Genomic DNA, 140,176 nt, shown 5'->3' on the forward strand with positions numbered 1-140,176 from the left:
TGCAAAATAGTGGCAAGTTCGGCTAACGATGATGGCTCAGTAATACTGAGGTCTTCCGGCTGTGGCGGCCAGGGGAGATGCGACAGTTCATTCTAGCGCTCAGAAAACCAGTCCTTTACGAAGCCAGATGTATGGGAACAAGGACCCATTAGTCTTGGAACACAGAATCAAACCGGGGAACAAGCATTATACAGTACCATGAGGTAGACCTGTTTATTTAGCCAGAATAGTCACATAAGCCATCTCAGTAATGTGGCCTTGCAGGATAACCATGGGGCACACGGAATACCATGATGTGGGTGCCTAAATCATCGCTCATAAGGATTTCTGATTACTTCTTTTCTACACAGTATGTTAGTATGCTTCACAGGGGAATTGCACAGCTTACTATTGCAGCCACTCCTAGAAATGCTAAAGGAAAGTTGAAAAAAGGCACAAATACGCAGAAAATCCCAACTGTTTATTGGTTAAGTTATAATAGAAAGGCTCGTTTGTTATTATTATTTTGGTTAGCTACCAATGAAAATGATTTACTTGATGATCAAAATAACTTTGTTGAATGTATGGTTGCCTTCTTACGTATTATACAATATGAATCTATTACGCAATTTACTAGGTAATGTTTGTGGATTTAATTAACTGTTAATTTGCTCTGATAGTTATGTTATCATTACAAGATTTACGGCAACAGGTCATGCCAGAAGTTCATGTAAGGCTCAAATAAGCTGGTTCCAATTCGAAGAGGAGCTGCTATCACCAAATAGTTGGGCGACGATTCGTCGTACTCTTCCCACGTCAGTGTCACAAGTGAACTCTGTTGCGGAGTTGGATTGCTGAAACAAAAATAAATGTAATACAGTCTACAGTCTAATCAGTATTCACAGTTGAGTCACAGGTGGCTCGATAGAAATCATCAGATGGACTCGGATCCAGGGTTCATCAGTTCGGAGGGAAGGAAGGAGGTACAGTTTGTTTACAATTTCCGTCTTCCCTTCCACTCCCCCCTCCCCTCCCCCTTCAAATATTACTTGCCGTCATTCCAGCCTTTGAAGTTCCACAGACGTGTTTGATTTTAGTAACAACAACATTAAAATACATAAAACGTTGCGATATGATGTTAATGAATTCTGTAACTATTACAAAATATATGAAATATTTTATTGTAATAATTTAGCATAGCGTCAAAAATTGCAGTTTAAGAAAAGATAATCCCGAAAATTTGCGAATATCTCAAAATTATTTTAAGAACCATAACAGCAAAAAAACCTTCCGGGGAGGTCGTATTTACGTAATATAAAATCGAAATATGCACTCAAAATTATTAGCATTACATTAATCTCTACCACTGGGAATGCTGGTCTTCGAACTATGAGTACGCCAAAGTGTAAAGAAGAGGAATGTTGTTTCTTTCAGCAGTTTCTGCTTTTCTTCGGGAAGTCAGGTTTTCTGTTACTTATCTTTCTTAATGAAAGGTCTTGACTTGTGTTTCTTCAGTACTGGCAGTTATGTGAATAGCAATAGCTATTGGACTTTGCTGTTTGAAAAGCTCAGTAATATAGTTCAAAATTTCTTGAACATTCACACTGAAAATTGTACGGCACTGTAAACTACGCCTTTTCATATGCTATATTAATTTTTGCACAATTCTGAACAAACTGTATCTTTTCGAAGTTAGTGTAATGTTCCTTTGCAGAGGACGACTTACCAATTCTTTGATAAATTTTGTTAGCATTTCTTCTGTTGCTGATTACATCCACATCTACAACCATACTCCACATAACACCGACAGGTGTATGGCGGTGGGTACCACTACTACACATTTCCTTTCCTGTTCCGTTTACTGAAAGAGCGAGGGGAAACCACCTCTTTATACTTCTATTTTCACAAGCCCGTCTTGATCATACAGATTTCTTTACACTTTATTACGGCTTTCCGCCATCTTCAGATCTGTTGTAAATATAAATACTGTTTAAGCGACCAGGTTCAATTAGTTAAGACTGAATCTATACAGTATAAATGATCCATGAAATACAAAAATGTAAAATACTTATAGCCATGTATAGCACGCATACATAACGTTAAAATATTTTGATAAAAAATCATCGTCAAGTTAAACATGTGAGTACATGGTACATGTTGATAATACTCAGATTGCGTCAGGTGTTTATACAAGAACCTACTGCCAGCAGAGGGCACTTTTGCTAGAGTACATAGTAAACCAGTGTCGCTAATATAAAGATTAAAATGCAGTATGCACTCTTTTGGGTTACAATTTTTCTTCGGCTAAATGAGCTTCTGACATTAAAAACATATGCTGATATACTATATGTGAAATTGGACTCGTACTTGAAATCCATAAAAAGCACAAATACTATAGAATACAGCGCTTAGCCTGGTTAGGTAACATACAACCTTTTATGAATTCGAGTATAAAAAGTCTAAAAAGTATAACGACTAATATGCAATATGCACTCTTTAGTTTTGAAACTAAAGACAATGCATACTACATTTTAATCTTTATGTTGACGACAATGGTTTACTATGTACTCTAGCTAAAGTGCCCTCTGCTTGCAGTGATTCCTGAATAAATCCGTGACACTATCTGAGAATTATGAGCACGTACCATGTACTCACATGTTTCACTTGACGATGATCTTTTATCAGGATATTTTAACGGTATGTAAGGCTGCTTACATGGCTATAAATATTTTATATTTTTATAGTTCATGCATCATTAATACTGTATATACTTAGTCGTAATTAATTGAACCTGGTCGCTTACACAATATTTATATTTACAACAGATCTGAAGATGGCGGTAAGCCGAAAACGGCAATAAATTGTAAAGAAATCTGTGTGATCAAGACGGAGTTGTGAAAATAAAAGTGCCAAAATAAAATGATTTCGGACTAATTTACAGTCTTCATGTCTTCAATTGATAGACTCTTTATACTTCTTCGTCAGAGCCTAAGCCGGCCGTGGTGGCCGAGCGGTTCTAGGTGCTTCAGTCCAGAACCGCGTGACTGCTACGGTCGCAGGTTCGAATCCTGCCTCGGACATGGGTGTGGATAGTGTCCTTAGGTTGGTTAGGTTTAAGTAGTTCTAAGTTCTAGGGGACTGATGACCTCAGATGTTAAGTCCCATAGTGCTCAGAGACATTTGAACCATTTTGAACCATCATAGCCTAAATTTCTCTTATCTTACGCGAACTGTAAGTTGGCGACGGTACAACCGTTCTGTAGGTAGCTTCAAATGCCGGTTCTCTGAATTTTCTCAGTAGCGTTCCTTGAAAGAACGTCGCCTTCCCTCCATGGATTTTGATTTAAAATCCTGAAGCATCTCCATAATACTTGCACGTTGATCGAACCCATCTTTAACAAATCTAACAGCATGCCTTTGAACTGCTTCGATCCCTTCCTTTAATCGGACCTGGTGCGGATCCAAAACACTGGATCAGTACTCAATAGGGGCAGGTATGATAGTGTTCTACGTGCGACCTCCTTCACAGATGAACCACACTTTCCTCAAATTCTCCCAATAAACTGAAGTCGACCACTCGTATTCCGTACTACCGCTCCTAGGCGTACGGTCCACGATTAATCGACGTGGCTGTGTGTAGCAGGACACTACTAATGCTATGTTCGAACATTGCAGGATTGTTTTTCCACTCATTTGCATTACTTTACATTTTTATATATTTAGAAAAAGGTGTCATCCATCACAGCAACTACATATTTTGTTTAAGTCACCTTGCATCTTCCTACAGTCACTGGACGACAACATCATACTGTACACCACAGCAACAGCGTGTAGCCGCAGATTGCTGGTCATTCTGTCTGAAAAGTCATTTATGTATACAAAGAATAACAGTGGTCCTATCACTCCCACCTGGGACGTTATTGACGATAACCATTGTCTTTGATGATCACTCGCCGTCGTCGGGACAACGCAGTGGTTTCTATTACTCAAGAAGTCTTCGAAACAGTCGCATACCTCGAAAACTATGCCGTGTGCTCGGGCCTTCTCCAATAGTCTGCAGTGGGTCACGAGGTCAAGCGTTTTCCGGATATTTAGCTGAATTTTGCACAAGCGTTTTTACCAGCAACCTGATTCCGCTGAGACAGTTTTAGAATCATTCAAACAAGTTCTATACTGAGTATCTCAAAATCCCCAGTGCTGATTTTTGGATATGAAGTTTTCCATTACAAGGAAATTTATCATAAACGAACTGAAAATATGTTCAAGAATTCTGCAGCAAATCGATGTTGCCGATATTGGTCTGCAATTTTACATATCCATTCCATTAGCTTTCTTATACATAGGAATCAGCTGCACTTTTTTCCAGTCGCTTGGGACATTGCTCTGAGTGAGAGAATCGCGATAAATGCAAGCTAAGTAAGTGGTCAGTGCCTTAGAGCACTCTCTGCGAAACCCGTTTGGGATTGCATCCATACTTGGGCCCTTACTTTTTTGCAATTACTTCAATTGCTTCTCTATGCCAAGGATGTCGATTGCTATGTTCTCCATGCGGGACTGTGTGAAACGGTCAAACGGCGGTATGTTGGGACGGTCCACCTGCGCGAATGTTTTATTAAACGCAAAATTTAAAACTCCTAATTTACTTTTGCTGTCTCCTACTGTCGCACCGAACTGGTCAACGAGTGAAGCTTTTAAACCATTTAGCGATTTCACGTAGGGCCAGAATTTTCCCGGGTTCTCGGTAAGGTCTTTCTCTAAGGTATGACGTTGCTAGTTGTATGCTTCGTGAATCGAGAGTTTTACTGAAGTACAAATTTCTACTAATTTGTGCCTGTTAACGTTTGTGCGTTCTTTATTGAAGCGAGAGTCCAACAGTCTCTGCTTCCTCATTTCCGAATTTTATTAGTTAACTACACTCGATCCCTTCCGTCCTTAATCCACCTACATGGCACGTACTGATCCAGAGCGTGATTCATAATCAATTTAAACTTCCACTACGTCTATCATATTGGAACTAAATGATGTCGATTTATTGTCTGAGTGGAATGTTAAGAACTGCTTATCTGCTCTCTAGCAAAAATACTGGTCTATCCTTTTTGACGGATTTATTAACTTCAGTAACCGTCGTCGCTATGATATCATGGTCACTGATCCCTGTCTCTGTTCTGACACTGTCGATAGAATCAGATCTGTTCGTAGCTACAGTGTCTAAAATATTTCCGTTGTTTATGAGTTGCCGATCTAGATACTCAAGTCATATTTCGGAAAACGTGTTCAAAACTACTCCACAAGACTGCGTGCTGTACCACCGACAATGAAAACGAGCGTTTGACATCATTGGCCGGGAGGCCACTTGTGGGGCACGTTAGGCCGCCTTGGTGCTGGTCTTATTACAGTTGACTCCACATTGGACGACCTGCTTGCCGGATGGGGATGAAATGATGATGAAGACGGCACAACACACTATCCCTGAGCGGAGAAAATCTCCGACTCAGCCGAGAATCGAACCCGGGCTCGTAGGATGGCAACCCGTCACGCTGGCCACTCAGCTATCGGGGCGGCCACCACCTGCAATGAAGCCATAGAAGTCCCTGCCTACACCTATTGCATCCAACTAATAGGGCACGACCTGGGGATTTTGAGATACTCAGTATAGAACTTGTTTGAATGATTCTAAAACTGTCTCAGCGGAATCAGGTTGCTGGTAAAAACGACCAATAATTGAGTTCACATAGGCGTGTTAGTCACATCCACATAACTTCACAGTTAGACCCAGTTTTAACCTCGATAGACAGTCTAACTGCAGTGAACACTCGCCCACCTACGGTATCTACTAAGTCTTGTCAGTATATATTGCATGCATCGCTAAATATTTCGGGTATTTCAGTTTTTTGATATGGGCCAGTTCTCGGTTCCGAGAATGATTTAAGTGTGACGAGCTTCCCACTGGGCAATCAGTTCTGTAACTTTGTTACGAATACGTCGACAATGTATTGTTAAACTTTTGCACTCGAAGTGGCTTTAGTTTGTATGCACTGCGATTTCACTTCCTTTAAATCGACTAGCGGGCGTTCATCGCAGGACTTCAGACTACTGCCTAACCTAAAAATCCCCTACGTGCACTTAGCAAGTATTCTGCTACCAGAACATCTTCTTCCTTTTTGTATTGCCCCATGACTTATCAAGGGAAGTCTTACAGTTCTCTATCCCCATAACGTAAGTCCCTAAATCTTAGACAAGACCATCACAAAATCGAAAGAGTCTTTATTTGAGACCCTCCATCAGCTCTAGACCAAAGGACCCCATAAACTCTGGTTATAGTGCTGCAAATTACGAGCTCTGCTTGCAGCCCATGAGCGAGGCCAGCTGTCTTCACCGCTTCTGCCAGTCAGCCATGCGAAATGAGGATGGTGTCAGAAGAAAAGCGACAAACATCTTTGTTGCCAATGTGGTTCACAATTTGGTGCCGACATGAGCCACAACTTTCAGACTACTGCTCCCTGCTCTCTACATAGCCTCAGGCAGGGATAAAGTCTCCCGGCAGGATTACCGAGTGCACACTGGACTTATTTCCAGCCATGGACGCTTTTTCTTCCAGGCGCTCCCTAACGCACGTAACAGTGGGTAACAGTGGAGATCCTTACAAGTAGCAAACCCCTTCCCTACGTGTCTCCTCTGGCCCCCTGAGCAAACTGATAACTGTCAGCTCATAAGATGCCTGGGCCAGGCCAAATGGCCAACCTCCCATGGACCCTCCGCCTCATGTCCTCGAATGCTTTACGACCCAACACTCTGTGCTGATGGCGGATCACCCGTCTCGAGTACGCTGCAAGTTTCCCCAACAGCAGGGCCCTGGGGAGAAACAAACGATACTTAAGGTATTCTATGCGACACATCTCGTTCTCCATCTCCACTAAAGCCCAAGATCGCAGCCTGCACACGGCTTATCACGACCAAAACTGTATTCAGCTATTTGCGAACTGCAGCCAGCTCCTCCTGTGTCTGCACAGGACATGCACACACTCTATTCATCTTACTACTATGTATAAGAATAAAACTATAAAAGCAACCAGAGAAACCTAATAAGTATTTTGCTACTCTCCTGGTAGGTCACCAACGGAGGCTGAAGCGGACTGAGATGTGAACATCATTCACTGGGCGTTTATAACGAACGAATGACAGCTACGCTGCAGACTGTGCGAATCTACACTTTACAGTTACGAAACTGCGAGACTACACTTCTTAAACATGAAAACGCGCCAAGAATTGAACAATTTAAGACTAAAACTATAAAAGCATACAGAAAAAGCCATACATGTAGCTTCCTATTCTCCTGGTGTGTTACCTAACAGAGGTTGTACCTACTTATCTAAATGTATGAATTGCAAGATTAATCGTCTACAGAGAGAATTAAGTCTGCTCTATGTACCTTAAGTGTGAGGTTATTCATATATCCCGTATAAATTCCATTATATTTTGGTTTATTTAGAACCCATACATTGCGTCCAGTGACAAATATAAGTCTAATCAGTTGCATATAACACTGATCATTTTATGAAACGGGAGATTTTCTGACAGAAGCGCCAAAGAAACTGGTATAGGCATGCAGATTCAAATACAGATTTGTAAACAGGCAGAATAAGGCGCAGCGGTCTGCAACGCCTATATGCGACCACAAGTGCCTGGCGCAGTTGTTACGTCGGTTATTGCTGCTACAGTGGCAGGTTATCGAGAGTTAAGTGAGTTTGGACGTGGTATTGTAGTAGGCCCACGAGCAATGGGACACAGCATCTCAGAGACAGCGCTGAAGTGGGGATTTTTCTGTACTACCATTTCACGAGTGTACGTGAATATCAGGAATCCGGTAAAGCATTAAATCACCGACATCGATACATCCAGGAAAAAAATACTGCAGAAACGAGATCAACGACAGAAGACAGTCGTTCAAAATGACAGAAGTGCAACCTTTCTGCAAATTGCTGCAGATTTCAATGCTTGGCCATCAACAAGTATCAGCGTGCGAACTATTCAACGAAACGTCATCGAATGAGCTCTCGGACCCGATGGCCCATTCGTGTATCCTTGACGACCGCACGACACAAAGCTTTACGCCTCGCTTGAGCCCTTCATCACAGACATTGGACTGTTGATGACTGCAAACACGTTGTCCGGTCGGATGAGTATCGTTTCAAATTGTATATAGTTGATGGACGTGTACGGGGATGGAGATCATGAATCCATGGGTCCTGCATGTCAGCAGGGGACTGTTGAAGCTGGTACAGTCTCTGTATTGGTGTAGGGTGTCTGCAGTTCGAGTGCTACGGGACTCCTGATATGTCTAGATACGACTCTGATAGACGACACTTATGTAAGCATCCTGCCTGATCACCTGCATCCATTCATATCCATTGTGCATTCCGACGAACTTGGGCAATTCCAGCAGGACAATGCGACAGCCCACACGTCCATAATTGCTACAGAGTGGGTCCAGGAACACTCTTCTAAGTTTAAACACTTCCACCAGCCACCAGACTCCCCAAAGATGTACTTTACTGAGCATATCTGGGTTGCCTTGCAACGTGCTGTGCAGAACAGATTTCCACCCGCCCGTATTCTTGCGGATTTATGGACAGCCCTTGCAGCATTCATGGTGTAAATTCCCCCCTGCACTACTTTAGACATTAGTCGAGTCCGTGCCACTGCGTGTTGCTGCACTCCTGTGCGGTCGCGCAGGTGTACCAGTTTTTTTGGCTCTTCAGTGTATTTTCTGATGGAATCGATAAGTCACATTCTTTTCTGCGGAAATGTCTCAGAAATAGGTTTACCATTCTGATTGTTTCTTTAGCTACCTGATAATGCAAGAGTAATGGGATAATTTTTTTTTCCGAAACTGATCACTGTCTACGAAAATGTATCAAACAATATTCTGTTCCGTTACTGTGCCCGACTTGAAAAAATTGGTACTGAAATTAGATTGTAACAGCCAAATAATTTTGCCTGTAGATTCTTTTTGTGAGACAGAAAGTTGAAGAGACAATGTAGATTTGTCAGGAACAGCTTCAAGTTTATCAAGTTTACTGTTAAACCTATGCTACAGGAACGACTCACAATCACATGATTCCAGGTTCTTGTTTACGTATATGCTTCTTGTTTCAACTTACACGTGTGTGACATCTTCTTTCATATTGACTCTGCATGAAAACGATTCTAGCTTACAACTACTCACATTTAAGTTTTCCACGCCTACAATTTACGTATGTTCAGAAAACGTGCATTTGTCTTTTAATTGAGAATTCTGCTAATCTTCGAAACAGATAAGAAGCTCATTTAATTTGTTTTTCAACATCTTAGTGCTCTGGTAAAACCTTTCTTTTTCTGAAAATTGTCCTGTCCTGTGTGTGTCTGTATTACAGCTATTTATTTTCATTGTAATATGATGACAAAGCCTACATCATTGTGTGACGATTCCTCGATATATATAAATAAATATATTGTGATCCTGTTTTGTTTTGATTTCGCGATTACCTGTCTGTAAACTGGCTCTAATCAAAAACTGTGCCCCGCTGTCTCCATTAATCACAGGGAATTGTCCTTGTGCCTGTGACCCTCTGACACATTCAGCTAGGCACTTAGCTAGTCTGTTCTTTCTCCTTCTATTCAAGTGCAGAACATGGTCAGTGTGTCCATATACCAAGGGCAGCAAGACGTGCAGCACAGATATGTAACTTCGCTGTACTCAACAATAACCCCACTAGATCCATCTTTTTTTTTTCTCAAGCGGCTAAGCCATCGTCCGTCATGGTGATGTAAAAGCTACACAAACTCCAGTTTGGTATGTTATCTTGATCCTTTTGATCGATCCAGTACATCTGTTGTAACATGGTGTTCTAAGTGGATAGGCTGTTTTCTTCTCAATCTACTATGAGGAACACATCTTTTCTTCAAAATATTTCCAACAGCACCAAAGTTTTCTGTAACCTAGCTATATCTAGTATAGGTTTCAGGATATTTGTAACCTGATACTCTACATGAAGCTTTTCCTGTACCATGCGGCACTCCCACCACTGCTACGTAGAAGATCGTCTTATTTCTTTGTAGTTGCTTTTATTTTCCAACTAACCTTAATGCCGTTTCTGCGAGTGTGCTGCACCCTACTTTGTTGTAAAGTTGTCTGAGGCTTATTCACTTTTGTCTTAGGTAACACGTTGAAGGTGATCTATGTAATTTTTTCCTCTTTCACATCATGCTTGTTGCCTTTCCTCAAGAACATCATCATAATTCTGTTTCTTCAGGTAGCGTTCTCTGCATAATCATAAGTTATTGTTAATGGTCTTCGTAGGAAGTAAGATAATGTAAGATCTGTTTTGTACACAAGGACGCTAATATTTTTTTCTGCACCTGACTCCATGCAGAACTCATCAACCGATAATGCACATGGAACGCTATAAATTTCAGAACTGTGTTCTTGTTCACGTTAATTTAACAAAATAATGCGATTTCTACGATCAGAGATTTGTAGAAATCTAAATTTGTAATCTATCTTATAGTTGTTGTACGAAGTTAAAAGGTTTTGACGCTAATGAGTGACGTAAACTGTACACTCATCTGTATACTGTATAGTACAGTGTATGTTAGGTCATGAACGTAGCTGGAATTCCAGTTATCCCTTGTTTACATTATATAACAGCACGGCCTGTCTCTAACTTTAGAACAGACTTACGTATAATAATATTCTTGTGGAGCGCATTGAACAGATACAGTTGGGACACAAAATATTTATCTAAACCTTTAGGCGTAATAGTACGAATTCATTAGGTTTCTATGTACTTCATATTCGCGTTTTTCTCAGATTAAATTTGCGAGAAAATGCGATGTGGGATATGTCCGTGATGTTGTTAAAAAACTTTCAGGGATGAGGAGGGAGGGTACTTGAATCAGTGTGACGTAAGGGACCCTTGTCCGGAAATGACCAAGTCGAAAATTATATGCGAAAATCGTTCTGATATCACTGATAGTGGACTTCTTCTAATACTGGCTCTTTGCATTCTATATTTTGGAATAAGGTAGTATGGACCGAAGCAAAAAAAATCCAGTAAACATGGTCTCTAAAGTGTATTGTTTAAGAGCTATAAACAATTGTTCACTAGAAGAGATGTGTTTCACAGTAAGAAAGATGAACAAGTGATTATAGCTCTTAAAGTATGGACTTTAGAGTCCATGCTTACTGGTTATTTCTTTCTTGTTATGGTCCACACCACTACCTTCTAAAATTTGGAATGCAAAGAGCTTACAGTAGAAGGGGTCCACTGTCAGAGGTATTAGAAAGATTTGCGCTTATAACTTTAGTCTCGATCGTTTCCGGACCACGCCAAATGACCTCATGTTAATACATTTACCCTTCTCCGTCATCCCCTAAGGTCTGTAACATCACCTTGTAGAAACCACATTCAGTGGATCTCTTGCAATGGAGCTAGGAATAGACATTGCGAATAGCTAATAAAATACTGTGTATTTAATAACATTCACAAAATACTGAATACATGTTACGAAATTTGTTTAACAAATATACTGTGCTGTATCACACGCTTTGCACGTACTGACCTTAAAGTAGTCGCATGTTACAATGCTTTGTTTTAGTCCTGTTCGTTGTTGTTATTATGTACACTGAATGCCCTTAAGAATCGCATATTTTAAGTAACTGTGACATATTACTTACCCATATTTGGCGAAATTGGTCCACAATTCTAGCATCTGAGCTCTAATGACACCTTCCTCCGTATTGGGATCGAGTGAAGACGATGCAAACAAGTAACGCGTGTCGTCAGCGTGAGCAGCTCCTGGGCATAAAAAACACTCGAGGAAGTACCAGCGTCTAGTCACGTACTATAAAGCACCATTTTTTAATTACGAAACATGTAAACCATTTAAAAATCGTATTTTACTGAAGGAAGCGCTCATTTGCCAAAAAAAAAGAATTTAGTAAGGAATAATCTTTTTCTAAATCTGAAGTGTTATTTATGTAGATTCCTTTCAAGGAAGATTTTGATTCCCTATTTTCTAAGACTACCACGTACAATATTTTACCGCATACAGCACTTACTGTAAGCACAGGTTACTTATTTTATTACTTATGTAGGTGTGACGTTGCAAAATGTAAGGAAAGATAAATACGGTGATTAACTGCTCGCTCCCCCTACCTGGTCCTCCAGGGTAGGCGCTGAGAGAGCCGACGTAAGTAAACTCGTAGTAATACACGGGCTCCGAGGAATAGCGAGCCATGCTCCTGATGACAGCGTCAACTCCTTCCGAAAAGAAGAGGTGGGAATCAAACTGCAATACGGAATAAATGCTTCATGAAACTCTCAACACTTTAAGAGCAACAAAAATTACACAAACCAAAAATTTACTTGTCTAGTTGCACTACCAACTCTTCAACGAACGGAAACGCATGTAGCCAAATGGAAATTTTTTGTCGAAGTTACAGACATTTCAAGGCAATAAAAGCAGTGAAAATGTAGCTTCCACAAAGAGCAGCAAAACCAGAAGTACTAGGGAACCACTACTCCATAAATGGATAAAAGCAGTCAGATAGACTTTGATTGCTGGTCGGCGATGAAGATTGTGTTACAATAATTTACACTAACAGTTGAAACTTTGTGCCAGCTCAGGACTCTTAACTTGGATTTCCTATTAGCAAACAGTCAACTTAATCCTCTTTTTTTACTCAACTAACGGATTTATTGCAAGACATAAATGTTACATGCCATAGTAATGTCAATTTTCTGATGTTTGGTTCAAATGGTTCAAATGGCTCTAAGCACTATGGGACTTAACATCCGAGGTCATCAGTCCCCTTGACTTAGAACTAATTAAATCTAACTAACCTAAGGACATCACACACAACCATGCCCGAGGCAGGATTCGAACCTGCGACCGTAGCAGCAGCGCGGTTCCCGACAGAGAACCGCTCGGCCACAGCGTCCGGCTGGTCTGATGTTTCCTATCATTGAATTTTAATGAAAAGTGGGAGTAAAATATATATTTTTTTGATCCGTGCTGCCGCTCGCGTTGGCACCGTTGCTAGGTTGGCAACGTTTAGTTGGTATAGTTACGGTTGTCGTCTTCTTCTTGTGTTCATTGACGCCACTCCGTTTGTAAGCGTTATCTGTCCGCTAGTGGCAGCACAGGTGGTATCGATATCTAGTAACGATGGTACTATCTTTGGGGCGACGTTTTGGTGTTTCCGTGTTGTGTGAGTCGGCAGCTCGGTCTGCACAGCGCAAGAACACTCCGGGACTACGGGCGGCATGCATGCACTGCCGGATGGAAGGGCTGCAGTCGCGAGGGGTACAACCTCGTTGTCAACCGGACCCAGGAAATTTAAGTTGAGTGGACCTTAATTCAAGTAGTGAAACCTCCACCGTTGTGAGATCTCGCCATTTTCTTGCGTGTTGCTGCTCGCAGTCTCGCCGAGACGAAGAGCAGCAAGTAGAGCGTTTCGAGGTGAACCTAATTTGCCTTCTTCCACTTCTGATTATTAATGGTTGGAGTCTATATGTTATTATTTGTGAAGTTCAACCAGTGGTCTTTTTCCTGCCTAGTGGCCGCTAACGCCCCAGTTACCTGCCCTGGAACTTAGTTTATGTTACGGCAGTGTACTCTTCCTCGCCTTGCCACTGCTGTCCGGTAAGGCGTGTAGTTCGACAGCTTCCTTGATTTGTGAGCCAGGTGGTGTTTTGTTTTCCTACTCTGGTAGTAGTGGCTCCTTTCTGCTTCCGGATACTCTAAACACCGGAGTCTGAAGATGTAATGCTGGCAGCCGGTTCCAGCTTGGGTGTGTTATTCCATCGTTGCATTGGTCATCGGACGTTAGGTAGATTCGGTAAATGATTATTGGTCATGCGTTTAAACTGCCACTAGTCTGAGTTACCATCTCGCGAATGCAACTCTTGGCTGCCTGTTTCATCGCTTGCGAAGTTTTGAGCGACTTTCCCACGCCGATCCGTGGAACAATGTATGCCCCCCCCCCCTCCCTCTTGGTTTGGTTAGATTTGATGATTCTTTGTTTTAAATTTAATACCTGTAATTTCAAGTTTGACTATGTAACTGGCTCTTAAAGCATTGCTAGTCAGTCCTTCAGCCGTGAAACAGTTTTTAAATTATGATTATTGGGGCCTTCAACCGAAAAATAGTTGAATTTATTGTCATTAAGGTCTTCAGCCGTGGGTGTTACTTGTCTTAAAATTTTAATTAGACAACTGTATTCTAGCAGTGAGATTTTGATGATTGTTCTCTAAAAAATATTTTAATAACTGTAATTGCAGGCTGAAGTAGTTTAACTGGTTCTTAAGATTGCTATTCAGGCCTTCAGCCGTGAAACAGTTTTTAAATTATCACTATTGGGGCCTTCAGATGAGAAATAGTTTTGAATTTGTTGTCATTAAGGCATTTACCAGTGGAACACTTTTTAATTTATTGTCACCTTTTATTTGTTATTGTTTCCAAATAAAGTGTACGTGATTCAAAAATAAACTAACCAACAGTAACTGATTATGGCCCGTCCACAATCGCAACCCATTCCTGCCTTCCTAGGTACCGGGTCTCAATTTTAAACAGTCTAAATCTCTCTGTATATATGTTAATAAAAGGTATACTGTAAAAATTTTGATACTGCAGTTTCTAAATCGTGTGATTTGCTCCACAAAAGGCACTGGTGGGGTAAGAGGTTGTCACAGATGTTATCGTGTAATAATTAAAAACAAACCAGACAGTCTGCACAAATGAATGTTAAGAGAAGTAAATTTTTCTCATATACAAGAATAAATGTAATTGTAAACGGAAAGTCGCCCATTAAATACAGTCAGCGTCACACTTTTATTAAACAGATAACACATTTTCGAGATCATCGACTGTGCCAATGTGCCTACGGCCTCATCAAGAGGGATTTCCTGGAGAACATAAGACTTGAAACTAAGGAAGCCAATGTCTGCTACTGGTTGATAAAAAGTAATATAGTTGTGCCAAAATCTGCGACTGCTGACTATGATTTGACGTCTAATCCCAAATCCAGTGATTCCGAAGTTAATCTATTTATAGGAAGATCACTTGAATCGCAGTATTAAATCTTCTACTGTTCAAAAGCTGTCAACGTTAAGCTGTCCAGGCTTGGCACGCCCCACCGTTTGTCAACCACCTGAAAATATTATCACGTTGGTCACCCTGGAGCTGAAGTAATTCGCCGTGCTCTGTATGTTCCAGTACTGCTCCATTACAGGAAAGCTCCTTTTCATGCGGTCATACCTACATGAAAGTCTTCGGGCAGTAATTAATGTATTATGTCCATTCCTTTGCAAAATATGCACAAGACCTTCTTGGATATCATCTTCTGAACCCTTAATTGCGTCAGCAGAATGGTAATTATTATTATGAAGCTTCACAAACTGTAAGGGCGGACTGAAAAGTAATGCCTCCAGAATTTTTAATGTGAAAACTCTTAAAAATCGCATTTTTGCATATTTGGCGTTTCGTGAGTTCATTCAGTGCCTCTCACTTACCAGAGCTGTGGTGTAGTTATCCTGCAACGTGATGTCACTGCCGTTGTAGTAGAACTGCTTAACAGCATTAGCGCCATTCAGTCTCTCTTCTCTCGTCGGAAGCCGTAGATCACATCCGACTTTTTCGTCAAAATTCTCGTTCAGGTTGCTTACTCGCTCTTCTGTGGATAACACTCCGTTAGCTGAAACAAAAAGTGATCATTATGTGAGCATTATAGGAAACACTCCTGCAAATATTCTCTGAAGTTTTGTTAAGCACAAGCTCTATAGGCTGGCTCCGGCTACAAGTATCGCTAAGTTTGAAGAAAAATGTCCACCTGAATTCCCCGATATTTCGATTTGCCTTCCGATAGTAATGTGCAAGATTGTGCATCAGACTCAGCACAAGTTTCTGTAAGGAAAGAATTGAGTTTACTTAATTTATATTTCGTGGTGAAAACACATGGGAGGACAAAGGTGCCAGCCTGTGTGGCCGAGCGGTTCTAGGCCATTTAGTCTGGAACCCCGCCACCGCTACGGTCGCAGGTTCGAATCCTACCTCGGGCATGGATGTGTGTGATGTCCTTAGATTAGTTAGGTTTAAGCAATTCTAAGTTCTAGGCGACTGATGACTCAGATGTTAAGTCCCATAGTGCTCAGAGCCATTTGAACCATTTTGAGGACAAAGGTACACGAGTCGGTCGTGAGCTGTTGAAGTCCGCACATTGCCTTTGTGGCCATACAGTGCTGACAGAAATACGTACCTAACAGGCCAAATTCAAATCGTCAGTGATTTAGACCTTTGAACACTCGGCATGGCTCTGTGGAGGAGACGTTACGTCCGTTCCGTTAATACCGTTGGTAGTTCTGTGTGGCATTTTACTCGTGTGAAATAATAATTGCCTGTGCGACGTTGAAGATTCACATTTGACTCTGCTGACGTTGGAAATATACTGTGTGATTTTCGACTTGCTCTGACCCATGCGTGTTCCGTCCTTAACCATTCCACGTCCTAGGTCAGTTACCTGCTTCTAATTTCAGTACAGATTTACCTGAAAGAGATTATTAAGATATCGAATCTGCACTAGCAACATATTTTATTTTTGTAGACTGTACTCGGCGGACATGGCTCAGAATCAGACCAAAGGTCACCTGACCGAAAATCACTACAGGCCACTAAATTCGCCGTTGACAAAATGTTACACAAAGTGTAAGCGCACCTTGCTTTACGTCTGTTCAGCTCAGCTTTCACTCTGAGAAGAAAAATTTGCATTAACCTGCATTTGTCATTTATTTTAAAACAACTTAAACTGAGATGGCAGCAGAGATAATACTGCTGTAGGGGACGCCTAACCGATAGTAAATGGTATTTGACGTGAAAAATAAAGAGGAAACATAGAACATCGAAACTAAACGGGAAAAGTTACGGTGCAACTAAGGGAGGAGCAGTATATAATAAGATGGTTCAAATGGCTCTGAGCACTATGGGACTTAACATCTGAGGTCATTAGTCCCCTAGAACTTAGAACTACTTAAACCTAACTAACCTAAGGACATCAAACACATCCATGCCGGAGGAGGATTCGAACTTGCGACCGTAGCGGTCACGCGATATAATAAGACACTGGAGTAATTAGTCAGAAACGGGGAAATGCTACGCTATCCAGGCTGATTTCCCGGACATCGGCAGACAGACACAGATGTGGCAGCGGCTGTAGCACCTCTTGTGCACCTACCGTCGTCTGGGATCTTTACTTCATAGGCTGCCGTGGACAAAGAACGACCAAAAACTTCATAGCACAGCTCGCTTGAAGTCAGTAGGAGACAGTCGTGCACAGTCGCTCTTAGGTCCAAATCCTAAGCGAATAATGTACTCATCTTGACACAGTATTTCAATGGACCAACTGGTCGTCGTCTTCAGGTGATTGTGATGATGCAGAATCTCGCCGGAATTGAGTCTCCAACAGAATTGGCAGGTGCTTTGTACACCGCAGCCGGCGCACAGCTCGTGCAAGAGCAGCAGCGCTGCTGCCCTGAACCACAAGTGAAGTAGCACTGCAACGGTGGAAGAAATGGACTAAACCATATGTCGTTAGCAGAACACTAATTAAAAGAATCCACTGCTGGAAATGACGACCGTTGTTTAATACAAGACGAAATAGGTCTCAACATCTTACTTAAAGGGAAAACCGTTTCCCTAATAATAATACACTACTGGCCATTAAAATTGCTACACCACGAAGATGACGTGCTACAGACGCGACATTTAATCGACAGGAAGAAGATGCTGTGAGATGCAAAAGATTAGCTTTTCAGACCATTCACACAAGGTTGGCGCAGATGGGTGGCCACACCTAAAACATGCTGACATGAGGAAAGTTTCCAACCGATCTCTCATACACAAACAGCAGTTGACCGGCGTTGCCTGATGATGCCTCGTGTAAGGAGAAGAAATGCATACCATCACGTTTCCAACATTGATAAAGGTCGGATTTTAGCCTATCGCGATTGCGGTTTATCGTATCTCGACATTGCTGCTCGTGTTGGTAGAGATCAAAATGGTTCAAATGGCTCTGAGCACTATGGGACTTAACATTTGTGGTCATCAGTCCCCTAGAACTTAGAACTACTGAAACCTAAGTAACCTAAGGACATCACACATATCGATCCCCGAGGCACGATTCGAACCTGCGACCGTAGCGGTCACGCGGTTCCAGACTGAAGTGCCTAGAACCGCATGGCCACACTGGCCGGCTAGTAGAGATCCAATGACTGTTAGCAGGATATGGAATCGGTGGGTTCAGGAGGATCATACGGAACGCCGTGCTGGATCCCAATGGTCTCGTATTACTAGCAGTCGAGATAACAGGCATCTTATCCGCATGGCTGTAACGGATCGTGCAGTCATGTCTCGATCCCTGAGTCAACAGACGGGGAGGTTTGCAGGACAACAACCATCTGCACGAACAGTTGGACGACGTTTGCAGCAGCTTGGACTACCAGCCCGGAGACCATGGCTGCGGTTACCCTTGACGCTGCATCACAGACAGGAGCACCTGCGATGGTGTACTCAACGACGAACCTGGGTGCACGAATGGCAAAACGTCATTTTTTCGTATGAATCCAGGTTCTGTTTACAGCATCATGATGGTCACATCTGTGTTTGGTGACATCGCGGTGAACGCACATTGGAAGCGTGTATTCGTCATCGCCATACTGGCGTATCACCCGGCGTGTTGGTATGGGGTGCCATTGGTTACACGTCTCTGTTACCTCTTGTTCGCATTGACGGAACTTTGAACAGTGGACGTTACATTTCAGATTTGTTACGACCGGTGGCTCTACCCTTCATTCGATGCCTGCGAAACCCTACATTTCAGCAGGTGAATGCACGACCGCATGTTGCAGGTCCTGTACGGGCCTTTCTGGATACAGAAAATGTTCGACTGCTGCTCTGGCGAGCACATTCTCCAGATCTCTTACCAATTGAAAACGTCTGGTCAATGGTGGCCGAGCAACTGGCTCGTCACAATACGCCAGTCACTACTCTTGATGAACTGTGGTATCGTGTTGAAGCTGCATGTGCAGCTGTACTCGTACACGCCATCCAAGCTCGCTTTCACTCAATGTCAAGGCGTATCAAGGCCGTTATTACGGCCAGAGGTGGTTGTTCTGGGTACTGATTTCGCAGGATCTATGCACCGAAATTGCGTGAAAATGTAATCACATGTCAGATCTAGTATAATATATTTGTCCAATGAATACCCGTTTATCATCTGCATTTCTCCTTGGTGTAGCAATTTTAATGGCCAGTAGTGTATTATCAAATAATCAAATTTCAGTAGATTCCCTTGGAACACATTCCCAGCAGCGAGCAGCAGGAGTGACAATTTACGTCTCATTATAAAACATCTTTTGTCGCTCATTACGACGTTGCTCTGCCACTGCGGATTTGTCTGGCTGGAGTAAATGAGTGTGACAGATGCGTTCTACACACTGGTCCTGAATCGGACGGATAGCCTGGCCAATATAAGGTATCACACAATGACAAGGAATATTGCATCATCTGGGTTTCTTCAGTTTCAAATCATTCTTTACTTATCCAAGACGGGCTGTAATCTTAGCCGGGCGCGTGAATACACTTTTGTTGTCAAACCTCTGTAAAATTTTTGGAATTGTCGTGGATATACTACCAGGAAACGACAAAAAAGCAACAGATTTGCAAGTATCCTCTGATGCTTTCCCCGGCAGTTCGAAGTGAGGAGCGCGATACACGCTGAGGTGGCGAAAGCATGAGATATCTCTTAATATGGCGTAGGACCTCCTTTTACTTGGCGTGGTGGAGCAATGCGACATGGCATCGACTTAACATGTCGTTGATAGACCTCTGCAGAAATACTGAGTCATGCTGCCTCCATAATTGCGAAAGTGATGCCGCTGCAGCATTTTTGTGCATGACCTCTAGATTACGTCCTATTAATGTTCGATGAGATTCATGTCGGGCGATCTGGTTGGGCAAATCATTTGTTCGAAATGTCCAGAACGTTCTTAAAAACAATCGCAAACAACTGTAGCCCGGGCACATTATCATCCATAAAAATTCCATCGTTTAATGGGTGCAGATGGTCTCCAAGTAGCAGAATATCATTTCTGGTAAATGGTCAGTTCAATTGGACAAGAGAACCCAGTCCATTACATGTAAACACAGCCGACACCATCTTGAAGCCACCACTAGCTTGCACATTGCCTTGTTAACAAACTGGATCCATGCCTTTGTGGGGTCTGCTCTACACTCCACATCTATCGTAAGCTCATACCAAATGAAGTCAGGAGTCATCTGAGCAGGCCACGGTTTTGCGATCGTCTGAGATCGAACCGGTACCGTCACGAGCAAAAGAGAGGCGCTGCAGGTGAAGTCGTGCTGTCAGCAAAGACATTCGCGTCAGTTATCTGCTGCTATAGCCCATTAATGTCAGATTTCGCCTCTCTGTTCGTCGTACGTCTCACATTGCCTGAAATTTGGTATTCTCGGCACACTCTTGACACTGTGGAACTCGGAATATTGAATTCCCAGACGATCTCCGAAATAGAATGACTCATGCGTCTAATTCCTACCACCATTCCACGTTCAAAGTCTGTTAAATCCCATCGCGCGGCGACTGTTATGTCAGAAACCTTTTCACATGAAACACCTGAGTACAAATGACAGTTTCGCCAATACACTGGCATTTTTTACCCTGTGTACGCGACATTTCCGCCGTCCGTGTATGTTCGTGTAACTATCCCATGACTTTTATCACCTCACTGTATTTGTTGGGCAGTATAAACATTCTGTTTGAAAACAACTTTAAGACGGTCCAACTCCCGTTTCAGTATGCGTAGGTTCACGATATACACTATGCCCCAAAGTCCCATCGCCATTTCTGTCAACCAAAACATCAAGAAAAGAAAGTTCGCCATCCTTTTCAACTTTCATTGTAAATTTGACACTAGGATGGAGACTATTAAAATGATAAAAAGTCGTAATACACATTTCTTAAGTGAGTGACGACGGCTCCTTGACGTTTGTTTCGGTGCGGATGCAGTAATATCGTCCGAACTCATGCAGGAATCAATAATTTGTATGTAGGGGTCAATGGACGAGGGACACGTGTGCGATAAATTGAGGATTTTCGTCAGGCAAAATGCGTATCCTGATGGCCGAGATGGTTCCGGCAACCGTCCTAGAGAAGTGGTGTATCCGGTTTCGAGTTCCGGCCCGCCACAAGTTATGAGCTTTCGCCATTGTTAATGCACTGTGCGGCTGGAAGTAGAAGTCACGATTTTCCACTAATCCTTTTCATTTACTTCGCCACCATCTATTTCATATAAATTGAGACGTTCTGTTCCCGTGCGTGCCTTGTGGGCGAGATTTCAATCCTTTTCATGAAAGTGATTATTAAATCTTGGGATGAGATGAGTGATGTTAATAACTGTTAAGCATCTTCCCTCTTAACACGCGGAGCTTTTGTTACAAGCTTTGCAAATGCGTATCCTGTTTGCCCCAGGTAGTTTCACAATCACAAACCGTAAGGTACGAGAAGGGGATCATATACCGTGGAACGATTCTGGTGGAAATCTGGGCTTGGGTGAAAGGTTTCTGAGTTAACTGCCCCTCTCCCTGAGAACAAACTATGTATGTGTGCATGATGTGTTCCTATACAGTCCGCTATACAATAGACTTCTATAAAACACCTGACGTGTAGCACTTTTAATTCTTGGACTGAGAGCCGGTAAAGAAAAAAGGGAAAATCTCATTTTTTAAAAAAATTTCATCTTGCAGCAAGTTTTCTGTCCAAGAAGCCCCTGAAATACAACTCATCTACTGGATGATTACTGAAGCCATATTCCAAAACTGCATTGAAAGATCAATAAAATTTTATTTTACTCACGCTGCGTTTGTGCAAGCTGCTCGAGGTCAGTGACACCAGACATGTAAGGAACCAGGTTGTAGCGCCCTTCAGCTACCAGAGTCCACGGTTCTTCCGTCAAAAACGCACCATCGTGTTCTGGTTCAGCACTGGGTACCCACACACAAGAGAACAAGGTCTTGCTATCCTGTGACAGAAAGTTTTCCGTCCTTTATTGAATGATATTACCAACATAATTAGAAAAATTCCCGTGTAACATACCATCAACTCAAAGCATTGGAGGGATCTTAAAGAGAAGTCTGTAATTTCGATGCACAGTCAAAGTGTTTGAATACATTTATCTGCCTCAGTTCACTATGCGTCAGAAATCATTTTGGTTGTTTGATCAAGAGTAGATTGCGTTTTGCCACGACTGTAGCTTGACTTGATACATTTATGTCGATGTTATGATTGTTAATCATATGAGCACACTGAAGAATAGGTGTTGACCACTTATTCGTTACTTCGCCGCGGCTCAGTGCAGAGAGAAAATGCGCAAAAGTCAAGTGAATACATGGACATAATATACAGTGCTTCCATAAATCATCAAGCATATCATAATTATACATAAAATTAAAAAATTCAACAGAAAAGATGATTCCTAATGCTGATCAGCGTATTAGAAAATTTATGTGCATGTGATCGGTAACATCGACAACTGTCACAAATTTCGTAGAGACAGAAAAACTGACTCCGTCCAAGAGAAAACAATGTACGTTCCCTAGATGTTACGCTGTAATTACCCTACGGCATGCTTCTACATCTAGAATATAGAATTTCTGATTTATTCTTTCAACGAAATGTCCTTACAACTCATTTCTTTTAATAGTTTCAGTATACTGTAAATGTGAAATTTGTTTCATGTCGGAATCTGTTCCTCGTCAGGCCTTTTTAACTTCGTACCTGGGTATGCATACACTGAAATGTCAAAAGAAACTGTAGTGTAACATCCCCAGTGTTGAGGTGGCTGTAAGGGAACGTTCTGAAAGCCAGTAAATTGAAAAAATAGTCATTGCTATTAGTTACACAATTACTTTTAGTGTCAGATAATAAAGCTAAGACAATCTTGAAGTAGATAAACGCAACCAAGCCGGATACATACCTCCTCAGATAACGCACTGATCGAGTCCATCACCAGTGTGTTTGGATCCACTGTTTTCAAAAAGTTTACAAGGTCGCTGGAACTTGTTCCTGTATATCCTAGAGTTCCCGCAAACCGTACAGCTCTATCGGTTGCATTTCTAGAGAATGCCCAAGGGTTCATCGCTGATCCACTCATTGCTATTGCTTTCTTAAATAGACCTGGAAGGTAATTAAAGATCATGAGTAGTTAAAATGATTACGCGAGGCTATCGGAAACCTGCAGTCAATTTTCAATGAAATATAATACTGCATATCACGGTAGTATCTGTTCCCTATAGAACAGTTACCGTAGATGATAATGCAGCTTTGCTAGAAATGATAATTAAATGGACAACCTAGCTGTAAACAGGCGTTGATGTACTTCATTGAGACATGTTGGAAATGTGTGCCGTGTGCTTCGACCGGGACTCGAACCCGGGATCTCCTGCTTACATGGAAAACGCTCTATCCATTTTTTTAAAATCTCATTTTGTTCGTTGTATCTGCTCGGGGCGGACGTCGCAAGACACCCATTTTAGTCCGTCGTTCTTCCATTAACTCAGTTTTTTTTTTTTTAATTACAGAGGGCAGCTAACCCTCTGCCCGAACACGCTGAGTTACCGTGCCTGCTAAATGTTCAAATGTGGGTGAAATCTTATGGTACGTAACTGCTAAGGTCATCGGTCCCTAAGCTTACACACTACTTAACCTAAATTATCCTAAGGACAAACACTCACATTCATGCCCGAGAAAGGGCTCGAACCTTCGCCGGGACCAGCCGCTCAGTCATCCATCTGAGCCACTGAGGGCGCAGAGGATAGTGCGCCTGCAGGGACTTATCCCTTGCAAGTTTCCCGTGAGACCCACATTCCCAACATGTCCACACCACTACATTCGTAGTCCGCCTAATTGGTGTTCCCCCCTCATACTTATTAGGTGTCTATTTAATTATCATTTCTTTTATAGCAAAGCTGCATGGTCATCTACGGTAACTGTTCTTTCGGGGACAGATACTACCGTCATATATAGTTAAAATATAACTTCCCGGCCATTGACCTTCTTGTGCGAACGCACACACTATGCCCGAACTCGTACGGGTCTTGGTAGATTAATCTGCCACAAATAATGAGTATGATGGGCAAACATCTATTAGGAGTCTCCGAATGTAGTGGTGTGGACATGTTGGGTATATAGGTCTCGCGGGGAGCGTGCAAGGGATAAGTCAATGCAGCGGTGGCTCAAATGGATAAAGCGTCTGCCGTGTAAGCAGGAGATCCCGGGTTCGAGTCCCGGTCGGGACACATATTTGCAACGTGTCCCCAATGAAGTACGTCAACGCCTGTTTGCAGCTAGGATGTCCATTTAATTATCATTTCAAATATACATACATACATACGAGATCTGTCGAGAAAGTAAGTTACGATTGATCGCGAAATGAAAATCACAGTGAAAATCAGAAATGTTTCATTTGTAACAGTTAACTACACCTTTCGGCTCCTTCTCTACGTAGTTGCCGTTCTGACTCAGACAATCGTCGTAGCGTTGTACCAACTTTTCAATACCCTCATCATAGAAGGCAGCCGCCTGTGCTTTACGCCAATTCTCTACGCTGGCGTAAAGCTCGTTGTCTGTGCCAAAATGTTGTCTTCTTAGCCAGTGGTTAGTTTGAGCAGAGATGAAACTCAGTGGGAGACATTTACGGGCTGTATTGTGGGTAACCAAACATTTCCCGTTGAAACGATGCAGGAACATCTTCATTTCCCCTGCAGAATGAGACTGAGAATTGTCTTGAAAGAGAAATCACACGACAGTTATATAATGTTGGTTGCATAGCTTCAGGGGAAAATTCTCACCAGGCCCTCGTACTTGGCGGGAGACACAATTTTCTGTAACATCTTTACGCGCTCACTAAGAGCTCAGGAGTGAAAAGAGCGACAAAATTCTATCTAGAATCACTGCCCAACACATCTTTGCAAAGCTTTATCGGATTTTCATAGTCGTTTCCATTTCGCGACCGATCGTAACTTACTTTCTGGACAGCCCTCGTATTATAAAAATTGGAGGTACGTGTACATCTATGTATGTATCTATGTATGCTGTACATATTCTCCTAAATCAATCTATCGTTTTCAACCAGACTTGCTACTTACATTAATTACTGTTCGAAAATCACCGCTGTGGGTATAAGAACCACTTACCTATCAAATGGTGGTAGTTGGAGTGAAAAATCGGTGCAGCACACGACGCATGAATACCTATACATTAGTCATCCAGTATTTCCGAAATAGAACACCTAGAGACTTGAAATATACTTTAAACATAATTTCAGATCTTTGCGAATCTCTTTCTAGCTGGCGTCCCCCGCAAAATAATGAAAATAGGAAAGTTTATCGCTTATTAAGTTTTCGCTGTTCATGTAGTAAAATTGGAGTATGAATCACAACCTTCTAATTTATTACTTCTTTACTACTTACTGTATTCGCAACACATTTTTCAGGCAGCATTTTGGAACCGCGTGACCGCTACGGTCGCAGGTTCTAATCTTGCCTCGGGCATGGATGTGTGTGATGTCCTTAGGTTGGTTAGGTTTAAGTAGTTCTAAGTTCTAGGGGACTGATGACCACAGACATTAAGTCCCATAGTGCTCAGAGCCATTTGAACCAGGCAGAAGTTACCTGCATCTCTGGATGTACCTTAAAAATTATCCTTGTGCAGCACATAGGTCAGGTTACAGGACGTCATGTATACTGAGCTGCGTGAAAATGAAATGCACTAGGATGAGCGTAATACCATGGAGAGAGATGGAGGGAAGAGGAGATGGATAGACATCAAGGGAGTACGAGGAGATGGGCACAGATAGGTGGGAGGAGGCGATGGGTAAAGAGAGGGTAGGGGAAATCGACAAAGAGTGCGGAATGGAAGCGATGGATAGAAAACGGAAAGAGGAGGAAAGAGGCAAGGGAGGAAGAATAGTCATAGAGAGGGAGGAGGAGAAGATGAACAGAGAGGGGAGGAGGAGGAAATGGACAGAGAAAGGTAAGAGCAGGAGATAGACAGATAGATGGGAGAGGAGGAGATGAACAGAGAGGGGAGGCGGAGGAAATGGACAGAGAAAGGTAAGAGCAGGAGATAGACAGATAGATGGGAGAGGAGGAGATGAATAGAGAGTGGGTAAAGGAGGAATGGACTACTCGAAGATTATAATAAATACATACCTGGGCAATATCGAGTACTCAGCTGGTTATACTATTACGCAAAAAGAAATCAAAACACCAAGCACGATATGTGCGACATAAACGAAAGTTTGGTGAGCGTGTTATTACATGTGAAAAATGATGACTACTCACTTTTCTAATCAGTAGCGTAAGAGCGGCATCAATAGCGTCACTTGAGGACGTAAATCAGTTTTGCTTAATGATCATTAACGTCCTGAGGCTCTGGAGGGTGCATTCTGCTGACACCAAACCACCGCCATATGCGACTTAGCGGTGTCAAGCGAGAGCTCATTGGAGGAGAGGGTGGAGGTCTGTTGTGTTTTCTGGTGAGAGCTTGCTCTGCCTCGGTGCCAGTGATGGCCGTGTGTTGATTAGAAGGCGGACAGTTGAGGGCCTGCGTCCAACCTATTTGCGTGATAGACACACTGGACATATACCTGCGATTTTATATGACAGTAGGAGCACTGTCTTGGTTATCCCACGCACCCTGACTGAAAATCTGTACGTCAGTCTGGTGACTCGACCTGTTGTATTGCCATTCGTGAACACCATTACAGGGTGTGTTTTCCAACACGATAACGCTCGCCCACATACCACTATTGTAACCCAATATGCCCTACAGAATGTTGACATGTTGCCTTGGCCTGCTCGGTCACCAGAGCTGCCTACAATCGAGCAAAATATGGGACATCATTGGGCGACAACATCAGCGTCATCCACAAACAGCATTGACCGTCCCTAAATTGACGGACTACAACAATCACGGAAATTCATACTACAAACTGCCATCCGGCACCTATACAACACAAAGCCTGCAAGTTCGCATGCTTGCATTCAACACTCTTGCGTTTATATCTGTTGTTAATGTACCAACATTCCGTATTTGTAATGATTTATCCCGTGTTTACATTAACCTATGAACTTGCGATGTTTATCACTTCAGTGTATTACCCAGACAAATGTATTCCCGAAATTGCATTACTTTACACTGATTATTTTTTGGTGTTGCAATTTTTTATTTCATCAGTATTTTAAGTATGTGGTGAGTTCTACACTGCGTGAGGCTGAAGGGTTAATTTATTGCCCTTAGCTGCTGCAGTTACAAATTTTCGCAGCTAGGAGGTGTTCTACTAATAAAATCTGAAACAGAAATTTTTGGTCGTGTCATAACTCACGCTATTTTGAGCCTCGTGTTTGCTGCCAAAATTATGGTAGCGTACAAATATTCCCCCGCAGGGTGCTAGGAGGATGAAAATTAAAAATGGGTAATGAAATTTAATTAAATTTAATGTTATTGTTACCTGATCGCTAGGTCTGATCACTGTCTACTAAAAAAAAAGTTATCTCTGGAGGTGACATGTACTGAGCATCGAATTGACTGAAAGATGATCACAAAAGTTATAAAGAAAAGTGATTTATTAAATCAAAAAGTGAAAAAAAGAAAATAATTTACAAATGATTTCAGCCGTCAGGGTGGCCGAGCTGTTCTAGGCGTTACAGTCTGGAACCGCGCGTCCGCTACAGTCGCAGGTACGAATCCTGCCTAGGGCATGGATGTTTGTGATGTCCTTAGGTTAGTTAGGTTTAAGTAGTACTAAGTTCTAGGGGACTGATGACCTCAGAAGTTAAGTCCCATAGTGCTCAGAGCCATTTACAAATGTTTTCAGGGTCGCTTTTACTGGGCAGACATGGCATAGGGGGAATATCTAAGAATCGGCGACTCTAAGAATCGGCGTCTGTACTGACGTCCTGGATCAGCTTTAGGAACGGCGACGGGTGAATTTGACGGTAGACAGGCTCCAGCAGATGCACGTTGACCTTCAGCGGCGGCCGGTTCATCTACATCTACATTTATACTCCGCAAGCCACCTAACGGAAGAATATAGGTCCATTTAAGATTAATGCTTGAGCTGTTCCATTGCCTCCAAGTTTATTTTCGAGGCTTATAATATGTTTGTAGACTGGCATGCGTAGCGACGTTGACGATACACACGTCGACGAGGCATAGTGATTCAATGCTGTTGCAAATAGAGCTCAGAGCTCCCGTACGCACCAGCGGAGCGCGCTGCTAGAGTGACTACAGCGCGCGTACGGGTTAGCATATTTTGGCGAAAAATAAATGTAACAGTTTTGAAAAACTATCATCGGTGTGTACCCTTTGTTTTTAATGCTTATTAACTTTGAGAAGTTGTTTCTTACATAAACTAATATTTAATATTATTTTATAGCATTGTAAACATTGACTCTGCTATCTCTAAATGTGTAAGAACTTTAACTTTGCTTCCTTAATCTACGGCTGCTGACGTCACTAACCGCTGAGTAAACATCGCGAAGCGCGGGCTCAAGGATGCAACAAATGGATAAAAAATTAACATATACTTCTTGCATATATTGGACTACAGTATACAAGAACTGCATGATGTATGTGTAACTACACGGAGGGCGGCTTTAGGGGGTGGGTTGGCAGCTCTCTCTCCTCCCGTACCCACCAGCGCAGAGAGGAGGTGGCGATTTTCCCTTGCATGTCTCGAACGGGTTGGGCGGCGCATGGTGTCGACAGCGGCCAACGGTGAATGGCCTTCTCTCCTATGTATAAGCCAGGCACGATATGGGCGGTGTAAGTAGGCTGTTTAGGATTTTTTATTGGTAACGCCGCCGCCATGTAGCGCTCTGTATGAAAATCACTGGCTGTGCTGTGCGCAGTCTGTGTTTAGTTTGCATTGTTGTCTGCCATTGTAGTGTTGAGCTGCGGTAGCTGGATGCTAACAGCAGTTGGAGGTGAGCCGCCAGCAGTGGTGGACGTGGGGAGAGAGATGGCGGAGTTTTGAAATTTGTAAGAATTGGTGTCACGAACTGATATATATATATATATATATATATATATATATATATATATATATATATATATATATATTATGACTATTAAGGTAAATACATTGTTTGTTCTGTATTAAAATCTTTCATTTGCTAACTATGCCTATCAGTAGTTAGTGCCTTCAGTAGTTTGAATCTTTTATTTAGCTGGCAGTAGTGGCGCTGGCTGTATTGCAGTAGCTTGAGTAACGAAGATTTTTGTGAGGTAAGTGATTTGTGAAACGTATAGGTTATTGTTAGTGAGAGCCATTCTTTCGTAGGGATTTTTGAAAGTCAGATTCCGTTGCGCTAAAAATATTGTGTGTCAGTTTAAGCACAGTCGTGTACAATTTTTCCAAGGGGACGTTTCAGCGGCTATCTTCTGGCAGTCAGTATGTAGTCTGCTCGTCCACCACACGCAGGTCACTACGAGGGATTCATTCTCTGTCCAAGATTTGTGTGGACCTCTTTAGTACCTGCCTGCCTGAGCTTCTCATTGATATTAGTCTAAAAAAGAGGTACATCCATGAGCACTAATGTCCCCCCTTATGGATTTCGTTAACAACCCTGCCAGTTTACCCTTCCCTTTCCTATTGAGATGTAGGCCATGCCTTGCGAAATCCCCTCTATCAATAGCCTCGACAGAAACCAATCCAGTGTCTGACAGAGTGGCCGCCCTACGCAACTGATCCAACTCCATATTTACCCTCCTGACAGAGCGGTTCAACTGGGACTGATCATGCCACACAAAAGGAGGCACCAGCCCAACATTGGTATGGGTCGTTGCCGAGGCTAATTTCACCAGGTCACACTAAATGCTGTAGACCTGATCCCTATCAATACTGTTTCCCACTCCACCCACTATCATCACATGATCCTGCTTTGTGAATCACTTGCAGAAGGAACCTATATCCTGTACCACCTGGCTAAGACTTGCACTTGGCTTGAAAAAGTTTGTGACCTGGTACCTGTCACCTAATTTTTCCTGCAAAACCTGGCCCACACCTCTTGCATGGCTGCTACCTAGCAACAGAACTTTCCTCTTACTTTCTACTTCTTTTGAAACCGTTGGTTTCCTAGTGTGATTCTGTTGCATCTTAACCACATCTACGTCTACTGGTGCCTCTTCCTTACTTAACTGTGGTAGCAAAGCAAATCTATTGGTTGTGCCAACTGAGAAACTGTCACACTGTCCTCTTTCTGTGGCCCCTGTTCCCAGCTACCACTTCCCACCGCTGTTTACCCTCCTCCCCCCTTAACCTCTACAGTTCCTCCATCGCTCTGTCCAAATCAGCCTGAAGGGCTCTAATTTTCTCCTCCTGTTCAGCTGTAATCCTGTCTCTTGAGCAAACCCTGCAAGAGAATGTAAGAGTATCGTTTGCTTCCTCAATTCCCACGCCGCTACAATTTCCCCAATGAAACCACCTGTCATTACAGCTGCACAAAACCGCTGAACTAACTTTCCTACTGCAGCTCACACTCTTAGTATCCATGGTAGTTTAGAAATTAGTTAAGAGATTATTTCAGGGGGCTGTACCTCCTGGACACCTTAGAAACAGTTTATCTGAAGTGAAATTTTTATTTTCGTAGAATATTAAAATCTTCAGTTCACTTACCTTTGCTCATTGGCGATAGGACATGGTAATGAATGGAGGCCCCTCCAGCACTTTGGCCGAAGATAGTGACTTTGTCTGGGTCACCACCAAACGCCGCTATGTTCCTCTGCACCCAGCGAAGGGCCTCCACTTGATCCTTAAGGCCCATGTTCCCGGGGACGATTTCGTCACTGGTGCTTAAGAAACCTAAGGAACAGTTTCCTTGTAACTTCAATAATGGAGTGGAAACACATGAACTCGTGTATAGCGTTAGTACATCAAACTACATGTTACACTGATTAACTCACACTCAGAATCCAAGCTGTGTGTATTATAGTTCATTGAAGCTTATCAGACCGAATCTAAGCCATACCATTTAAATTAAATTCTGTAAAATGTGAACAGTTGCATTCACTATTGTTACAAGCTACAGATCACTGCAGCGATAAAATATATTTAAGAGCGGCTGCTGCGGGTGAGTACCCGACTGCAGGGTTACCTTGTAATCGAACTTACAGATATTACGTACACAATGAACTATCTATAAGGGATATAATTTAAAATTTAAAAAGATGAAAGGCAAACCTAATATAGAACAATCTGTGTGACTCAAACTAAACAAATCTAGCCATACGTGCAGGTGGTTGCCTTTACTGTTGCTGCAACCTGTAGATCATTGCAGAATACATGTTTAAGGGTCGTTACCTTGTGTAAACGATGTACCATTACAGAGTTTCCATAAGTAAGAGAAGTTACAGAAGTAACATACACATTGCGTCGCTCTTGGGGAAAGAAACGGAAAAAGCTGCAGCTGACTCCGACAGCGACATGAAGCAGTCACAGCTGTCGGAGGTCGACTCTCAGTTACTTACAGCCCTCAGCACCGGTGGCGCCATGATCTGCAAGCTGTGACCACAATCGGGGATCTGAAAAGAAGCCATGCCGCTGGAGCGCACGTCGCGTCACCTGGCGGGACACCGTGACCACCGTCCAGCTATGACGGACGCCCGCAACTCTCAGCCTTCATTCTGTCCTGTGCTTGCTTAGTTGGTACTTTCTTTTCGCCAGAGGCTGTCAGATGGCTACACTGGCTTGAACTTACGACTCTGGATGAACTCTATTATTGGCCAGCTACCTTCTATTTCTGCAGCTCAGAACTGTATGTGTTTTTACATTCTATCTCTGAAATTCAGGACTTAGTGTGTTTTTACACTATGGTGACAAAAGTCAGGGGATAGCGATATGCACATATACAATGGCGGTAGTATCACGTACTCAATGTATAGAAAGGGAGTGGATTGGCGGAGCTGTCGCTTGTACTCAGGTGATTCACGTAAAAAGATTTGCGACGTGATTACGCCGCGCGACGGGAATTAGCAGACTTTGAAAGCGGATTGGTAATTGGAGATAGACGCAAGGGCATTCAGTTTCGGAAATCTTTAGGGAATTCAATATTCCGAGAGCCACAGCGTCAAGAGAGTGCAAATTTGAGGCATTATCTCTAAACATGGACAACGCAGTGTCCGACGGCCTTTACAACTGGGAGGAGCAACGTTTGCTTAGAGTTGTCAGTGCTAACACACAAGCAACACTGCGTGAAATAACATCAGAAATCGATGTGGGAAGTAGGAACAACGTATCCGTTAGGACAGGGTGGCGAAATCTGGCGTTAAAGGTCTGTGGCAGCAGGCCACCGATGTGAGTGCCTTCGCTAACAGCTCGACACTGCCTGCAGCGCCTCTCCTGGGCTTGTGACCACGTCGATTGGACCACAGACGACGGGAAAACCGTGACCTGGTTAGTTAAGTCCCGATTTCAGTTGGTAAGGCTTCGAATGTGGCGCTGACCCCACAAAGCCATGGACCCATGTTGTCAGTAAGGCACTGTTCAAGCTGGTGGTGGCTCCATATGGGTGTGGGCTGTGTTTCCATGGAATGCGTTTGGTCTCTGATCCAACTGAACTATCGCTGACTGGAAATAATTACGTTCGGCTACTTGGAGTGCACTCGCTGCCATTCATAGACTTCATGCTCCCAATCGACGGATTTTTTTGGGATGACAAAGCGCCATTCGTGATTTCCTGTCAGGAAGGTCGCAGTTCGTAGTAATAGACGGCAAATCATCGAGTAAAACTGAAGTGATATCAGGTGTTCCCCAGGGAAGCGTCCTGGGACCTCTACTGTTCCTCATCTATAGAAATGACCTGGGTGACAATGTGAGCAGTTCTCTTAGGTTGTTCGCAGATGATGCTGTAATTTACCGTCTAGTAAGGTCATCCGAAGACCAGTATCAGCTGCAAAGCGATTTAGAAAAGATTGCTGTATGGTGTGTCAGGTGGCAGTTGACGCTAAATAACGGAAAGTGTGAGATGATCCACATGAGTTCCAAAAGAACTCCGTTGGAATTCGATTACTCTTAGAAAGTCCTTGGCCGCACAAGAGAAAAAAGCCGCCGAGCTAGAAGCTAAACTGTCTCTTGCCACCGATGAAATTGAGCAGTATCAGCGAAGGAACAGCTTGCGCTTGTTCGGGGTAGCTGAAAACGATCGCGAAAACACCGACGACCTGGCCATTAGCCTCGTGCGTGAGAAACTTGGCGTCCAGATCGACGTGGCCGATATTGACAGAAGCCATCGTGTTGGGCGCAGGATACCAGGCGCCACGAAACCCAGGCCTATAATAATTAAATTTGTGTCGTACCGGAAAAGAGCTGAAGTGTTTGCTCAGAAAAGAAAACTCGCCAAGAGTGGGGTTACCCTGAGGGAAGATCTGACGCGCGAAAGACTAAAAGTTTTGAACGCTGCGATCACACAGTTCGGCTTTCAAAATGTATGGACCCAGGACGGCAGGATCGTAGTCAAGACGGAAGGAGGGAGGAAAACGGTGACGAACATGTTCGAACTGAAAGACTGAGCGAAATCTCGCGAGACACAAAGTCTCATATTGTAATCTGTCTAATATAAGTTAATTTTTATTCTTTCTTTTCATGTTTTAGCTTAAATATAGCTCCGTTATTTCTATAAGTACCATAAGTACTCTATTTAAAATCAGTCAATTATTTCACATAAATATTGTTTCTTTATTTGTCTATCATAAGTGCTCATGTATACTCATATTGACAGTTAAATGGGAATTAACATTCTCCATTAACAGGAATCTGCTTACAACCGCCTTTCTATATCTGTTATTTTCATCTTCGCCACTACCACTACTACTACTATTATCTTTTTCGTAACCACTACTGCCACTTTCCATCTTTCTTTTCGCTCCCTTCTCCGATACTTCCAGCGTGTTTTTCACCTTTAGTTCACAGACGCTTGAGTCAGTCACGACCTTGGACACCTGTAAACATGTCTTCCCCCGCGAAATCCAGCTTTTGTCCCTCTTCCGGCCAGCAGGTAAACGGAGCGCGCTCGGCCCTACAGGCGGCCACAATGGGACGGACCGGTTCAGGCGGCGGGCTCTTTGTGGCCCACGCGAACGCGCAGTCGCTAACGGCTCACTTCGACGAGTTCTGTGACCTGTTCTGCCAATCGCTGTTCCACATTATCCTCGTCTCTGAAACTTGGTTGAAACCAAACATTTCTTCCGACGCTATCCGAATCGCTGGTTACTCTCTCCTAAGGGCAGATCGTGAAACACGACGCGGGGGTGGTGTGGGTGCCTATGTTCGCTCTGATCTGACACCTACTGTACTATGCACATCGGATGCAAAGGGCGAAGGAGAAGCAGAGTTCTTGTTTTTCGAAATAAATACATCAAATCAGAAACTGCTAATTGGAGTAATCTATAAACCTCCAAACGTCGGTGCCATGTCCTCCTTTCAGTCTGCCCTGTCCTCACTCGTGACACAGTATGAACACATAATCATTATGGGCGACACAAACATCGACTTACAGTTAAAATCTCCCTCTGCCGAAAAACTAAGGCGACTGTTCCACTCCAATGATATGAGTTTAACACCGCTGGACCCAACTCACCACACATCACACAGCCACACACTCATAGATATAATAGCAACAAAGCGACCAGATAAAATAATCCGCGCCAATCAGACATCCGCTCCGGGACTCTCTGCTCATGACGTGATATTCTTAAATTACTCAGTGCATACTACCAAAGAAAAATCTCACCTGGTAACCTACAGAAACTTAAAAAATGTTAACCATGACGCTCTTCAAAAGGATTGCTCAGACATCCCTTGGCATGATATAAGCAATGAACCGACTTTAGACGGAAAAATTCGGCAATTATGTAGCAAAATTATTGCACTGTATGATAAACATGCTCCTCAACGCACTGTTAAGGTAAAGAGAGCTCCCGCTCCGTGGCTCACCACTGCATTACGCCAGTTAATGAATAAACGTGATGCTGCACATAGGGCCTTCAAGCGTAACCCAACTCCCGAGGCGTACGAAGCTTATAGGAAACTCCGAAACAGAACCAAGCAAAGCGTGAGAAATGCCAAAATCAGACATGCCCGCTCTGTCGTATGCGGCATATCAAAACCTGCTGCACTGTGGAAAAAGCTGCGCAGTTTCGGTATAGGGAAGCGAAGATATGACGCTGTTTATCAAGCGTCTGCAGAAGAATTAAACGATTTCTTCTCAACAGCTGTAATCTGCCACGCAGCGACAAATTACCAGCCCCAAGATATCAATCTCTTGAGAGACAAGTTTTTCCTAAAACATGTCACTACCGGCACAGTACACAAGGCAATTATGAGAATCTCCTCCGAGGCAGTAGGAAATGATGGAGTGAGCATTGGCATGATTAAAAACGTCGTAGCCACTATTATTCCAATCATCACAGACATCTTCAACCTGTCTCTTGTCAGTAGTATATATCCTACTGAGTGGAAGCAAAGTTTAATCCAGCCTATACCCAAGACTGACCACCCTAAGACGCCAGGTGACTACAGGCCGATCAGCATACTACCTGCAATATCTAAAGCCCTAGAATACATCGTCCATGAACAGCTGACGGATTACCTCAAAACTCATAACATCCATGACGAATATCAGTCAGGCTTTCGAAAGCACCACAGTACAGCAACTGCATTAATCAAAGTAACTGATGACATTAAACATGCTATGGACAGACGTGAAGCTACTATCCTAACACTGCTTGACTTTAGCAAGGCTTTTGACACAGTTGACTTCGATATATTACTAATTAAAATGAAACAGCTGAATTTCTCAAACAGCGCAATACACTGGTTCGACAGCTACCTCAAAAACAGAAGTCAACAAGTCATTTGTGGGTCGGAAAAGTCATCATGGAAAAGCGTGCGCTCTGGAGTTCCCCAAGGCTCCGTCCTTGGTCCACTACTCTTCTCACTGTATATTAATGATATTTCTTCAGTGATTCACTCCTGCAGCTACCATCTATATGCTGACGACATCCAACTGTACATAAGTGCAAGCCCCAAAAACATTGCTGGCGCAGTAGCGAGTATGAACGCAGATCTTTGCTCTGTTTCTCGATGGGCACAGAACCTAGGTCTGAAACTAAACCCCAAGAAATCCCAGGTCACACTTATATCTCATCCAAAGTTAATCAGCCGGTACTTTCGCGAAACGGTCCCTAAAATACTCCTCAATGGTACCCAACTACCATACCAAAAAACAGTAAAAGACCTTGGAATAATCTTGGATGAACACCTAAACTGGGAAGAACAAACAGTCACAGCTTGCCGGAAATCGCTCTCCTCCCTACATGCAATTCAAAAATTTAGAAAAATATTTCCAACCCATGTTAAACAAAAATTAGTCCAAACACTAGTCTTGCCTAATCTTTACTACTGCGATGTAGTTCAACACGGCACGAATAGTGAAAATTCTAGATGCCTCGAGCTAGTGATGAATGCTTGCGTCAGATACGTGTGCAATATTCGGTTGTATGATCATATCAGTCCTTCATACTCCCAGCTAGGTTGGATACGCCCACATAAGGCACGCGATCTCCACACGATGTGCTTACTTCATCGATTTCTTAGCCACTGGTGCCCTCAATACTTATCTTCTCACATTAAACATCTATCATCATTCCACAATCGCAATACCAGATCGGATACGTCTATCATCTTGGCTGTACCTTTACATAACACAAAATCTTTCTCCGTGTCATTCTCCATCTCAGCCATACGACTATGGAACGCACTCCCCTGTGATCTGCGTCTTATCCAGAACTACTCAACATTCAAGAGGGAACTCAAAACTTACATATTAGGGACGGTATAGCCACCATTGTTGTGCCCCTAACATCTCTTTCTTTCTTCTCTCCATCACAGCTTCGAATTTTACCATTCTTTTTCTCTTCCTCAAACCTATCTACCTCTTATATATCTCTTTCACCCCATTCTATCGTCTTATGTCTCTGCTCGATGAGAATAACTCACAAGCCGCAAGAATATAACGAGAAAATTCCCAACTAACTGACATTCACAAAAGAAATGTATGTTTACATTCATATACTTAGTCACTATTATTATTATTATTATTACTATTATCATTATTATTATCATTATTATCGTTGATTGTTATAATTATTTTTATTGTTATAACTATCATTGTACTACTGTTATAATCTCAAATTTTTTTCGTTTGACATCAATACTGCATAATACGTTAAATGTTCTTAATGTTATTTAGTAACTGTAACTCGTTCAATCTGAGTATGCCTGGTTAGGTGTAAGAGAGGGCGTGAAGGCCCTAATCTTGCCAGGTAAAATAAATGCATAAATAAATAAATAAAATAAATAAATAAATAGTACAATTCTCAAGGCTGTCAATTCAACTAAGTACCTGGGTGTTAAAATTACGAACAACTTCAGTTTGAAGGACCACATAGATAATATTGTCGGGAAGGCGAGCCAAAGGTTGCGTTTCATTGGCAGGACACTTAGAAGATGCAACAAGTCCACTAAAGAGACAGCTTACACTACACTCGTTCGTCCTCTGTTAGAATATTGCTGCGCAGTGTGGGATCCTTACCAGGTGGGATTGACGGAGGACATCGAGAGGGTGCAAAGAAGGGCAGCTCGTTTTGTATTATCGCGTTATAGGGGAGAGAGTGTGGCAGATATGATACACGAGTTGGGATGGAAGTCATTACAGCATAGACGTTTTTCGTCGCGGCGAGAGCTTTTTACGAAATTTCAGTCACCAACTTTCTCTTCCGAATGCGAAAATATTTTGTTGAGCCCAACCTACATAGATAGGAATGATCATCAAAATAAAATAAGAGAAATCAGAGCTCGAACAGAAAGGTTTAGGTGTTCGTTTTTCCCGCTCGCTGTTCGGGAGTGGAATAGTAGAGAGATAGTATGATTGTGGTTCGATGAACCCTCTGCCAAGCACTTAAATGTGAATTGCAGAGTAGTCATGCATGTAGATGTAGATGTCATCAGGCTACAATTGCTCGTGATTGGTACGAAGAATATTCTGAACAAATCGAGCGAATGACTTGGCCACAAAGATCACATATTTGAAGTTACCGTTAAACCTGAAATCTAGGGATCTGTTGGTACTCAACAGCTCCTTTGACATCTGCTGGTGTAGCCAGCTGCCCTTTGGCATTTCCGATACCTAAGCAGAGTTTTAGTGGTATTTGGAACAACAGCCTCAGGACATGCCTTTGCACTGCAATTACACACATCAAAAAAAGTTTTACTTCACCTTGGTTCCAAGAGTTCCGGAACCTGTACAGAAAATTGGAACAGAGATCAGCATAAACATTATTTCCGTCCTGTTTATTGCTCATGAAAAGCAGAAATTGCTTGCTGCACCACGATACAGCGAGACCTTCACAGGTGGTGGACCAGATTGCTGTACACATCGGTACCTCTAATACCCACTAGCACGTCCTCTTACACTAATGCATGCCTGTATTCGTCGTACTATACTGTCCACAAATTCAGCAAGGCACTGATGGTCCAGATTGTCCCACTCCTCAACGGCGATTCGGCGTAGATCCTTCAGAGTGCTGGTGGGTCACGTCGTCCATAACAGCTCTTTCCAATCTATCCCAGGCATGTTCGATAGGGTTTATGTCTGGAGATCATGCTGGACACTCTAGTCGAGCGATGTCGTTATCCTGAAGGAAGTCACTTACAAGATGGGCACGATGTGGCGCGAATTGTCGTCCATGAAAACGAATGCCTCGCCATTATACTACCGATATGGTTGAACTATCGGTCGGAGGACGGCATTCCCGTATCTTACAGCCGTTACGACACTTCCTTGATCAGCAGCGGCGTACATCGGCCACACATAATGCCACGCCAAAACAGCAGCAAAACTCCACCTTGCGGCACTTGCTGGACAGTGTGTCTAAGGCGTTCAGCCTGACTGCGTTGCCTGCAAACACGTCTCTCCGACGATTGTCTGGCTGAAGGCATAGGCCACACTCACGGCGAAGAGAAAGTAATGCCAGTCTTGAGCGGTCCATTGTGTATGTTGTTGGGCCCATCTGTGTCGCGCTGCATGGTGTCGTGGTTGGAAATATGGACCTCGCCATGGACATCGGGAGTGAAGTTGAGCATCATGCTGTCTATTGCGCACGGTTTGAGTCGTAACAAGAATTCCTGTGGCTGCATGAAAAACATTATTTAACATGGCAGCGTTGCTGCCAGGGTTCCTCCGAGCCATAATCCGTAGGTAGCGGTCATCCACTGCAGTAGTAGCCCTTCTCATTGATAGTTCCTGTCTCTCTCCATGTCCGAAAAACATCGCTTTGGTTCACTGTGAGACGCTTGTACACTTCCATTGTTAAGAGCCCTTCCTGGCACAAAGTAACAATGCTGACGCGATTGAACCGCGGTATTGACCGTCTAGGCATGGTTGAACTACAGACAACACGAGTCGGTTACCTCCTTCCTGGTGGAATCACTGGAAATGGGCGGCTGTCGGACCTCCTCCGTCTAATAGGCGCTGTTGATGGATGTTTGTTTACATCTTTGGGCGGGTTTAGTGACATCTCTGAACAGTCAAAGGGACTGTGTCTGTGATAGAATATCCAGAGTCAACGTCTATCCTCAGGAGTTCTGGGGATTGGTGTGATGCAAAACTTATTTTGATTTGTGTCGTTTAGTTGTACTGCAGGGAACACTAAATACTGTTACGTTAAGATGTTCGGAGTTTTATTGTGCCTTAGGAGTGGTCGATAAAAGTAAGTCGATAATTTAACGCCGTGCGTTTGTGTTTAATATATAAATTTATACACGTAGCTCCTTAATCACTTAAATAATCAGATAAGGGCATGTGGACTTGGAGAAAACCACATCATTAAAACAATAGAGTGGGGCAGCATACAGAAAACATTCCTGGTAAAACTGCTGTTGTTTTAGTAGTCCCAGATACATAAAACCTGAGGTTCAGACCAAGGAAAGGGTGTGAAATGGCGTGATGAGTCTGCTTTTAAACAGTTTCAATTGGGATGACGTGCTCGCATTTGGATAACAGAAGGAAAACCAAGTAATAAAAACCGTGGTGAGACAGTGTAATGTTCTGGGGGTCATATCGTACACCATGCAACTGAGAAGAATGTCTGTGATGGGATGAGGCGGGAAACAACCCTGCTCTTCGCTCCGTTGCTCCCAGCAAATACCAATAATCCGCACTACTGTTTTCACAAAAATACTGACTTACCACTGGACTTCATTACCAGCCTTGTTATATTACACAGCTGTTCATTTATGGTCTGCCACTCTTTGCGAAGGAAAAATTCTAGAGAAACATTTACGCAGACATCTCATCCACAATTTAAAAAATAGCCGGCCAGGGTGGCCGAGCCGTTCTAGGCGCTACAGTCTGGAACCACGCGACCGCTAATGTCGCAGGTTGGAATCCTGCCTCGGGCTTGGATGTGTGTGATGTCCTTAGGTTAGTTAACTTTAAGTAGTTATATGTTCTAATGGACTGATGACCTTACAAGATAAGTCCCAGAACCATTTAAACAAGAAAGTAATCAGTAAACCTAGGAGTGGCGATATTTTCTATGAATAAGACAAAGAAAATAAGAAAAATAATTCGGAGACAGTATATGTGTTAATAAAGCACTCTAGTTGACAGGTAAGTGAAGTACCCAGAAGAAATGGTCGGGAGAATCTCCGTGACATTTAGGACGCCACCAGAGTGCATTAACGTTGTTTGTGTTTAGTATTATTAACAGCGAGGCCTGGCAGGGTATATAAGAGACCTAAACAACGCCGGAGGTTAAGTGATCACTGTTAAGGCCACAGAGGTGCTGCGTAATAGCATTACGTGTCGTTATCAGCCCCTGACAGAGATTGGGAAGAGGCTCATTTTGGGTCTCCATTTGTACGGGTGGTCGAATCGCGCAATGTACAGATTTGTGGGGCATTGGGATGTGACACCGGTCAATCAATGGACAATATATGAGTATTCCAAATCATCTACATTGTAATTGAGCCACAGCTGCTCCTTCCATCCGACGGCAGTTAATGAATTCCCTGTAACAGTCTGCGCCATCCCGCATCGTTGGTCGCAGACTGGCTGCAGACAGGCTAGGGAATTGCTGTCCCACGCATAGCCTGCCGTTAACATGAAGTGTGGTACCGTGAGAGGAAAGCATGAACTGTTGATGGTTGACATCGCATTGTGTTTAGTGATGAAACAAGGTTCTGCACTATCCCAGATGACTATGGTCAGCGAGTACGGTGGCTACCTAGGGACAGGTGCCACTCTTACAATGTTTTGCAGAGGCACAGTGGCGTCACGGAACGAGCAGACTTTGGATATGACTTCACAAAGGAACGTCACGGACACCCTACATCGTCATGTGTTCTCTGAGATGAAGTGTCGTGGTGCCAATTCTCAGCAGGACAATGGCGCGTGTCTCTATGAACTGTTTTCATGATGTTGAGGTAGCTCCATGAACAGCAAGATCTTAGCTCCATCCCCATGCCCAGTATCCAGCATATCGAGGGGCGGTTACAACAGTTGTGCCCAGATGGTCTCAGCAGATGATATACTGGCTTTACGACACCCTTCCCATCCGGATCACTCCATGCGTCCAGGCCAGAGGATGTGCAGCGTCACACTGTGAGGTGAGCTCATACTGCCAAGTTCTATGTTAATGTGACTCGCTTTACTCATCACCGAAGGGTGCTCCACACTTTGTGTCAGGCAGTATATTTATACAGCAGTTTTTTAGACAATGTACACGCAAACGAAGAATATGACGTAACAGTGAGGTAGTTCTATTCATGAAAATGTTTTTAGAACGGGTTGTATGGTCACACAGAAGCCGAAGTTAACTGATAAGATCTATGACACCGACTCATTTTCCTCCCCGATACTGTTGACATTCGCATGGTTCAAAGTCTCCTAAATTCTCAAGATATATCTGCTGATAACAATAAAGTCCTACATCGCTTCAAAAACGACCTGAATAGTTTTCAGCTACTTGAGTGTACATTTCAAAAATCGTCAAGAAATTTAGAAAGTCTTTGGGGGCAATGGATTAAATTATCACTGTTACCATTCGTTATTTATGTACAGTTATGTAGGAGTATTCTCGCTGTTACAGCTCCTGGACGTCGTCTCCATCTTATTATTTATTTCCCCTTCTCCTGTAAGTGACTACGAGTTCAAATCCATTAGCAAGCAGTCACTAAAACAATGTAAATATTTCCGTACAACACTACAGGTTGTGCAACATAGATAACACAAAAGGTCAAAGCAGCTACGGATTCTCGTTTCTTCTTATCCCTATGACTGTAAAATTCTTGGGAACAGAAAACAGAAAGAATGTAGTAACAACTACACTAACTTTTCGACGGCTAATTGAGGTAAAATGCTTCTCTTTAGATATAGAAATGGGACACTTGCAACCGAGTGTAAATTTCTTGAATAACATGTCCACGGTAACTTTTTTACTATTCAGTAATAGTGGAATCTGATCAGCATCCAAGCCAGAGAATTCCAAGAGGGGTGAGCGATAGCTGTAAGCAAGCTTTTTGGCAATAATAAACTTAAGCTAAGACTTCTTTACTAGCAGTTGCGATAAGATAGGTAAAGGAGGAAATAGGGTACTGACTTCACTTACTAGATCCTCAGGCATAGTAGATACTAAGAAACTTTGCAGGTACATTATAAAATTTGGCAACCCACAGCAAAAAGAAATTTCTGAATTAGTTTAATAAACACCAGTTTAATTGACAAATGCCTTCTTTTTACATTACTTGACAAAATGGGTGCTGCATCCAAAAAGAGAGGAGGAAACTTCATAGCTTGAGAGGGTGTGTGATGTTATTTCAGTAATCACAAAATCGATTCAGATTTACAAACAGCTTGGCAGTTTGAGCCCATTTATCACCGTGACGTTACACCCGTCTAACCTAGCTACATGCACTGATTCTCTTGGGAAAGGTGTCGTAAGACACTTCTGTCCGCTCCTGAGGCAAATTGAACCACAACTGATACAACTGGTCTTTGACATCCTCAAATGGAGTTGACATCCGAGTTAGTCCCATACATTTTCTATCAGGGATAGATCTGCTGACTTTTCTGGTCATGTGAGTACCTCACCATGACACAGGCAGTTTACGAGTCACGCACTTTGACCTGAAATCGTCTCCGATGACTCCACATCCTATGGCGTAGGAATAACATCGCTGTGCTTCCCCTGTCGCAAGGTCGCAGTCATTCTCGTCTACGCTGGTCATCTAAAATGGTGTGAACAGCGATTCGTTGCCGAATACAGTGCGGTGCCATTTATCACCAGTTTGTGATTCCCGGTCATGGCACCGCTCTAAGTGCAACCGTTTGTGCTGTGTAATTGGCAGCTTGGTCATGGGACAATCCATCTTCCGGCTGCTGCCATTCTTCGAACAATGGAGTGAGATGACACAGAATGTTGCATGGCGTCCATTACTCGATGCCTGCTTTCGGGGAGACGTGCAATCCAGCATTGGACCATTGGACCAGTGGCAAACCTGAGTGCCCCACAAATCTAGATATTGCACGGTGCTATCAGCTGACCAACTGGAGACCCATAATGAGGCCATTTTCAAAATCTGTCAAGTACTGATAACGTTATCTGACACGAGCATTTGCATCTTAGTGTCTTCCACACTTCTATGTGTCGCAGATAACTAGAGCTCTTAACAATTCACATATCCGCCGATGGTGTGGACATGTACGAAGCTATACTGACATCTCACCATGTCTTCTTGGTGCTTTGCCTTTTATGTAGAGCAGTCTGTTTTGTAGTTTACAACAATACATAACTTCAGTAGTATTCAAAATTATTACCAAGAAGTCCCAGCCGATAATTTATGCCAACGAATATGACGTCATTGTCCACAAAATAGTCTGCTACCGGCGAACCAGATCCTCCTGTGAAACATCCGCCGTGTATCCAAACCATAACAGCTTTCAGGGTTCCATTTTGCGACGGTGTCTGTCGAAACGTTAAATAACGATAACATCTCGTCAATTCCAATACTTATAATAATAACTTCAAAAAAATTCTGTTTAACTGAGACGTGGAGAAAATAATTTATGGTTCATATTATAAACTGAGTGACATTTTCTGCAGAATAGTACATACCCCTGGACCATGAACATTGAGGTAAAGACAGTCTTCGGCGCCAGACGCCGCACCACTCCGATACTGGGGACACTGCGACCCGACCGCCAGGGCGTCTCTAACCCCAGACCACGCTGCTTTTGTCACGGGTGGCTGTGAAGAGACATCGTTTCGTGATGTGTTAAATTTTCAAAGAGGAAATACTGAGTTGCACGAATATTTAAAGACAAACAGCGAAGTTGCAAGGCAGTCCTAATGTGAATAGTTCACGTGTGAGGTTGTCTGAAGTCTGGATCTAGTTCACTTCGAATGTCTGTTATAGAAGAATAACCATTATTAAATGGTAAAACGTATGGTCAGGAATCCTGACAGTGTTTCTCGTCTGATAATCAATCTTGAATACAAAGTATTTGTCCATGTAAATAAAAATTATTGCTTAATAAGAGGGAGAGTGCCCCGGAGATGGTGATGAAACTCCTGTGACAGACACTAAAAAAAAGAGGCCTTGTGAAACACAGGAGGTTTTAGCGTTTCAATTCCGAAAGCATTCTCCAACGAAACAACTATGGTGCGAAATTCTGAGAAATTTGGTCCCATACTAAACTTAGCGCCAGTCATTCCTGCATAAGAAGCATGCCTGCAAATATTCTCTCTTCTTTGGCACTAGTATAGAATGACAAAAAATTAAGAGGCAGCCAGGTGGAGGGTAAATAAGTATATTTACAACCCTTAATGACGGTGAGCCTATGTTTGTAGCTGGGAAAGTATTCAAATAATGTAACAATTTAGTGATGCAGATGTCTACGTTGTACGAGGCAGCAAGGACAGAACAAGATCTGGTATATTTCACCAAGTGTGATTAAGCTTGATGGCGTCGAACTTACTCTGTTTAGCTAAATGGCCTTAGTGACTTCATAAGTAATATATGAGAGAGGAGCGCCATTGTTGACTGCGACAGATTTATTGCTCTGATAATTGGCGTAATGCACAGGAAGAATCGTTAGTAAAAAGCTTTGACAAAGAGTGTAAAAGTAAATTTAGAACGTAAACGCGACCATCACTTTTCTGCTCCATGCAACTATTTTCACTGTATTATGGTAATTGGAGACGCACTTCTAGGCTATCCCAGCATTGAAAGTACGTCAGGGAGGTGACGTGGGGACTCGGTCAGCTGATATTCAGAAAGCCAGTACAACTGAAAGTAAATGCTCATCATATGTATGTGGTTGGTGACATCCTCATCACCGTTTTAGTGATCAGCATGGATCAATAAGTTCTCTTGCAGAGGGGCAGTCCATTCTTCCTTGAAATTCTCTTTTTAATACCCATTTGATACGTGGTATGACACTACTTGTGTTTCGTAACCAAGACACCTTTGAGAGATTGGCGCTATTACTGGCTGTGTCTGTAACGCCTTCAGGCTATTTGTACAATTCTCAATTATCTGATCAAGATAAGTTTCAAAAACATTTTAGAAGACTCAGCAGTGCTTTTGTATTTGATGGTGTCCTGGAACTCACAAGAATACATATTTTTATCCTCAACGGGTCTTCCAGAACAATACTGTGTTTCTAATTTGTTAAAGAATGACATTTTGGAGAAGCTTAGCTGGTACCTGATGCAAAATGTTTATAACCCACACCAGCAACCATTGTTTAAAAAAGGCAAAGGCAGTGTAACCGGTTTCTCATTTACACATTCATCGTCAGACGGCTTGGATGCACCAGTGTATAGAGCGCGCAAAATGCCATGGCCTCTAGATAAGCAAGCGCTGGGGAAGTGAGGGGAGAGCGGCAATGGCGGGAGATCGCTCAGAGAGCTATTGCGGAAATGTCGACCTTTGGAGGGGAACTGCCATTTCAAACTGAAGCCTGCCATCACATTTTTTGTAAATGTTAAGTGGGACCCCTCCACTCCCACGCTTGCATGGTAACCAGTCAGAAAGATCAACTGTCACCTCTTCTTTCTTTCGTGTCTGAAAAGAATTCCGCCAAAAATGCAGAGATTTATTTTCGCTTGGCTTGTTAACCATTAGTAACTTTCAGAGAAGCGTCATGAGTGGCGAATTTTGAGTAAAACTTACACATTTCTCTGATTACCATGTAAAAATTTGCTTCTTTAGCCAAAAGCCGCGAATAGTGGCCGTGCGGTGTGGGGCGCCATATCACGAATTGCGCAGCCCCTGCCGCCGGAGATTCGAGTCCTCCCTCGGGCATGTGTGTGTGTTGTTCTTGGGATAAGTTAGTTTAAGTAGTGTTTAAGTCTAGGGACAGATGACGTCAGCAGTTTGGTCCCTTAGGACTACACACACATTTGTACACTTTTTTTTGCCAAAACACAGAGGAATTTACACTGTCTCATCTTACTAATATGTGCAGACACACTTGCGCAAGAATTATGAGACAGTGGTTTATTAAGTCTATTAAGTGACGAACTGTGGAAAAGTAAAATAAAATCAGTAGCTTGTGAAAAGCACATCACCGGTACAAAAAAAAGTGTAGTGTCTTCACACATGTTGTTCGATAACCCATACCATTTCTCGTTTCACCAGCTGTCGATGGCCCTTAAAAATTACATTCTTTCACCGGAAAAGTCTGTAGTTATCGAGATAATATGGTAGATAATGAAGGCTTACACAATAACTGTATGGTGAAATAGTCTCCTCTTTGCGTGCTACCATTCGAAAAAATCTCGTTTTTATGTCCGATACCGTTTATGAATATGAATTTCATCTGGCTTTATCGCTGCCGCGGCGCTATCACAAATGAATGTGCTACATCAGATCAATTTTCTCGAGATCGCTGACTGATAGATACCTCTCTAAATTTCATACGAAACAACATGCGTGTTATGTAATACCCACCAAACTCAAAATCATAGCGACCTTTATTTTGCGTTGCGCACTTTTCCGAAAGTCGCGTAGTGTCTTACTTTCACGTAAATATCATAATAACTAAGACCGTTAAGGAAATGATGGGCACATCATCATGAACCTGACGTTTAACGGTACAAGTAAAGCAAAAACGAATGTTTTTGTACCTAATAGTTTCTGTAAGATCGTTTGAGAAAGGCTGCACGATGCACGTCTCGATTCTGTCATCGCTGACTGGCCGAAAGGTGAGTAACACTTGTCGGTCTCTCCTTCCGAACAAACAAAAGAACTCGTCCAGCGCTTTGGAAGAAAATTGTGGAATGCGCATCGGCCACCACAAACTGCGCGAACTGTACCAAGTGTTTTGTCACAAGCATGCAAACAGTCTGCCGATGAACGACTAAATTCCAGAGCTGTAACGGTTATGTCTTTGTTTTCTATAGCTGGCTACTGCTGTACGGTATAAACATTTTGTACGACTTTTTTGGTATGAACATAGAGAGATGAAAAATTTTACAATACAGTGATACGTGTATCAGTCAATGTAAACAAAATTTTTGTTGCACTGACTTTACTTCAACATCTGATAATGAGCACTGTTTGCGTTGGAGAATTCTTCCTTTTTTTAAATTTTAGTAATATTAGTGATGTATTTACTTTTGCCAGTAGTTACATTTGCTGTCAGTTTTTACTTACTGTGGTTTTGTATCGCATGCTTCAGTATTCTAAGACAGTGGTTTCTTCTGTTTAGAGTTTTGTGTGTTGCTATCTAAGTAGTTGTGATGGGAAACATATGTTATATTTTCATTACGCTCATTTGGATTTGTCCAGTTACTGAATTTTCTCAGAGAAATTACTTGCCTTCACGTTTAACGTTAGTAACCTTCAAATGTGGCAGACGAACTGACAACAAAACCAAATATTATGTATTGTCTAATTACATATGAGCTTGCATGTTGCCTTATTAAGAACTGGCAACACATTTACGTTCAGTGAGACGGAATGCTTCGTCAATGTTCCCGGATGTACTTGCAGTGTGCACCATCCATGGTGCTGTAACCCAATTCTGACAGCTTAACCAATGGTGTCGCACTCTGGGGAGAATACTGAGACATCATTTGTTGTATCTACCTTGTGTTCTATATGCACAAGTGGAGGTGAGATAACACAGTAACGATACTTGACGTCGAACAATTACGATCCTAGCTGGAAGGTTTTAGAACCCCAAAAGCAGATGTTATTTTCAGTTTGGAGGAGATCACAGACAAACGGTGAAAATGTTTCTTGGATTTTGCAACACAGTGCTATAGGTACCCTTGCTGCTAGTCAGTATTCATTTACTGGTCTGACTTTCTTAGAAATGATACTCAACTGTTAAGTATATCTCTGTCGTGCGTCAGCATGTGACTTCAGTATGCAAAAACTGAGAGATATAGTTTTTAGAGAGAGAGAGATAGTTGAGAACTGCCCTACACAAACCCTCGCTAGGTGTACCCTTGATGCTAATACACAGGAAAGAAAGTCTGACTACCAATGTTCTGCTTGGTCCACAGTCAAAAGTTAGTAAGTTACTGGCCGACCGAAGTGGCCGTTCGGTTCTAGGCGCTGCAGTCTGGAACCGTGAGACCGCGACGGTCGCAGGTTCGAATCCTGCCTCGGGCATGGATGTGTGTGATGTCCTTAGCTTAGTTAGGTTTAATTAGTTCTAAGTTCTATGGGACTAAAGACCTTAGAAGTTGAGTCCCATAGTGCTCAGAATCATTTGAATCATTTTTACTAATTTACTAACACTCAGGAATGAAACCCTGTGATTATTACCAACAGAGTGGACATATTATTGTTTCTAAATGATGGCTACGATGGGGAGAAGTCAGTTACTTCGTCTAAATAACTCCAGGTAATTTTTTAATATTTACTGTGAATTGTTGAATTGTAACTGTCATCGAGTTAGCTGTGGTCTAAAATAAATGATTCTTTTTGAGGAAGTAAATAATATGCAGTATTTCCACTATGTTTCAGCTGTTCGTGCACCAATATCACTGGGATCAATTTAATTAACCTTTCCTGTTATGATTTCCTACAGTGAATTGCATTAAATTAACCGATCATCACATAAATTAGCACCCCACCCTCTAAACCCAACGCCAAGTACTCATGAATACCTAACTAAAGTGGTAAAGGTGACCTAAGCATACACCAACCTGTTTTTGTACAGTTCTGTTTTGGAACGATACTTCTCAGCTGTTAGCGGAGATAATATTATTCGGCATACTTTATAAGATTCTGTCTGAGTTCTTTTAAGGAATATAACAACCATTTTGCTTTATTAATGAGTTTCTTTATTTTTTATATTTGGCCTCCAAAGGATTGTAAGTGGCGTACTATCATGCACATGGTGTAGGAGGTTTGCAATCTTATGGTGTTCATTGTACAAGACAAAGTCGCTGACATCTGTTGTCTATATTCCAGTTTATGATGTACAAGTACTACAGTAACTGCGTGTTTTGGTGGCACCCAACTAGTTTCATTGCATCGTGATTGGAATTTTTTCTCTCCTTTAGAATAATTTCAAATACTGGCACAAAGTTGCTCGTCTCTCCATACATAATGTAAACATTCAAAGGCCAAAACATGCAAATTTTGTGTGAGAACTCCACATGAAACTGTCGACATTGCCAGTGCAGCGCTGTCTGTTGAATATAATAGTTAAAATTCCGTCGACGGAATATTTCAATATTGAATCACTAGCGTTTGCCTCATAATCATGGTCTAAGAGTTCAGCTGCAAACGATGTAACACATTGTGAGGAAAGAACACCCAAGAAGTACATACATAAATCTATGCTGCCGGTATGTTGCAGCACCATTAACTTCCTCGCGCAAAGCAACAGCTCGGTTATTCTGTGCTCCGTTAGACAAAATAAGCTAATGATTCTGTTGCATCTGCAAACATCAATGCAAAGTAAACTGGTATTAGACTGTATGTCATATAAAGGTCCTTTACATCTCATACTGCATAAGGAACCACGCATAGGAGAATCATGCTGAACAGGAACACTGTGTGGTATAGGACCTTGTGTAGACTGCTACGCTTCAGAGACTACCACTGACTGGGAATCAGGTGACTATAGGGTTTAATAAATTGTTGTTGTTGTTGTTGTTGTTGTTGTTGTTGTTGTTGTTGTGGCCTTCAGTCCTGAGACTGATTTGATGCAGCTCTCCATGCTACTCTATCCTGTGCAAGCTTCTTCATCTCCCAGTACCTACTGCAACCTACATCCTTCTGAATATGCTTGGTGTATTCATCTGTTGGTCTCCCTCTACGATTTTTACCCTCCACTCTGCCCTCCAATACTAAATTAGTGATCCCTTGATGCCTCAGAACATGTCCTACCAACCGATCCCTTCTTCTGGTCAAGTTGTACCACAAACTTCTCTTCTCCCCAATCCTATTCAATACTTCCTCATTAGTTATGTGATCTACCCATCTAATCTTTTTTTTTTCAGCATTCTTCTGTAGCACCACATTTCGAAGCTTCTATTCTCTTCTTGTCCAAACTATTTACCGTCCATGTTTCACTTCCATACATGGCTACACTCCATACAAATACTTTCAGAAATGACTTCCTGACACTTAAATCTATATTCGATGTTAACAAATTTCTCTTCTTCAGAAACGCCTTCCTTGCCATTGCCAGTCTACATTTTATATCCTCTCTACTTCGACCATCATCAGTTATTTTGCTCCCCAAATAGCAAAACTCCTTTACTACTTTAAGTGTCTCATTTCCTAATCACCCGACTTAATTCCACTACATTCCATTATCCTCGTTTTGCTTTTGTTGATGTTCATCTTATATACTCCTCACAAGACACTGTCTATTCCATTCAACTGCTCTTCCAAGTCCTTTGCTGTCTCTGACAGAATTACAATGTCATCGGCGAACCTCAAAGTTTTTATTTCTTCTCCATGGATTTTAATACCTACTCCGAATTTTTCTTTTGTTTCCTTTACTGCTTGCTCAATATACAGATTGAATAACATCGGTGAGAGGCTACAACCCTGTCTCACTCCCTTCCCAACCACTGCTTCCCTTTCATGTCCCTCGACTCTTATAACTGCCATCTGGTTTCTGTACAAATTGCAAATAGCCTTTCGCTCCCTGTAATTTACCCCTGCCACCTTTAGAATTTGAAAGAGAGTATTCCAATCAACATTGTCAAAAGCTTTCCCTAAGTCTACAAATGCTAGAAACGTAGGTGTGCCTTTCCTTAATCTTTCTTCTAAGATAAATCGTAAGGTCAGTATTGCCTCACGTGTTCCAGTATTTCTACGGAATCCAAACTGATCTTCCCCGAGGTCAGCTTCTACTAGTTTTTCCATTCGTATGTAAAGAATTCGTGTTAGTATTTTGCAGTTGTGGCTTATTAAACTGACTGTTCGGTAATTTTCACCTCTGTCAACACCTGCTTTCTTTGGGATTGGAATTCTTCTTGAAGTCTGAGGGTATTTCGCCTGTTTCATACATCTTGCTCACCAGATGGTAGAGTTTTGTCGGGACTGGCTCTCCCAAGGCCGTCAGTAGTTCTAATGGAATGTTGTCTACTCCGGGGGCCTTGTTTCGACTCAGGTCTTTTAGTGCCCTGTCAAACTCTTCACGCAGCATCGTATCTCCCATTTCATCTTCATCTACATCCTCTTCCATTTCCATAATATTATCCTCAAGTACATCGCCCTTGTATAGACCCTCTATATACTCCTTCCACCTTTCTGCTTTCCCTTCTTTGCTTAGAACTGCGTTTCCATCTGAGCTCTTGATGTTCATATAAGTGGTTCTCTTATCTCCAAAGGTCTCTTTAATTTTCCTGTAGGCAGTATCTATCTTACCCCTAGTGAGATAAGCCTCTACCTCCTTACATTTGTCCTCTAGCCATCCCTGCTTAGCCATTTTGCATTTCCTGTCGATCTCATTTTTGAAACGTTTGTATTCCTTTTTGCCTGCTTCAGTTATTGCATTTTTATATTTTCTTCTTTCATCAATTAAATTCAATATTTCTTCTGAGGTTCGCCGATGACATTGTAATTCTGTCAGAGATGACAAAGGACTTGGAAGAGCAGTTGAACGGAATGGACAGTGTCTTGAAAGGAGGATATAAGATGAACATCAACAAAAGCAAAACGAGGATAATGGAATGTAATTAAATTAAATCGGGTGATGCTGAGGGAATTAGATTAGGAAATGGGACACTTAAAGTAGTAAAGGAGTTTTGCTATTTAGGAAGTAAAATAACTGATGATGGTCGAAGTAGAGAGGATATAAAATGTAGACTGGAAATGGCAAGGAAAGCGTTTCTGAAGAAGAGAAATTTGTTAACATCGAATATAGATTTATGTATCAGGAAGTCGTTTCTGAAAGTATTTGCTTGGAGTGTAGCCATGTATGGAAGTGAAACATGGACGATAACTAGTTTGGGCAAGAAGAGAATAGAAGCTTTCGAAATGTGGTGCTACAGAAGAATGCTGAAGATAAGTTGGATAGACACGTAACTAATGAGGAGGTATTGAATAGGAGATGAAGAAGCTTGCACAGAAGAGAGTAGCATGGAGAGCTGCATCAAACCAGTCTCAGGACTGAAGACAACAACAACAATACAACCCAAGGATTTCTACTAGCCCTCGTCTTTTTACCTACTTGATCCTCTGCTGTCTTCACTACTTCATCCCTCAAAGCTACCCATTCTTCTTCTACTGTATTTCTTTCCCCCATTTCTATCAATTGTTCCCTTATGCTCTCCCTGAAACTCTGTACAACCTCTGGTTCTTTCAGTTTATCCAGGACCCATCTGCTTAAATTCTCACCTTTTTGCAGTATCTTCAGTTTTAATCTACTGTTCATAACCAATAGATTGTGGTCAGAGTCCACATCTGCCCATGGAAATGTCTTACAATTTAAAACCTGGTTCCTAAATCTCTGTCTTACCATTATATAATCTATCTGATACCTTTTAGTATCTCCAGGGTTCTTCCATGTATACAACTTTCTTTCGTGATCCTTAAACCAAGTGTTAGCTATGATTAAGTTGTGTTCTGTTCAAAATTCTACCAAGCGGCTTCGTCTTTCATTTCTTAGCCCCAATCCGTATCCACCTACTACGTTTCCTTCTCTCCCTTTTCCTACACTCGAATTCCAGTCACCCATGACTATTAAATTTTCACCTCCCTTCACTATCTGAATAATTTCTTTTATCTCATCATACAGTTAATCAATCTCTTCGTCATTTGCGGAGCTGTTCGGCATATAAACTTGTACTATTGTAGTAGGCGTGGGCTTCGTGTCCATCTTGGCCACAATAATGCGTTCACTATGCTGTTTGTAGTAGCTTACCGGCTCTCCTATTTTTTATTCATTGTTAAACCTACTCCTGCATTACCCCTATTTGATTTTGTATTTATAACCATGTATTCACCTGACCAAAAGTCTTGCTCCTCCTGCCACCGAACTTCAGAAATTCCCACTATATCTAACTTCATCATACATTTCCTCAATTTCTTCGTCATCTGCAGAGTTAGTTGGCATATAAACTTGTACTACTCTAGTAGGCGTGGGCTTCGTGTCTATCGTGGCCACAATAATGCGTTCACTATGCTGTTTGTAGTATCTTACCCGCACTCCTATTTTTTTATTCATCATTAAACCTACTCCTGCATTACCCCTATTTGATTTTGTATTTAGAACCCTGTATTCCCCATGACCAGGAGTCTTGTTCCTCTTGCAACCGAACTTCACTAATTCCCATTATATCTAACTTTAACGTATCCATTACCCTTTTTAAATTTTCTAACCTACCTACCCTATTAAGGGATCTGACATTCCACGCTCCGATCGGCTGAACGCCAGTTTTCTTTCTCCTGATAACGACATCCTCTTGAGTAGTCCTCGCCCGGAGATCCGAATAGGGGACTATTTTACCTCCGGAGTATTTTACCCAAGAGGACGCCATCATCATTTAATCATACAGTAAAGCTACATGCCCTCGGGAAAAATTACGGCCGTAGTTTCCCCTTGCTTTCAGCCGTTCGCAGTACCAGCACCGCAAGGCCGTTTTGGTTTTTGTTACTAGGCCAGATCAGTCAATCATCCAGACTGTTGCCCCTGCAACTACTGAAAAGGCTGCTGCCCCTCTTCAGGAACCACACGTTTGTCTGGCCTCTCAACAGATACCCCTCCTTTGTGGTTGCACCTACGGTACGGCTATCTGTATCGCTGAGGCACGCAAGCCTCCCCACCAACGGCGATGCCTATGGTTCACGGGGTGGCCGGGGGGGGGGGGGGGGGGGGGGAATTAAGTTCTGTAAATTGCTTGAGTGGCTATAACTTTGAGAACTGCTTACTTTACTTCTCCCGGAGAACAAGCCGTGCGATTGACTGTTTTAGCGGTTTTGGTTCTTGAACACCATGACAGAGAAACAAGTATTACTACAGCGTGCAGTCAAGAAACTGCCACTTGCTGCCCCGCCCAGCGATCACACACACACACACACACAGACACACACACACACACACACACACACACACACACACACACACACACACACACACACACACAAGAAAAATCCGCAATTGCAGTCAGCACAAATCTGCTGGCTTGCTGCTGCGACACTAACAATGGTGCTCTTCAAACGTCTACTCAAGCGTGCTGTTGTTTTATGAACTGAAGTCCGTTTATGGCTGCACAAGAGAAACACACACATTGAGATATCTTCTATCTCTAGTTATGTTTGTGACAGTGGCAGAGAATGACTAAATGCTTGAACTTACCTGAAAACGTAGATCTCCAACTGGAGGCTCTGCATATGGAATACCTTGAAACCTGTATATGGGATTTCCGGTGTATGTCTGTGACAACACGCCTCTGAGTGTTCCTTCTTGTGTGTCCACAGTTACGTAGTCTTGGGCCTGTAACATAGAGAAGATGATTAAAGAAGTCATACCTGTAGAGATGAAATGGGTAGCTTGTTGCCCAGACACCCGATACTGGATATCCGGCAAATCGATATGCTGGATATCCGGTCGACCAGATATCAGGCCGAATATTTCCACGGAGTGCGTGCGTCCGAGAGAGCCTGGAGGAGGCAGACGCCGACGATGGGATGAATTCAGGTAAACTTGAGTATCGTCGACCAAAGCGAGTGAGTCATGTATTGACTGACTGTCCTGACTATTTGATTTGTTGGGAATGGCGATCACTTCCACTTCTTGTTTGAAACATTTACTGAAAAAATTGTTAATTCCAAGTTAAATTAGGAAAAATGTCATCAGTAATGAAAAGGTGGCCTGCTTGGAAATATTTTGATAAGAAGTATGACAATAATAAGTTTGCTATTTGTTTGTCGTGCCCAGTTCAAATTTCTCGTGGCGGAGAATGACAAAAGGCAAGTATGTACCAAAGCATTGGCTTTTCTTATATTCTTCTGCTGTAAACTGTTTAGTTACATTTGTGAACAATGTGTTTATCCAGAGATACCATGATTTATATAATTAAGTAGCTACCAATTTGTTGACTACTAGGTTTAATTAAACTTACCTGCACGTTCATATGTGAAATACAGTTACAAAAAACATTTAAACTAATAGTAATTACCTAATCGAATGATATATTTTTCTTTCTAACAGTCATTTCAAATAAGAAAATTCATTCGAAAACGAAGTATCCATATAAATTCGAAGCAGTTAGTAAAGATAAAGACACTGCTGCTCATAGAGTGTCTTTGATATACCTGGTTCATCTTCAGTATCAACAGAAAAGCAACTGAGAACGCCGGAATCATTTGAAGGGATGTAAATGACAGAGAAGCCAAAAATAGCATTATTTGATAGCAAAAATGGTTGCGCTAGACGACGAGCTATTATCTGTCGGAGAAAGGACCTTATTTGCAAGCCTTCTAGAACAAGATTTATCCAGATATAGAATGCCGAACCGTACATACATTCCCCAAAAAATTATTCCTAGTATCGACGACAGAATTTAAAAAAAAATCTGATGAAGTATTTCACGTTCTTCACTGTTCCTATAACTTCTGATATGTGCACCTGTTTGCATAAAACTGCCAAATTCCTGAGTTTCAAACCTCGTTGATTGCCACCTGAATTCCAGCTTGAACACGGAGTTTCTGCCGTGGAGCCTTTCTAGGTTCCGACACGGGAGAAAATGCGTTAACACTATCGGAGATTGCTGTGATACTGATCGAAGGAAAATACATTTATTCATCCATGAGAGTGGCACGAACATGCTGAAAGGTGTTCCAGTGGTTCAAAATGGTTCTACTAGATGTTACTTCCATTCGCTTCAGAGGTTTGTGGCTGAGATATTGAAGAACCCGCTACATTTATTCATCCATTGGAGTGGCAGGAACATGCTGAAAGGTGTTCCATTGGTTCAAAATGGTTCTACTAGATGTTTCGTCCATTCGCTTCAGAGGTTTGTGGCTGAGACATTGAAGAACCCGTCTGAAGTAACAGGAACGGTCACTGCTCGTAAAGCACTTCAGTCATTCGAGATCAACTCAAGACAAACTATTGGCGATTCAAAAGGAACTAAATTTATTAGGGCGTCAATTGGTGCAAGCCATCAACACAAGATTGTAGCTGATCACGATAAACGTACTAATATTACATCTCATAGCTGTTGTCTGATAGAGCAGTACGTTAAGGGGATTGGTATGTGAATGAGTGTAAAAAATCTATTTTTAAATTTTATTTTAAAAAATTCTCTGCAGTTTTCTGAACGAGGAAATACTTACTTTTAGTAAATTGAACCGGAGGAAGCCCCAAAATAGAAGTATTTAAAAGTGGATGTACATATGATTACACAACCATATCTCGCAGACAGCCATTTAAAGATCAGAATTTGGTTCTCACTTTTTTTTTTAGAATTTCTAGTCTCTAATGTTTATTAACCTGTGAGAACATCATGTTTGCTTCACTTTTGAGTAGACAGAAAGTTTATTCATTATTTTGCCACTAACTATTGTGGAATTATTTGTGTATGTTCTTTACGGAACTTCACCGACAACTTCCGAAATTTTTATGTATATTTAAGTAGAAGAGGAAAGAGTTTAAAATTTATCAAATTATATCCTTTGAGCAAGCCGTATGGGCTATCTTCTTTAATAAAGCATCCGCAGGTGATAACCCACCTCATGTACTCAGCCCACGTGGCAGCAAGCCAAGGTGTGACTACCTACATCTACATGATTACTGTGCAATTCACATTTAAGTGCTTGGCAGAGGGTTCATCGAACACAATCATACTATCTCTATACCATTCCACTCCCGAACACCGCGCGGGAAAAACGAACACCTTAACCTTTGTGTTAGAGCTCTGATTTCTCGTATTTTATTTTGATGATCATTCCTACCTATGTAGGTTGGGCTTAAAAAAATATTTTCGCATCCGGAAGAGAAAGTTGGTGACTGAAATTTCGTAAATAGATCTCGCCGCGACGAAAAAGTCTTTGCTTTAATGACTTCCATCCCAACTCGCGTATCATATCTGCCACACTCTCTCCCCTATAACGTGATAATACAAAACGAGCTGCCCATTCCTGCACCCTTTCGATGTCCTCCGTCAATCCCACCTGGCAAGGATCCAACATCGTGCAGCAATATTCTAACAGAGGACGAACGAGTGTAGTATAAGCTGTCTCTTTAGTGGACTTGTTGTATCTTCTAAGTGTCCTGCCAATGAAACGCAATCTTTGGCTCGCCTTCCCCACAATATTATCTATGTGGTCTTTCCAACTGAAGTTGTTCGTAATTTTAACACCCAGGTACTTAGTTGAACTGACAGCCTTGAGGATTGTACTATTTATCGAGTAATCGAATTCCAAAGGATTTCTTTCGGAACTCGTGTGGATCTCCTCACACTTTTCGTTATTTAGCGTCAACTGCAACCTGCCACACTATACAGCAATCTTTTCTAAATTGCTTTGCAATTGATACTGTTCTTCGGATGACCTTATTAGACGGTAAATTACAGCATCATCTGCGAACAACCTAAGAGAACTGCTCACATTGTCACCCAGGTCATTTATATAGATCAGGAACAGCAGAGGTCCCAGGACGCTTCCCTGAGGAACACCTGATATCACTTCAATTTTACTCGATGATTTCCCGTCTATTACTACGAACTGCGACCTTCCTGACAGGAAATCACGAATCCAGTCGCACAACTGAGACGATAACTCACAGGCCCGCAGCTTGATTAGAAGTCGCTTGTGAGGAACGGTGTTAAAAGCTTTCCGGAAATCTAGAAATACGGAATTGAGATCCCCTGTCGATAGCGGCCATTACTTCGTGCGAATAAAGAGCTAGCTGCGTTGCACAAGAACGATGTTTTCTGAAAGCATGCTGATTACATATCAATAGATCGTTCCATTCGAGGTGATTCATGATGTTTGAATACAGTATATGCTCCAAAACCCTACTGCAAACCGACTTCAATGATATGGGTCTGTAGTTCGATGGATTACTCCTACTACCCTTCTTAAACACTGGTGCGACCTGCGCAATTTTCCAATCTGTAGGTACAGATCTATCGGTGAGTGAGCGCTAGTATATGATTGCTAAGTAGGGAGCTATTGTATCAGCGTAATATGAAAGGAACCTAATCGGTATACAATCTGGACCTGAAGACTTGCCTGTATCAAGCGATTTGAGTTGCTTCACAACCACTAAGGTATCTACTTCTAAGAAACTCATGCTAGCAGCTGTTCGTGTTTCAAATTCTGGAATATTCCATTCGTCTTCCCTGGTGAAGGAATTTCGGAAAACTGCGTTCAATAACTTCGCTTTAGCGGCACAGTCGTCGGTAACAGTACCATCGGCACTGCGCAGCGAAGGTATTGACTGCGTCTTGCCGCTTGCTTACTTTACATACGACCAGAATTTCTTCGGATTTTCTACCAAATTTCGAGAAAATGTTTCATTGTGGAACCTATTAAAGGCATCTCGCATTGAAGTCCGCGCGAAATTTCGCGCGTCTTTAAATTTTAGCCAATATTCAGGATTTCGCGTTCTTCTGAACTTTGCATGCTTTCTCCGTTGCCTCTGCAACAGCGTTCGGACCTGCTTTGTGTACCATGGGGGATCAGTTCCATCTCTTACCAGCTTATGAGGTATGAATCTCTCAATTGCTGTTGCTACAATATCTTTGAATTTGAGTCAAATCTCGTCTACATTTGCATAGTCAGTTCGGAAGGAATGGAGAGTGTCTCATAAGAAGGCTTCTAGTGACACTTAATCCGCTTTTTTAAGTAAAATTATTTTGCGTTTGTTTCTGGTGGATTTGGAAGAAACTATATTGAGCCTAGCTACAACGACATTGTGATCACTAATCCCTGTATCAGTCATGATGCTTTCTATTAGCTCTGGATTGTTTGCGGCTAAGAGGTCAAGTGTGTTTTCGCAACCATTTACAAATCGCGTGGGTTCGTGGACTAATTGCTCGCAATAATTTTCGGAGAAAGCATTTAGGACAATCTCGGAAGATGTTTTCTGCCTACCACCGGTTTTGAACAAGTATTTTTGCCAACATATCGAGGGAATGTTGAAGTCCCCACCAACTATAACCGTATGAGTGGGGTATTTATTTGTTACGAGACTCAAATTTTCTCTGAACTGTTCAGCAACTATATCATCGGAGTCTGGAGGTCGGTAGAAGGAGCCAATTATTAACTTAGTTCGGCTGTTAAGTATAACCTCCACCCATACCAATTCGCACGAAGTATCTACTTCGAATTCACTACAAGGTAAACCACTACTGACAGACACAAACATTCCACCACCAATTCTGCCTAATCTATCTTTCCGGAACACCGTCCGAGACTTCGTAAAAATTTCTGCAGAACTTATTTCAGACTTTAGACAGCTTTCTGTACCTATAACGATTTCAGCTTCTGTGCTTTCTATTAGCTCTTGAAGCTCAGGGACTTTCGCAGCACAACTACAACAATTTACAACTACAATTCCGACTGTTCCTTGATCCAAGCACGTCCTGTATTTGCCATGCACCCTTTGAGATTGCAGCCGACCCCGTACTTTCCGAGGCCTTCTAACCTAAAAAACCGCCCAGTCCACGCCACACAGCCCCCGCTACCCGTGTAGCCGCCAGCTGAGTGTAGTGAACTCCTGACCTATTCAGCAGAACCCGAAACCTCACCATCCTATGGCGCAAGTCAAGGAATCTTCAGCCAACACGCTCGCAAAGCCGTCTGAGCCTCTGATTCAGACCCGCCACCCGGCTCTGCACCAAAGATCCGCAGTCGGTTCTGTCTACGATGCTGCAGATGGTGAGCTCTGCCTTCATCCGATAAGCAAGACCGGCAGCCTTCACCAAATCAGATAGCCGCTGGAATCCAGAGAGAATTTCCTCAGATCAAAAGCGACACACGTCATTAGTGCCGATATGTGCCACCACCTGCAGCTGGCTGCACCTTGTGGTCTTCATGGCATCCGGAAGGACCCTTTCCACATCAGGATTGACTGCACCCGGAATGCACACGGAGTGCACTCTGGATTTCTTCCCCTCCTTAGCCGCCATATCCCTAAGGGGCCCCATTACGCGGCTAACATTGGAGGTCCCAACTACCAATAAGCCCACCCTCTGCGATTGCCCGGATCTTGAAGGCTGAGAATCATCCTCTGAAACAGGGCAGGCAGCTGCATCTGGCTCAGCCAGAGACAGTACCTGAAACCTGTTTGTCAGACGCACCGGGGAGGCTTTCTGATCAGCCTCCGGGGACGTCTTTCGCTGCCTGCCATGCCTTGAAACGACCTCCCAATCAACCACAGGCGAGGGCTCAGCCCAACTGCGGGCAGCAACCGGGGCAACCACAGCGGCAGACCGATCTGGGGACAGACGGGACGAGGTTGACATCCCCGTGATACCCAAGTCCGGCTCCCCACAGTGGTGCCCATTGGCAACAGCCTCAAGCTGCGCGACCGAAGTCAGCGCCGATTGCAGCTGGGAGCGAAGGGATGCCAAGTCAGCCCTCATCCGAACACAGCAATCACAGTCCCTGTCTATTCTAATCGATTTTGAACAAAAGTTACTGAAACATGAGTGCCTAGATAACGCAAGGGCAACACGCAAAGAATGTATGAACTAAACTGTACAAATGCCTAGCGAGTGCACTACAATCTGCATGAATTTACGATTACAGTATCTAAAACTGGAAATTACACCTCCTATACGAAACTCACACGTAATTTAAGTAAGAGTCTACGAAGTAAACACAGAGAAGAAGCTACATACGTATCTTTCTGCGCTGTCGATGTGCACCAACTGGGAGCTCAGGCGGCAAGGAGCACACTGGCTGTGACCAACCGACAATGGCCGTTCAAAACAAAAATTGAAGACAGATCAGAAAGCTATTATTCAAGGCGAGACGTACAACCATAAGTATTCTCTTCTATATGCTGCAACGAAAGTTAGTTTAGTGACACAAGACTATTGAAAAGTAGGACTCAAAACGCAAACGAGAGTTCTGGGAACAGCTAACAAACACAGTTCTGCCAGGAGTAAGTACTCTGGAAATAGCTGTCTAAATGTGCTGGATGCTCTGCTGTGTATCAGTGATGGCGCAGTGTCATGGTTTAAGGTTATGGAATGAATGGGGGCGCCAGATAGTCTAAATATGCAAAGAGCTTTAACTGCCATCGGCAGCAGGAGACTCTTCGAAGTTGAGAAATCAGTGAAGCTACCAAAGAAGTAAGAACAAGAAAAAGAAGTCGGAAAAAAAGGGAAGAACAACAATACCAGAAAAAATGAGTATGGAATTGGGATGTATAAGTGTTAAGCGGGTTAGATAAAGGAACATGTTTTAACTTTAAGATGAATTTTTTGAAAGGTAACTTTTTTGATGTTCTGGTACACTCTGGTTAAAAACTATTAAAGTTAGAGGGATCAAATTTTGTATTCTATCTTGAAATATACTTAAGAAAAAAGTAGACTATTCTTATCATTTAAATTTTAAATTTAAAGACTTTTTTAAAACAAAAGTCTGAGCTAATTACTGAAATTTTTCATAATTATTAACAAAAATTCTTTTGAATTATAAATTATGATAACAACACCTTTCTAAAGTCGATTTTAAAATGTATAGTGTAAAGAACTTCCAGATAATATGTGGAATCTATTTTGCTTTTATTTCGGTATATGTGTCTCTATGCTGTACAAATGTAAGTTTACATGCTTTATTTCACTTGCAATACAAACTACAAGTCAGAAAAATATTGAGACCAAAAGCTGTGTTTCGTACATAAAGTTGTCCCCAAAATATCTATTAAACGACTGTAAGCATTACGTGGGCTCATAACTCTTATTCTTTGTGCTACACTATTTAGAAAACTAACAAATTTTTCATGACTTCCCCTTGTGTATTTGAACCTATACCCTTAAGCTTTTGACGGGTTTTGAACAAGTGCGAAAAATAACCTCTGGTCCGTCCTGCATATCCGAAGTAATACTATATGTTGCGACAGTAGGTATGTGTAAGGATGAGAGAGCAGAAAATTACCGATGACTTACGATACATGACAGCCTCGTTTGAATCTGGTTTCGAAAGTTGTTTCAGCTGCTTAAATGAGGACCCAAATTACATAATTGCAGACTTTTTATACCTAAGATGCGAGACAGATTATTTGAGGGTTTCTGTAGTTGAAAGAGGCCGACAGGAGACGGTACTGGAATATGGTGAATAATCGTCCACCTGCAGCAGTTCATCTCCAGTGCCTGTTACAAGAAGTTGTCGGAGACGAGACTTAAACAACTGTGACTCGCGAAGCTCACGGAACGTTTTGGGACTGCTTTAAAGAAGAAGCAAATGCAAATAATAATCTTCATTATGATTGTCAAGAAACAACGGCCATTGCAAGCGAGACATGCTGTTCTTTGAAGACGGTTCGAAACGATCGCAGTCGCAACCCTTATATTTGGTAACCAACTAATGCGTCACAGTATCTGAATTTGACAAAGTTTGCCAGAATTTATCTTTCAGCGCCTTGCAGCGGTATTAATAGCGAAAGACTTTTCTCTGAAACTGGTCTTGTTACGAACACAGGCTAAGTCGCTTATTACCTCTTAGTGCAGGGAAATTGGTATTCATTCACCATAATTTGCATCTAGTTCAGTACGAATAGTAATTTATCTTTTTGTTAAAGTGAAAATAAACGGTGTTTCGGTTTGTACATATTGCTGTTTTATTTGTGATTATAGTGCCTTGTCCGTGAATAAAATAAAGTCTACTTTACTAAATTTTCATTATTTTCTCGAAAATTTGGTATTTGCCGGATACTGATTATGTGATACCCAGTCAAATACCTCACCGGCCAAATACTGGGTAGTTACCAGATATCTTTTCAGTCTATAGTAATGAAACTGGCCGCATGGTGGAATGAAGTTGAAGAGTATTTCTTAAAGAGGTGGACGGTATATTTTGGGAAAAAGGGTCAATATTGTCTTTTGTCTCAAACATGTTTCGTCGCTGCTGTGGTATGTTCTGTGTGTACACTATCCGTACTATAAGATAATAGGTATGGAACGAACACTATAGTATGTTTTGAGCGATAACGCATGTGTGTATGCATCTGAATGTGGGACAGAGAGAGAAACAGCTCAGAGAGATAGAGTGTGGGTGAGAGAGAGAGAGAGAGAGAGAGAGAATGAGTTCACAAGTAATGGCGTTCTCGATTGTAATACCTTGGCATAATTTATTTCTTTACTGGCATCGGCGTTTTCGTTTGTCGTAAAATGATTATGTCCTATTAACAAACAAATTTGGGTACTGTGCTATCGATTCACAAATCTCTATGTTGTTACCAGTATCTATTTATGAGTAGCTTGACTGCTCACGCCTTGTTGTGTTCATTGTTGTTAAGCAGATGGTTCCCACGCTAACTGAATTTACCAGAGGAGCTGGCGTATAGTTTCCGCCTTCTCTGAAAAGAATTTTATTTTCTATTTGCAGTTGTAATTCCCTGTTTCTGAAGTGTGTTGCTGTTCTGAGGTGCTTTTTTCTTGTAATTCGATAATTTTCATCATGTTATTGTTGTGCTTTGATAAGTCTTAGGCTTTTTTTTTTCCTTATTGGCTGGCCCTCTCGTCACATATTGTATGTTTGCGGATTGTGATTTTTTATGATTTATTTCTTTATATTAGGGATTACATTATCTGTGGTATTTCTATTGTATAGGTTATTAACGGAAAATACAGTACTTTCATAATTTCCACTTGTTCCTGCAAAAAGGTATATGAAAGTTCTGTTTAGTATCGATAAAGTGTGATTAAAACTTGATCGATGTATGTCTAGTAATTATATTCACTGTGTTTGCGTTTGTAGCTGTGGCGTTTGATTGGTCGTATACAAATACAAGAAAAGCAGTACCTCACAATGATTGGTGACTGATTGTTACACTCAGGTGGCGCCATAATACACTCCTGGAAATGGAAAAAAGAACACATTGACACCGGTGTGTCAGACCCACCATACTTGCTCCGGACACTGCGAGAGGGCTGTACAAGCAATGATCACACGCACGGCACAGCGGACACACCAGGAACCGCGGTGTTGGCCGTCGAATGGCGCTAGCTGCGCAGCATTTGTGCACCGCCGCCGTCAGTGTCAGCCAGTTTGCCGTGGCATACGGAGCTCCATCGCAGTCTTTAACTCTGGTAGCATGCCGCGACAGCGTGGACGTGAACCGTATGTGCAGTTGACGGACTTTGAGCGAAGACATATAGTGGGCATGCGGGAGGCCGGGTGGACGTACCGCCGAATTGCTCAACACGTGGGGCGTGAGGTCTCCACAGTACTTCGATGTTGTAGCCAGTGGTCGGCGGAAGGTGCACGTGCCCGTCGACCTAGGACCAGACCGCAGCGACGCACGGATGCACGCCAAGACCGTAGGATCCTACGCAGTGCCGTAGGGGACCGCACCGCCACTTCCCAGCAAATTAGGGACACTGTTGCTCCTGGGGTATCGGCGAGGACCATTCGCAACCGTCTCCATGAAGCTGGGCTACGGTCCCGCACACCGTTAGGCCGTCTTCCGCTCACGCCCTTACATCGTGCAGCCCGCCTCCAGTGGTGTCGCGACAGGCGTGAATGGAGGGACGAATGGAGACGTGTCGTCTTCAGCGATGAGAGTCGCTTCTGCCTTGGTGCCAATGATGGTCGTATGCTTGTTTGGCGCCGTGCAGGTGAGCGCCACAATCAGGACTGCATACGACCGACGCACACAGGGCCAACACCCGGCATCATGGTGTGGGGAGCGATCTCCTACACTGGCCGTACACCTCTGGTGATCGTCGAGGGGACACTGAATAGTGCACAGTACATCCAAACCGTCATCGAACCCATCGTTCTACCATTCCTAGACCGACAAGGGAACTTGATGTTCCAACAGGACAATGCACGTCCGCATGTATCCCGTGCCACCCAACGTGCTCTAGAAGGTGTAAGTCAACTACCCTGGCCAGCAAGATCTCCGGATCTGTCCCCCATTGAGCATGTTTGGGACTGGATGAAGCGTCGTCTCACGCGGTCTGCACGTCCAGCACGAACGCTGGTCCAACTGAGCCAGGTGGAAATGGCATGGCAAGCCGTTCCACAGGACTACATCCAGCATCTCTACTATCGTCTCCATGGGAGAATAGCAGCCTGCATTGCTGCGAAAGGTGGATATACACTGTACTAGTGGCGACATTGTGCATGCTCTGTTGCCTGTGTCTATGTGCCTGTGGTTCTGTCAGTGTGATCATGTGATGTATCTGACCCCAGGAATATGTCAATAAAGTTTCCCCTTCCTGGGACAATGAATTCACGGTGTTCTTATTTCAATTTCCAGGAGTGTACATGAAGAAAACAAGAACAGTGTGACACTAGGAACAGACGGACTGAAAGGAAAATATGTGAGCAAAGTATTTTGATGACGGCTGACAGTCAAAAGAGAAAAAAAACAACCACCAGAACCGAAGTAAAACTGCTTATTCTTGAAGCACATAAGGAGTGAGATGCGACACAGAACTAAAAAAGAGGACGCAAGTTTTCAAGGCTATAAATGTGCAGATAACCTTATCATAAAGTATCAACTCGTTTATGTCAGCGATACAGCCACTTACTAAAACAATAGAGTAGGTAGTGAACAGTTCAATCGTTCTTAAGTGATCTAGTTAGAAAAATGTGATACTTACCGAACCAGAGTTTGCGTTCCTGATGCCTGAAGGGATAATATCTGTATACAGTTACCAAGCAATAGTGAAGACACTGGAATCTGATTCAGGAAGAGTGCTGTTCAAATCCTGAACTATTTAACCAGATTTAGGTGTCCGTGATTCACCTACATCACGAGTGGAAAGAACTCTACAGTCGTTCTAAAGAGTTCTAGGTGAAAAAATGTGATACTTAGTAAATCAGAGTTGTGGTCCTTCCATATGAAAGGACAATACATGTATACAGTTACCAAGCAACAGGTAAGACGCTGGCCTCAGATTCAGGGAGAGTGATACTCCAATCCTGGACTGGTGAGCCATATTTAGGTTTTCCGTGATTTGCGAATATCACTTCAGTGGAATGCTCTGGTGGTTACTTCAAACCTTCTAATGTCTCACCTTTCTGATTCTCTTTAGACTTTAACCACTTTTCACTTTTTCTTCCTACAGTTTGGAACAGCTAATAACATTGCATCACAGGTATAATTACCGAAGAAAGCGCGAAGGGAGAGGAAAGCCGTATAAGACAGCATATTTAAGATGGAGACTGCAGAAAAACGGAGACATGTAGCGGCACACATTTTTTGGAAAATCTGCACAGGTAACTCATGAACTGAAGTTAAATCATAGAGAAGTTAATGAAATCGATACTAGAAATAAAAATAATCTACACAAAGATTTAAAATCACTTGTATTGGTCCAGAATTGTGTTAATTACTGAGGAACATTCGTTCTCAGCATCTTGCTAGCAGCCATAAAAAGTACTAATAAAGTACAAGGAATCTAAAGGATATATTGTTGGTTAACCACTTCCACTATATTGACGGATTTCTCAGAATAGCCAGTTGGTGCCTATGTTTTTCATAATATCACACAACATTTCAAATTTTATTTCTGCTCTTCTGCGGTAGGTAAGTGTTGTAAACTGTTTTCTGTTTGGTTACAGGATAAGAACTGTCTTACGCACTTCAGTTCATATGCATTTAAATATTTGTGGCAAGCTCATTTATGATTTTCAAGTGAAAATATGTTTCGGATGCGGTACATTATTTTTTCAACATCTTTGAGGACCATCCCACTTAGTATTTACAGATAAAAATAACTGATCCGTTCTCTTATACATCTCGTGTCTTTGATGTTATGACGTTTGTCTGTGGAACTTCTCACTGTGAATCTACAGAAATATATTTATCCATCTGTCTATCTGATGCAAGAGGGCAGTAAAAGTTTGGATCATATATAGCAACAGATTGATGCTAATGGCAAAATTAGAGAATAATAATACAGTCGAATACATGGAAGACTTTGAAGTAGGATACTGTATGGAATACAAATATTCCATAATCAGCTTTGTAAAGAAAATGGCAGATGGGATATATAGTGAGAAGAATACATTACAGATCATGAACAACGGCATCGCAGCAGGCGATGCCACATTTTTCATAGCTGGAAATAAAATTGATGGAAAACGTATTGATAGATATAGGAAAAACTCTTGTAATTTATTATCCATTCAAAACAGCTGATACTCATAAGATGACAATATCTGACGAATCACTTTATATATAATAATACTGATGGTCTGATCACCAGTTTGCGTTCCGGAAAAGCGTTATGAGTTGAAACCTTGAGTGTGATATTCGTCTGAACTAGTCATGTCGATCCTAGAGACTGAGAATTAGAACGCTGGGTCCTACTGTGAGCAGAGGCCGACCGAGGTCTGACACCCATTACGTCCATCTCCAAATTCTTGCGTGGTACCTACACGGTAATATATCATGAATAGGATTATCTAAGTCTCTTCTGCCACGTAATATTGTATATTCAGTTTTATGAAATAATAAGTACTTTGATGAATTATGAAACTCCACCGTATCAGCTAATGAAACGATTTTAGTATTATCGGATTACCAGAGCAATCTCGGTGGGAGTTATCCCACGAGGATACCGTAAAAACAAAAAAAAGCATTTTGAGACAATCACTCAAAAACTACTCATGTAATAAGAAAATGTTGACTTTCTACCTGTAGGAGTACACTGGTCTTCACCGTTGTCTCCATTAATCGCAGTAATGTACCTTATGTCATCGGAGCCGAAAGATTAAACATTCCCTGAATGGCACTAGTCATGGAGAAACAATAATTTCGTCTGACGACATCGACGGGCGAATGGTTCAAATGGCTTTGAGTACTATGGGACTTAACTTCTGATGTCATTAGTCCCCTAGAACTTAGAACTACTTAAACCTAACTAACCTAAGGACATCACACACATCCATGCCCGAGGCAGGATTCGAACCTGCGACCGTAGCAGTCGTGCGGTTCCAAACTGTAGCGCAGCAGAAATAAATTACGATAAGCAGTAGGTAACTTACAAGTATTATGTTTGGTGCTAATGCGAAAAGTATTAGTTGTGCTAAACGGGAAGCGGAGATAGTGGAAACCATGTTGACCGCGAGCTGGTGCCCTTCGACTGTCGCCACGGACTGTGTGCTTAATCTTAGCATTTATTTCTCACAGATAAACCCTCTTATCATGAGACAATTGCTCAACAAGTCGAAGAAAAATATCGCAGCCAATGTCATAGTGGACATAAGGTACACAAATGAACAAGCAAAGGAACTTGATAATCGACTAATCATTTTCAAACCAAGACTGCCTACGAGAGAACAAAAGATACAAATAATGCACAATTGGGATCATAAACAACTATTCTATATCAGAAGAACCAAATAAAGGCAACGAAACAGAAATCGTTTAATAGTTTATACGTTTAAAAAAGGAAAGAAATGATGTTGTTTCGGGGGAAAACTTTTCGTGCCATTCTCAGAAGGAACAAAGGCAATTGTGAAAAATGTATTCAGTTACGTACTGACTGCATGGAAAAGCAAAAGTAAAACTAACGAAAAGAAAGATTCAGTAGTTCGTTGCGAAGCAGTTACTCGTCTAAAAAAAGAATATTCTTTTATGTTTAACTTATATTTTGTTCTGGTATGTCAGATTGGTCTCCACATGAAAACTATCGACAATACGTCGGAGGAACAGGTACCCATCTAGTTTAGTGAATTAATACACTTGGATTCAGCAGTCGACTTGTAGGGTGTGTTTGATCCCACACGTTGCGATCGAGGGAAAGCACTAGCTAATGTGGTTTGCCGTTACCTTCCACCTAGCTGAGGATGATGGATGAGATGTGCTGTTGACATGAATATCGAAGTAAGGCCGAGAAACCCATTGGCAAATTGCTGTGTACATCATTCCCGTAGTATCAAAGGACTGCCGAACTTTGTGTTTGAGGGCTCACTGCATAATGAACTGCAAATATTTTTAAAACTATCGAAGATTATTCGCTCGAAGTCTAGTGCGCCGTGGCAGCATCCCACCTGCTATTTACTGCCACATGAAAAAAAGAATTGTTCCCACTGCTCGCAATCTTCTTAACGCTGTTTGGGAGTTTGGATGTAAAAGCTGTCAACTGTCGATTTGCATAGAACAATTGCAAACTGTTCTCGAACGCTTTTAGAGAAATCGCCAGACTGAAATAGGAAGAGTACAATTAAAAAAAAGGCTTTTTCGTAACAAAAAACGTTTGTATGTGGTGTCCTGGAGTGCATCTTCAGATTTTAGTGTGGATAGAGCCGGTTAAAGGTAGTGTGGGTCTCTCTGCATCGATGACCTACAGGGACATTCTTCAGCAATATACTGAGGTATACATAATGTTTATTCAAATTTCCTGGCAGATTAAAACTGTGTTTGTACGTGTACTCGAACTCGGGACCTTTGACTTTCGCGGGAAAGTGCTCTACCAACTGAGCTACCCAAGTACGACTCACGCCCCGTCCTCACAGCTGCTAGTACCTCGTCTCCTACCTTCCAAACTTTACAGAAGCTCTCCTACGAACCTTGCAGAGCTAGCACGCCTGAAAGAAAGGATACTGCGGAGACATTACTTAGCCACAGCCTGGGGGATGTTTCCAGAATGAGAAAATTGGAAGGTACTGGCAGAAGTAAAGCTGTGAGGAAGGAATATCGGTCCGGCACACTGCCAGGAAGTTTAATATCAGCGCACACTCCGCTGCAGTGTGAAACTCTCATTCTGGATATTGTTTATTTTGTTTCACAAAAGGCCATCTCTCGTCAGCAGATTGGCAGATACGTAACTGTTGTGGATATACAATATCCCATAAAAGTATACAGACACCAATATATAGTGCAGAACTGAGCACTCCATGTCGCAAGAGTCAGACCCGTCAGCATAACAGGAGACGAGGAGTACTGTGTTGTCAGAATAGGTCGGCCAGGAGTCTTCAGTGACTTCGAATGTGGACTAGTCACTGAATGTCATCTAATTAAGAAATCCATCAGGGACGGTTCATCCCTTGTAAAACTGCTCAAGTGGACAGCTGGTGATGTGACTGTGGGGAAAGGAAAGGAACAACCACAGCTAAAACAAGACCGAGTAGACCTCATGTACTGTCGTACAGAGAGCGTCCAGCTGTAGGGAGGACAGCACCAGGAAAATCGTATGAAATCAACGAAAGATATCACTCTTTGGTTCCTAAGTGTTACCAGGAGTCGACCGAACACAAGTACCGCGCATAGCGAGTGAGAATGAATGAAGTACAATGGTTGAGTAGCTCCCCGTAAGCCACACATTTCTGTGGTCAGTGCTAAGTGAGGTGCTGTCAAGACACACACCACTGGACAGTGGATGATTGGAAACGTGTGATTTTGAGTGACGAATCACGATGCATCGTGTGGCAATCCGAAGGAAGGATACGGATTTGGTGAATGTTGTAGAATGATACTTGACACCAAGCTAACAATGAAGTATGTGGGAAATGGTTTTAATGAAGGACCGTGTTTTTCGTGGTCACGATGTGGTCCCCTTATAGAGCTTAAGATGATGCTAAATGCGGAAGGGTATGAATACATTTTACAGCGTTTTGTACTGCCTACAGTAGAGGAACAGTTGGGAGACTGTGAATGTATCTGCCTGACAAAGCATCCTGTCATAAACGTAATGGTTTGCGGACAATAACATTTCTGAAATGGACCGGTCCGCGCAAAGATCCGACCTTAACCCAGTGGGAACCTTTTGTCTGAGATAGAACATAGACTTCGCTCCAGACCCCACTGACCAGCGTCTTTACCTACAGTGGTTTTTGCTTTTGAGGAATAATGTGGTACAGTTTCTCCACAGAAGTTCAGACACATCACTGAAAGTCTCCCTAGCGCAGTTCAAACCGCCAAGTGGGCACGGTGGACGTATCCCATTTTCATGTCTACCTTGTGATCATTTACTGACCAGGGTTGCAATTACAGGAGACCATGATATAGTTGGCATGACCTTAACTTTGTAAATAACAGACAAAAACTTCAAGTAATGTTTACATACTGTTGGTCAGTACAGTAAGACGAGTACGATGCACTGAAATATCTCGATATCTCTGTATTACTGCCTTCCCTCTGGGCAAAAGTAATACAGCGCTCTGTAGAAATAACGATGTTGTTGGTGGAATAAAAATACACTACGAATAAAACGGGGAATAGGTGTAAAATGGTGCATTAGTAAAATGTGGAAAAGCAACGAATTGTGGATGGCAAAGCACTGCTTAATATAACAAGAAACGTATTCTTACAAAACACAGGGTCGGCCGCTGTGGTCGAGTGGTTCTAGGCGCTTCAACCCGGGACCAAGCCCCCTCTACGGTGCCATGGATGTGTGTGATGTCATTAGGTTAGTTAGGTTTTTGTTGTTCTAAGTCTAGGGGGCTGAATACCTCAGATGTTAGGTCCCATAGTGCTTAGAGCCATTTCAACCATTTTAATAAATATAGCCTTTTGAGGGAAATAAACACCACGCACAAACCAGCACCGAGCGGTCAACTTGGGTACTTGTCCAGAAGTAGAAGTTTAAATTCTTTCAGGTAATGTCTACTTGCAAGCCAAAGCTGATCATCTGAAATGTAACCATCGTTGTTCCTTAAGTGTTTGAAAATTTCAAGCTCTTCCCATAAATCTAATCTACGCCCTTTTACTTCTTTGTGCTTTTATTTCTTTGTGTAGGATTACCGTATCCTCTAAATCGTTCGAGTTGTGACAAGCAATAAATTGTTGGAATTGTATGAATAATATTTCGTGTGGGACGGCGGCAAAGTGCGTCATGTGGAATATAATAGACCTCTCTGGTGCTATTTTCCGGTCTGAGTTTTATGTAATGTAATGTTCCTTGGTTATTGCGTTCGAGATATTTTACCTGTAAGTGCAAATATAGTTACTGCCACTAAATGTCTTTTATTCACTATTATTTATTCAGCTGTGTCGACTCTAATACGCATAAATGTTGTCTGAAGGTGGAACTGTGAACACTACTACACTCCTTTCCCAGTAGAAGTTCTTTATATCTCACTTTGATTTCTCTACCAGTTTGTCCAACATAGGAACTGGGACAGTTTCTGCATACCATTTTGTAAATGTCAGAAGCTACGACATGTAGAAACGGGTTTTCATCATAAACTCTGCAAAAACAAGAGATTTCACCAACCGAACGAAGACTGTGATTGTGATTTGTGTATAAAACCTTGTGAGAGATACCATGCTCAAAACTGCCAAATGAGAAAAACCTTAATTATAAAAGTGGCCCTGGAACAACTATTCATTTTTAATTTGTAATTTCTCTTTGCACATTGTGTTCTTTTCAGTTAATAAATGCCAGAAGTTAAGAACGTATCCTCATAGTCTTAGATTGTATATTCAAAAGGTTTCTTTAGGTTATTATTAGCAGAAGAGGCCAACCTGTATCTATATTATTCACCAAAAGACATTTAATTATACATGACACGTTGCTGAAAAGGGGATGGAAATGAATTTATTGTTGTCTTTATTACTGTAAGTGGATTTATTATGTTGTAAAGTTGAAAAGTTTTTGGTAGTTTTGTTGCTGAGGATACGCTCTCTTACATCTCGCTTTTATCCATTGGTTGTAGCTATGGACTTTATTACATTAATTTCATTTTGTAGGTTACTAGGAGACAGCGACGCTGTTAAGGCACGATTAACAGCGGAATGATAAACGCTAATTTGTGTGCTCGTGGATGAGAAGAATCATCTGGGATAATATTAGCCGAATAAGTTGGCTTACGGAAAACATTAAAGCTGATGCTATCATCTACCATAGATATTTTAAGATCGAGAAAGATTAGCTTCGCTATTTTATTCTGAATTTCTTGTGCGTAGGATATTTCCTCGTGGAAGTTACTGAACGTCCTGAACAACTGTTCTAATTCTTGGTCGATGCCGTCAAACCCAATAGCTATTCGTCGTCATAATGAGCATAAAAGCTTAATTCCAAGTGAGACTGAGGAAAGTACTTGGCAGAGATTCACGAAGATGTCAGCTAGGATAACCTTTGCTGGGTCGTATCATTGTACGTAAAATTTGCCACTGAATGTGAACTAATTGTATTTAAAAAGAACCTGTAACAAATCAATAAGCTCGGTGATTTGTGGGCCAGTTAATTTTTTTATGCTGTAATAAATTCTTCTCGATAGCATTGAGCGTCAAATCAGCAGGTACAGTAGGTACGTTGACAAAAGGACGGATCGGTCGGTTTTATTTATGAAACTTAGACACCCAACAACTGGTGTCTTTGTATTCATGTTAACTACCCATTTCCTTTGAAACCTCTCAAACAAGCTATTAGTTTTAGCTTAACATTGCTGTATTTCTTTTTCAGGCTAACGGTAGGATCGCTGTTGACCTCGACGGTGTCGTTTTCCTCAAAAACCTTCAGTGTTGTCTACAAATTGTTTCATGTAGACAATAACAGTAGAGTTGTCTTTGTCAGATTTTTGTTATTAAAGCATAATTTTCTTACAATTTGCGATTAATACTACTTATCACTTTTGGTTCTTTTGTAAAAAAGTTAGTTTTTAACGTAATTTCTTTTTCTATAATATTATTACACTCGTGTGCAACCTTGCCCTGTTTGACCTTAGCAAATTCGAGGGCGTGTGTACCTATTTTGAGATCGATTACAAAATTGTTAGTAGCAGAAGAATCATTAAGTTTTCGAGCAAAATCATACTTGAAGCCTTTACATTACATCTTCCTTATTCAGTACCCTGTCGAAACGATTATTCCTAGTACCAGTATCTGCAGTATCTAGCACGTGTTCTACTTTTAAAGTTTGACAGTTTCTTCTGATGTCCAGCCGTAATTTCAGATTTACGATTATAAAGCAGATCATTTATATAATTACAGATGAAATCGATCTCATTATTAATCAGTTACTTGTTGTTGTGGTCTGATGCAGCTCTCCGTGCTACTCTATCCTGTGCAAGCTTCTTCATCTCCCAGTACGTACTGCAGCCTACATCCTTCTGAATCTGCTTAGTGTATTCACCTCTTGGTCTCCCTCTACGATTTTTAACCTCCACGCTGCCCTCCAATTCTAAATTGGTCATCCCTTGATGCCTCAGAACATGTCCAACCAACCGACACCTTCTTCTAGTCAAGTTGTGCCACAAGTTCCTCTTCTCCCCAATTCTATTCAATACCTCCTCATTAGTTATGTGACCTACCCATCTGATCTTCAGCACTCTTCAGTAGCGCCACATTTCGAAAGCTTCTATTCTCTTCTTGTACAACTATTTATCGTCCACTTTGCACTTCCATGCGTGGCTGCGCTCCATACAAATACTTTCAGAAACGACTTCCTAACCTTTAAATATGTACTCGATGTTAACAAATTTTTCTTCTTCAGAAACGCTTTCCTTGCAATTGCCAGTCTACATTTTGTATCCTCTCTACTTCTACCATCATCAGCTATTTCGCTACCGAAATAGCAAAACTCCTTTGCTACTTTAAGTGTTTCAATTCTTAATCTAATTCCCTCAGCATCTCCCCACTTAATTCGATTACATTCCATTATCCTCGTTTTGTTTTTGTTTATGTTCATCTTATACCCTCCTTTCAAGACACTGTCCATTCCGTTCAACTGCTCTTCCAAGTCCTTTGCTGTCTCTGACAGAATTACAATGTTATCGGTGAACCTCAAAGTTTTATTTCTTCTCCATGGATTTAAATATCTTCTCCGAACTTTTCTTTTGTTTCCTTTATTGCTTGCTCAATATACACATTGAATAACACTGGGGATAGGCTACAACCCTGTCTCACTCCCTTCCCAACCATTGCTTCCCTATCATACCCCTCGACTCTCATAACTACCATCAGGATTCGGTAAAAATTGTAAATAGCCTTTCGCTCCCTGTAATTTAACCCCTGCCACCTTCAGAATTTGAAAGAGAGTATTCCAATCAACATTGTCAAAAGCTTTCGCTAAGTCTACAAATGCCAAAAATGTAGGTTTGCCTTTCCTTAATCTTTCTTCTAAGTTAAGTGGTAGGGTCATTACTGCCTCACGTGTTCCAACATTTCTACGGAGTCCAAACTGATCTTCCCCGAGGTAGGCTTCTATTAGTTTTTCTATTCGTCTGTAAAGAATTCGCATTAGTATTTCGCAGCTGTGACTTATTAAACTGATAGTTCGGTAATTTTCACATCTGTCTACACCTGCTTTCTTTGGGATTGGAATTATTATATTCTTCTTGAAGTCTGAGGGTTTTTCGCCAGCCTCGTACATCTTGCTCACCAGATGGTAGAGTTCTGTAAGGAATGGCTCTCCCAAGGCCGTTAGTAGTTCTAATGGAATGTTGTCTACTCCCGGGGCCTTGTTTCGACCTCGGTCTTTCAGTGCTCTGTCAAACTCTTCACGCAGTATCATATCTCCCATTTCATCTTCATCTACAGCCTCTTCCATTTCCATAATATTCTCCTCAAGTACATCGCCCTTGTATATACCCTCTATATACTCCTTCCACATTTCTGCTTTCCCTTCTTTGCTTAGCGCTGGGTTCCCATCTGACCTCTTGGTATTCATGCAAGTGGTTCGCTTTAATTTTCCCTTAGGCAGTATCTATATTACCCCTAGTGAGGTAAGCCTCTACATCTTTACATTTGTCCTCTAGCCATGCCTGCTTGGCCATTTTGCACTTCCTGTCGATCTGATTTTTCAGACGTTAGTATTCCTTTAAGCCTGCTTCATTTACTGCATTTTTATATTTTCTGATTTCATCAATAAATTCAATATTTCTTCTGTCACCCAAGGATTTCTACTAGCCCTCGTGTTTTTACCTACTTGATCCTATGCTGCCTTCACTACTTCATCCCTCAAAGCTACCCATTCTTCTTCTACTCTATTTATTTCCCCCCTTCTTGTCAATTGTTCCCTTATGCTCTCCCCGAAACTTTATACAACCTCTGGTTTAGTCAGTTTATCCAGGACTCATCTCCATAAATTCCCACCATTTTGCAGTTTCTTCAGTTTCAATCAACAGTTCATAATCAATAGATTGTGGTTAGAGTCCACATCTGCTCCTGGAAATGTCTTACAATTTAAAACGTGGTTCCTAAATCTCTGTTTTACCATTATATAATCGACCTGAAACCTGTCAGTATCTCCAGCCTTCTTTCATGTATACAACTTTCTTTTATGATTCTTAAACCAAGTGTTAGCTATGATGAAGTTATGCTGTGTGCAAAATTCTACCAGGTGGCTTCCTCTTTCATTTCTTACCTCCAATCCATGTTCACCTACTACGTTTCCTTCTCTTCCTTTTCCTACTATCGAATTCCAGTCACCCATGACTATTAAATTTTCTTCTCCCTTCACTATCTGAATAATTTCTTTTATCTCATCATACAGTTAATCAATCTCTTCGTCATTTGCGGAGCTGTTCGGCATATAAACTTGTACTATTGTAGTAGGCGTGGGCTTCGTGTCCATCTTGGCCACAATAATGCGTTCACTATGCTGTTTGTAGTAGCTTACCGGCTCTCCTATTTTTTATTCATTGTTAAACCTACTCCTGCATTACCCCTATTTGATTTTGTATTTATAACCATGTATTCACCTGACCAAAAGTCTTGCTCCTCCTGCCACCGAACTTCAGAAATTCCCACTATATCTAACTTCAACCTATCCATTTCCCTTTTCTAATTTTCTAACCTACCTGACCGATTAAGGAATCTGACATTCCACGCTCCGATCCGTAGAACGCCAGTTTTCTGTCTCCTGATAAATACGTCCTCTTGAGTAGTCCCCGCCCAGAGATCCGAATGGGGGACTATTCTACCTCCGGAATATTTTACCCAAGAGGACGCCATCATCATTTAGCCGTACAGTAAAGCTGCATGCCCTCGGGAAAAATTACGACTGTCGTTTCCCCTTGCTTTCAGCCGTTGGCAGTACCAGCACAGCAAGGCCGTTTTGGTTAGTGTTACAAGGCCAAGGCCAGATCAGTCAATCATCCAGACTGTTGCCCCTGCAACTACTGAAAAGGCTGCTGCCCCTCTTCAGGAACCACACGTTTGTCTAGCCTCTTAACAGATACCCCTCCGTTGTGGTTGCACCTGCGGTACGGCCATCTGTATCGTTGAGGCACTCACGCCTCCTCACCAACGGCGATGCCTATGGTTCACGGGGCAGGCGGGGGGGGGGGGGGGGGGGGGGGGAAGCAGCTCCTTATATGCATCTATATTCAAATAGTCTTTCTTCTGACAGAGTTCTAAGGTCGTATCTAATATAACTTGCTGGACTAATTTCTTCCTAATGTATGTCACTTCGTTGCACTCGTTTATGTTGATGTGGGATTTCATATAATCCAGCGTTATGTCCAGCTTTAAAGACTGTTTGTTAAAATCGATGGCTGTATCTGTTGTTACGACTTTAAAATTTTGAACATGGCCGCGTTTCAGCAAATGTGCATGCAAGGGTTCCAGTGCATTATAACTAACAGCCAACCAATTGCAGAATAGAGGTTTATTAAACCATGACCATGATTTCGACCGTTTTTACAAGCATACTTACGTCATATCACATTATCTATCGCCAGTGTGGAAGTTGTTGATTCTGTCTTGCACACAAGCTGTGAACGTGACATATTGATGCTCTATTGGAACTGATGCCATGTTTTGTACTTAGATATCAGCTTTATACATATCTTTCAAGCGGCATGTTTTATGTTGTTGCATCCTGCGTCATATATGTGATATTAAAAAAAATGAGTTTTAAAACAAAGTCGCCGGCCAGGTGGCCGAGCGGTTCTAGGCGCTTTAGTCCGGAATCGCACGACCGCTACGGTCGCAGGTTCGAATCCTGCCTCGGGCGTGGATGTGTGTGATATCGTTAGGTTAGTTAGATTTATGTAATTCTAAGTTCTAGGGGACTGATGACCTCAGAATTTAAGTCCCATAGTGCTCAGAGTCATTTGAACCATTTTTGAAAACAATGTCCCGCAGTAGGCGGCTACTGTTTCTTGAATGTGATGTATTTAAATGGTGATGAAGTGGATGACAGGTATTAGACATAGTTCACGACACCCACATTAACTACAGATAAGGGGATTTTACGTGATTATGCTTCACAAAAATTTTTGTAACAGTTCTAGTAATTTTGCTTATTGTAATGTTATCTCCTTTGTGCCATACACCGTGTGTAAACTTGTTACTAGGTCCTACATTTTGTAAAGAAGACGGTTTTAAAACCGTCGAAACCATGGACAAAGTTTAATAAAGCTGTATTTTGCAACTGGTTGATTGTTATTTATAATGCACTGAAGCTTTCGGTTATACAATTGCTAAAGCGCCGCAATATTCACAAACTTCAAAAGAACCTGTCTTTTAGAATTTCGTAAGCATTTTCTCCACACCCTTGGCAGACATCAAAACAACGCCTAGTTTCATACCCTTCAGCGTCCGGAATTTCTGCAGAACTTCTAGCCCTCAGTCACCATTCGCATAAAAGAGATTTACCATTGAGACAGCCATGCTGAGCACGTCAGATATGCAAAGTAAGGACCAGCCGTGCACCGGGCATCTCATATTTTGTATATTCTCCCACTTACAGCGCTATCTGATTGTAAAATTGTCGTTAATATTCTTTCCATGATGTTTCCCCCTTCTTCGCTAATATCCTATACAAAATGACGTCATTCTGAGCGGCGCTGGCTGTTTTTATATCGCATTTTGAAATTGGTACTTTAATTATAATCACCCAGTGCATAGCTGCAGTGCTACTGAGGCAAACACGGCAGTTGCTGCCGCTGCTGCTACTACCGCTGTAGAAAACATTGACGCTGAACTCATGTGAGTTGCATTCGGTGGTGTGTTGACTCTCTCTGTACGGCACATTTTCGTACAAGTGTCTGCAGTCCGTTTGACTGGACCATTTGCACGCTGCTGCACATTGCCTGGACAATTACGATAGAAACCTCGGTGTATGGTGCTATTCAATCACTGACGCGTTTCGACCCGCAAGTGGCCAAATAAGGTGTACTTCCGAGTAGCAGCATTCCTTTGATAACTAATTAGATGACCGAACTGCTGGGTTTAATGCACATTTAAAGCCCTGACCACACCGCTGACCCAAGTGCTGTCTAAAAGTTATGACAGCCCGGTCAGTCTGCAGTAGTGTGGAGAGCTTTGATTTTGAATTTCCCACATGCAGGTCCTGTCACAGAGAAAAATAAGTCATAAGCTAAAAATATAACTGAAAGTAGACCATGACATCAGCCATTCCTAGGACGCCGACCCCCGCAACCTACTTGACAGCCCCACATCGCAAGGCACTTCATCACAGATGACATTGAAGGTATAGTGCTGGCCGAAATGTCTTAATTGTATTACACTTGCAGGGTGTCAAAAACAGGGATGGATTGTGTCTTTGACACATATTAAACGCAGTGTTTTTGTGCCCATGTAGCTTCCCTGACTTCTGCCGTCGTCTGACTCACTCTTCTGTATTTCACATATATTTTGTTGGCTTTAAATTAGCGTCATTCTCTGTCTTAAAAAAGTTATCACTATTTTTATTAGCAAGGGAACGAGTGGTATGTTTGAAAGTTGGACATCTATGGCTGTGCTGTGTGCATACACAAACTCGGAGTGTGAGATATTATTATTGCGAGCAGTAGCGAGCGAGCAGTTGTCGAAGGGAGTCGGAAGTGGTCGGACGCGGCGTGCGGTGGAGGGAAGCCGTGCGACATGACAGGTCGTAGCCCGCCTTGATCGTGCTAGCAGCGCCGGAAAAGGCTTTGGTATTAACTGACAAAATTTTTTGGTAATTTGCGTTTTAGCTGCACGTCGTTGTTGATTGCTTGCGCACTGGAGGGATTTTGTCAGATTTATGTGTGCATTCACTCAGAGTAATATTCGTATCTTTGTTGTGGCCAGAAACTTGTTTATTGAGTATGAACATTGTGGAATAATTAAAAGTCTGTGTACAATTTGACAGCATTTAAATCATGAATATAGTAAATTAAAAGTTTTTATTGGTTTGTTTTATTTTTCTTTACATGGATTAAGGTTAGTTGGCCAAATTCCTCCTGAGCCTTCACTTTCTATGTATAAAAGTATGGCAGTAATTGTTACTGTTAGTCCATGCATTGCACTCCGCATGACTCGCAGTACTGTTTTCTGAAATAATTTAGCATGTTGCTGATCACGCACTTGCAGCGGCAAGACGATGTAAATTGCCTGTTGCGTACACGAGAATTACAGAACAGTTGTTAGGACACGCTAGAGGATATTTTAAAACTCGCAGTCAGATGATGGAGAACTGATTTGTTTATAATTCGTGGGAGTAGTAAATAATTTTCATCCTTCTCTTTTTTCTTAAATAGTCAGATGATTGAGAACTGATTCAGCCTTCTCTTTTTTCTTAAACAGAATTCTATTCCAGAGATACAACATCACGCACGTATTTCCGCACATTTGAAATATAATTATTACTACGCCTCATGCTGTCAGTGCTTTGTAAATAATAAAATGGATGTAGTTTACTTTGAGTCTTGTAAGGAAATGGAATTCTGTTGCATACGTTAGTTTTAAATGTTTTGCTTAGTCGCGAAAATGAATCTGTGAACCCGAAATGCAACACGGTACGCGTTTTGTGGTAGCTGCTGCATCTGGGCGGAGTTCGCCGCTCAGACACCGATTCCTGTGTAGGGTGGAGATGTTTCCCAATACTTGTCTTACTACAGAGTGACCCGCAGAGGCCCGATGATTGATAAATGAATAGGGAGTTGTCACAGAATGTAATCTACGTATAAATAGAGCTAAAATTGAGTATTATACTACTGTTGTGATCATATCACTAGCAAGAGTAACAACTGTAAAATACCAAATATCTATTTGAATTGGCCTAAATTAGAAAGATTACGTACTACAACATGAAGGAAAATGAGATGCTTTCTTGAGTTTCATTGCATGTATCTTGTTGTTCTCGTCTTCAGTTCTGAGACTGGTTTGATGCATCTCTCCATGCTACTCTATCCTGTGCAAGCTTCATCTGCCAGTACCTACTGCAGCCTACATCCTTCTGAATCTGCTTAGTGTATTCATCTCTTGGTCTCCCTCTACGATTTTTTCCCTCCACGCTGCCCTCCAATACTAAATTGGTGATCCCCCGATATCTCAGAACAAGTCCTACCAACCGATCCCTTCTTCTAGTCAAGTTGTGCCACAAGCTCCTCTTATCCCCAATTCTATTCAATACTTCCTCATTAGTTATGTGATATACCCATATAATCTTCAACATTCTTCTTTAGCGCCACATCTAGAAAGCTTCTATTCTCTTCTTGTCTAAACTATTTATCGTCCCTGTTTCACTTCCATACAATGCTACACTCCATACAAATTCTTTCGGATACGACTTCCTGACATTTAAATCTATACGCTTTCCTTGCAATTGCCAGTCTACATTTTGTATCCTCTCTATTTCGACCATCATCAGCTATTTTGCTACCCAAATAGCAAAATTCCTTTACTACTTTAAGTGTCTCATTTCCTAATCTAATTCCTTCAGCATTACCCGAATTAATTCAACTACATTCCATTATCCTCGTTTTGCTTTTGTTTATCTTCTTCTTATACCCTCCTTTTAAGACACTGTCCATTCCGTTCAACTGCTCTTCCAAGTCCTTTGCTGTCTCTGACAGAATTACAATATCATCGGTGAACCTCAAAGTTTTTATTTCTTCTCCATGGATTTTAATACCTACTCCCAACTTTTCTCTTGTTTCCTTTATTGCTTGCTCAATATACACATTGAATGACATCGGGAATAGGCTACAACCCTGTCTCACTACCTTCCCAACCACTGCTTCCTTTTCATACCCCTCGACTCTTTATAACTGCCATCTACTTTCTGTACAAATTGTAAATAGCCTTTCGCTTCTTTTATTTTACCCCTGCCGCCTTCAGAATTTGAAAGACAGTGTTCCAGTCAACATTGTCAAAAGCTTTCTCTAAGTCTACAAATGCCAAAAATGTAGGTTTGCCTTTCCTTAATCTTTCTTCTAAGATAAGTCGTAGGGTCAGTATTGCCTCACGTGTTCCAACATTTCTACGGAATCCAAACTGATCTTGCCAGAGGTCGGCTTCTATCAGTTTTTCTATTCATCGGTAAAGAATTAGCATTAATATTTTCCAGCTGTGACTTATTAAACTGATATTTCGGTAATTTTCACATCTGTCAACACCTGCAATCTTTTGGATTGGAATTATTATATTCTTCTTGAAGTCTGAGGGTATTTCGCCTGTCTCATACATTTTGCTCACCAGATGGTAGAGTTTTGTAAGGACTGGCTCTCCCAAAGCCGTCAGTAGTTCCAATGGAATGTTGTCTACTCCGGGGGCCTTGTTTCGTCTTAGGTCTTTCAGTGCTCTGTCAAACTCTTCCCGCAGTATCATATCTCCAATTTCATCTTCATCTACATGCTCTTCCATTTCCATAATATTGCCTTCAAGTACATCGCCCTTGTATTGACCCTCTATATACTCCTTCCCCCTTTCTGCTTTCCCTTCTTTGCTTAGAGCTGGGTTTCCATCAAAGCTCTTTATATTCATGCAAGTGGTTCTCCTTTCTCCAAAGGTTTCATTAATTTACCTGTAGGCAGTATCTATATTACCCCTAGTGAGATAAGCCTCCACATCCTTACATTTGTCCTTTAGCCATCCCTGCTTAGCCATTTTTCACTTCCTGTCGATGTCAATTTTGAGACGTTTGTATTCCTTTTTGCCTACTTCATTTAATGCATTTTTATATTTTCTCCTTTCATGAATTAAATTCAGTATTCCAGTGTTGGAACACGTGAGGCAATACTGACCTTACGACTTATCTTAGAAGAAAGATTAAGAATAGGCAAACCTACGTTTCCAGCATTTGTAGATTTAGAGAAAGCTTTTGACAATGTTGACTGGAATACCCTCTTTCAAATTCTGAAGGTGGCAGGGGTAAAATACAGGGAGCGAAAGGCTATTTACAATTTGTACAGAAACCAGATGGCAATCATAAGAGTCGAGAGGCATGAAAGGGAAGCAGTGGTTGGGAAAGGAGTGAGACAGGGTTGTAGCCTCTCCCCGATGTTATTCAATCTGTATATTGAGCAAGGATGAAAGAAAAGAAAAGTAAAATTTGGAGTACGTATTAAAATTCATGGAGAAGAAGTAAAAACTTTGAGGTTCGCCGATGACATTGTAATTCTGTCAGAGACGGCAAAGGACATGGAAGAGCAGTTGAACGGAATGGACAGTGTATTGAAAGGAGGATATAAGATGAACATCAACAAAAGCAAAACGAGGATAATGGAATGTAGTCGAATTAAGTCGGGTGATGCTGAGGGAATTAGATTAGGAAATGAGACACTTAAAGTAGTAAAGAAAGTTTGCTTTTTAGGAAGTAAAATAACTGATGATGGTCGAAGTAGAGAGGATATAAAATGTAGACTGGCAATGGCAAGGAAAGCGTTTCTGAAGAAGAGAAATTTGTATACATCGAATATAGATTTATGTATCAGGAAGTCGTTTCTGAAAGTATTTGCTTGGAGTGTAGCCATGTATGGAAGTGAAACATGGACGATAACTAGTTTGGGCAAGAAGAGAATAGAAGCTTTCGAAATGTGGTGCTACAGAAGAATGCTGAAGATAAGGTGGATAGATCACATAACTAATGAGGAGGTATTGAATAGGAGATGAAGAAGCTTCACAGGATAGAGTAGCATGGAGGACTGCATCAAACCAGTCTCAGGACTGAAGACAACAACAACAACAATACAACCCAAGAATTTCTACTAGCCCTCGTCTTTTTACTTGTTTGATCCTCCGCTGCCTTCACTATTTCATCCCTTAAACCTACCCATTGTTATTCTACTGTATTTCTTTCCCCCATTCCTGTCAATTGTTCCCTTATGCTCTCCCTGAAACTCTGTACAACCTCTGGTTCTTTCAGTTTATCCAGGTCCCATCTCTTTAAATTCCCACCTTTTTGCAGTTTCTTCAGATTTAATGTACAGTTCATAACCGATATATTATAGTCAGATTCCACATCTGCCCCTGGAAATGTCTTACAATTTAAAACCTGGTTCCTAAATCTCTGTCTTATCATTATATAATGTATCTTATACCTTTTTCGGAGGTGTCTTAAGGGAATGTAATTCATTCACGAAAGTGGATTGCAAGAAATACTTGTATGATCGAATATTGAGTGTCGCTCAACTAAGTCCCTTATCCAGGGTGTATACAACCCGGGACAACCGGTAGATCAGGGAAAAAAACCTGGGAATTTTTTCATCCGGGAGAAAACCGGGAAAAACCTGGGATATTTTGGAATGCCGGGAATTTTTCATTGTTTTAGTTTTCAGTTAAATTTTTGTAATTTTGACAGGTAAATACCGTTTATCTATCAAAGGATATTACTGTACCCCACTACTGCAGAATAATACGTCAACAATAAAACATAAACGAGAGAAAAAAACGAAAATAACTCATGCAAGCGTCTGCCAACTGCAAAATGTGTCAAAGGCTTTAGGGAGACTGTGCAGTGCTTCATAATAACAAATTACCTCCGATGGGCGTGAAGTCACAACTGTTTACATTAGATTCGTTTTAGCAGTTACGGGCGGGCTCATGCGCATGTGCAGTTGAGTCGCGTTTAAGTAGTACAGTCTTCCGCTTCTGAGTACAGGAATGTTACTGTTGGCTGTGTAAGCAGTCACAGCAAGTAGCTAGATGCTACCGGTGAAAGGGGATGCCAAATTCATGTTATTGAGGAAAATAACTTGTTTCACAAAGCGCCTAGCATCCAGCGCACGTTTGTCTATCGACGGCTGCTGCGGCGCGTCCACTGCGGGCGTCCCCGGCGGGAGAACAGGCGGCGGCGGCGGTGGCGGCGGCGGCGGTGGCGGCGGCACGTCGCCATGGGGCAAAATGGAAGGCAGCGTCGGTAACACCTGGGACTGAGGTGAGCCAGTAGATGGGTCCCCGGGGCGCTGACCGGACGGCACCGTCGCTGAAATCAGACGCGAGCGGCAGATCCCGTGCGACGACAGAGGCGCAGCTGGTTGAGATGCCGGCGCACCTCACCAGAGGCCCCCAATACCAGATACATAGCGCTGCCGAGGCAGCGAAGAATGCACCTTTCGAGCCAACGCCGTGAACCTCGATAGTGGCGATAGTAGGCAACGTCGCCTGGAGCAAAAGCAGGAGTCTGCCGCTGCACAGGAACCTGATGCGGTGGATGTAGCAAAGACATCAAGGTTTGATGATGACGACCGTGGAGCAACTCAGCCGGCGAGCGACCATCTCGGGCCTGAGAGCGATACGAGGACAAAAAGAGCAATAACGCGTCCTCCCGAGAATGCGACTCTTTCAACTTCAACATCTGTAACTTGAAAGTCTTGACCAATCGTTCAGCGGCACCGTTTGACTGTGGCGAAAACGGCGCGGACGTCGGATGTTGAATACCATTGGCCTTGCAGAATGACTGAAATTCTGCGGACTTGAATTGTGGGCCATTGTCGGAAACAATAGTCTGTGGAAGACCTTCAATGCAAAAGATAGCGGATAACGCTTGGATTGTGGCAGATGACGTCGTGGTAGACATCCGGACAACAAAAGGAAAATTAGTGAATGTATCTACCACAACCAACCGTCGAACATTCCAGAATGACCAGCAAAATCTATGTGTAAGAGTTGCCAAGGGGAGTGGCGTTTGGCCATGCAAAGAATTTACGAGGTGGTGCTGATTGTTGTTCGGCACCCACCATGCAAGAAGAGCACAGATTCGTAATCGCGGCATCGATTCAGAACCAAGTGCAGTGGTGACGAGCAAGTTGTTTCGTTCTCACTACACCCCAATGTCCTTGGTGGAGAAGGTGTAAGACAGAGGACTGTAACGAACGTGGTACCACGACCCTGGACTGATCATTATCAGAACGCAACAGCAAAACACCACGTCGTACAAAAAGTCTCTCCTTGTGAGTAAAAACTCGGCGAACCAACGGGTTCCCGATCCGTGACTTTGACAAAGGCCATTACGTAGCAAGAAAACGCAGAACGGGAGCACGGACAGGGTCGGCAGCTGTGGCTGTAGCTACACGACGAAAATCAATCGGAAACGATTCGACCAAGTCATCGGTTTCCGCATCAATGAACATACAAGCAAGTTCGGAGGAATCGAATGCCCTATCCTCAGCAACAGGCAAGCGGGACAACGATTCGGCGTTTCCGTGCTTAGCAGTGGACCGATACAAGATAACGTAGCGGTACTGCGAGAGGAAAATAGACCAGCGAATGAATTTCTGCGCTGTACGTGGAGGTACAGGCTTGGTCTGATGAAAAAGCGATGTCAAAGGTTTGTGGTCTGTGATTATGGTAAAGGGACGACCATACAAGAAATCATGTTACTTTGTAACACCAAATACGAGAGCCAATGATTCTTTCTCGACCCGTGAATAATTACTTTGAGCAGACGAGAGCAATTTGGACGCAAAGGCAATAGGGCGATCGTGCGATACATCTTTGTGCGCAAGCACAGCACCGATCCCGAAATCCGATGCATCCACCGTCAACGAGAGGGGCTTCTGGAGACTGAATGTCGTAAAGCAAGTATTGGAAAGCAACGCCGATTTCAACCGGCGAAAGGAGCGTTCGCATTCCGTCGTCCAGACGAACGGAACACCCTTACGGCGTAAGCGATGAAGCGGAGCTGAAATGGAAGACGCATGCGCCACACAGCGGTGGTAGTAATTTATTTTTCCCAGCACACTCTGTAGCTGCTTGAAATTCTGCGGCGAAGGCAAGTCTTGTATGACACGAAGGTGCGTTGGACTGGGATGTATGACTTGGGCATTGAGTACATGTCCCAGGTATGGAAAATCACGAGCAAAAAACACACATTTGTCCTTCCGCAAGCGAAGACCATTTTGTCGCAAGACCTGAAATAATGTTCTGAGATTGGCCAAATGTTCTTCTTCCGTCTTTCCAGATATCACAATATCGTCCAGATAATATGCTGCAGTAGGGACCGACGCACAAATAGTTTGTAGAACATTTGAAGAGTTCACCACTTACTCTATTGTTTGTTTTGTGGTTGGCAGGAGAGCCAACTCCGTGTTACTAGAGGAGACCGAAAGGCACGCGATTTAGCTCACGCAGGCTGGCGTGAGGTCTGGAACAGGACAAGGAAATTAGAATTTAGAAACAACGGACGTAGCTGGTGGAATACTTAACTTTAATCCATTAATGATGAACGCCGCTCTTGACGGTACATAGTTCACAATATCAATAGTAACTGGTAATGGCGCCTTCCTAGGTCGTAGCAAATGACGTAGCTGAAGGCTATGCTTAACAATCTTCTCGGCAATTGAGAACGTATAAGTAGGCAGTGAACCATCGCCAGCAATGTCGGCTGTACAACTGGGGCGAGTGCTAGGAAGTCTCTCTAGACCTGCCTTGAGGGGGCGCTCGGTCTGCAATCACTGATAGGGGCGACACGCCGGTCCGACGTATACTACCGGACCGCGGCCGATTTAAAGGCTACCACCTAGCAAGTGTGGTGTCTGGCGGTGACACCACAGTTTGACTAAGTGAATGTATCTCAGATCTAGCCGCTTTCATATGCTAGTCTGCTGTGTTCATATGCTAATCTACAGCCTCAAAGATTTCCGCCCTGATTTTTAGTTTTATGTCGCCTCTCACTCCTTATGTGCCTGAAGAACATGTACTTGGCTTTTGCTGGCTGTATTCTTCTCTGTAGTCTCTCAGCGGTTCATTTGTTCATAAGTTTTCTTTCCGTTCATCTCTTCCTACTGTCGCAGTGTCCTTCCTTTTCTTGCGTATTTAGTCAGTATAAGACAGTGTAAAAGTCAATCACCCACACCTACGCACAGGTTTTCTTGTATCTTATAAAGCTTATGAAACCCCATAGCTACAAGCACACACGGAAGCACTGTGAATATAATTACCAAACATCTCTCTGTCAAATCAGATGCTATGCAGACTAAGCAGAACCTCAATTTAACAAATCTTTTCCAGTATTATCTGGAAATAAATTGTTTTCCGCAAATAATGGATGTAATAGCAGCACAACGTATAAAATAATTTCCAGAATAAAGAAACAACCATAAAAAGCCGCAACCCACAAACATACAATACAAAACGAGATGATCAGCCAATATTAACATAAAAAACCATAATGTTTATCAACGCATGTACTATAATAAATGATGACAATTACCGAGATGGAACCACAAAACATTCCAGAACGAGTGACATATTTCAGAAACAGGGTACAAAAATTGCAAAGAGAACATAAAATTCGTCTTAGAGTAGGTGCAAACTATACGTTAGCTCCTCTGATAAAATCATGTAGGCTGTGAACCATTTGTTAAACTATTATGAACACAACTCTGTGTTGTAGAACTCGATACTGCGAACACCTTACAGTTCTGTGAATCGATAGCACATATCCCTGTTTCCTACTTAGTAGAACATAATCATTTTTCACTACATAAAACAGTAGATATCAAAAAAGCAATAAATGGTACCAACGTATTACAATCGAGAACACTTGCCTTGATCATGTGAAGCCCTCACACTTTGATGTAGAACCGTGTGCAACAAGAAGATGGTTTTGAAATAGACACACATCTGTCCAACTCTACAGTCCCCTACCTTCTGATGCAACTTACTGTACCCATTACTGGACCACTCTCTCTCTCTCTCTCTCTCTCTCTCTCTCTCTCTCTCTCTCTCTCTCTCTCTCTCTATCTCTCTCTCTCCCTTATGATGCACACGTATCACACCAGTTATCACCGAAAATACACTGTAACGTTCGTTCCACACATATTATCTTATAGTGGAATTATGCAACTTGCTGTACCCATTATTGGACCCCCCTCTCTCTCTCTCTCTCTCTCTCTCTCCCCCTTATGATGCACACATATCACACCAGTTATCACCGAAAATACACTGTAACGTTCGTTCCACACATATTATCTTATAGTGGAATCATGCAACTTGCTGTACCCATTACTGGACCTCTCTCTCTCTCTCTCTCTCTCTCTCTCTCTCTCTCTCTCTCTCTCTCTCACTCACTCCTTTATGATGCACACATATCACACCAGTTATCACCCAAAATACACTGTAACGTTCGTTCCACACATATTATCTTATAGTGGAATTATGCAACTTGCTGTACCCATTACTGGATCTCCCTCTCTCTCTCTCTCTCATTCTCTCTCTCTCTCTCTCTCTCTCTCTCTATCTCTCTCTCTCTCTCTCTCACTTCCTTATGATGCACACATATCACACCAGTTATCACCCAAAATACACTGTAACGTTCGTTCCACACATATTATCTTATAGTGGAAGTAGTATGTGCACTTACCATACCACAGTAACGACGAGACCAAATGATGCTAACGTATTTTGTTTCATAGGGGCCATTTCTTCCAAAATGTATCGTCCAGGTCTTTATTAAAATCTGTCTTCATTCCACTACCTAAACAGGAAAAGGATATCCAGCAACTATCCAGTATCCAGGTACCCAGCGTATAAGGCCGATCTGGCTGGGCACCAGATAGTGGACCAATATCTAGTAGATATCAGATATTCAAAAGAATACCGAAAATTTCATAAAATAGACTTTATTTAATTCACATGCAAGATACTCTAAACACAAATAAAACCACAGTTCGATGAAATAAAAACACCGTTTATTAATTGTTTTAACAAAAATGTTATGACCCGCATCGAACTAGAGGCAAATTATGGTGAATGAACACCAAGTTCTCTGCATTGAGAAGCAATAAGCGATTTCACCTGTCTTTGTAAACAACGCCAGCTTCAAAGAAAAGCCTTCCCCTATAAATACTACTGGAATGTGCTGAACGGTAAATACTGGTAAACTTCGCCAAATTCAGATACTGCATCGCATTAGCTGACCACCAAATGTAAAAGTTGCGACTGCAGGCGATTCGAACTGAATCAACAATGACTGTTGTTATTTCCATTTGTCAACTCGTTAAAGCAACACCAAAACGTTTCGTGAGCTTCGCGAGTCACAGTTAACTTCTTCTAACTGATTCTGGAGGTGAGCTGCTAGAGGTGGACATTCTTCGCAAAATTCCAGAAGGATCTCCTCTCGAGCTCCTTCATCTTCAACAACTGACAAATTATCTGTCTTGAATCTTGGGTACAGAATTTGGCTCTTCACTAAGGAGCTGAAACGATTTTCTAATTCAGCTTTTATGCAGACTCTCATACATGGTAAGTCAGCTGTTTATTGTGCTGTCCCACCGATATGTTATTTAATACCCCCACATACGGTAATACGTTTCATTTGCAGGAGAGAGCAGAATACATTTTCGCCAGTTCTTCAAAGGCCGTCAAAAGCTTAAGGCGACTGGTTCGTGAACATAAAGGGAAATCTTGAAAGTTTTGTCAATCTTCTAAATGGTGTACCCCAAAGAATATGAGTTGTGTGTGAAACCTTAAGGGAGTTAACTGCTAAGCTGATCAGTTCCTTAGCTTACACACTACATAACCTAAATTATTCTACGGAAAAACACACACACCCATGCCCGAGGGAGGACTCGAACCTCCGCCAGGACCAGCCACACAGTCCGTGACTGCAGCGCCTGAGACCGCTCGGCTAATCCCGCGCGGCAATATGAGTTGTGAGCCCATGTAATGCTTACAGTCTTTTAACAGATATTTTGGAAACATTTTGTGTATGAACCGCCTGACGTTGTGACCGAGCGGTTCTAGGCGATTCAGTCCGGAACCGCACTGCTGCTACGGTCACAGGTTCCAATCCTGCCTCGGGTATGGCTGTGTGTCATGTCCTTGGGTTAGTTAAGTTTAAGTAATTCTAAGCCTACGGGACTGATGACCTCAGATGTTAAGTCCCTTAGTGTTTAGAGCCATTTGAACCATTTGTATATGAAACACAGCTTTTAGACTCAGACATTTTTCGGAACTGTATTTTGTGTTACAAGTGAAATAAAGCATGTTCATTATTTGTGTTACCATATGTACACATATTTCGTAATAAAAACAAAGCGGGAACTTGATTCTTTCTGGACGTTCTTTAAATTATTACCGTTAAATCTGTCTTTTAAAAATATGTTGCAGTCATTAATTATGTATGTTTAGTTCATCAGGCACTCTAATCCATACCACGTCGTTAAACTATGACACTACACCATCACTGGTACAGAGCAGCGCATCCAGCACATCCATTTTCAAAGTATTCGGTGCCACCAGAACAGTGTTTGGTATGCGTTCCCAAAACTCTCTAATAATTTTGTGTCCCTGAGGCAGCTTCCAGTAAACCAAATGACAAATAATGCTTATGGTTTAAGATTTTACCTTAAACAATAGCCCTCTGGTAGTCAAACCATGACTGAGTGCCAGATGAGCAGAGTAAATGAGATGCGTTTTCACATATGGAAGTTTTATGAAAGAAGACAGCCCATACTACCTTTCTCAAAGAATATAATTTGATATGTTTTAAAAGATTTCCTGTACTACTAAATATGCATAATTTTTTTGAAGTTTTTGATGGAGGCCCATACAGAACTACCAAAACTAATCCCACGAATGTTAGTGACAAAATAAGGACTTAACTTAACAAAATGAAGCTTCTGTATGCAAGACAATACTGGATACTAAAAATTAATAAACAGAAACAAGTGAGAACCGAGTTCCGTTCTTAAAATAGCTGTCTGCGTAATATGGATGTACGTTTCATCTTGTCTGTAGCCACATTTAAATACCTGGGGTTCCCTTCGGTCCAACTTCCTCAAAGTAAACATTTTCTTGTTCAGAAAACTGCAGAGAATATTTGAAGATTAAAATTTAAAAATTGACAGCTGACCGTCATTTGCGTGCCAGACTCCTTAACGGACTGCTCCATGAATCACCACCGATGAGATGTCAAATTAGTAAGTGCCTCGTTGTCAGCCACATACCTCATGATAGCCTTCTTACTCTAACAGGCGCCCTACCTTATAAAAGGTGAAATTCCACCTCGTTCTAATATCTTGCACCAACTGATGCCCTGGTAAATTTAGCTCCTTTTGAATTTGTCTTGAGATAAGCTCGAAAGATTGAAGTGTAGTACAATACGCCTACCAGCGGTGCTCGTAACTGTTACGTCAGGCTGGGCGTTCAACATCTTTTACACCCCTCTGAGGCGAGAGGATAAAACATTACCGTCATTGTCATGAATGAGTAAGTGTATTATGCTTTGACCAGTATCGTACCGATCTGCTATAGTATTATGTATTTCATCCAGTATGAGAACCTAGAAAAGGCCTTGTAGCTAGAACTCGGTGTTCAAGCTGGAATTCAGGAGACAATCAACGAGTTTTGAAATGCAAGTGGTTTTAAATATCAGAAGTTACAGGTGCAGTTGAGAACGTGAAACGTTTCTTTAGTTTTTTCATAAATTCTGTCTTAGATATCATGAATAGTTCATTGGGAACTGAATGTAAGGTTTGCATTTTATAGCAGGGGAAAGCTTGTTATAGGAGCCTTGTAAATACGATCCTTGCTACGACAGATAATAGTCCGTCATCTAGCGCGATCATTTCTGCTATTAAATAACGACATTTTTTGGCTTTTGCGTCGTTGACATCCCTAAGTATTTTCTTCAAATGGTTCTGACATAGTCAGTTGCATTTCTGTTCATACTGAAGATGAACTTGAACCAGGGACGTCGATAGATGTCGTAGTACGGGAGTGCCTGTATCTTTGGTAATTGCTTAGAAATTATCTGGGTATTTAGTTTTCAAATGATTTTTCGTTACTGAAATACCTGTTAGTTAGACAAAAAGTATTTCATTGGATTAGGTAACTTTATTGCTTTAAATGATTTTTTTATAACTACGTTTCACAAAAGTATCCGAGCGTTCAATCAAGTTGAATTAAATCCAGTATTCGATAAATAAGTAACTACTTAACAATATTAATCATGATGTCTACGGACAATCACATTGTTCATCGGTGTAATTAATGAATTCAGTGCAGAAGAATAAAAGATAAGCTGAGGCTTTGGTATATAACTGCCTTCTTTCCTCATCCGCCACGAGAATTTTGAACTCTGCACAACTAACAAACAAAAACCTTTTATGTCACTGTTGACATCAAAATATTTCCAGACAGGGGAGCGTCTTTACCATGGAGATTTTGTCCAATTTACCTTGCAGTTACTAAATTATTTTCAGTAGTGATCTCTAACAACACGTGAAAGATGATATAGGATGCAATCTGTGCAACTGTAATTTGCGGGTGATGATGTCGTGTATTATCCAGTAAAGTCATCAGAAGATCAAAATAAATTTCAGAACGATTTAGAAAAGATATCTACACGATGTAAAAATTGGCAGTTGACCCTAAATAATGAAAGCATGACGTCATCCACATAAATGCTAGAAGGACTCCGTTAAACTTTCGTTACATAATTACTCAGTCAAAACTAAAGGCCGCAAATTCAACTAAATACCCAGGAATTGCAATTACGAACAACTTAAATTGGAAAAGAAAGTCACAGAAACTGTTGTTTTTTTCACACAACAAACCAAAGACTGCGTTTTATTGGCAGAACACTCGGAAAATTTAACAGATCTATTAAATGATCTGCCTACACTACACTTGTCCTTCGTGTTTTGGACAACTGCTGCGCAGTCTGGAATCCTTATCAGATAGGATTAACGAATTACATCGAAAAAGTTCAGACAAGAGCACGACGTTTTGTATTGTCGCGAAATAGACGAGAGAGTGTCATTGACATGATAAAGGATTTGGGGTAACTTCATTCCTTTTTTTTGAAAAAAGTGTTTTTCATTGCGGCGGAATCTTCTCATATAATTTCAATCACCAACTTTCTCCCCCGAATACAAAAATATTTTCATCACGCCGACCTACGTAGGGAGAAACGATCATCATAATAAATAAAGAGAAATTAGAGCTTACACGGAAAGATATAGAGGTTCGTTTTTTTGCGAGCGCTCTTTGATATTGGAGGCTCGATGAACCTCTAACAGGCACTTAAACGTGAATTGCAGAGTAGCCTCCTAGATGAAGATGTATAACGTGATCACAAGTCACAGCAAATCAAACAGTCAGGTCTGTGAATCGATGTGTCATTCACTTTCTTCTGTCACAACTGAGGACGCCCGAATTAACCTGAATCCGTTCTATCGTACTGTCATGACCTTCCTGGGTTCTCTCAGACCCACACGTTGCTACATGCTCCGTGGAAGTGTTCGGCCCGTTACCCGGTCGCCGGATGTCCGGATGTCCGGCTTATGGGATGGCTGGACATTCAGAATCCGTTATCTGGGAAGAGACCTATCCATCTTATCTCTGTAGTTATTAATTCTTCAATGATCTTTTCTGTTACAGGCGCAATACTACATAACAGTAGAGACACAAGAAGGCACCCACAGAGGACGGTTGTCACAGACTTACACCGGAAACTTCATATACAGGTATCAAGGCATTCCACATGCAGAGCCTCCAGTTGGAGATCTGCGTTACCAGGCAAGTACAAGCATTTATTTTTCCTCTACGTTTCATTGGATTTTCCAGGTTAAAATGTAGTACACAGTGCTTTCAGTATACAAGAGATTAAATACGACCTAGTTGTCCGTGCAAGCCACACACAAATATCAGTGAATTTTATTATACGAGGGTTGGAACTTTAATAGTGACAACTTTTTATTTACAGCTTTTACAAAATAGATACATGTTTCAGAGTTTTACTGACACTGAAAGTAGTCACCAGCATTGTGTATATCCCGTTGCCAGCGATGTGGAAGTTAAGGGATACTCTTAGCAGTGCCAGTTACGTTGACAGTTCGAGCGGTGCGGTCTATTGCCCGACGAATTTGTAGCAGTTCTGAAGTGAATGCCGTGAAGTGTTTTCTTCAGCTTAGTAATCGAGTTGAACGCACGAGGGCTTAAGTCAGGGGAGTGCAGTAGATGGTATAGCACTTAGTAGCTCCATCAGTGAAACAAATCAGTAACAGCTTGCACCGTAACAGTAACAGCTTGCGCTCGAACTGCAAAATGATAGTCAGGTCCTGCAGAATGTGTCTCTAAGCTGGTCGTGTTCCAAAAATGAACAGCGTAGAAACAGAAGTGATGAATCTTTCTGCAGGACCTGACCACAATTTTGCAGGACAATGCTCAAGTATGTACAGTGCAAGCTGTTACTGCTTTGAGGGTTGAATAACACTTAGGTGGTTTTTTGTTCTACTGATTTTTATTTCTATGAAATAGTTTTCGGCTTGTTAGCCCATCTTCAGATAATAACTACTGGCTATTGTTTCTGATTTGTTTGTTACTGATTTGTTTGTCTGAATGGGCTGCTAAGTGCTACACCACCTACTGCACTCACCTGACTTAAGCACTCGTGAGCTCAGCTCGATTTCTAACCTGAAGGAAACACTTCACAGCATTCACTTCAGAGCTGCTACAAATTCGTCTGCCAATAGACCGCACCGCTCGAACTGTCAACGTAACTGGCACTGCTAAGAGTATCCTGCAACTTCCACATCGCTGGCAACGGCTTATACACAATGCTAGTGACTACTCTGAAGGTCAGTAAGGCTTTGAAACTCATATCTATTTTGTACGAGCTGTAAATAAATAGTTGCCACTATTAAAGTTCCAACCCCCGTACTATCACAAAATAATAGACTAGAAACCTTCCGACACTGTGAAAAGAGCGCCAATAAAAAAAAAAAAAACTACACTTGTAGGGTTCAGAAAATGTATCGGTGTTTCCTAGACAGACACGACCTGGCTGAGAAGACGTTTTAAGAGCATAATTGCTGTTAGTGTCACAGCAGCAAAGCAGTAGAATTGTACTGGCTGCCACTGCAAATTTTTCGTCCGTGTGTATCATCACTGAGCGAGGCCACACGTGGTTGCTTGCTGCGCGGACGCAACTTGCCTGAGTGTCATGCTGGTCAAGAAGGAAAAGTACTAACACATCAAGCGCAGTGCTTGTGCTCTGAGAAAGGTAAGGCAACCAATTCTGAACTTGTTAGTCAACCGAACAAAGTACATGGCTTTAGCGAGTGAATGAATTTAACTGATTGGTGACAGACAATTTAACATACGTTGGAGATAAAAAAGTTAACGAATAATGTCATATGCAATTAGAGAGCGGGTCAGGTAATGTAAAAATGATTGTATAATCAACGATGTCTGAGGAGATTAAGTATGTCGAATAATATTCCATGGCAGTCCTAAGAAAAAGAACGTAGAAACATTTGGATTGCGTTATTTTATGCATAGGAATATGTAGAAGAGAAAGTATCTCCATATTGTGAACTTCTAACTTTACCATTTCGTTGGCAGAAACTTCCAACAGATACGTGAAAACCAGCTGTTGAGTACCCTTAAAATTGCAGTTAACGATCACAGAAAGATGAATTTACAAAACTGAATTTATTAAGCATTATAGTCATCGAATCCGCAGTAAGGAAGGCGAGTGATAGCCTTTAGGAAGGCGTGGTAGCCCTTAAAGGGAAACGGCCTACTCGAGCTTCAGCAGCAGACAGTACCCCTGTGGCAGCATAATTCTCCTGTGTGTCGTTCCTTATGCAGTATGAGGTGTAAAGGATCTTTATATACATGTAATACGAACACTAATATTAAGTTACTTTCCACTGGTAGCTGGAGATACAACAGAATGGTTTGCCAAACACTTAATTATTTTCACTAACGGTGTAAATAAAAAATAACGGAGCCGTTGATGAGCAACGAGGAAAATATAAGAGTGATGCAAAATAACCGAAAGAGGAAATTTATGTATGTTCTTCCCAGGGGGTTCGTCCTTCACAGTGTATTGTTACACCTGGGGATAGTATCGCACTGGTGACACCAGAACTAAGCTTCCTGAGCCACCGACCAGCAAACTGCCAGCTAGAAGGTACTGCTCAGGAGGGCCGGGGTGAACACGGGAACGATTGCGTCAAGTGGGACCCGCCAAGTGCCCCAGTCTTCAAAAAAAGCACAGACACATCATTGCAGCAGACAGGTATCGTGATACGGGTGACGGAGCAAAGTGTGACAAGGGAGCCCAATAATAACGCAACAGTAATTATTCAGCCACAGATGCAACAAAAAACATCGTATGAAAGATGAAGTTACGAAAGGCTGAGGCCATTCGGAGAGCTGACTACACAAGGAAACTACGACATGCTGTCAGTGCTACCCTCACCGCAGCAGAGCACACACAAATCGCCAGCATAAACACTAGGCCTTTCTTAATCTCACTCTCAGTTGCAGCTGTCCTGTGATCTAGGAGAGGCCTGGTCAGTGGACTCTCTGCACACCTAATTGTCTGCAATCATCTATGGAGCCGCAAGTCTGGCTCTAAAGACTCTGCAACTGTAAGCTGCAGCGTCTGAGTCACGATAATGGGGTGGAGATCATCATCATTCTGCTGGCGTATTAGAGGCATGACAGGCAGGATCAAGAAGCTGTTCCTCATCCGCCATCAGAGCCACCACTGCCGCTGACTCCCTACCTGCAGCCGCCACTGATGTGGCTGGCCTCTGACTCCCAACCAGAGGCCATCGGTCAAACTCTAGACGACAACGAGTACTTCAGCCTTGGATGGAAGGCGAGTCTCCTGGGCACACATGCTCAAGGAGAGCGCTTCGGAGATAAGCCCACAAAGGCAGCCGTCCACTGCCATCCATCGAGGGCCACAACGGACGTGACACCAGGGAGCCATGTCCAGATCATAACATAACGGCTGCCGTGCGACCCTTCTGTCGACGCAGCATAAGTGCCACGCGCCATACACCACCTATTGCTCAGTAGAATCGCTTATCACTGCCCCGACTGAGCTGGCAGCTTCTGGGGAAGACACTCCCGTATTTATGATTAATAAATATTTTCAAATGGTTCAAATGGCTCTGAGCACTATGGGACTTAACTTCTGAGGTCATCAGTCCCCTAGAACTTAGAACTACTTAAACCTAACTAACGTACGGACATCACACACATCCACGCTCGAGGCAGGATTCTAACCTGCGAACATAGCGGTCGCGCGGTTCCAGACTGTAGTGCCTACAACCAATCGGACACTCCGGCCGGCAATAAATATTTTGTGGTGAATAATTTTTCATGACACTCCTCACCACAACTTGCTTGGCACGATCCTAACAGCCATAGAGGTCTTGGACTGGACAAATATAACACCGTCTATAACTGAGGTTTTAGACTATGAGTGTACTGCAAACGCTAATGGGTCAGCTATGAAATACTGAGTAGAAGAAATCTTAGTTATTTACGCCGCTAGAGGGAGTGATAGGACTGGATTGAACTCTGAGTGGTTCTTTCCCCTTGCTAAAATAATTTTTTTTAAAACAACTTTTGAATATTTATTTTCTCACAAAAACACCACAAGATAGAAATTTAAAAGAGAATTACTTTTTCCAGACCAAAACTGTTACACCATGGGCAAACAAATTAGTATTGTAGGTACTCAACTAAAAGAAGTAACACCAAAATGTTGACGTAAAAGCATGTAATTCCCCTACAGTGAAACAGATGAGGTATCAGTGGTTTGATGATAAAAAATTGATTTAAAATACATGCATATTATAAGTGACAAACAAAACCATTGCGCAAGGAGAAAATCCTACTACAGGTCTTTAAGATAAATTTTACAGTAAAATTACAGTCAAAATAAGCATCATATGCCATGTGACAATTAAATAAGAAGTAGATTGATTGCACAGAACATAACCAAAAATCCAATGACATCAAATCCAGTGGCAAAAGAAAGCGCATTTGAAAACCTTAGGGAATCAGTAATTGACAGACATGAAGTACAGTTAAAAGGCAAGTACTGGTTTTATAATGTGCGCTTATTATAAGCGATGCCGTTGTCTACAGGTTATGGTTAAGTAACCGGTAGCCAGTCTGCACCCAGTCTCGCCGTATCGCAAGTCTCTGACCAAAACCCTCTTCTTTCTTGTTGCCGTCCACCACGGCAACTGCGCCCTCGCCCAGGTAGACACTCGTTCACCGTCCACTAACAGACTCCTCGTACTGCTGGCTGTCCTGCGAAGGTTCGCTCGGTGGCGCCTGTGTGCGATGCTCAACTTCACATCCTGCGCAATAGCGCGGGGTTTAACGTGCACCAGCTGAGTCAGTCTTGTGACGGCACACTATTAAATTTAATAGACAGCTCTGAACTTGCAGTATAAGTATATTTCATATGGAATAGTAATAAAATCTTTATACACTTTCGCCTTCCAATATTTACATGATCACAGCTTATTATTTATGGCCGCTCGAACTCTTTTACATTTTGTGTACAGCGTCAACCTGAGAGGGGAAAATTCTAGTGAAAGATACATGCAGACATCAGATTCCTTTTTAAACAAGAAATGAATGAGTAAACCCTAGTATTGTCAATTTTTTGTATAAATAAAACGTGTTTCATTTCAGCACCAGTGTTAACAGAACACACTACCTGACAAAAAAGTGAAGCACCCAGAGGAAATAGTCGGAAGTCAGTGTAGTAACTTCGTTGACATTTTGTGCGACAGGTAGAAAAGATAGCAGAATGCATTAACTTCGTTAGTGTTTTGTGTTGTTAACAACCAGGCCTCGTAGGGCAAATAAGAAACATGAACGACGTCAGACGTACTTTACAGAAGCTCTCCTGCGAACCTTGCAGAACTAGCACTCTTGAAAGAAAGGAGAGGAAGTTTCATCTGTGAAAGTGATTGGATGTGCTTGGGGCACAATACCGAGATCATCCCTGGTGTTGGTCAGACGTGGTCGTCCGGCATTTTGACGACGAGTATACGTGCCTTCACGTTCCCACTCAATCCGACCCTGGGCCAGTGTCACATCTGAATGCACCATAAATCTAGATATTGCACGGACAGACGAACGGTGCTAATGGAGATTTACAATGAGGTCCCCTTCAAAGTCTACCAGGTGCTGTTAACGCTATTTCATACGAGTACGCGGTAACTCTGTGTCTTCCCCAGTGATCACTCGACTTCTGATGCTGTTTAAGCCCTTATATTTCGTACCAGGCTTGGTAACAACACCACACAGCATCAGCGCTAATGCACTCTGGTGGCCGTTCCACGTATCGCAGATAACTAACTACAGTTCTAATAATCTACGTATCCACCGATGGTGTGGACATGTACGGAATTACGTTGACATGCCACCAAGTCTTCTTGGTGCTTCAGCTATTTTGTAGAGGAGTCTATTTTGCGGTGTACGCCAATTCATAACTTCAATAACACTCAAAATTATTACCAAGAAGTCCCAGCCGATAATTCATGCCGACGAATATGACGTTATTATCCACAAAATAGTCTGCTACTGGCGTACCAGATCCTTCTGTGAAACATCAGCCGTGGATCCAAACAATAACAGCTTTCAGCGTTCCATTCTGCGACGGTGTCTGTCAACACGTTAAGTAACAATTACATCTCGTGAATGCCAACAAGTATAATGATAATTTTAATAAATTTCAGTTTAAATAACATGTGGAGACAGTAATTTCTGGTTGAATTCTAAACAAACTGACATTTCTGCAGTATAGTACGTACCCCTGGACCATGAACATCGAGGTAAAGACAGTCCTCGGCGCAAGATATGACGTGCCTTCGATCCTGGGGACACTGCGTCCCCACCGCCAGGGCGTCTCTAACTGCAGACCACGCTGCTTTTGTCACTGGTGGCTGTGAAGAGACATCGTTTCATAATGTGTTAAACTTTCAGAAGTGGAAAGACTGAATCACACGAGTATTTAAAAAAGAACAATGAATTTGCAAGGCAATAGACGGAACAGAATTCGTCCTAACGGTAACTGCTCACGTATTAGATTGAAATGCATATTTATTTCACTCAGCTAAAAACTTGTGGTATAGTATTAAAACTTGATGCAGTTGGTTCGAATGCCTGTTATAGAAGAATAATCATTATTAGTATGAAAAGGATTTGGTGAGGAATGAGGGAAGGATCAGATTATCGAGCTAGAATTCAAACTTCTTCCCAGTGTAAACAAAATTGTCACACAATAAGAGGCTGCAAAAGAGGTTATTCCAAACACAAGGAATTTTAGCGTTATAATTCCGAAAGCGTTCGTTCGTAGAATAGTTAGGAACATGTTACTTCTGTCATCTCAAGAAATAACCATGACAGGAAAATCAGGCACATCCAAGTTCATACTAAATTTAAGCTACAGTCATTCTTGCATAAGAAGCATGCCTACGAGTATTCTGTTTCTTTTGCTGTCAATAGAGAAAGGTAAAGAAATAAGTGGAAGCCAGGTTAAGAGTAAGTAAGTAAATTTACGTCCTTAAACGACGGTGAGACTAGTCTATGTTTATAACTGAGAAAGTATTTAAGTAGTGCAGTAATTCAGCGATTCATCTAAGTAACACGTGGCAGCAAGAACAGAACAAAATCGAATATATGTAAGTAAATAAGTGTGTTTGAGCTTGATGACATCGAACTCACTCTGTTTAGCTAAATGGCTTTAGTAACTTCATACAGTAATATATCACACATTAGTAGCTCTTCGACGTCATTGTTGACTGCGACGTGTTTCTTGCTCTGATAGCAGGCGTAACGTCACATGAAGAATCCTTAATAAACTCTCACAAAGAGTGTAAAAATAAATTTGGAAGGTAAACACGACCTTCAGTTTTCTATCCCATGCAACCGTTTCCTCAGTGATACACTAACTGGAGGAGCACTTAAAGGGTATCCCATCACTAAGAGTAGGTCAGTGGAGCGTTACTTAGCTGATCTTCAGAACGGCACTACAGCTTAAATCAAATGCTCGCCGTATCTATGCGGTTGTCGTTATCCTCCTCACTGTTTTAGTCATCAGCACGGTTGAATAACCTCTCTTTGAGACGCGGAGTCTATTCTTCCTTGCCGCATTTTTAACATGACTTTGTTAAGTGTTGTGACACTACCTGTGTTTCATAAGCAAGACACTTTGAGTGATCGGCGCTCTTCGTGGCCTTATCTGTAACGGATGTAACATTTTTGTGCAGTTCTCAGTTTTCTAATCAAGATAAGCTTCAGCAGGATTTTAAAAGACTCTTAAGTGTTTTTATAATATCCGGTGTTGGACAAATAAAAATGTAATGGTAGACTGGTATTTATACCTATGGATATAATGATAAGTTTGCTGCACAGATTTTACTTCAGCTTCTAATAATGACCACTGTTTGCGTTTGATAATTTTTACATTTAGCCTTTTCTACATTCAGTATGGCCTAAGACCGTGGTGTTCCTCTTCCAAATTTTTACTACTGCTGTCGAAGTACTTATGATGGTACAACTTATTTTGTCATTGTATTCATTTGGATTCGCCCACTTACTAAATTTTGCTTGAGACGTTGTCTGCCTCCATGTTACTATACACAGTTTAGCGTTGGTAAATGTCGAACGTAGCAGATGAACCGATAAGAAAATTATATAAGCACCTGCTGCTACTCTAATTCAGATGTCAATGAATTTAAGACTGTCTTGTTTTATTGCTGAGGTACTTTATCTTTTGAATTGAGAATCCGAAATATTGTAATTTCTGTAATGTGATACAATGCACAGTCCATGTGGTTTTGATTCTTATGGTGTTCATTGTGTAAACACATCGCCGGAAAAAATTAGTACACATTTTTGTAGGTTTCAAGTACAGTCAAGATTCATTGTTGCAACAATACATATTGAGTACATGAAATGGTAACATTTACAGAGCACCAGTACAAGCGGTTCTGAGGTACCAGGTGTCGACCAGTGCTGTAACACGCAGTTAGCAAGTGGTGCAGCCTCAATGGGCGGCGTTACAGGCGCTGTCTCTGGCATACAGTATACTGTAGAGACGGTAAACACAGTCCTGTGGTACGTTATCTCACGCCTGCTCGACCTGTTGACGTAGTTCTGTAAGAGCTGTTGAAGAGACGCACGAATCACTTCTCGTATTCCACACGTGGCCCGTTGTAGACAAGTCCGGAGTTCGTGCTACCCAGGGAAGATCCCGCACGCCCAGAGTTTCATGGGCAGTGTGTGAGCGAGCACCACCCTGCTGGAACAACACACCAGCTTCCTATTGAAAGAACGGCAAAGAACGGCTCTAACAACATTCTGAACGTACTGGGCGCTAGTTGGCGTCCTCTCCAGAAACACTAAAGGTTAACGAGAGTTGTGGCTGTTCGCACGCCAGACCATCAGTTCTGGGATGGCGCCAGCGTGTCTTGGACGAATGCACTCTACGAGACAGCGTTCACCAGGTTTATGTTGTACGCACAAACGACCATTGCTTGGCCACTATGGCCAAGCGGCTCTAGGCGCTTCAGTCCGGAACCGCGCTGCTACGGTCGCAGGTTCGAATCCTGCCTCGGGCATGGATGTGTGTTGCCCTTAGGTTAGGTAGGTTTAACTAGTATTAAGTCTAAGAAACTGAAGAACTCGGATGTTAAGACCTATAGTGCTTAGAGCCATTTGAACCATTCGACCATCGCTTGCATGCAGGCGAAATCTGCTTTCATCGCTGAAGACCTCGGCACGCCATCCATCTTCCAAGCGACCCTCTGACTGCATCTGCCGAACTTGCACGTCGACGCTGTGGCGCGAGTGGAAGACGGGCTAGAGATGTGCGTGCCCAGAGTCCCAATGGTAATGTCCGGTTCGCAACAGTTCGTGTTGACACGTCAAGGCTTTCAAGCCCTCTTACCTCTGCTGTGGTATCTGTACCATCTACCACTGCGGTCCATAAAATACGACGATCCTGACAGGCGTCTGTGTTGTGTGGAAGTCCAGAACCTCACCTACAGGTTTGAGAATGTTCATACGACCACTGATGCAGCGCGTCCAACTTGTGTGATAGTTCTCCGAAAGATAGGCACAAATGGTGCTCTGGTTCAAAACGGTTAAAATGGCTCTGAGCACTATGGGACTTAACATCTGCGGTCATCAGTCCCCTAGAACTTAGAACTACTTAAACCTAACTGACCTGAGGACATCACCCACATCCATGCCCGAGGTAGGATTCGAACCTGCGACCGTAGCAATCGCGCGGTTCCGCACTGAAATGCCTAGAACCGCTCGGCCACCGAGGCCGGCTGCGCTCTGGTGGTTGTGCCCCTACGCAATCTGTTGATGGACGACGTTGAAAACATTATTAGTTATTATCAACTATCCCCAGCTGACGTGTCGTCATCGGATCAATATCGATGTCTTCTTTCCAGCTGTACTACTTTTTTCCGCGAGTGTATTTTCCGATTTAGGATGTTGAAATACTATAGTAACTGCTTGTTCAGAGACACCAAAAATTTATTATTACATACTGATCGCAGTTTTTCTTCATTTTAGAATAATTTAAAACACTGGCAATACGTTTCTACACACACCATGCATATATACGAAGGCGAATGTGTGTAACATTTTTGTTTGTACTCCATATGAAATATACCTACACTGTCAGTGTAGAGCTGTCTATTAAATTTAATAATGTGCAGTCACAAGACTCACGCAGCTGCCGTACGTTAGAGCCCGCGCTATTGCGCAGGATGTGAAGTTGAGCATCGCACACAGGCGCCACCGAGCGAACCTTCGTAGGACAGCCAGCAGTACGAGGAGTCTGTTTGTGGACGGTGAACGAGTGTCTACCTGGGCGAGAGCGCAGTTGCCGTGGTGGACGGCAACGACAAGGGAGAGGGTTCAAATGGCTCTGAGCATTGTGGGACTTAAAACCTGATGTCATCAGCCCCTAGAACTTAGAACTACTTAAACCTAACTAAACTAAGGATATAGACATATCCGTGCCCGAGGCAGGATTCGAACCTGCGCCCGTAGCGGTCGCGCGGTTCCAGAGTGAAGCGCGTGGAACCGCTCCGCCACTCCGACTGCCAAGGAAAAGGGTTTTGGTCAGAGACTTGCTATACGGCGAGACTGGGTGCAGTCTGGCTAGCGGTTACTGAACCATAACCTGTAGACAGCGGCATCGTTGTGTGTTTTTTTCACCAGACAGGGCGTCTCTCTTGTGTTGAAGGTCTGCAATGTTATCAAGTAGCGTGTGCTGTTGTGTGCACTGAGTGAATTCAGCCCAATAAGCGCACATTATAAAACCAGTACTTGCCTTCTAACTGTGCTTCATGTCTGTCAATTATTGATTCCCTAAGGTTTTCAAATGCACATAAAATAACGCAATCCAAATGTTTCTACGTTCTTTTTCTTAGGACTGCCATGGAATATTATTCGACATACTTAATCTCCTCAGACATCGTTGATTATACAATCATTTTTACATTACCTGACCCGCTCTCTAATTGCATATGACATTATTCGTTAACTTTTTTATCTCCAACGTATGTTAAATTGTCTGTCACCAATCAGTTAAATTCATTCACTCGCTAAAGCCATGTACTTTGTTCGGTTGACTAACAAGTTCAGAATTGGTTGCCTTACCTTTCTCAGAGCACAAGCACTGCGCTTGATGTGTTAGTACTTTTCCTTCTTGACCAGCATGACACTCAGGCAAGTTGCGTCCGCGCAGCAAGCAACCACGTGTGGCCTCGCTCAGTGATGATACACACGGACGAAAAATTTGCAGTGGCAGCCAGTACAATTCTACTGCTTTGCTGCTGTGACACTAACAGCAATTATGCTCTTAAAACGTCTTCTCAGCCAGGTCGTGTCTGTCTAGGAAACACCGATACATTTTCTGAACCCTACAAGTGTAGTTTTTTTTTTTATTGGCGCTCTTTTCACAGTGTCGGAAGGTTTCTAGTCTATTATTTTGTGATAGTACGGGGGTTGGAACTTTAATAGTGGCAACTATTTATTTACAGCTCGTACAAAATAGATATGAGTTTCAAAGCCTTACTGACCTTCAGAGTAGTCACTAGCATTGTGTATAAGCCGTTGCCAGCGATGTGGAAGTTGCAGGATACTCTTAGCAGTGCCAGTTACGTTGACAGTTCGAGCGGTGCGGTCTATTGGCAGACGAATTTGTAGCAGCTCTGAAGTGAATGCTGTGAAGTGTTTCCTTCAGGTTAGAAATCGAGCTGAGCTCACGAGTGCTTAAGTCAGGTGAGTGCAGTAGGTGGTGTAGCACTTAGCAGCCCATTCAGACAAACAAATCAGTAACAAACAAATCAGAAACAATAGCCAGTAGTTATTATCTGAAGATGGGCTAACAAGCCGAAAACTATTTCATAGAAATAAAAATCAGTAGAACAAAAAACCACCTAAGTGTTATTCAACCCTCAAAGCAGTAACAGCTTGCACTGTACATACTTGAGCATTGTCCTGCAAAATTGTGGTCAGGTCCTGCAGAAAGATTCATCACTTCTGTTTCTACGCTGTTCATTTTTGGAACACGACCAGCTTAGAGACACATTCTGCAGGACCTGACTATCATTTTGCAGTTCGAGCGCAAGCTGTTACTGTTACGGTGCAAGCTGTTACTGATTTGTTTCACTGATGGAGCTACTAAGTGCTATACCATCTACTGCACTCCCCTGACTTAAGCCCTCGTGCGTTCAACTCGATTACTAAGCTGAAGAAAACACTTCACGGCATTCACTTCAGAACTGCTACAAATTCGTCGGGCAATAGACCGCACCGCTCGAACTGTCAACGTAACTGGCACTGCTAAGAGTATCCCTTAACTTCCACATCGCTGGCAACGGGATATACACAATGCTGGTGACTACTTTCAGTGTCAGTAAAACTCTGAAACATGTATCTATTTTGTAAAAGCTGTAAATAAAAAGTTGTCACTATTAAAGTTCCAACCCTCGTATAATAAAATTCACTGATATTTGTGTGTGGCTTGCACGGACAACTAGGTCGTATTTAATCTCTTGTATACTGAAAGCACTGTGTACTACATTTTAACCTGGAAAATCCAATGAAACGTAAAGGAAAAATAAATGCTTGTACTTGCCTGGTAACGCAGATCTCCAACTGGAGGCTCTGCATATGGAATGCCTTGATACCTGTATATGGAGTTTCCGGTGTAAGTCTGTGACAACCGTCCTCTGTGGGTGCCTTCTTGTGTCTCTACTGTTATGTAGTATTGCGCCTGTAACAGAAAAGATCATTGAAGAATTAATAACTACAGAGATAAGATGGATAGGTCTCTTCCCAGATACCGGATTCTGAATGTCCAGCCCTCCTATAAGCCGGACATCCGGACATCCGGCGACCGGGTAACGGGCCGAACACTTCCACGGAGCATGTAGCAACGTGTGGGTCTGAGAGAACCCAGGAAGGTCATGACAGTACGATAGAACGGATTCAGGTTAATTCGGGCGTCCTCAGTTGTGACAGAAGAAAGTGAATGACACATCGATTCACAGACCTGACTGTTTGATTTGCTGTGACTTGTGATCACGTTATACATCTTCATCTAGGAGGCTACTCTGCAATTTATGTTTAAGTGCCTGTTAGAGGTTCATCGAGCCTCCAATATCAAAGAGCGCTCGCAAAAAACGAACCTCTGTATCTTTCCGTGTAAGCTCTAATTTCTCTTATTTTATTATGATGATCGTTTCTCCCTACGTAGGTCGGCGTGATGAAAATATTTTTGTATTCGGGGGAGAAAGTTGGTGATTGAAATTATATGAGAAGATTCCGCCGCAATGAAAAACTTTTTTTTTTTAAACAAGGAATGATGTTACCCCAAATCCTTTATCTTGTCAATGACACTCTCTCGTCTATTTCGCGACAATACAAAACGTCGTGCTCTTGTCTGAACTTTTTCGATGTAATTCGTTAATCCTATCTGATAAGGATTCCAGACTGCGCAGTAGTTGTCCAAAACACGACGGACAAGCGTAGGGTAGGCAGATCCTTTAATAGATCTGTTAAATTTTCCGAGTGTTCTGCCAATAAAACGCAGTCTTTGGTTTGTTGTGTGAAAAAAACAACAGTTTCTGTGACTTTCTTTTCCAATTTAAGTTGTTCGTAATTGCAATTCCTGGGTATTTAGTTGAATTTGCGGCCTTTAGTTTTGACTGAGTAATTATGTAACGAAAGTTTAACGGAGTCCTTCTAGCATTTATGTGGATGACGTCACGCTTTCATTATTTAGGGTCAACTGCCAATTTTTACATCGTGTAGATATCTTTTCTAAATCGTTCTGAAATTTATTTTGATCTTCTGATGACTTTACTGGATAATACACGACATCATCACCCGCAAATTACAGTTGCACAGATTGCCTCCTATATCAACTTTCACGTGTTGTTAGAGATCACTACTGAAAATAATTTGGTAACTGCAAGGTAAATTGGGGAAAATCTCCATGGTAAAGAAGCTCCCCTGTCTGGAAATATTTTGATGTCAACAGTGACATAAAAGGTTTTTGTTTGTTAGTTGTGCAGAGTTCAAAATTCTCGTGGCGTAGAAGGAAAGAAAGCAGTTATATACCAGAGCCTCAGCTTATCTTTTATTCTTCTACACTGAATTCATTAATTACACCGATGAACAATGTGTTTGTCCGTAGACATCATGATTAATATTGTTAAGTAGTTACTTATTTATCGAATACTGGAATTAATTCAACTTGATTGAACGCTCGGATACTTTTGTGAAACGTAGTTATAAAAAATCATTTAAAGCAATAAAGTTACCTAATCCAATGAAATATTTTTTGTCTAACTAACAGGTATTTCAGTTACGAAAAATCATTTGAAAACTAAATATCCAGAGAATTTCTAAGCAATTACTAAAGATACAGGCACTCCCGTACTACGACATCTATCGACGTCTCTGGTTCAAGTTCATCTTCAGTATGAACAGAAATGCAACTGACTATGTCAGAACCATTTGAAGAAAATACTTAGGGATGTCAACGACGCAAAAGCCAAAAAATATCGTTATTTAATAGCAGAAATGATCGCGCTAGATGACGGACTATTATCTGTAGTAGCAAGGATCGTATTTACAAGGCTCCTATAACAAGCTTTCCCCTGCTATAAAATGCAAACCTTACATTCATTTCCCAATGAACTATTCATGATATCTATGACAGAATTTATGAAAAAAACTAAAGAAACGTTTCACGTTCTCAACTGCACCTGTAACTTCTGATATTTAAAACCACTTGCATTTCAAAACTCGTTGATTGTCTCCTGAATTCCAGCTTGAACACCGAGTTCTAGCTACAAGGCCTTTTCTAGGTTCTCATACTGGATGAAATACATAATACTATAGCAGATCGGTACGATACTGGTCAAAGCATAATACACTTACTCATTCATGACAATGACGGTAATGTTTTATCCTCTCGCGTCAGAGGGGTGTAAAAGATGTTGAACGGCCAGCCTGACGTAACAGTTACGAGCACTGCTGGTAGGCGTATTGTACTACACTTCAATCATTCGAGCTTATCTCAAGACAAATTCAAATGGAGCTAAATTTACCAGGGCATCAGTTGGTGCAAGATATTAGCACGAGGTGGAATTTCACCTTTTATAAGGTAGGGCGCCTGTTAGAGCAAGGAAGGAGCTATCTCGATTTATGTGGCTGACAACGAGGCGCTTACTAATTTGACATCTCATCGGTGGTGATTCATGGAGCAGTCCGTTAAGGGGTCTGGCACGCAAATGACGGTCAGCTGTCAATTTTTGAATTTTAATCTTCAAATATTCTCTGCAGTTTTCTGAACAAGAAAATGTTTACTTTGAGGAAGTTGGACCGAAGGGAACCCCAAAATTACAGGTATTTAAATGTGGCTACAGACAAGATGATACGTCCATCCAACGCGTCCTATCTGGGAATATAAAATCACAATGGCGGCAGGTAGTGTCAGGCGTTCCCCAAGGCTCAGTATTAGGTCCTATACTGTTCTCTCTGTATGTCAACGACGTGTCATCGGTTCTGAACTATTGCAAATACCATATGTATGCTGATGACCTTCAGTTGTATGTAAGTGCGAAACCAAGGAATCTCAAGAAATCTATTGAAAATTTCAATACTGACCTCGATGCACTGTCAAAATGGGCACAGGACATAGGAATAAAACTAAACCCATCTAAAACCCAAGCGGTACTTGTTGGTCACTCTAAGCCCATTAGCCCAAAACATCGGGAATCCTTACCACCTCTTATACTAAATGGAACAAATATTAACTTCTCTCCCTCAGCAAAGATTTGGGAGTAATAATGGATGAAAATCTAAATTGGACAGAGCACGTAACTGCAGTGTGCAAAAAAGCATCAGCATCCCTTCATGTCCTACAAAAATGTAAAAAACTCTTCCCTTTCGATCTGAAATAGAAATTAGTACAAATGCTTATACTCCCAATCATTGACTACAGCGATATTATCCTACAAGGCCTCTCTCAGGAAAATTCCCGACGTCTAGAACTGGTCATGACTGCCTGCGTCCGATATATCTGTGGCGTTCGACTTTTTGATCACATTTCACCAGCATATGCAAAATTGTCCTGGCTGCGTGCACACAAACGCAGAGATTTCCATACAATCTGTCTCATCTACTGCCTTATAAATGTAAACTGTCCCTCATATCTCTCCTCGTCCCTAACGCTCATGTCGGAACAACATGACAGAAACACACATTCCCATTATAATAAAATCCTCTCAGTTCCACTGCATCGCTCAGTCACCTTCTCCAAGTCCTTTACAGTAGCGGGAACTCGACTCTGGAATAACCTCCCTAGTTATGTTAGAGACCTTAAAAACATGTCCAGCTTCAAAAAAACAGTTAATGACGTATCTACATAAGCAACAGTAATGCCTTCCTCTGTACATAAACTCACTTCACCTCATTACTTTCCTCTTTCCCCCTCCTTAAATCTCCATTCCCCAAAACACGCTAAACTAGTAAACATCTACTTTACAAACCAAGATATTATGTACATCTGCACAAACATTCATTACTATTGCCAATCCTTATCATGTTTGTCATTATTATTTGATTTTTTTACTGTTATTATTATTGCTTATTATTGCTTTTATCATAATCTGTATGTATAGAACCTTCTGTAATAATACTGCCAGCATTTAAATTATTAAGTCTTAGTCATGTTTATCATTACTTTTTTTTTACTGTTATTATTATTGCTTTTATCATAATCTATATATATAGCACCTGTTGTAAAACTACCGCTGCATTTACTTTATAAGGTCTTAGTCACTACTCTTTATTCACATTGTTACTAGAGTAAGCTAATATTCTCATTTAAACTATGGTCATGATGTAACTCTGATGTGTGAAATGCTGCATGTGTGGAACACCGGTCCGATGTAAGAGAGGGCCTGATGGCCCTAATCTTATCAGGTTAAATAAATAAATAAATAAATAAATAAATATTACGCAGACAGCTATTTTAAGAACGGAACTCGGTTCTCACTTGTTTCTGTTTATCAGTTTTTAGTCTTAGGTGTTGTCTTACTTGTTAGAACATACAGTAGCTTCATTTTGTTAAGTTAAGTCCTTATTTTGTCACTAACATTCGTGGGATTAGTTTTGGTAGTTCTGTATGGGCCTCCATCAAACTTAAAAAAAATAGGCAAATTTAGTAGTACAGGAAATCTTTTAAAACATATCAAATTATATTCTTTGAGAAAGCTAATATGGGCTGTCTTCTTTCATAAAACTTCCAAAGGTGAAAGCGCATCTCATGTACTCTGCTCATCTGGCACTCAGTCATGGTTTGACTACCAGAGGGCTATTGTTTAAGGTAAAATCTTAAACCAAAGCATTATTTGTCATTTGGTTTACTGGAAGCTGCCTCAGTGACACAAAATTATTAGAGAGTTTTGGGAACGCATACCAAACACTGTTCTGGTGGCACCGAATACTTTGAAAATGGGTGTGCTGGATGCGCTGCTCTGTACCAGTGATGGTGTAGTGTCATAGTTTAACGACGTGGTATGGATTAGAGTGCCTGATGAACTAAATATACATAATTCATGACTGCAACATATTTTTAAAAGACAGATTTAACGGTAATAATTTAAAGAACGTCCAGAAAAAATCAAGTTCCCGCTTTGTTTTTATTACGAAATGTGTGTACATATGGTAACACAAATAATGAACATGCTTTATTTCAGTTGTAACACAAAATACAGTTCCAAAAAATGTCTGAGTCTAAAAGCTGTGTTTCATATACAAATGGTTCAAATGGCTCTAAACACTAAGGGACTTAACATCTGAGGTCATCAGTCCCGTAGGCTTCCCGCTTTGTTTTTATTACGAAATGTGTGTACATATGGTAACACAAATAATGAACATGCTTTATTTCACTTGTAACACAAAATACAGTTCCGAAAAATGTCTGAGTCTAAAAGCTGTGTTTCATATACAAATGGTTCAAATGGCTCTAAACACTAAGGGACTTAACATCGGAGGTCATCAGTCCCGTAAGCTTAGAATTACTTAAACTTAACTAACCCAAGGACATGACACACAGCCATACCCGAGGCAGGATTGGAACCTGTGACCGTAGCAGCAGTGCGGTTCCGGACTGAATCGCCTAGAACCGCTCGGTCACAACGTCAGGCGGTTCATACACAAAATGTTTCCAAAATATCTGTTAAAAGACTGTAAGCATTACATGGGCTCACAACTCATATTGCCGCGCGGGATTAGCCGAGCGGTCTCAGGCGTTGCAGTCACGGACTGTGTGGCTGGTCCTGGCGGAGGTTCGAGTCCTCCCTCGGGCATGGGTGTGTGTGTTTTTCCGTAGAATAATTTAGGTTATGTAGTGTGTAAGCTAAGGAACTGATCAGCTTAGCAGTTAACTCCCTTAAGGTTTCACACACAACTCATATTCTTTGGGGTACACCATTCAGAAGATTGACAAAACTTTCAAGATTTCCCTTTATGTTCACGAACCAGTCGCCTTAAGCTTTTGACGGCCTTTGAAGAACTGGCGAAAATGTATTCTGCTCTCTCCTGCAAATGAAACGTATTACCGTATGTGGGGGTATTAAATAACATATCGGTGGGACAGCACAATAAACCGCTGACTTACCATGTATGAGAGTCTGCATAAAAGCTGAATTAGAAAGTCGTTTCAGCTCCTTAGTGAAGAGCCAAATTCTGTACCCAAGATTCAAGACAGATAATTTGTCAGTTGTTGAAGATGAAGGAGCTCGAGAGGAGATCCTTCTGGAATTTTGCGAAGAATGTCCACCTCTAGCAGCTCACCTCCAGAATCAGTTAGAAGAAGTTAACTGTGACTCGCGAAGCTCACGAAACGTTTTGGTGTTGCTTTAACGAGTTGACAAATGGAAATAACAACAGTCATTGTTGATTCAGTTCGAATCGCCTGCAGTCGCAACTTTTACATTTGGTGGTCAGCTAATGCGATGCAGTGTCTGAATTTGACAAAGTTTGCCAGTATTTATCGTTCAGCATATTCCAGTAGCTTTTCTTTGAAGCTGGCGTTGTTTACAAAGACAGGTGAAATCGCTTATTGCTTCTCAATGCAGAGAACTTGGTGTTCATTCACCATAATTTTCCTCTAGTTCGATGCGGGTCATAACTTTTTTGTTAAAACAGTTAATAAACGGTGTTTTTATTTGATCGAATTGTGGTTTTATTTGTGTATAGAGTATCTTGCATGTGAATTAAATAAAGTCTATTTTATGAAATTTTCGGCATTTTCTTGAAGATCTGATGTCTACTAGATATTGGTCCACTATCTGGTGCCCAGCCAGATCGGCCTGATAGGCTGGATACCTGGATACTGGATAGTTGCTGGATATCCTTTTCCTGTTTAGGTAGTGGAATGAAGACAGATTTTAATAAAGACCTGGACGATACATTTTGGAAGAAATGGCCCCTTTGAAACAAAATACGTTAGCGTCCTTCGGTCTCAAACGTGTCTCGTCGTTACTGTGGTATGGTAAGTGCACATATTACTTCCACTATAAGATAATATGCGTGGAACGAACGTTACAGTGTATTTTGGGTGATAACTGGTGTGATATGTGTGCATCATAAGGAAGTGAGAGAGAAAGAGAGAGAGAGAGAGAGAGAGAGAGAGAGAGAGATCCAGTAATGGGTACAGCAAGTTGCATCAGAAGGTCGGGGACTGTAGAGGTGGACAGATGTGTGTCTATTTCAAAACCATCTTCTTGTTGCACACGGTTCTACGTCAAAGTATGAGGGCTTCACATGATCAAGGCAAGTGTTCTCGATTGTAATACGTTGGTACCATTTATTGCGTTATTGATATGTACTGTTTTGTGTACTGAAAAATGATTATGTTCTACTAAGTAGGAAACAGGGATATGTGCTATCGATTCACAGAACTGTAAGGTGTTCGCAGTATCGAGTTCTACAACACAGAGTTGTGTTCATAGCAGTTTAACAGATGGTTCACAACCTACATGATCTTATCAGAGGAGTTAACGTATAGTTTGCACATACTCTAAGACGAATTTTATGTTCTCTTTGCAATTTTTGTACCCTGTTTCTGAAATATGTCACACGTTCTGGAATGTTTTGTGGTTCCATCTCGGTAATTGTCATCATTTATTATAGTACATGCGGTGATAAACATTATGGTTTTTTATGTTATTGTTGGCTGATCATCTCGTTTTGTATCGTATGTTTGTGGGTTGCGGCTTTTTATGGTTGTTTCTTTATTCTGGAGATTATTTTATACGTTGTGTTGCTATTACATCCATTATTAGCGGAAAACAATTTATTTCCAGTTAATACAGAAAAAGATTTGTTAAACTGAGGTTCTGCTTAGTCTGCATAGCATGTGATTTGACAGAGAGATGTTTGATAATTATATTCACAGTGCTTTCGTGTGTGCTTGTAGCTGTGGGGTTTCATAAGCCTTGTAAGATACAAGAAAACCTGTTTGTAGGTGTGGGTGATTGACTTTTACAATGTCTTATACTGACTAAATACGCAAGAAAAGGAAGGACACTGCGACAGTGGGAAGAGATGAACGGAAAGAAAACTTATGAACAAATGAACCGCTGAGAGACTACAGAGAAGAATACAGTCAGCAAAAGCCGATGTAAAAGTATATGTTCTTCAGGCACATAGGGAGTGAGAGGCGACACAAAACTAAAAATCAGGCTGTAGATTAGCATATGAACACAGCAGACTAGCATATGAAAGCGGCTAGATCTGAGATACATTCACTTAGTCAAACTGTGGTGTCACCGCCAGACACCACACTTTCTAGGTGGTAGCCTTTAAATCGGCCGCGGTCCGGTAGTATACGTCGGACCGGCGTGTCGCCACTATCAGTGATTGCAGACCGAGCGCCCCCTCACGGCAGGTCTAGAGAGACTTCCTAGCACTCGCCCCAGTTGTACAGCCAACATTGCTGGCGATGGTTCACTGCCTACTTATACGTTCTCAATTGCCGAGAAGATTGTTTAGCATAGCCTTCAGCTACGTCACTTGCTACGACCTAGCAAGGCGCCATTTCAGTTACTATTGATATTGTGAACTATGTACCGTCAAGAGCGACGTTCATAATTAATTTATTAAAGTTAAGTATTCCACCAGCTACGTCCGTTGTTTCTAAATTCTAATTTCCTTGTCCTGTTCCAGACCTCACGCCAGCCTGCGTGAGCTAAATCGCGTGCCTTTCGGCCTCCTCTAGTAACACGATGTTGGCTCTCCTGCCAATCACAAAACAAACAGTAAAGTAAGTGGTGAACTCTACAGATGTTCTAAGATGATATAGGAAGAAAAATGTGATATTAAATCAGAGTTCGTAATTCTCACGCCTGGAAGGATAATGTCTGTACACAGTTACAAAGCAACAGTTAAGGCACTTGAGTGGTATTCATTTCCCGGACAAGTTAGCCAGATTGAGGTTTTCCGTTACTCATCTATATCACCTGAGTGAAATGCCAAGGTGGTTGCTTCAAATCTTCTGATGGCTTACCTCTCTAAGGGCTTTTACATTTTAAGAACATTTTCTTCCTATAATATGGAGCAGTTAAGAACGTTTCCGCACAAGCACATACATTACTGTCATATAAGACTGGAGATTGAAGAAGAGAACGAAGAGAAATGCATACATCTAGTGCTATGCATGTGTTCGGTAATCTGTAGGGGTAACTGATAAAGCCAAGTTAAACTACAGTTCAGTTCATGAAATCAGTACTGGAAATAAAAATAACCTACACAAAGCTTTACAATCAGTTACATTGTTCCGGAAATGCGTTCATTATTGAGGAACACACATTTTCAAGAGCTTGCTAGCTATTATAAAAATTACCAATGAAGGAATCTAAAAAATATATTGTTGGTCAACCGCTTCCACTCTATAGAGGAATTTCTTAGTACAGACAATTGATGCATACACTCCTGGAAATGGAAAAAAGAACACATTGACACTGGTGTGTCAAACCCACCATACTTGCTCCGGACACTGCGAGAGGGCTGTACAAGCAATGATCACACGCACGGCACAGCGGACACACCAGGAACCGCGGTGTTGGCCGTCGAATGGCGCTAGCTGCGCAGCATTTATGCACCGCCGCCGTAAGTGTCAGACAGTTTGCCGTGGCATACGGAGCTCCATCGCAGTCTTTAACACTGGTAGGATGCCGCGGCAGCGTGGACGTGAACCGTATGTGCAGTTGACGGACTTTGAGCGAGGGCGTATAGTGTGCATGCGGGAGGCCAGGTGGACGTACCGCCGAATTGCTCAACACATGCGGCGTGAAATCTCCACAGTACATCGATGTTGTCGCTAGTGGTCGGCGGAAGGTGCACGTGCCCGTCGACCTGGGACCGGACCGCAGCGACGCACGGATGCACGCCAAGACCGTAGGATCCTACGCAGTGCCGTAGGGGACCGCACCGCCTCTTCTCAGCAAATTAGGGACACTGTTGCTCCTGGGGTATCGGCGAGGACAATTCGCAACCGTCTCCATGAAGCTGGGCTACGGTCCCGCACACCGTTAGGCCATCTTCCGCTCACGCCCCAACATCGTGCAGCCCGCCTCCAGTGGTGTCGCGACAGGCGTGAATGGAGGGACGAATGGAGACGTGTCGTCTTCAGCGATGAGAGTCGCTTCTGCCTTGGTGCCAATGATGGTCGTAAGCGTGTTTGGCGCCGTGCAGGTGAGCGCCACAATCAGGACTGCATACGACCGACGCACACAGGGCCAACACCCGGCATCATGGTGTGAGGAGCGATCTCCTACACTGGCCGTACACCTCTGGTGATCGTGAAGGGGACACTGAATAGTGCACGGTACATCCAAACCGTCATCGAACCCATCGTTCTACCATTCCTAGACCGGCAAGGGAACTTGCTGTTCCAACAGGACAATGCACGTCCGCATGTATCCCGTGCCACCCAACGTGCTCTAGAAGGTGTAAGTCAACTACCCTGGCCAGCAAGATCTCCGGATCTGTCCCCCATTGAGCATGTTTGGGACTGGATGAAGCGTCATCTCACGCGGTCTGCACGTCCAGCACGAACGCTGGTCCAACTGAGGCGCCAGGTGGAAATGGCATGGCAAGACGTTCCACAGGACTACATCCAGCATCTCTACGATCGTCTCCATGGGAGAATAGCAGCCTGCATTGCTGCGAAAGGTGGATATACACTGTACTAGTGCCGACATTGTGCATGCTCTGTTGCCTGTGTCTATGAGCCTGTGGTTCTGTCAGTGTGACCATGTGATGTATCTGACCCCAGGAATGTGTCAATAAAGTTTCCCCTTCCTGGGACAATGAATTCACGGTGTTCTTATTTCAATTTCCAGGAGTGTACATTATTCATTATATCAAGTAACTATTCTGTTTAACGACAGCATGAGAACTAGCTTACGCACTTCCGTACAAATGCATTTCAATATTGATCGCAAGTTTGTTAATAATTTTAAATGAAATTGTGTTTCAAATGGGGTATATTAATTGTTCCACATCTCTGAGGACCATCCCTCTTAGAATCTGCGGAAAGAACATTCGCATATCGTTCATTAACATATCTCGTAGTTGGGTTTTTACGAAGTGTTTTATGTCTTTGTGTAATTTCTTACTTCAAATCTACTGGACGACAAATATATTTACCCATCTGTCTACCTATGGCAAGAGTGACTTAAGGTTTTGTATCGTGTAATGCAACTGACAAGAGCTAACAGAGAAATCAGAGAGGAGTAATAGAAATAGTCGAATACATGGAAACTTTGGAGTTGGATATTACATCGAATGTAAATATAAAATATCAAAATCTGTCTACTGTGTGGGAGATATAGGTACATATTGAGAGCTCATGAAAAGAGGCACCCCTATAGGCGACAAGCAAAATATTGCGACGTCACAGTTTTAATAACTGAGGAGGAAAATAATAGAGCCGGCCGCGATGGTCTCGCGGTTCTAGGGGCGCAGTCCGGAACCGTGCGACTGCTACGGTCGCAGGTTCGAATCCTGCCTCGGGCATGGATGTGTGTGATGTCCTTAGGTTAGTTAGGTTTAAGTAGTTCTAAGTTCTAGGGGACTGATAACCACAGCAGTTGAGTCCCATAGTGCTCAGAGCCATTTGAACCATTTTTTGAAAATAATAGAAAACGTGTTAGTAGGTATAAGGAAAACAGTTAGTAGGTATAAGTAAATCAGTTATAACTTGTTCATTCCAGCCGTAGTTTCCTCGTAGCTGTTACTCATAAAATGACAATACTGATAGATCACTTTATGGGATAATAATACTGATGATCTGCTCACCAATTTGCATTCCAGAAAGCGCCGTGTGTCATTGTCCAGAAAGCGTTGAATATCACCCGCATCTGAACTCGTCATTGCAATCCTAGAGTCTGAGAATTGGGAACATTGGAATACTGCTGTGAGCATAGGCCTAGCATGGTTTTGCACCGACCAAGTGTATCACCAATTCTTGGCTGAGGCCGACAGGATAACGTATAGTTGATAAGGTTGCCCAAGGACCTGCTTCCACGTGTTAACGTGTATTCAGTTGTATCAAATAAGAAACACATATCGTTCATTAACATATCTCGTAGTTGGGTTTTTACGACGTGTTTTACGTCTTTGAGTAATTTCTCACTTCGAATCTACTGGACGACAAATATATTTACCCATCTGTCTACCTATGGCAAGAGTGACTTAAGGTTTTGTATCGTGTAATGCAACTGACAGGAGCTAATAGAGAAATCAGAGAGAAGTAATAGAAATAGTCGAATACATGGAAACTTTGGAGTAGGATATTACATCGAATGTAAATATAAAATATCGAAATCTGTCTACTGTGTGGGAGATATAGGTACATATTGAGAAAGCGCCGTGTGTCATTGTCCAGAAAGCGTTGAATATCATCCGCATCTGAACTCGTCATTGCAATCCTAGAGTCTGAGAATTAGGAACATTGGAATACTGCTGTGAGCATAGGCATAGCATGGTTTTGCACCGACCAAGTGTATCACCAATTCTTGCCTGAGGCCGACAGGGTAACGTATCGTGGATAAGGTTGCCCAAGGACCTGCTTCCACGTGTTAACGTGTATTCAGTTGTATCAAATAAGAAACACTTTGATTGTTTATACGTAAGAGACTTCACGTTGTCAAATAATGAAACAATATTGGTATTTTGAGTTACCTTCGTGGTATCTGGGAAAGTTATTCGAGGGGGATGCTCCAATAACAAAAAAATTGAACTACTGAACTAATGCGAGGAAGCTGTTTGATACAAGCACTCAGAAAGTCTTCAGATATGAAATGTTTGCTTTCTTTGTGCAACAGTACGCAGACATTCGCCATTGTCTCCATTTATGGCAGCATTTTGCGTCATTAACTTACATCTGAACTGAAAGATCAAATATTGTCTCAATAGTACTAGATATCAAGAAATAATAGTATCAAACTTCCTGGCAGATTAAAACTGTGTGTCGGACAGAGACTCGAACTCGGCACCTTTGCCTTCCGCGGCTAAGTGCTATACCATCTGAGAAGAGCTTCTGTAAACTTTGGAAGGTAGGAGACGAGGTACTGGCAGAAGTAAAGCTGTGAGGACTGGCCGTGAGTCGTGCTTGGGTAGCTCAGTTGGTAGAGCACTAGCCTGCGAAAGGCAATGGTCCCGGGTTCGAGTCTCGGTCCGGCACACAGTTTTAATCTTCCAGGAAGTTCCATATCAGCGCACACTCCGCTACAGAGTGAAAATCTCATTCTAATCACAGTTTCGTTTGACATCAACGGAAGCAGGAATAAATTACAATAAGCACTATGTAGGTAACTTACAAGTATTAGGCCTGGTAGTAATGCGAAATGTGTTAGTTGTGCTAAACGAGAAGCTAACATGGAACCCATGTTGACCGTGACACGATGTCCGTCGACTATAGCTACTGAGAGCTGAGCTTAATCTCAGCTCCTATTTCTCACAGATAACCCCTCTTATCATGTGACAAATGCTCAAGACGTCGAGCAAAAAAATATATCACAGCCTATATCGCTACACAGATCGCTACAAAAAAAGGAACAAGATAATCAACCGAACATTTTTAAACCAAGAATGCGGACGAAAAAGCAAAAGACAAATGAAGTGCCCACTGGGGATCCTAAAACATCTAATCTACATTAGAATAATCAAATAAAGGCAACGAAACAGAAATCGTTATATTGTTTATGTGATAAAGACAGGGGAAAATGATATTACCTCCGCCAGCAAAATTTTAGCTGCATTTGTAAATGGAGCAAAGGAACTGAGAGAAGTGTATTGAAGTATCTACTGACTCCAAAGAAAAGTAACTAAAAGAAACATTTACTTGCCGCTTGTAAAATAGTTACTAATCTACGAAAAGAATCTTTTACGTTTCACTTACTGTTATTCAGGGTGTCAGATATGACTCCACATGAGAACTATAGAATAAATATAGCAGTTAACACAGAATTCAGCAAATGGTATCCTTCTAGTTTAGTGAAGTATTGCATTCAGATTCGGTAGTCGGCTTCGGTGCAATGTGTGTTTCCCAAAATACTTTCAAATGTGGTTTGCCGGTACCTTCCATGTAACAGAGGATGATGAATGACGTGTGCTGTTGACATGGAGGTGGTACTGAGACAGAGAAACTCGTTAGAAACATGCTGTGTACATCATTCGCATGGCATAAAAGGGTTCCCGAGCTTAGTGCCTTGAGCGCTCACTCCATAATGCATTGTAAAGATGTTCAGAACTGTCTCAGGACATTTCCTGAAAATCTAACACAGTACGGAAATATCCCACCTACCTTTAACTGTCACATTCCTTAAAAAATTGTGTCCTCTACTTGTAATCTTCTTGGAGCTATTTAGAAGTTTTCACATAAGAGCTGGCGACTGTCAACATACATACGAGTAGCTGCCAATTGGTCTCGAACACTTTTTGAGAAACTTCCACATTGAAATATGAAGTATACAATTTTTTAAAAAGCGTTATTCGTGACCAAAAATGTTTTTACATGGTGTCCTGGAGTGTACCTTCAGGTTTTAATATGGAAAGGGCCGTTTTAAGATAGTGTGGAGCTTGCTAAATTGATGAGCAACAGCGATGTTGATGAGTTGTACCTATGGTTCATTGCTTATTTTGGTTTACAAAAGGCGATCACTCACCAGCAGACTGGCAGATAAACAACTCCTATGGATATCTGATCCGAAGTATTCGGAAATCCCTATGTGATGCAGAACTGAACACTCAGTGGTACGAGATGTGGACCCATCAATATCAAAGGAGGCGAGGACTGTCGTGTTGTCTGTAGAGAAGCAGTATCAGCAGAATAGGTCGACCAGGAGTCTTCAGTGACTTCGAATGTGGACTGCTGATTGAACTTAATCTGAGCAACAAATCCATCCGCAACGTTTCAACCCTTGTAAAACTGCCCAATTAGAGTTTTGGTGGTGTGACTGCGGAATCGAGAAGTAAAGGAACAACGACAGTTAAACCAAGGCCAGGCAGACCTCATGTACTGCTGGACAGTGACCGGTAAGCATTACAGAGGATAGCTCCATGAGAATAGTATGAAATCAACGAAAGTAATCACCCGTTGGTCCTAAGTGTTACAAGGAGTCGACCTTGCACAAGGACTGTGCCTAGCGAGTGAAAAAGAATGGAGTACACTGGTTGAGCACCTCGACGCAAGTCACACATTTCAGCAGTCAGTGCTAAGTTTTGCTTAGAGTGCTGTAAAGACTGGCACCACAGGACAGTGGGCGATTGGAAACGTGTGATTTTGAGTGAGGAATCACGAAATATAATGTGGCAATTCGAGGGAAGTATACGAATTTGTTGAATGTTGGAAAATCATATCTGACGACAAGTGTAGTGCTAACGATAAAGTAGGAGGGGGGCTGGGGGTGGAGTTGGTCATATGATATGGCTGTGTTTTCGGTGGTCAGGATGTGGTTCCCACATTGGGCTTAAGAAAATACTAAATGCAGAAGCATATGAAATGTCATTGCTATGTACAGATGGGAGCTGCGTTGGCGGCTCCAGGCTGCATTGGCTTCCATCACACAGCTTGAGGCTACTGCCAATGGGCATCACTGTGGGGGGTCGGACGCAGGGATGTGAGGGAGGTCGAGCACGTCCCACGTGTCCCCCAATCAGTCCACCGCTGTGGCCATCCGGGGTATTGCCTGCACTGAGGTTGACCCCTCACCTGCGGTCGAGTTGAAGATCATTCTGAAGCCTGGCAGACAATGAAATCTTTCCGAGGGTCTGATCGTAGGACCTCCCCGGGTCGTTTGACGAACAGGTTTAGGGCGTTGTCTGTGGCTAACGATGTCTCTAAGCCGGATGCAGTCGTCCACCCTGTTCCAGAGGAAGCTTCTCGGCCCACAAGTTCTGGGCACAGAGGGTTGTCAGGAGCTCCACCGTTAGGCACGTAATGAGAGCCCTTAGGAACAAGGCTACCAAGGAGATGAAAGAAGCCAGTATGCACTCCGTGTGCATACCAGGTGTAGTCATTCTGGATGTGGAAAGGCTGCTTCTGGATGCCGTGAAGAGTACAGGGTGCAGCCAGCTGCAAGTGGTGGCTCATATCGGTACCAATGACGTGTGTCGCTTTGCACCGGAGGAGATTCTCTCTGGTCTCGGGCGGCTAGTGTAAATGGTAAAGACTGCCAGTCTTGCTTGCGAGATTCAGGCGGAGCTCACCATCTGCAGCATTGTCGACAGAAACGACTGTGGTTTTTTGGTGCAGAGCCGAATGGAGGGTCTCAATCAGAGGCTCAGGTGGTTCTGTGACCATGTAGGCTGCAGATTCCTTGGTGGGTTTCCGGGTTCTGCTTATTAGGTAAGTAGTCCACTTCACACAGGAAGTGGCTACAGGGGTAGCGGGGACTGTGTGAGAGTGACTGGGCGGGTGTTTAGGTCTGAGGATCTCTGAGAACCACAGAAAGGGAGACGGTCTAAATGTGTGCAGGTAAAACATGTTAAGTTAGTTGTAGAAACGATCGGTATTGTAGTTGTAAATTATCGTAGCTGTTTAGGAAAAGAAACAGAGCTCCAATCCCTAATAGAAAGCACTGAAGTTCAAATAGTTATAGGCACAGAAAGCTGTCTGAAGCCGGAAGTAGGATCAGCCGAAATGTTTTCAGACGATCAGTGTTCAGAAAGGATAGATTAAATGCAGCTGATGTTGGAGTATTTATTGCTGTCAGAAGTTTGTCTTGTATTGACACTGAAGTAGATAGTTCCTGCGAAATAGTGTGGGTAGACGTTCCACTTGAATATCTGACTAAACTATTAATTGGATCGTTTTACTGATCCCACGACTCAGAAGATATAGTTGCTGACCAGTTCAAAGCAGACTTGAGTCTCATTTCAAATAGGTACCCCTTTCATACAGTTTTAGTCGATAGTGACTTCAATCTACCATCGATATGCTGGAAAAATTGTACGTTTAAAGACGACGGCAGTCATAAAACATCATCCGAAATTATAATGAATGCTTTCTCAGAAAATTGTTTGGAACAATTAGTTCATGAGCCCACTCAGAGCGTAAGTGGTTGCGAAACCATGCTTGACCTCTTGGCAACAAAGAATCCTAGACAAATATTGAGTATTGTGACGAATACAGGGATTAACGACGACAAGATAGTCGCTGCTAGGCTGAATGCTGTAACACCCCCAACCATCAAAAAGAAACGCAAAGTATATCTATTTAAAAAAAGCTGATAAAAATGCTCTTAACGCATTATTAAGAGACAGTCTTCACTCCTTCCGATCCGATCATGTAAGTGTAGAAAAGTTGTGGAATGTTTTCAAAGAGAAAGTATCGACAGCAACTGAGAGATATATACTACATAAATTAATAAGTGATGGTACTGATCCCCCATAGTACACAAAACGGGTCAGATTGTTGTTGCAGAAAAAAACGACAAAAGCATGCCAAATTCAATAGAACGCAAAATCCCCAAGATAGCAAAGTTTAACAGATGTTCTAAATATAGCACGCACTTCAATGCGAGATGCTTTTAATAATCTCCATAACGAAACTCTGTCTCGAAATCTGGCAGTAAACGGAAAAGATTCTGGTCATACATAAAGCACACCAGTCGCAAGACACAATCAATACCTTCACAGCACGATAACAACGATGAAGTCACTGATGACAGTGCTACTGAAGCAGAGTTATTAAACACGGTTTTCCGAAACTCCTTCACCAAAGAAGACGACGTAAATACTCCAGAATTCCAAACAAGAACAACTGCCACGATTAGAACCATAGAAATAGATCTCCTCGGTGGCGCAAAGCAGCTTAAATCACTTAACAAAAGGCTAGGCTTCTGGTCCAGATTGTATACCAGTCACATTCCTCTCAGATTATATTGATACAATAGCTCCATATTTAGGAATTATATTCAACCGCCAGCTCACAGAAACATTCGTATCTAAAGACTCGAAAATTGCTCAAGTCACACAAATACGCAAAAAGGGAGGTAGTAATAAGTTGAATTACAGGCCCAAATAACTTACGTCGATTTGCAGAAGGGTTTTTGAACATATGCTGTATTCGAACATTATGAAGTACCTCGAAGAAAACGGTTTATTGACACATAGTACGGCTTCAGAAAATATCGTAATTGCGAAACACAACTAGATCTTTATACTCATGAAGTAATGAGTGCTATCGACTGGGGATGACAAACTGACTCCATATTTTTAGATTTCCAGAAGGCCTTCGGCACCGTTCCTCACAATCGTCTTCTAACCACATTGCGTGCCTATGGAATATCGCCTCAGTTACAAGACTGGAGTTGTGACTTGCTGTCAGAAAGGCCACAGTTCGTAGTAACAGGCGGAAGGTCATCGAGTACGACAGAAGTAATATGCGGCGTTCCCCAAGGAAGTGTTACAGGCCCTCTATTGTTCCTGATGTATATTAACGATATAGGAGACTATCTTAATAGCCGTCTTAGATGGTTTACAGATGATTCTGTCCTTTATCGTCTTGTAAAGTCATCAGATAACGAAGACGACTTGCAAAATGATTTAGATAAGATATTTGTATGGCCTGAAAAGTGGCGATTGACCCTGAATAAAAAGAAGTGTAAAGTTATTCACATGAGACTAAAAGAAATCTGCTAAATTTCGCTTACGCGATAAGTCACACAAATATGAAGGCTGTAAATTAAACTTTCGGATTACAATTACAAATAACCTAAATTGGAACGATCACATAGATAATGTTGCCGGCAGGGCAAACCAAAGACTGCGATTCATTAGCAGAACGCTTAGAAGGTGCAAAAAGTCTGTTGACAACGCTTACACCACGCTTGTACGCCCTATTCTGGAGTATTGCAATGCGGTGTGGGATCCGCATCAGGTGGGACTGACGGATGACATCGAAAAAGTACAAAGAAGGGCAGCTCGTTTTGTATTATCGCGAAATGGGGGAGATAGTGCCACAGACATACGTTAACTGCATTAGTAAACATTAAAACAAAGGCGGTTTTTGTTGCAGCGGGATCTTCTCGTGTAAATTAAATCATCAGTTTTCTCCTCCGATTGTGAAAACATTCTGTTGGCACCCACCTACATAGGGAGAAATGGTAATCAGGATAGAATAAGAGAAATCAGGCCTCGCCAAGAAAAATTGAAGTTTTCCTTTTTCCAGCGTACCGTTCGAGAGTGGAACGGTAGAGAGACAGCTTGAAGGTGGTTCATTGAACCCTCGGCCAGGCACTTTATTGTCATAAGTGGTATGGGTCGACATATGCCATTTTCATGTCCATCAATACCTTGTAGTCGTGTGCTGTTCAGGGTTGCAGGTCCAAGAGACCGCTATATATCTGACGTGATCTTAAATTTATAAATAACACACAAAATCTTCGAGCAATGTTTTCACATTATTGTTCAGTACAGTAAAACGAGGCTAATGCTCTGATATATCTCGCTGCCTCGGTATTACCACCTTTCCTCTGGCAAAAGCAATACAGCGCCATCTTGAAAACATACGCATTTGTTTTGTAACAGAGTATGTCGGATACACTGATCGACAGCGTACTAAAACCATACTCACAACTGCTGCTGCTATGCAAGTGCCACACTTCAAATGAGGCCGTTGATTTTATTCTTGTGGGCAGAGACGGCATTCCCATAGCGTCAAACAAACCCTACGTAAGAATTATCACGTTTCTTACGAATGAACTTAAGATTCATGTAATTTTAAGTATTTCTTATGGCCAGTTATTCAACTAATTCACTTCATCCATATGATGTTGGGAGTCCCTCATAAAGTGCCGTTCTTTTAGCACGAAGAGCATGTTTGTAATATAATATTGATGCAGGTTGAAATGGGAATGGAAGAGCTAAAATTACAGAGAAACAAAGTCACAAGAAACATTCCGAAGGAGAACTCATTCAGAACGATACAGAGATGTAAATGTTCATTTGGTCGGAGGATTAAGAAACTGATATTTAATGTTGTCAGGAGAAGTATTGAAAGAGTTTTCGTTGCAACTTTATGGGTATTTTAATTAATACATATTCATTAAAACATCGTCTTGCAAATGAAGCTATTGATAAAAATCGAGGCATTTTGACTTCGATTGAAGTACATCAGTTGCTTCAAAAGGCCTTTAAAAAAATGGGTTTTGGAGTAGATCAAGTAATAGCAGTCAATGTAGGATTTCTGAGAACAACGGCGAATTGAATAGAACTATGTAATAATGAGCCCTCTTCTTCAATTATTCTTTTGCTTATACGAAATATATGAAGATAATGACTAATTCAAATGGTTCAAATGGCTCTAAGCACTATGGGACTCAACATCTGAGGTCATCTGTCCCCTAGACTTAGAACTACTTAAACCTAACTAACCTAAGGACATCACACACATCCATGCCCAAGGCAGGATTCGAACCTGCAACCATAGCAGCAGCACGGTTATGGAATGAAGCGCCTAGACCCGCTCGGCCACATCGGACGGCAATGAGTAATTCAATAACTTACAGATGCTATGAACCCTGATTTTGAACAATTAACTAAACATCTTAATCAACATTATTCGAGACACTGAAACTACGCGACACAACTGATTTAATAACTCCATTCACATTGCACAGAAAGCCACTGTTTATAGATTATCAGCCTCTCCATTACAAAACTGAAACACGATATTTGAACCGCTGTTTACCAAGACCTTGTGTAAGTTAAAGTTTAACAAGCGACCAACATGACTTTACCCATGTTTTCACTGAGTAGGAAGAGTAAAGTAACCACTGTTCCAAACTTTTTCCATGGCCCGTGTTACCAGAAAGTGGAAATGACTGGTTGGATATAGTAAAAACGTAGTATTACAAATTAATAAAATTTCCAGTTTGGTGTAGAACAAAATTCTATAGGACTATACGGCATAATAAAATGTCACGAGATACCAGTTGGGTTCGTTGTGAAAGCTGGAAACCTAACGCAAAAGTTGACGAAGACATACATACTGTCGTCTCTGAAGGAGAACACATTAAATTAATCTGAAAACCTGAGAGACGTGAGTTGAAATATGTTAGATATACTGGAAATAAATCCAGTGCCAGACTCCGAAATTAGTGAAAGGAATATAAAAAGTAGCAAGCGAAACATTACACGACTACAATACGGTTGTCCTTAATGAATAGCTGCCAGACTAGAATAATGAAGCTGTCCGAGTATTTCGCTGAGTGGCCCACGTTGACAAACGATTTTTTGGTGAGCTTTGCTAACTATGTAAAACAATTACATCATATCAATAATATTTTCTAAAATGTTCAAAGTAATGTAAGTAAATATCTAGTGCTTGTGTGTGATACGAAACATGTGACCTGATGATACATAATTAACAGAAAATATACTTCAAACGTTAGAAAAGACATACATTTTTATGTCAGTGTTCTAGTATTTCCAGTGCTTTAAAAATACTGCACATTCAAGTATACATAGTCCTAAACGGCGATATTATATTTAGTTTCGAAGTGATACTGGTTAATTTTCCCCATAAAAAATAGAAATCCCACAGCGGTACCCGAAGATGCATAGTGCTGGCAGCGTACGCTGTATGGGTAACCTACCTTTGCATATGGACACATGTGTGCACAGTGGGTGGCAAGAGGGGGCATTCGCCTGCCCCATCTCCTCCCCTGAACAAGAATCTGGAGAACAGAATGAACGTGCCTTGAACAATCTGCATTCTTACCACATTCCTCCATTTCACAGTCCGCTTCCCGTCCTCTCCTCTCACTTTCCCCCTCTCCCACTTCTCTAGACTAACTAGGCGATGTAAAACAGAGGGAAATGCAAAGGGGCGTAATCCTATTGGTTGGGAAAGTCAGGACAGCCTGCCTGACTGCCAGATTTTTGGAACCCTAATTGCTATAATTTGTTATCAGTTAAGACTGCCCATGATCTAATCACTGTAATTTAGTATCCTCGTTGAAGATATTTATTATAGTACTGTTACTACCCTTATCTCAGGACAATTGACGCTTGCCAGTTGTTTTCCAAGCTCCTTTTCCTGATTGCTGTAATTTATTATCCTTATAACAGATATTTTTAGCGCTCAGTTCATAATTTATGATAAAACATGGTGGCCCGCGCTAGCAGAACCACGATGTTGCTATAAAAGTAAATAAAAAACGATAAAATTTTGTTGCTTATGACGTCAGATGTGTGAACCACGCCCCAGTCCACAATAGTTGTCGCAGATTCAACAACACTGCAGTTTCCAACCCACAATAAGATAGCAAACCTATTGAATGGTCTATTTATTTAGCCAAAATATTTAGGAACGTTTTTGAACTCCTCACTGGCATGTCTGTAGTAGTTATACATTAAAAACTCACTACTGGCCACACAGTATATGAACAATGATGTCCTAAGTGCAAAAACCGACCAAGTTTGTGTAAGACTCGAGGACAAAAGTTTCAATACAAACTTACTAACGTTACCGCTGGATATATTTCGTAAACCACATCAAATACTGACGAATCGATTCCACAGACCGAACGTGAGGAGAGGGGCTAGTGTAATTGGGTAATATAAACCATAAAAAAATGCGCGGAAGTATGTTTTTTAACACAAACCTACGTTTTTTTAAATGGAACCCCGTTAGTTTTGTTAGCACATCTGAACATATAAACAAATACGTAATCAGTGCCGTTTGTTGCATTGTAAAATGTTGATGAAATCCGGAGATATTGTAACCTAAAGTTGGCGCTTGAGTACCACTCCTCCGCTGTTCGATCGTGTGTATCGGAGAGCACCGAATTACGTAGGGATCCAAAGGGAACGGTGATGGACCTTAGGTACAGACGAGACTGGAACAGCACATTACGTCCACATGCTAACACGCCTTTTTATTGGTCTTCTTCACTGATTCACATTACCATGAGGTGTGAGGTACACGTTCGACGAGCGTTTCATAGGACGTGGAGGACGCATAAATTGGCCACCCCGTTCTCCTGATCTTACACCTCTGGACTTCTTTCTGTGGGGGTACGTTAAAGGAGAATGTGTACCGTGATGTGCCTAAAACCCCAGAGGATATGAAACAACGTATTGTGGCAGCCTGCGGAGACATTACACCAGATGTACTGCGGCGTGTACGACATTCATTACGCTAGAGATTGCAATTGTGTGGAGCAAATGATGGCCACTACATTGAACATGTATTGGCCTGGCACAACTTGACTAGAAGAAGGGATCGGTTAGTAGGACATGTTCAAAAACCAACAGGGAAGCGTTCCAAAATCATATGAATAATCGATAGACAAACGTGCGCTGGATGCTAGGCGCTTTGTGCAACAAGGTTTTTTCGTCAATAATATGAATTTGGCGCACCCTTTTCCCGGTAGCGTCTAGCTACTTGCTGTGACTGCTTACACAGCCAACAGTAACATTCCTGTAGCCAGAAGCGGAAGACTCTACTACTCAAACGCGACTCAACTGCGCATGCGCTTGAGCCCGCTCGTAACTGCTAAAACGAATCTAATGTAAACAGTTGTGACTTCACGCCCATCGGAGGTAATTTGTTGTTATGAAGCGCTACACAGTCTCCCTAAAGCCTTTGACGTATTTTTCAGTTGGCAGACGCTTGCATGAACACTGTGTGTCGTTGTCGTATATGGTGCAATTCCTTTGCAATTTAAGTTATTTTCGTTTTTTTTCTCTCGTTTATGTTTTATTGTTGACGTATTATTCTGCAGTGTGGGGTACAGTAATATCCTTTGATAGAGTATCGGCAGTCAAAATCACAAAAATTTAACTGAAAACTAAAACAATGAAAAATTCCCGGAATTTTAAATAAATCCCGGTTTTTTCCCGGTTTTCTCCCGGATGAAAAAATTCCCGGTTTTTTTCCCTGATCTACAGGTTGTGCCAGGTCGTTTACACCCTGGATAAGGGACTTAGTTGAGCGACACTCAATATTCGATCGTACAAGTATTTCTTGCAATCCACTTTCGTGAATGAATTACATTCCCTTAAGACACCTCCAAAAAAGGTATAGGGTAGATTATATAATGGTAAGACAGAGATTTAGGAACCAGGTTTTAAATTGTAAGACATTTCCAGGGGCACATGTGGAATCTGACTATAATCTGTTGGTTATTAACTGTAGATCAAAACTGAAAAAACTACAAAAAGGTGGGAATTTAAGGAACTTGTACCTTGATAAACTGGCTAAACCAGAGGTTGTGGAGAGTTTCAGGGAGAGCATAATGGAACAATTGACAGGAATGGGGGAAAGAAATACAGTAGAAGAAGAATGGGTAGCTCTGAGGGATGAAATAGTGAAGGCAGCAGAGGATCAAACAGGTAAAAAGACGAGGGCTAGTAGAAACTCTTGGGCAACAGAAGAAATATTAAATTTAATTGATGAAAGGAGAAAATATAAAAATGCAGGCAAAAAGGAATACAAACGTCTCAAAAATGAGATCGACAGGAAGTGCAAAATGGCTAAGCAGGCATGGCTAGAGGAAAAATGTAGGGATTTACAGGCTTATCTCACTAGGGGTAAGATATATACTGTTTACAGGAAAATTAAAGAACCTTTGGCGAAAGGAGAACCACTTGCATGAATATAAAGAGCTTTGATGGAAACCCAGTTCTAAGCAAAGAAGGGAAAGCAGAGAGGTGGAAGGAGTATATAGAGGGTCTATACAAGGCCGATGTACTTGAGGACAATATTATGGAAATGGAAGAGGATGAAGATGAAGATGAAATGGGAGATATGATACAGCGGGAAGAGTTTGACAGAGCAGTGAAAGAACCAAGTCGAAACAAGGCCCCCGAAGTAGACAACATTCCATTAGAACTACTGACAGCATCGGGAGAGCCAGTCCTGACAAAACTCTTTCATCTGGTGAGTAAGATGTATGAGACAGGCGAAATACCCTCAGACTTCAAGAAGAATATAATAATTCCAATCCCAAGAAAAGCAAGTGTTGACAGATGTGAAAATTACCGAACTATCAGTTTAACAAGTCGCGGCTGCAAAATACTAATGCGAATTCTCTACAGACGAATAGAAAAACTGGTAGAAGCCGACCTCGGGGAAGTTCAGTTTGGATTCCGTAGAAATGTTGGAACACGTGAGGCAATACTGACCCTACGACTTATCTTAGAAGCTAGATTAAGAAATGGCAAACTTACGTTTCTAGCATTTGTAGACTTCGAGAGCTTTTGGCAATGTTGACTGGAATACTCTCTTTCAGCCGGCCGCGGTGGTCTAGCGGTTCTAGGCGCGCAGTCCGCAACCACGCGACTGCTACGGTCGCAGGTTCGAATCCTGCCTCGGGCATGGATGTGTGTGATGTCCTTACGTTAGTTAGGTTTAAGTAGTTCTAAGTTCTAGGGGACTGATGACCACAGTAGTTAAGTCCCATAGTGCTCAGAGCCATTTTTTTTTACTCTCTTTCAATTTCTGAAGGTGGCAGGGGTAAAATACAGGGAGCGAAAGGCTATTTACGATTTGTACAGAAACCAGATGGCAGTTATAAAAATCGAGGGACGTGAAAGGGAAGCAGTGGTTGTTAAGGGAATGAGACAGGTTTGTAGCCTCTCCCCGATGTTATTCAATCTGTATGTTGAGCAAGCAATAAAGGAAACGAAAGAAAAATTCGGTGTAGGTATTAAAATCCATGGAGAAGAAATAAAACCTTCGACGTTCGCCGTTGACATTGTAATTCTGTCAGAGACAGCAAAGGACTTGGAAGAGCAGTTGAACGGAATGGACAGTGTCTTGAAAGGAGGATGTCAGATGAACATCAACAAAAGAATGATGCTGAGGGAATTAGATTAGCGAATGAGACACTTGAAGTAGTAAAGGAGTTTTGCTATTTGGGTAGCAAAATAACAGATGATGGTCAAAGTAGAGAGGATATAAAATAGACTGGCAATGGCAAGGAAAGCGATTCTGAAGAAGAAAAATTTGTTAACATCGAGTATAAATTTAAGTTTCAGGAAGTCGTTTCTGAGTATATTCGTATGGAGAGTGGCCACGTATGGAAGTGCAACGTGGAGGGTAAATAGTTTGTACAAGAAGAGAATATAAGCTTTCGAAATGTTGCGCTACTGAAGAGTGCTGAAGATAGGACGGGTAGATCATATAACTAATGAGGAGGTATTAAACAGAACTGAGGAGAAGAGGTGCTTGTGGCACAACTTGACTAGAAGAAGGGATCGGTTGGTCTGAGGCATCAAGTGATGAACAATTTAGTATTGGAGAGGGAAAAAATCGTAGAGGGAGACCAAGAGATGACTACACTACACAGATTCAGAAGGATGTAGTCTGCAGTACTTACTGGGAGATGAAGCAGCTTGCACAGGATAGAGTAGCATGGAGAGCTGCAGCATACCAGTCTCAGGACTGAAGACCACAACAACAAGGAACTGATTAATTATGAGATCGATTTCATCTGTAATTATATAAATGAACTGCTTTATAATCGTAAATCTGAAATTTCGTCTGGACATAAAAAGAAACTGTCAAACTTTAAAAGTGGGACACGTGTTAGTAACAACATTACGATTGCAGATACTGGTACTAGGAATAATCGTTTCGACAGGGTACTGAATGAGACTGAAATTATTTTCACTCAAGAGGAAGACGTAATGTAAAGGCTTCAAGAATGATTTTTTTCGAAAGCTTAATGATTCGTCTGTTACTAACAATTTTGTAATCTATCTCAAAATAGGTACACACGCCCTCGAATTTTCTAAGGTCAAGCAGCCAAGGTTGCACAAGAGTGTAATAATATTATAGACAAAGAAATTACGTTAAAAGCTAAGTTTTGTACAAAAGAACTAACAGTGATAAGTAGTATTAATCGCAAATTGAAAGAAAATTATGCTATAATAACAAAAATCTGACAAAGATAACTCCACTGTTATTGTCTACATGAAACAATTTGTAAACAACACTGAAAGTTTTTGAGGAGAACGACACCGTTGAGGTCAACAAAGATCCTGCCGTTAGCCTGAAAAAGAAATACGGCAATGTTAAGCTAAAACTAATAGCTTGTTTGAGAGGTTTCAAAGGAAATGGGTAGTTAACGTTAATACAAAGCCACCAGTTGTTGGGTGTCTAAGTTTCATAAATAAAACCGCCAGATCCGTCCTTTAGTCAACGTACCTACTGCACCTGCTGATTTGACGCTCAATGCTATCGAGAACAATTTATTACAGCATAAAAAAATCAACTGGCCCACAAATCACCGAGCTTATTGATTTGTTACAGATCCTTTTTGAAATACATTTAGCTCACATTCATTAGCAAATTTTACGTACAATGATATGACCTAGCAATGGTTATCCTAGCTGACATCTTCGTGATTTCTCTGCAAAGTACTTTCCCCAGTCTCACTCGGAATTAAGCTTTTATGCTCATTATGACGACGAATAGCTATTGAGTTTTACGGCAACGACCAAGAATTAGAACAGTTGTTCAGGACGTTCAGTAACTTTCACGAGGAAATATCCTAGGCACAAGAAATTCAGAATGAAATAGCGAAGCTAATCTTCCTCGATCTTAAAATATCTATGGTAGATGATAGCATCAGCTTTAATGTTTTCCGTAAGCCAACTTATTTGGCTAATATTATCCCAGATTATTCTTCTCATCCACGAGCACACAAATTAGCGTTTATCATTCCGCTGTTAATCGTGCCTTAACAGCGTCGCTGTCTCCTAGTAACCTACAAAATGAAATTAATGTAATAAAGTCCATAGCTACAAACAATGGCTAAAAGCGAGATGTAAGAGAGCGTATCCTCAACAACAAAACTACCAAAAACTTTTCAACTTTACAACATAATAAATCCACTTACAGTAAAAAAGACAATAATAAATTCATTTCCATCCCCTTTTCAGCCACGTGTCATGTATAATTAAATGCCTTTTGGTGAATATATATAGTAACAGGTTGGCTTCTTCTACTAATAATAACCTAAAGAAACCTCTTGTATATACAATCTAAGACGATGAGGATACGTTCTCAACTTCTGGCATTTATTAACTGAAAAGAACACAATGTGAAAAGAGAAATTACAAATTACAAATGAATAGTTATTCCAGAGCCACTTTTATAATTAAGGTTTTTGTCATTTGGCTGTTTTGAGCGTGATATCTCTCACAAGGTTTTATACACAAATCACAATACAGTCTTCGTTCGGTTGGTGAAATCTCTTGTTTTTGCAGAGTTTATGATGAAGTCCATGCGTGGCGTAACCCGTTTCTACCTGTCGTAGCTTCTGACATTTGCAAAATGGTATGCAGAAACTGTCCCAGTTCCTATGTTGGACAAACTGGTAGAGAAATCAAAGTGAGATATAAAGAACTTCTATTGGAAAAGGAATGTAGTAGTGTACACAGTTCCACCTTCAGACAACATTAATTTATATTAGAGTCGACACAGTTGACTAAATAATAGTGAATAAAAGACATTTAGAGGCTGTAACTATATTTGCACTTACAGGTAAAATACATCGAACGCAACAACCAAGGAATATTACATTACATAAAACTCAGACCGTAAAATAGCACCAGAGAGGTCTATTATATTCCACATGACGCACTTTGCCGCCGTCCCACACGAAATATTATTCATACAATTCCAACAATTTATTGCTTGTCACAATTCGAACGATTTAAAGGATACGGTAATCCTATACAAAGAAATAAAAGCACAAAGAAGTAAAAGGGCGTAGATTAGATTTATGGGAAGAGCTTGAAATTTTCAAACACTTAAGGAACAATATGGTTACATTTCAGATGATCAGCTTTGGCTTGCAAGTAGACATTTCCTGAAAGCATTTAAACTCCTACTTCTGGACAAGTACCCAAGCTGACCGCTCGGTGCTGATTTGTGCGTGGTGTTTATTTCCCTCAAAAGGCTATGTTTAGTAAAATGGTTGAAATGGCTCTAAGCACTATGGGACCTGACATCTGAGGCAATCAGCCCCCTAGACTTAGAACAACAAAAACCTAACTAACCTAATGACATCACACACATCCTTGCCACCGTAGCGATCGCTTGGTCCCGGACTGCAGCGCCTAGAACCGCTCGACCACAGCGGCCGGCCCTGTGTTTTGAAAGAATACGTTTCTTGTTATATTTAGAAGTGCTTTGCCATCCACAATTCGTTGCTTTTCCACATTTTACTAATGCACCATTTTACACCTATTCCCCATTTTATTCGTAGTGTATTTTTATTCCACCAACAACATCGTTATTTCTACAGAGCGCTGTATTACTTTTGCCCAGAGGGAAGGCAGTAATACAGAGATATCGAGATATTTCAGTGCATCGTACTCGTCTTACTGTACTGACCAACAGTATGTAAACATTACTTGAAGTTTTTGTCTGTTATTTACAAAGTTAAGGTCATGCCAACTATATCATGGTCTCCTGTAATTGCAACCCTGGTCAGTAAATGATCACAAGGTAGACATGAAAATGGGATACGTCCACCGTGCCCACTTGGCGGTTTGAACTGCGCTAGGGAGACTTTCAGTGATGTGTCTGAACTTCTGTGGAGAAACTGTACCACATTATTCCTCAAAAGCAAAAACCACTGTAGGTAAAGACGCTGGTCAGTGGGGTCTGGAGCGAAGTCTATGTTCTATCTCAGACAAAAGGTTCCCACTGGGTTAAGGTCGGATCTTTGCGCGGACCGGTCCATTTCAGAAATGTTATTGTCCGCAAACCATTACGTTTATGACAGGATGCTTTGTCAGGCAGATACATTCACAGTCTCCCAACTGTTCCTCTACTGTAGGCAGTACAAAACGCTGTAAAATGTATTCATACCCTTCCGCATTTAGCATCATCTTAAGCTCTATAAGGGGACCACATCGTGACCACGAAAAACACGGTCCTTCATTAAAACCATTTCCCACATACTTCATTGTTAGCTTGGTGCCAAGTATCATTCTACAACATTCACCAAATCCGTAACCTTCCTTCGGATTGCCAGACGATGCATCGTGATTCATCACTCAAAATCACACGTTTCCAATCATCCACTGTCCAGTGGTGTGGGTCTTGACAGAACTACAAGCGTCACTTAGCAGTGACCGCAGAAACGTGCGGCTTACAGCGAGCAACTCAACCATTGTACTTCATTCTTTCTCACTCGCTGCGCGCGGTACTTGTGCTCGGTCGACTCCTGGTAACACTTAGAAACCAACGAGTGATTTCTTTCGTTAATTTCATACGATTTTCCTGGAGCTGTCCTCCCTAAAGCTGGACGCTCTGTGTATGACAATACATGAGGTCTACCCGGTCTTGTTTTACCTATGGTTGTTCCTTTCCTATTCCCACAGTCAGATCACCAGCTGTTCACTTGAGCAGTTTTACAAGGGATGAACCGTCCCTGATGGATTTCTTAATCAGATGACATTCAGTGGTTAGTCCACATTCGAAGTCACTGAAGACTCCTGGCCGACCTATTCTGACAACACAGTAGTTCTCGTCACCTGTTATACTGACGTGTCTGACTCTCGCGACATGGAGTGCTCAGTTCTGCACTACATATTGGTGTCTGTATACATTTTATGGGATACTGTATATCCACCACAGTTACGTATCTGCCAATCTGCTGACGAGAGATCGCCTTTTGTGAAACTAAATAAACAATATCCAGAAGGAGAGTTTCACACTGCAGCGGAGTGTGCGCTGATATTAAACTTCCTGGCAGTGTGCCGGACCGAGATCCTTCCTCACAGCTTTACTTCTGCCAGTACCTCGTCTGCTACCTTCCAACGTCTCATTCTGGAAACATCCCCCAGGCTGAGACTAAGTCATGTCTCCGCAGTATCTATTCTTTCAGGAGTGCTAGCTCTGCAAGGTTCACAGTAGAGCTTCTGTAAAGTTTGGAAGGTAGGAGACGAGGTATTAGCAGAAGTAAAGCTGTGACGACGGGGCGTGAGTCGTGCTTGGGTAGCTCAGTTGGCAGAGCACTTTCCCGTGAAAGTCAAAGGTCAAAAGTACGAGTCTCGGTCCGGTACACACTTTTAGTCTGCCAGTGTAGGAAAAGTACCCTATTCACACCGTATAAATTCACATCAGTCTTTCCATTGTGTGCCAGCCAATCCGCTGTAAGTAGCTCTGACGTCATAAATGTGTGCGCAATACTTTAAAAATCAAGTAAATAACCTGAAACGTTGCTAGCATGTCAGGAGTGATACTAAGCCAATATGTGTTAAATATCAGTTCAATAGCTTTAACTAATTTCGAAATTTGGACACTTTTCTGTAAAAATCAATGGCGCAACAGAAAAGAGGTAGAAACTTAAAAATGTACACTCCTGGAAATTGAAATAAGAACACCGTGAATTCATTGTCCCAAGAAGGGGAAACTTTATTGACACATTCCTGGGGTCAGATACATCACATGATCACACTGACAGAACCACAGGCACATAGACACAGGCAACAGAGCATGCACAATGTCGGCACTAGTACAGTGTATATCCACCTTTCGCAGCAATGCAGGCTGCTATTCTCCCATGGAGACGATCGTAGAGATGCTGGATGTAGTCCTGTGGAACGGCTTGCCATGCCATTTCCACCTGGCGCCTCAGTTGGACCAGCGTTCGTGCTGGACGTGCAGACCGCGTGAGACGACGCTTCATCCAGTCCCAAACATGCTCAATGGGGGACAGATCCGGAGATCTTGCTGGCCAGAGTAGTTGACTTACACCTTCTAGAGCACGTTGGGTGGCACGGGATACATGCGGACGTGCATTGTCCTGTTGGAACAGCAAGTTCCCTTGCCGGTCTAGGAATGGTAGAACGATGGGTTCGATGACGGTTTGGATGTACCGTGCACTATTCAGTGTCCTCTCGACGATCACCAGAGGTGTACGGGCAGTGTAGGAGATCGCTCCCCACACCATGATGCCGGGTGTTGGCCCTGTGTGCCTCGGTCGTATGCAGTCCTGATTGTGGCGCTCACCTGCACGGCGCCAAACACGCATACGATCATCATTGGCACCAAGGCAGAAGCGACTCTCATCGCTGAAGACGACACGCCTCCATTCGTCCCTCCATTCACGCCTGTCGCGACACCACTGGAGGCGAGCTGCACGATGTTGGGGCGTGAGCGGAAGACGGCCTAACGGTGTGCGGGATCGTAGCCCAGCTTCATGGAGACGGTTGCGAATGGTCCTCGCCGATACCCCAGGAGCAACAGTGTCCCTAATTTGCTGGGAAGTGTCGGTGCGGTCCCCTACGGCACTGTGTAGGATCCTACGGTCTTGGCGTGCATCCGTGCGTCGCTGCGGTCCGGTCCCAGGTCGACGGGCACGTGCACCTTCCGCCGACCACTGGCGACAACATCGATGTACTGTGGAGACCTCACGCCCCACGTGTTGAG

At 42.1% G+C, this 140,176-nt stretch overlaps 1 protein-coding gene across 1 annotated transcript; it reads right to left on the bottom strand.

Moving 5' to 3' along the window:
- Nucleotides 1-439: 439 nt before the first annotated feature.
- On the bottom strand, nt 440-68,930 carry LOC126320758 (esterase FE4-like). Its single transcript, XM_049994109.1, has 11 exons — nt 68,820-68,930; nt 54,994-55,131; nt 44,324-44,455; nt 44,026-44,173; nt 30,768-30,953; nt 23,064-23,263; nt 21,944-22,109; nt 15,534-15,715; nt 12,177-12,309; nt 11,696-11,816; nt 440-833 (listed from the first exon to the last, which is right to left on the bottom strand). Exons 1-11 carry the CDS (start codon nt 68,889-68,891, stop codon nt 680-682), a joined length of 1,632 nt encoding a protein of 543 aa, XP_049850066.1. The 5' UTR covers nt 68,892-68,930; the 3' UTR covers nt 440-679.
- Between the last annotated feature and the right edge of the window lie 71,246 nt (nt 68,931-140,176).

This window comes from Schistocerca gregaria, chromosome 2, assembly GCF_023897955.1.
Source record: "Schistocerca gregaria isolate iqSchGreg1 chromosome 2, iqSchGreg1.2, whole genome shotgun sequence".
NCBI classification, from domain to species: domain Eukaryota; kingdom Metazoa; phylum Arthropoda; class Insecta; order Orthoptera; family Acrididae; genus Schistocerca; species Schistocerca gregaria.

What these genes read in the sequence shown, in the direction of transcription:
- LOC126320758 (XM_049994109.1), bottom strand. Translation starts at nt 68,891, where the DNA reads ATGGTTTCCACTATCTCCGCTTCCCGTTTAGCACAACTAATACTTTTC. An exon ending in GCAGCTTGCACAAACGCAGC is followed by an intron (nt 15,716 to 21,943) that starts GTGAGTAAAATA and finishes TTTTTGTTTCAG; the next exon opens with CTAACGGAGTGTTATCCACA. An exon ending in ACCAATTTCGCCAAATATGG is followed by an intron (nt 834 to 11,695) that starts GTAAGTAATATG and finishes TTTTTGTTTCAG; the next exon opens with CAATCCAACTCCGCAACAGA.